At 43.7% G+C, this 143,723-nt stretch overlaps 6 protein-coding genes across 11 annotated transcripts; 2 read left to right on the forward strand and 4 right to left on the reverse strand.

The window, feature by feature from the left end:
• The first annotated feature begins 473 nt into the window (after window positions 1-473).
• Window positions 474-22,006, forward strand: LOC146185375 (uncharacterized). Its single transcript, XM_084607808.1, has 5 exons — window positions 474-627; window positions 5,264-5,472; window positions 7,407-7,562; window positions 12,193-12,441; window positions 21,564-22,006. Exons 1-5 carry the CDS (start codon window positions 474-476, stop codon window positions 21,711-21,713), a joined length of 918 nt encoding a protein of 305 aa, XP_084463934.1. The 3' UTR covers window positions 21,714-22,006.
• A 7,769-nt stretch (window positions 22,007-29,775) lies between these two features.
• Window positions 29,776-31,116, reverse strand: LOC146185376 (uncharacterized). 4 transcript variants are annotated; one of them, XM_084606322.1, is made up of 2 exons: window positions 30,999-31,082; window positions 29,776-30,693 (listed from the first exon to the last, which is right to left on the reverse strand). In XM_084606322.1, exon 2 carries the CDS (start codon window positions 30,676-30,678, stop codon window positions 30,034-30,036), a length of 645 nt encoding a protein of 214 aa, XP_084462448.1. In that variant the 5' UTR covers window positions 30,679-30,693; window positions 30,999-31,082; the 3' UTR covers window positions 29,776-30,033. The 4 variants fall into 4 exon arrangements, with proteins under 4 accessions (XP_084462448.1, XP_084462449.1, XP_084462450.1 ...); XM_084606323.1 differs by having other exon boundaries at window positions 30,991-31,051; XM_084606324.1 differs by lacking the exon at window positions 30,999-31,082 and adding an exon at window positions 30,841-30,882.
• Window positions 31,117-31,154: 38 nt separating this feature from the next.
• On the forward strand, window positions 31,155-54,825 carry LOC146185377 (tetratricopeptide repeat protein 21B-like). Its single transcript, XM_084606326.1, has 37 exons — window positions 31,155-31,255; window positions 31,319-31,448; window positions 31,559-31,669; window positions 31,768-31,832; window positions 31,929-32,030; window positions 32,113-32,195; window positions 32,772-32,957; window positions 33,053-33,137; window positions 33,658-33,756; window positions 34,409-34,601; window positions 34,730-34,827; window positions 35,496-35,603; window positions 36,375-36,467; window positions 36,541-36,670; window positions 37,178-37,335; window positions 37,977-38,097; window positions 38,171-38,268; window positions 39,094-39,332; window positions 40,115-40,187; window positions 40,274-40,384; window positions 40,994-41,046; window positions 41,138-41,226; window positions 41,440-41,566; window positions 42,143-42,208; window positions 42,293-42,395; window positions 43,271-43,381; window positions 43,463-43,544; window positions 44,113-44,263; window positions 44,347-44,508; window positions 44,831-44,891; window positions 44,985-45,119; window positions 45,892-46,005; window positions 46,091-46,144; window positions 48,395-48,451; window positions 50,423-50,543; window positions 51,853-51,920; window positions 54,704-54,825. The coding sequence occupies exons 1-37, from the start codon at window positions 31,229-31,231 to the stop codon at window positions 54,779-54,781; spliced, it is 3,942 nt and encodes a 1,313-aa protein (XP_084462452.1). The 5' UTR covers window positions 31,155-31,228; the 3' UTR covers window positions 54,782-54,825.
• On the reverse strand, window positions 54,824-69,588 carry LOC146185378 (FAST kinase domain-containing protein 2, mitochondrial-like). The gene is made up of 10 exons (XM_084606325.1): window positions 69,370-69,588; window positions 69,062-69,243; window positions 68,867-68,996; window positions 67,986-68,394; window positions 66,885-67,061; window positions 62,892-63,345; window positions 60,637-60,876; window positions 56,688-56,808; window positions 55,909-56,023; window positions 54,824-55,004 (listed from the first exon to the last, which is right to left on the reverse strand). The coding sequence occupies exons 2-10, from the start codon at window positions 69,234-69,236 to the stop codon at window positions 54,888-54,890; spliced, it is 1,938 nt and encodes a 645-aa protein (XP_084462451.1). The 5' UTR covers window positions 69,237-69,243; window positions 69,370-69,588; the 3' UTR covers window positions 54,824-54,887.
• A 1,734-nt stretch (window positions 69,589-71,322) lies between these two features.
• LOC146185379 (colorectal mutant cancer protein) lies at window positions 71,323-107,582 on the reverse strand. 2 transcript variants are annotated; one of them, XM_084606328.1, is made up of 16 exons: window positions 107,104-107,582; window positions 105,910-106,154; window positions 105,057-105,205; window positions 103,285-103,541; window positions 101,540-101,649; window positions 101,285-101,427; window positions 99,196-99,438; window positions 97,762-97,959; window positions 96,374-96,535; window positions 93,821-94,043; window positions 92,363-92,543; window positions 85,252-85,480; window positions 84,079-84,252; window positions 80,362-80,531; window positions 78,523-78,625; window positions 71,323-78,043 (listed from the first exon to the last, which is right to left on the reverse strand). In XM_084606328.1, exons 1-16 carry the CDS (start codon window positions 107,226-107,228, stop codon window positions 77,954-77,956), a joined length of 2,802 nt encoding a protein of 933 aa, XP_084462454.1. In that variant the 5' UTR covers window positions 107,229-107,582; the 3' UTR covers window positions 71,323-77,953. The 2 variants fall into 2 exon arrangements, with proteins under 2 accessions (XP_084462454.1, XP_084462453.1); XM_084606327.1 differs by having other exon boundaries at window positions 84,073-84,252.
• Window positions 107,583-111,479: 3,897 nt separating this feature from the next.
• LOC146185380 (uncharacterized) lies at window positions 111,480-140,396 on the reverse strand. 2 transcript variants are annotated; one of them, XM_084606329.1, is made up of 12 exons: window positions 140,268-140,396; window positions 139,515-139,576; window positions 139,323-139,425; window positions 139,058-139,212; window positions 136,976-137,343; window positions 133,314-133,509; window positions 125,302-125,433; window positions 121,902-122,032; window positions 119,649-119,714; window positions 116,460-116,577; window positions 114,088-114,205; window positions 111,480-112,713 (listed from the first exon to the last, which is right to left on the reverse strand). In XM_084606329.1, the coding sequence occupies exons 1-12, from the start codon at window positions 140,314-140,316 to the stop codon at window positions 112,481-112,483; spliced, it is 1,731 nt and encodes a 576-aa protein (XP_084462455.1). In that variant the 5' UTR covers window positions 140,317-140,396; the 3' UTR covers window positions 111,480-112,480. The 2 variants fall into 2 exon arrangements, with proteins under 2 accessions (XP_084462455.1, XP_084462456.1); XM_084606330.1 differs by lacking the exon at window positions 140,268-140,396 and adding an exon at window positions 139,659-140,011.
• Window positions 140,397-143,723: the final 3,327 nt, after the last annotated feature.

Here is a 143,723-nt window from a genome sequence, read left to right on the forward strand (position 1 = left end):
ACCCAAAGCAAGGGCACGGCAGTATGGCATGCCAACCATGAGGCTGACACTGCTCAGGCCATGAGCGACATCCCAGCATGTGGAATTGCAGACGATAGCGGAAAAAATAGCGAGGCCTGCAATTAATGAGTCTGTGCGCACTGCCGCATAAAGCGCATAACGCAAGCTGCCTCAGTCTGCAGCTGACTTGTCTGCCAGCCAACGGTAAAGGAAACGATTACCCGATCAAAGCCCTATCTGCACTGGCGTGTGTAGGGCTCATGCGTCCCTCGTTGACACGCTTCGCAACAGTCGCCGAAGGAGAGACACCGACACAGCACATCGAGGCGGCTGCTGTTTTTTCCACCTCTTTGAGAGCCCGCCCATTATGGCTCGTAACCCGCTTCTGTTGTTTATGTCCCAAAGTACAGCTGCACACTTACTAAAGAGGCACCCCACTCTCGTGACGAAGTTCTTCCGGCCCTGTCATCGGAATGTGGGCCGCTTCGCTGCGGCAATCTCGAGGGCCGACGTCCTGCTTGGACGCACCAGGGACTCCGTTATGGAGAACTTGTTGGCCACGTTTGGACCAGGAGACGCCGAACGCCACGCGCTGGAAACTGCCGTACGGAGTTCGCCAGTCAGCAGGTATAGTTGTAAACATGCAACGCCATGCTTCTTAAAGCGGCACATTCGGCCAAGTCTATATCGCCAGAGTTTTACGACTGTTTTTACTTCCTCTAAAAAACAAACGCGTGTCGAATCCGTCGTTCCTTGGTCTCTGCTGATTTCCTTTTGCTCTAGGCACGGTTATATAGCAATCACAAAATTATACAGAGTGAGGCTTTGCCTGGTACGTTCTATGCTACTGATTTTCAACCAGGAATACCACAAATAGTGACATGTACTAAATTATCCTGAGTTTTCGGAGAGTGGTGAAAAAAAAAAAAATAGGTCAATGACGCTTTCCCTTGTGCAAAGCGATAATATTGTCTCGGGTAATTAGTAGCATCCTTTTTCTCTGTTTTGCAAAGGCATAAACGGCGTAAGCTGCTACTACATATGCAAGGCCGCAGTCACTCCATGCATAGTTGTCTACAAGCACCGTCGGCTAGAAAGTGTTGATTCATTTAACAGCACCGAGCACTAACGGCTCAAGACCAAGTTCATCGGTCCCTCGTTAAAAATGTATAAATGCCCAGGATTGATATATATATATATATATATATATATATATATATATATATATATATATATATATATACATAAACTTGAAGTAGGTGACACACGATGAAAAAACAACACTTTAATCCGACGTTTCGGCCGGGGTCCGGCCTTTGTCAAGGAATGTAGAAAGAAGCTGTCGGTTCCCATTTCTTATATACATGCACAATCGAAACACGTGACCAGCCACTGTCAACAAATAAACACCAAAATATCAAAAACAAGATTTCACACGCGTGATGTAATGGCGGTGCAAGGTATATAGACCGAATGACACGTGTTGCGCTTAGGTCATGCATCTTAATATGTTGCACAAAGAAACGAGGATATATCACTAAAGAGACTGTTGTCACTATCAGGGCACAAAACAAAATATCGCGAGGTTATAATGGGTTTTTGATATCTTGTTTTGAATCTTGTTTTGTGAATATATATATATATATATATATATATATATATATATATATATATGTATGTATATATAGACATATATATATATATATAGACGTACTTGGTTGCTAGAGGTTATACACAAGTGAAAAATTGCTTCATACTGTTTCCAAGTTTATTTGGAGTCGACCTTCGGCAAAAGCCCTGCCTTTCTCAAGACTGAGGGTATATGTTTCTTGGTTGTCTTATGTTGGCAAGAGGTGATACAAACAGAATATGGGCACATACAGGTGAACCAGCAGGACACGCACAACACACACATACACACACAGGTGCGCAGAGCAGGTTAGGCCCAAAGGGTCATCAACCCAAGGCACCGGCCGCCGGGAGTCATCTGTATACAATACACAATACAGGCAGCCGCGGAACAACCTAGAAAAAAAAAGAAAAAAAAAAAAAGAAGAAAACAGGTGGGGGAACGGGTTTGCTGCAGATGGTGAGAAAATGATTTTTCTTGTTGTTGTACGAGACGCCAGCAAACTAGTGTTCCTGGATATGCTAGGAACACTACAGCAAACTTGTGCGGAGCGCGAGATCTGTCCGTGCTAGATTTCGGCGTCAGCGTCCACGCAGGCGCCGAGCTGCTCACCCGCGTAGGTCTCATTGGCGCGCGTCTAGGCGCCGTACACCAATGAGAGGACAGGGTGGCCGCGACCTCTGAATTTTGAATTTTCGCTCGCGCCGAGTCTTCGCGTGCTTTTTCTTTTTACTTTTTTTTTTTTTTTTTTGTCATCGCTTTGCATCGTCGCACGTGGCCGTGATGGCAAAACCCTTCGCCGCCCATCGGTTGATCTCAGCCGTGGAGGAACAAAACTCAAGACTCGTCTCAGCTACGGTCGCGGAAAGCGGGACAAATTGATGTTGCGTCGATGGCGTTGCAGACTGTATTGAAAAGCCCAGAAAAATGTGAAAAATGTATACGTTTATTTGTGCAGAAGTAAAAAGTGTAGACTGTAGTTAAGTTCAATGTCTCAATTACATCTCTTAACGCTTTAAAAAGCAGAAATTATTGAGTGAATATTAAAACTGCAACAACGCACCAGAGCGAATACAAGCGTCAGCAGTGGAGCGCCAACTGCGCCAGCGCCGAGTCCCATGGAGATGCGCACCGCTTGTGACGCCCACCGTGGCACGGCGCTGACAGCGCCGACGCTGAGCGCCGACGCGTAGGATATGTCGTTGGAGTTGGGCCTTTAGGCAGCCTCAGCAGCACTGCCGTAATAATTTCAAATTACCTACAAAGCAAATAAGCATGTCATGATGGTTCCGAGGTAAGTTTAACAAAGCTACTGTACGCGAATAAAACAACCGCCTGAAGCCATAGTGGCAATTATCGCAGTCATTTCTGCGCAGGTGTATTAAAAGATTTCTCCGCGTCGTTCCTTTACTGTCCAACTTGCTTGTATACGTTCAATATAGAGTATTAATCGAACGAAGCCTGGCCGCAGTGCTCCGCATCTGTCAGGCACCCGACTGCTCCGCTCCTCCCGCAGGGAAATGTGATCAGCGAAATTTATGACCACTCACCAAGGACTGGTGGTGTGACAGGTTCACTTCATTTTTTAACAGTAACGAGAACGCTGAGTGGTGCGTGACGTTGTCGCTGTAGTTAAAAGTCGCTGGGCTACGCTTCGACAGCTAGCTGACTCGGTGAAGTGTTTTCTTACCGAATGAAATGGTTATAATACCTCAAATTCAGCTTAAACATGACTAGACAGAAGTGTATACACATGAAACAAATAGATCAAAGTAGCATTAACGCGCAATTAAGCCCCGCCGGGGTGGCGCAGTGGTTACGGCGCTCGATTACTGTGCCCAAGGACGCGGGATCGAATCCCGGCCTCGGCGGCCGCTTTTCGGTGGAGGCGAAAAGCAAGGCGCCCGTGTGCTGTGCGATGTCAGTGCACGTTAAAGAACCCCAGGTGGTCGAAATTTCCGGAGTCCTCCACTACGGCGTCTCTCATAGCCTGAGTCGCTTTGGGACGTTAAACCCCACAAACCAACCAACCACACTCCATAGGAAGCGTCACGCAGCAGCTGCTCAGCGCGCGCTATCCCACTTGCTGCCGGGCGTTGCCGAGAGGTGGCGCTAAGGCATGCCAAACGCATGAGTGACAATGGCGAATGAGTAATAAGCAAATATTTGTAACAAAATAATTGAGCCGTGTGTGCTCTGTTTGGGAGACATCATCTCAGAGGTTTAGTTGCAAAGAACTTTTAGTTGAAAACATCTTTACTAAAGAAAAAGAGAGGGAAGTGCCGGGACCGAATGCCTGAAATATATTTGCAGTGTTGTTTTATTCTCGCATGCAAGCATTATAATGACACTTGGAATTTTATATCAAAACAACGCTTATTTTCTACATTTAAATATTATTTGAATACAACTTGATGCATGATTTAACTGGCTTTATAATAACATTGAAAAGTCAACATTAAAAAAGTACATATTTCTACTGTTATAGTAACGTTTTATGTCACACAAACGTTGCGCTACTTACATAACATTTTCATAACATGATTATAATGTTGGGTACTACATGGCCTATATATATACCCCTTGTAATACCCCTGTATATGTAATACCCCTTCAATGGGGCCTTTGAGGTCGAAATAAATAAATAAATAAATAAAGTGTGGCGTTTCACCGTGCTTAATGGAAACGAAGTAACCGAACCCCTTCAACGTAATGAACTGACATTTGCTAAGGCTGAAAATGACCTGAAATCGTAACTGAAGCTTATACATTCTGTGCTTGAACACTGCTCGAGGAGCACCGCTTTGAAAGGGGGCACCCAGCAAAGAACTCGACCTCAATAAAGCAAGCAGGAAAAGTGGGCAGGGATCGCAAGCCATGCTTGTGATTGCAACATTCATTGCAACATTCTTGAGAAGGATACATGTGCTGCTTAAGCTTACAACGACCGGGTTAAAAGACGACACAAACGTTTAAGCGCAACGTTTGCGTCGTCTTTTAATCCTCTCCTTGTAAATCCAAGCAGAGCACGTACGTACTCGTGTTAAAATGTCTAACTTTCAATGAAGACCTTTCCCTATGTTCCTCTCTCTCTCTCTCTCTCTCTCTCTCATAAATGGAGGAGACATCATCATCAGTGCGCTCTAACATGAAGCACAGAGTCGACACGCTTGTTACTTTTTTTTTACTGAAATCGCACAATACAACCCATTTAATGCGAAAACATTTATTGTCTCATGCTTCATGTGGACATAAAGTGTGACAGAAAACCCCCTTCGCACCTGTCATCATCCAGAGATGAATAAAAATGAAGTACAAAATATCACGACAGTTAAGATTTGATCATAGTCATGCTCATATTTACTCATAGTCGTAGTCACAGTTATAGACATAGTCATGTTAACTCATAGTCAAGTCATGGTTGGTCATAGTCATAATTAGTCTTTGATCATGACTGATTAACCATAACTATATGATTATTATTAGCCATAACTATGATTATACTAAATAGTCATGGTTACAGTGTCTGGCATAGATGGCGCGACTGTATTCCCAGAGATATCTGAACACGCCAGGCGCTGACATAGTAACAGTGGTGGCGCCACTGTATTCCCAGGAGACGCTGCGGTTAAGAAAATGGCACTGCTGGTGCATACGCACTATTGTCCTTATCCGCTTCGCACAGAAACCTGTTCGTCGGAAGGCAGTCCAGCTACAGAGAAGTCGGCACCCTGGCACATCTATTCACGCGGGTCCGGAGAAAGGGTGCACTGCAGAGCGACAACACCGAGCTGGCCAAAACAAACCAAATGCGCTTGGTTAGCATCGCCGAGATGCAGCAGGTACGCGCTATGGCTTGATCCATGCCTCCCTACGAAGATACACTACATAGGTTCTTTCTCGATTATCTGTTAGATAATACACTGCTTCAGAACACAGCATTAAGGGCTTAAAAGCGCAAGGTAAGTAAAATAAATAGGCAAAACTTAGTTCCCAGTCACATATCCAGAAATTTTGGATAAATTCTAGGGAAGCACTTCTGAACGTATTTTTTTTACACGTTCTATAAGTGTACAATAGCGATCACTTATATAGCTCTCTTAATAACACGTTAAGCCCACGACAAACTTTTTCAAGCAAAATATTCCTACGTGTCGATAGCTTAAAACATCTTTACCAATATTTTCATGAAAGCACCGTACAATATTCAGCAATTTCCTCACAATTATTAAAGAAAAAAAACGCCGCCAATCAGTTTTCTATCACAGTTATGAATACTCGATGCGAGTGCGGGGAAAACATTAAAAGCATATTTTGCTGTGCATTCTATAAGCAAGCTTAATTATATGTTGCCTATTTTCCATTTCGGATCCATCTGGTCATTTGCATGGTATTAACCGGATGATGAAACAGCGGCTTTCAAGCCTCCATGGGAGGCGGCTGGATCAACGACATATCAGTGGGTAGCGAATGCGTCTCAGCATTGGCTGCATGACGCAGTCAGTGCAGTAGCTGTACTTCGTCTCACAAGATAATTCCAGAAGGCTATGAGAGAGTAATCTGAATTTTAATCTGTCGTGCAGATTAGGCGGGAAAAGTCATAGTACAGCACCTCCCGGACTTAATGTATGCTGACGATATTGCACTGTTAGCAGATAGCTTGGAAAACTTGCAAACTCTAGTGAATCGTTGTGGAGAAGGAGACACTCTTTAGTTTTAGCGTAATTAAGTTGGGCTGATGATTTGCAATGGTCCAACCGATCAGATGCCTAAAATATAAGGTCGTGAAATATCCCGAGTGGCAGACCTCGCGGTATGGATAAACGAAGGATTGACATACATGGAAAAGCAAGAACATAAGTATATAATAAAACATGGCCAAGAGATACCGGGTAAATGAACCATATAGGGCATTGTGGGGATACAACAGGTATGAAGTGCTGAGGGGCATTTTGGAAAGAAGTGGAACAACTGAACATATTTCGCTCGAATTCATCCATCCATCACTCAATACACCCACTTACCTATCCGTCCGTAAGTCCGTCCGTCCGAAAACAAAACAGAACATATTGCGCCTTTCTGTTCCCTACTGTTCGCGGCATGCTAATCTGTCAACAATATTCTTTACCCCCAATTCTAACCGGTAACTGTATTGATAGACGCTGTTAATTACCATGAAATTGTTGCTTTCATATCGTATCTGTGCAACATGTTTTTTTTTTCTTTTTTAATGTCGTGGTGCTTAGAAGTACAAACAAGACCATGGTACAAATGTGTACAAACAACGCTCATGGTAATTAAAGCGCTATTGGCAGTACCGTGACGGCGCCGCAGAGGTATTAACCTCCCCTCTTCGTTTTATTAGCTTTGTATGGTTCAAACATGCAACGCCTGAAGCACACTAGAAAACTGACGTATGCATTGATATTGCAACGCATCTGGATATATCACTTAATAGCATGGCAGCTCTTAGAACACGCAAACGACTTTTCGCTCAGTGATGTTCCATTCGAGGAATTTTCACATGTTAAGAGAAATGAGGGGAGTAATTTGGGGAAAAGCACGTTCTGAGGACTTTTGGTCATTTTCAAGCACCGATATCACCTCAGGTTTTACAAACTAGTAGAGTTTTCAAGCTGCTGCAAGGGAAAAAGGACCTCAGACAGTTACGGTGGGGGAATTTTCGATTACTGCATACATCACTGCCTTCCGAATTGGTAGGCTTGTAAACAGTTTGGATTGCTTCGTGATTTTTTTTTCTCAATGGTCGTCACAGATGGCGCAGGATGTGCATGACAGCGTCGTGACCACCGCTGCCGGCGAACCTGCTGACCTGGAAGCAGTGACAACAGCGAACAAGTTGACCGTGCTGCTCGGCAACGCACTCTTCGCGCTCGCTTTCAAGACGGCGACTGACATGAAAGACATGCGGGTGGGTTACTACAGAAGTAAAATATGCGACAGCGTTAAAATGAGTCTACTGGCTCCCCTTTTCAAGGCTCGTTCGCGTACATGCCCATTTTCGCTACACGCTTAATCCCTATCATAGCTATGTCCCAATAATATCTTAATTTGTGACTCTCTGTTACCCCGTACTTATCCCTTAGCATACTGTAGTAAGCTACCACGTTGTATGAAAGACCACTCATTATAAATGGCTTGCATGACTCGGAATCAAAGGCTCCTGGAGAGTTGGAGTCCTGTCTTTTCATTTCATATCGAAAGCGAAGCCCCAGTTGGCAGCTCTTGGCAACCCAGTCATGTCGAGCGGTCCGTTGACGTCACACCGCCGCCGGCCGAACAGCGAGTGACGTCATCGTCAGCCTCAAAATCACGTGGCCATCAGCTGCGCCATGCGCTCCTCCTTCGCCTCGCCTGTGCTCTCGCCACCACATGACAGCTGCTGCTTACAAGCTGCTTGACTGCAGATCGCGTCGTCAGTTTAGCCATGGGCGATGCGATGCCTGGGCCGTCGATGGAAACCACACATAACAGAGCTTCAGCTAGTTAAATAGGTTCAACGGGGTTGAATCCCGCCAAACTATTTTTTTTTCCGCTGCTGATACAGGTGAAACAATCTGTATGTGAAGCACTTTGATCTAATTGCAGTGCCATTTTTGCGATGTTTGCGCGCCTGGTCACCGATGACAATGCTGTGCCGAAGAGTGCGCCCTCTAGCTCAAAAATATTACGGATGATTTTCGTAGTTAAACAAAGACGAAGTAGGTGCGCTATACATTTTTACACTTTGTCGAAGAGCAAGTAAGTGCGCTTGAAGGCGAGCGCCCTTTGGGACGTCGAGGTGAACACAAACTGGTTGACGATGCGGCGAGCGGCGCGGAGCCGACGCGTTCACATTTGCTACCCGTAAAGGTTGAGGAGCGACTAACGCGGGTGTAGACAGGCCGAAGTTGAGTCATTGAGTCATTTGAGTGCGCACGAACGACACGCGACTGCCCAGTCAGGAGTGTGCCCTATGACGGCCGCCACTGTGCTACGCTCCACTCTCTCATTGGTTCCAGCTGCGCGGCCGCTCCGCTTCCTCGTTGGATAAACCGCGTGACGCGTGCGTCGATACCTTCTGATTGATTTATAGGAAGGGAAAGGCGCGGTAACTGTCTCACTTGTTTTCTGTGGACGCCTCAACCGCGCCGTAAAGGAAGAGAGGAAGGTGGGAGTGAAAGTGGAAAGAGAGAAAGAGGAGTCGTAGTGGAGGGCTACGGAGTAATTTCGACCACCCGGGGATCTTTAACGTGCACTGACATCGCACAGCACACGGACGCCTCTTCGTTTCGCCTCCATCGAAACGTAGCCGCCGAGGTTGGGTTCGAGCCCGGGTGCTCCGACACAGTAGTCGGGCGTCTTACCACTGCACCACCCCGGCGGGGCTCGCCACCTTCTGATTGATTTATAAACACTGATTGATTTATAGGAAGGGAAAAGCGCGGTAACTGTCTCATTTGTTTTCTGTGGACACCTCAACCGCGCCGTAAGAGAAGGGAGGAAGGGGTAGAAAGGGAGAAAGAGGAGCCGTAGGGAGGGCTCCGGAGTAATTTCGACCACCTGGGGATCGTTAATTAAGCTGACACCGCACTAGCACACGGACGCCTCTTCGTTTCGCCTCCGTCGAAACGCAGCCGCCGAGGTCGGGTTCGAACCCGGGCACTCCGGCACAGTAGTTGGGCGTCTTACCACTGCACCACCACGGCGGGGCAGCCACCTTCTCTTTCGCGCTTCAAGCTCACAAAGTGAGAGAGAACGGCTTCGGACGGACATCGGCAAAATCCGTCATTGCGACTAGTAGCACTAAAATCCTATTAACGATTGCTGAGTATTAGGAGAAATACCCTATATATAGGTCTCTGCAATTGCACCCCTTCAAGAATGGCTTCAAATTTGTATAAAGCGCCTACCCCCTACTGCATATATTTTGCTGTCGAAATACTCCGTTTCTGAGGGTCATATGTATACGTAAGAATGCGAAGCACATAGACACCAACATTATTTGCGGGAATTCGGTTTCGCTCCGCCACTACGGATCTGATCACCCCCCTTTCACGCATCGACACAGCCCCGGCTGGGCGAGGGGGAAATGCATCTTTCCCTGATAGCAGAAATAGCGCCGAGAACGACACTGGGACGTCGGCGCGGAGTCCTGCAAAGAGCTAAGCGGCTTCTGGATCGTGCCGGCAACGGGCCCTGAAACGATGCTTGGCACCACCTTTTGATACTGTAACTAAACGCTCAAACCCACTTCCAAAGTCGCAAAGGAAACGCAGAAGTGTTAGCGTTGGACTGATATGCGCGAGATTTACGACATAAAGACCAAAGAGTTAAACTATCTTGCGTCTGCTTTTGTAACCCCGCCCCTCAGTATTTAACGAAGCTTTATATTCCTGCATGGTGATTTTTTTTCCGCAAAATAAGTGACTGTTGGCACATGTAGTCGTTCGGGAGTCAGGACATAAAATGTAAAAGTGGATATTTCTGCTTGATAGGAACAGCTTTCTCCGCACCACTGATGTATCGCGGAACATCGCCACCAGAGTATGCTTACTTGTAGCAGAGTGCATGAACACGAGTGAAAGCCCACAAGGGGAGCCGGTAGACGGGAGTCATTACGGCTCCCGCGCCATAAAAGCGAAGCTTGAGTGCCCCCAGATTTTCATTTTAATTGATTTTGGCCTCAAACACTGCCTGTCAACTACTATGCTGCCAAAAAAAGCATGCAACTTAAAAAACAAAAACAAAACAGCGGTTGACTATTGCGTAAGTATGGGCATAGCTTATAGCATTGCTTCACTGAACTGTAAACTAAACCAATTTTCGATATTCGACAACACAGAGTTCCACAATCAGAGTTCCTGATTTTGTAATTTCGTCTGATGTTTAGCTATTTATTTAGCTAGCAAAACATCTTTAATATATCTTAGCAGGCTTGAGTTGTACCCGACTGTAGTGCTATAGCGCATTAAAAAGTGCATAGGAGCGGGAAGCCAGACAACAGGCCCCGACGAGACGCTTTATTGGCATATATCAAGAGCCTGCGACCTGCTATGTTGCGTATCAAGTGCCCGCCGCGCATTTCGTTGATTGGTTTCGCAATGTACAGTCTTTATCAAAAGTTTACAGCCCAGGGGGTCTACTTCTGAGCGATATACTATGTGGCTCGTAATGCATTCCCAGGTTTCCATACTTGCTGAAGGCAAGGTTTTTCGTCCTACCCTCTCCAATGGCTAAGACTTCCACGATTATTACAAAAGTCCTATTATACAGCTTAAAAGCAAACCCTCTGGGCTGTAAACTCTTGATAAAGGCTGTACCTCATATTACGCGGGCAAGCGCAGGAAAGATTCGCAATACGCCCTCCCCCAGTCAACGTATTTGTCTGAAGCCTGATCGACTTACCTCTATTTTTGAGAAATCACCACCGTGTGCAAGAACGGCATAAAAAATGGCTGAGGCTTAGCTTGGTTAAGCCTGGTCAGATGCGAAGCATATTGATTGCTAAACTTGGCTTTCCATGATTACACTTGGCTAAACTTTTCTTTCCTTGGTTACACGTGCTTTTACAAGGTTTAAACTTGGAATGCACAATGTTTTCCCATCGCATAAAACTAGGTAATAGCATGACTCGTTCATCTCTAATCTAACTGTGTTACCGACACGCACAACGAACATGTCGTCCCCCAGGCCAACGATACACGTCACCATACCACGTGGTCCGCAGGGCGTGCAACCGCAGCCGACGGCGCGAGCCGGTCCCCCGTCTCTCCTCTGTCGTGACGTCAGCGTATCACGTGGTGTGACGTCATCATACCACGTGGTCTGCACGGCGTGCAACCGCAGCCAACGGCGCGAGCTGGACCCCCGTCTCTCCTCTGTCGTGACGTCACCATACCACGTGGTCCGCACGGCGTGCAACCGCAGCCGACGGCGCGAGCCGGTCCCCCGTCTCTCCTCTGTCGTGACGTCAGCGTATCACGTGGTGTGACGTCATCATACCACGTGTTCCGCACGGCGTGCAACCGCAGCCGACGGCGCGAGCTGGACCCCCGTCTCTCCTCTGTCGTGACGTCACCATACCACGTGGTCCGCACGGCGTGCAACCGCAGCCGACGGCGCGAGCTGAACCCCCGTCTATCCTCTGTCGTGACGTCACCATACCACGTGGTCCGCACGGCGTGCAACCGCAGCCGATGGCGCGAGCTGGACCCCCGTCTCTTCTCTGTCGTGACGTCAGCGTATCACGTGGTGCGACGTAGCATTCCACATTCTTTGCACGGCGTGTAACCGTCACGAAGGGCTGTGGTTTACCTCTAGCAATATGCTTCGCATAAAATGAATTTTTGCACTAATTGAGGGGCCCATGGTTATATCGTGCATGACACAGGCATGTACCATGACCACAAATAAGAATTTTTCAACTACTTTTGCTTGTGTCCCTCTGTAGTCCGGGACCTCGTCATTCCTGCGGTTGTATTTGAACGGAACAATTAAACCCTGCGACATGTCTTTCGTATACAGCTATCACTGTCAAAAGCTTTCTCCCCTTTACGCAGGTTCTGACACTCCTTATGCTCAGCCTAGAGCGCTTCTCGAGCTCGTGCTTTGAACAGGAAGGAGATCGCCCAGAGCGCCCCGGCCTTCAGCACCGGTCGGCAGCCCTGAAGCAGCGGTGGCGCCACCAGGCGCGCTCCACGGAACCCCTGGCCAACGCGTTCGAGTGCTCCCTTCTCCTTTCGGGGGCCGGAGCCGAAGAGCGTGCTGCGGCCAGGAAGTGCGGCACCGACCTGGCCCTCGCCATGCAGGTGCGCCATCATGCAAAGAATGCAAAATCTCCCAACACCCTTTTTAAGGTGAAAGCCTTTAATGGCTGATGCTGTCGTGGACAAAGTGTGTCCCACTTTTGCGGCGTTTTGATTGGCCGAGGCGGGATGCGTCCCTGTCATCTGCAATGCCACACTTCAATGCGCGCCAAGGAACGCCACGCGACAGGAGCGATGGTGTACCGTCCAAACACGCTTTCCGGAGAAAGTGCGATAGATACTGTGCCTTGCCTTTACTGTAAACAAATTACAATTATATGTAGCACTGCAACGAATGCCGATGAGGCGTAAACGATGAGAGGCAAATTATAGGATAAAAAGGGTATGCTTTCGCCATTCTCCTCTTAAGGGACATCTAAGGGAGCCTCTAATTTTTTAATCTGGAAGAGGTGTTATTGTGGGTTTTAATGGTCTGAGCATACTTTTTACGCCTATAAAGGTGTAAAAATTATTTCAGCAGCGTCGGTAGTATAGTTCGCTGACTGACATTAGGGTCATTCCATGCGAAACATCCCAGGCCCCAAAAGCGGCCCATCACAGATTCTCTGAAAAAAAAAAAAAAAAAAAAGGGATATTTGTCGATCGTGTGAATACCGTTTTGGTAAAGCAATTTGGGAAAAAAATAATTGTTTTCACGCGACTTTCGAAGTTTTCACGCACACGCAAAAGCTGCTTGCGGTTCAATATTTTTAAATCAGGTGCAAAGGCAAATACAATAACAAATGGTCTTCAGTCTAACTTCTTAACTGCTCCCTTATAAGGCTTTTCTGTGTTTCCTTGGTTCAATAAAGAAGCAAAAAATTGCGTTTTCAGTATTTCTTTTTATCTTGAAATTCGTTCACTTTTCAGTCACAATCAATTTTTATGTCGTTGAACGGTTGGTAGAGTTGATGCCAGATAATTTAAACTTTCTTTAAGAGGTACTTTTTGGGAAAGCCATGCAGTCCCAAAGTTAGTATAAAGAGATACTTTTGTTAAATTTCAGATTTAAATTAAGCATAAAGGCCGAGATAAAATTACGTAGCATGACTCATTAAACACACAAGCACATCAGCTTACAATCTAGATTATTTTGCTCCAGCAAATTTTGTCCGATGTGAGAAAAAAATTCACAGTGGCTTAGCTGTAGTTAAGCCTATAGGATATTGCGAAAGCAACTGCTTCGGTGGCTTGAGAAGAAGCACGCATTCGCTGAGCCGCATCTTGAGCACGACGTCTGGCTTGATGCTCTTCATGTTGTTCCTCTGACTCCGTAGCTCGCTGTCGCTTCCTGGCTTCACACTGGCGAGCCGCCTTCTCCCTCTGCTTCTCAGACAGCATGACGAACTGTCTTACAAGCGCTGAAATGGCATGCTTTATACAGCGCAGCCTACCCTCCTCTACTTACTGAAGAGAGAAGAGAGGCGAAGTGTCTCCAATGGAAGACGACACCACCTGCAGTTCCAGTGACTTTACCACCTGCTAGTGTTCCTGTATGTGGGAGCATATACAGGAACACTGCCACCTGCTAGACCACAGCGCACCTAGTGGGAAAAGCGCGAAACGCCCGGCGTGGCTACAAGCCACGCTACGCGCCAGCAGTAGATGCTCCACCTTCAGTAGGCGTTTTCAAACTATTGTGGAAGATTGTTTCCAACTAAAAACCTGTCCTCAGTTCTTCAAACAGGAAGTGATTCGGGTAGCGCATTTTATTTTTTAATAAATGAAAAGAAGCGTTGGTCAGAACTATGTATAGCGTCAGTGCAATCTGGGTTCTTGTTAGGAGGGGTAAGTTCGGCTAGGCTAAGTCATAGAGCACAGCATTTAGGAAAACACCTGTGTCTGTCATGTACTCGTCTTTCTTGGCAGTCTAAAGTAAGAATGCGCGCCCTCGCGCGGTCAGCATGAAACTTCATAATGATTCTGAGTATTTGGCGACAAAAGAGGAATTACGCAGTCGATCCCATTAAAAATTAGTTTACCAAAATTTACTACGCAAGATGGGTTACAGTAGGAAAGCAAAATCGAAAAAAAAAAATAAAGTTAATCTCCGCTTTAATTTAATTTCTCAATTGCTCAGATTCTACTCGCATAATTCAGAAGAAGAAACTGTGCCATTAGAGCCAATTAAGCGAGGACAGCGTAGTGACCTAATTGTTCTGCTCACTATTCAGGCAGCGCTGCACCGTACTGCGCTGTGCTGTGCTATTTTTTCCTTGCGCTGCTTTGTCGCTGTGCTGTATTTTCCCTTTGGTGTTTATTTGATGTGCTGTCTTTTCCCTAAGTCTTGTCGTCGTGTTGTATTTGCGTGCTGTTTTGACGTATATGCTGTATTTTCGTACGCTGTTCTTTCGTGGCCTCCTCGAAGGACGTAAAAATGCAGCCTATGCGAAGCGAGAAAAAGAACTTTAAACACCACTATGAGCCAAGCTCGATGTATTTCACTGTTAGCGAATTCGACGGCCATACTTGATACTTCCAGTTACTATTATGAGAATGTGCTTTTCTTTAATTCCAGGCATTAAAAGAGCTGAATCTGTTCCTGAACGAAGGAAATGAAGCTGCTGTCGACTCCAGGTCTCTTCCAGTAATCATCACGCAAGAAAGCTTAAACGAGGCTACCAAATCCGGGATGCAGCGGCAAGGGGAACGTGACGCAGTTCAAGCAGCAGTGGTACGATGTATTTCTTACACGAGAACTCGGAGTGTCTGTTTCGTCAGGAGTTGAAAGGGAAGCGGTGTCTAAATTTTTGGAGTAAGTGGGGGCGGGGGTGAATTGGATGGCAGACGAGAAGCGGTAGTCACGTGTCGCTCACGTAGCAACGCACGTTTATGGCTCTTACACTCATGATCAAGATTGCGAACGATCCTTAACTTTACACATGGACAGAGGTCGTATTTATGAAGAGCAAAACAAAATAACAAGGGCTTTTATAAAATATGTTGAGAAACTACGCGGCCAGTTCAAGTTACTAGCAATAATCCTAATAAACAGCTAATAAAAAAGATAAACCGCCACTAAAAAATGCGCGCATTCTCAACCGTATTCCAAAAAGTTACATCCGCCAGGGTTTTTTATTTTTCTGTAATACCTCACTTCAAAGGGGCAATATTTGTCATTTTCGGTGGACACCTGACCGCGCTGTAAGGAACGAGAGGAAGATGAGAGTGAAAGAAGACAGATATAAGGAACTGTATACTACCTAAGGTTCTAACGCGCACTAACATCGCAAAGCACACGGAGGAGGAGGAAGAACATTTATTTCCGCCGAATATGGTGCAGCAGCCACCTACGAGTCCGCACGCAGGCGTCCGGGGAGGCAGTCTGTCACACCGCGGCCAGAGGACACCCGGCCTCGTCTAGGAGAAGAGGTCTTCAGCCTCGGCCGCCAGGCGGACGGCGAATCGCTGTGTTTTTTCGTCGGAGCTTCTTAGCGTGGTCTCCCATTCATCGCTAGTTTTAATCGCATTGCGCCCTGGGGCACGAACGCATCTCCATATTATATGATCTAATGTTGCCACGTGGCCGCAAAATTAATAATAATAATAATAAATTGGTTCACAGGAAGGGAAAGGCGCAGTAACTGTCACACTTGCTCTGTGGACACCCGAACCGCGCCGTAAGGGAAGGGAGGAAGGTGGGAATGAAAGTGGAAAGAGAGAAAGAGGAGCCGTAGTGGAGGGCTACGGAGTAATTTCGACCACCTGGGGATCTTTAACGTGCGCTGACATCGCACAGCACACGGACACCACTTCGTTTCGCCTCCATCGAAACGCAGCCGCCGCGGTCGGGTTCGAACCCGGGAACTCCGGCACAGTAGTCGGGCGTCTTACCACTGCACCACCCCGGCGGGGCCCGCAAAATTTACAAATTTCGGTTTCTGCACCGTCCTTCTTCCGCCCTCTGGCACCCGTCCAACTCCTCCACAGGGGCGAAAAGAAATTTCGAGCTTGGAGTCTTCTCCAGTCGTACGATTCCTTTTTACTCAGGGATCTAACCGGTGGCGGATATATCCTCCGGTCTTTCTTCAAGTTGTCGGTTACATCCCTAAAGGTACCTATAAATAAATTGGTTCACAGGAAGGGAAAGGCGCAGTAACTGTCACACTTGCTCTGTGGACACCCGAACCGCGCCGTAAGGGAAGGGAGGAAGGTGGGAATGAAAGTGGAAAGAGAGAAAGGGGAGCCGTAGTGGAGGGCTACGGAGTAATTTCGACCACCTGGGGATCTTTAACGTGCGCTGACATCGCACAGCACACGACGCCTCTTCGTTTCGTACATTCTTTGGTTTTAGATGTTGTGGAGGCGTCCGCAGCACCCCGAGGTAGCGAGGAGCGGGCGAGCATGTGGGCAGCCTCGTTGCCGGCGAGACCGGCGTGTGCTGGGGTCCAGATTATGGTCACGCTTTCGGCGAGAGACGACTCGTTCAGAAGTTTTGCAGCACGATTGCTGACTCTACCCTTGCTAAAATTTCTAACCGCCGCTTTGCTATCGCTGATGACGTGTTTCACGCCTGGTCGTGCAATGGCAATGGCTATTGCAATCTCCTCCGCCTCTACCGGCGGTATATCTCGATTTCTTTCTATTCCTATGGCGATCCCAGTGTCCAATAGGGCGACCGAGGTTACGTCGCCTTCTTTCCCGATCGCTGCATCGGTGTAGGCGACCGATCCCGGCGGGAGGTTGTCCAATTTGTTAGCGAGGTGCTTAGCTCTGCTTTTCCTCCTCCCCTCGTCGTGTACGGGGTGCATGTTCTTCGGTATGGGCGAGACGTATAGATGCTTTCTGATTTCTCGACCTATGCTTTCTCTGACACTTTCGCCTTCCCCGGGCGCTAGTAGGAACGCGACCGCCGCAGCTGGGATTAATCTCGCGTACTCGATCCGATTCAGGAGCTTAGCGTCTTAGCCACTGAGCTACTACGGCGGAGGCAGATTGTTTTCGTTCCATCACCCCATTAAAAAAATTAATGAGCACTGCAGAATCTACATTGGAGTAATGCGAAAGCACGGATGCTGCTGTTGGTTGCTTCTAGTAGCTTAATTCACTTCTTGTTTACCCCTCGGCGGCAGCTTTTCGGTGGAGGCGAAAAGCAAGGCGTCCGTGTACTGTGCGATGTCAGTGCACGTTAAAGAACCCCAGGTGGTCGAAATTTCCGGAGTCCTCCACTACGGCGTCTCTCATAGCCTAAGTTGCTTTGGGACGTTAAACCCCACTAACCAACCAACCTTTTAGTCTTTAGTACTTTCAAATTGCGCGCCAATCCCTTCCTTGCCCTTTTTCGGCTCTACTTCCGGCTGTGTGACGTCACATTCTTGACTTCATATTTTTTTTTTGATTGATTTATAGGAAGGGAAAGGCGCGGTAACTGTCACTTTTTATATGTGGACACCACAACCACGCCGTAAGAGAAGGGAGGAAGGTGGGAGTGAAAGTGGAAAGGGAGAAAGTGGGGCCGTAGTGGAGGGCTACGGGGTAATTTCGACCACCTGGGGATCTTTAACGTGCGCTGACATCGCACAGCACACGGACGCCTCTTCGTTTCGCCTCCATCGAAACGCAGCCGCCGAGGTGGGGGTTCGAACCCGGGTACTCCGGCACAGTAGTCGGGCGTCTTACCACTGCACCACCCCGGCGGGGCTGACTTCATATCTACTGCGGCAACCGTTATTGTGGCTGTAGGAAGAAGGAAAAGAAAATGCACGGGCCTGCTACTGGCTCTGTAGCTGAGCCACCTACGCTGCCTCGTGGGCACGGTGCTCGTGGGTACTAGCTCCCCTGATGGCGCTGGGACAGGTAGATCACCGCCGCTTGCGGTGGGGGCTTGCCTGCCTTCGAATTTTTATCTGTTGTAGGCCGTCATTGCACCCGCCACCGCTTCACTGGTGGACGACGGCTCTTGTTGCGGCGCGCATCTTTATCTCCCTCTTTCTTTTCTTTCTTCTCTATTTTCTCTTCTGCCTGCACAAGGCAGCGGAGGTGGCTCAGCTACAGAGCCAGTAGAAGGCCCGTGCATTTTCTTTTCCTTCTTCCTACAGCCACAACAACAACAACAGAAGAGAAAACTGATTGATCGATTGATTTATAGGAAGGGAAAGGCGCGGTAACTGTCTCACTTGCTTTCTATGGACACCTCAACCGCGCCGTAAGGGAAGGGGATGAAGATGGGAGTGAAAGTGGAAAGAGAGAAAGAGGAACCGTAGTGGAGGACTACGGAGCAATTTCGACCACCTGGGGATCTTTAACGTGCGCTGACATCGCACAGCACACGGACGCCTCGTTTCGCCTCCAACGAATAAACGCCGCCGCCGAGGTCGGGTTCGAACCCGGGTACTCCAGCACAGCAACAGAAGAGAAAAAATAGAGAAGAAAGGAAAAAGAAGAGGGAGAGATAAACGCGCGCCGCAACAATAGCCGTCGTCCACCACCGAAGCAGTGGCGGGTGCAATGGCGGCCACCACCTCCCCACGGCAACCGTTTCTCTCTTTCCGCTTTCACTCCCACCTTCCTCCCTTCCCTTAGGGCGCGGTTAAGGTATCCACAGAACAAGTGTGACAGACACTGCGCCTTTTGCTTTCCTGTGAACAAGTTATTCTAATTATTCACCAAATTAACTTATTTTCCTAATTATTTTTTCTGCAGCAACATTACGTGAGCCTCTATCGATTGACACCACTCATTAACCTCGTCCACTTCTCAATTACCCGTAACTGCTGCGGGCACGATTTTGCAGACGCGGTCTGCGAACAGAAATCCGTAACATAGCGAAGTAACGCTTTCGCGTTAATAAGGAACCCCACCTTTGGCGTTCTCAGCGGGAACGTTGCCCTAACAAAGGCGGGTACTGCACATGTCAGCAATGACTGGTGATCAGGGCCGTTAGTATATAGACCCGGACACGCGAACAATCCAGTGAGTATTTTTCTGTATTCAATAAAATGTTTTCAACAACAACCACGATTGCTGAAGCGTTGAGAAACTGGTTTGGTTTGGTTTGGTTTGTGGGGTTTAACGTCCCAAAGCGACTCAGGCTATGAGAGACGCCGTAGTGGAGGACTCCGGAAATTTCGACCACCTGGGGTTCTTTAACGTGCACTGACATCGCACAGCACACGGGCGCCTGGCTTTTCGCCTCCATCGAAAAGCAGCCGCCGAGGCCGGGATTCGATCCCGCGTCCTTGGGAACAGTATAGCAGTAATGATGGTGCCGCTTTTCGAGATGGGTTGGTTGGTTCACAGGAAGGGAAAGGCGCAGTATCTGTACGTATCTGTCACACTTGCTGTGGACAACTGAACCGCGCCGTAAGGAAAGGGAGGAAGGTGGGAGTGAAAGTGGAAAGAGAGAAAGGGGAGCCGTAGTGGAGGGCTACGGAGTAATTTCGACCACCTGGGGATCTTTAACGTGCGCTTGAAATTCGAATCTATTCTCTGCTTGGCGTCAACAAAACATTAAATGTTTGTATATGTCACGAAGTATTTTCGCCTTTTCCAAGAAAGAAGATTTGTTGGCTGGTATGTGGGGTTTAGCTACAGTGCCTAGAATATATTCTAGGCACTATAGTTTAGCGTCCCAAAGCGGCTCAGGCTATAATGGACGCTTTAGTGTTGGACTCCGGAAATTTCGACCACCTGAGGTTCTTTAACGTGCACTGACATAGCACAGCACACGGGCGCCTTGCTTTTCGCCTCCATCGAAAAGCGGACGTCGAGGCCGGGATTCGATCCCGCATCCTTGGAAACAGTAGTCGAGCGCCGTAACCACTGCGCCACCCCGGCGGAGCCCAAGAGAGAATAATCATCTCCAACTTCTAGATGACGGAAAACTGAGCGAGTTGATTTGCGCTCAAATCAGACATAGGTTTAACAGCGCGAACAACACGGACTAAGTATAGAAGCGCTTTTAAACTACGCTTAATTTGATCTCTAACTTATTGGTATATAGCTCGGATCGAAACACCTTGCAGTTGCCATGATGCATGGTGCCACTGGCGCTGTATATGGTTGCTCATCATGAAATATAGTATCAGTAAGGTGTATGTCGTTGCATCAGACATATATCTTCGTAAGTAGTGTAAGCTAAACCGTACAGCGTAATCCACAGTCATATTACGTTACGATAAGTCGTATAATGTCATGAAGCAAAAAATAAAGGTGGGGAACAGTTCAGGTACTACAGATAGCAGATACCGACGCTGGCAAACATGTGTTCCTTCCTTTTGTATCTATAATAATCACTACAAACGGTTTATGGAGTGCCATGTGAGTTGCAAGTGTAAACTTCACCCTAATTTGAAGTACGTATTAAGAATGACTTGCAAACAGAATGATGTCACGACACAAAAAGTGTCATGTGATTTAGGATGACTTTCAAAATCATGATGTCACACCAGTCACGTGACAAGCTGTCACGCCGCTCTGGCTCACTAGCAGCGACAAAAGCTAATGCTTTCACATTTCTCCACGGAAGATGACTTAACTGCCCTCGAATTTTCTTCCGCAGCTTTCCACTAGGCACCTGCTTCTTTCACACACACCTTCCTAAATATATAATTGGTTCACAGGTTAAGAAAGGCGCCGTATCTGTCACATTTGTTCTGTGGACACCTGAACAGAGCCTTAATGTATAGAGAGGACGGCGAGGCAACTTATAGAAAGGAAAGATGCAGCATCTCTTGCGCCGTAATGCAAGAGAGAAATGTGGGATGTAAAGAAGAGGTGCTGTAATGGAGGCTTTTGGAATGATTTGTTCTTCCCTTGCCTTACGGCGTGGTTCAGGTGTACCCTGAGAAGTGTCACAGGTCCAGCGTACTTCCTATGAATAATAATCATAATTGGGTCACAGGAAGGGAAATAAGCAGTATTCGTCACACGCGCTGTGGACACCCGAACTGCGCCTCGACGGAAGGGAAGCAGTTTACAATTTATGTTAGGAGGGCATAAGGGTCAGTGTTCGGTAAGCTGTCCACAATGTTGCGCCTCGGAAATACACGCCTGGCGAATTTAGCAAGGAAGCCTGCCATCACTAAAATGTAGCCGAGTGTTTCTATCTCAACGCATATATTAACTCCACGCGGGGTTTTCACAACGCATCCTTATATTCACCTTTACTCAATTTTTTGCGACAGATGCAACGAGAGTATCGGGACGTGGCTGGCGAAGTGAGCAGCGTGATTTGGGAGCTGACGGACGGAGTACTTGCCTCTTCGGCCGACTGCGAGATGTCTGACGACTTGGCTGCCTTTCAAGACATCGTTACCAGCTTGAGGGGCCCGTGAAATACGCACCCTGAACCATCTACGGGACACACTCCTAAAAAGAATCAGTATAGCTAAGCTTACCGGTTAAGCGCATTAATAAGGGAAAGCTGGTTGTCATTAGCTGTCGATAGGACTGGAGTGGCATGGCTCGGTCTGTTTTCTGTATACTAACGCCATTTTCTGATTTGTTTTACTTGCGGTCTTCGGTTCGATCGTATTCCTGGCAAATAAAGTAGTCCGGCAAATGTAGGCAACCAGAAAGATAGCACTGGCAAGAGCACATTAGGCATGAGATGAAATGGTTGGTTGGTTTGTGGGGTTTAACGTCCCAAAGCGGCTCAGGTTATGAGACGCCGTAGTGGAGGACTCCGGAAATTTCGGCCACCTGGGGTTCTTTAACGTGCACTGACATCGCACAGCACACGGGCGCCTTGCTGAGAATGCTGAAACAACCAATCACACCATTGATTGAGGCCACGCCACAATCTTTGACACGAAGAAATCGCTTCTGGAATCTTTTTACAAACATCATCATCAGCCGGACTATACCCACTGTAGGGCGGCCTCCCCTACTTCTCCATTAAAAGCGGTCGTGTGCTAGCTGCACCACTTTACCCCTACGAACTTTTTAACCTCATCCGCTCACCTAACTTTCTGCCGCCCCTTGCTACGCTTTCCTTCCCTTGGAATACAATTCGAATTACCCTAAGCGACCATCGGTAGTCCTCTACACGCACTGCATGCCCTTCCCCTTTCTTCTTGATTTCCACTAAAATGTTGGTTGGTTGGTTTGTGGGGTTCAACGTCCCAAAGCGACTCAGGCTGAGAGACGCCGTATGGAGGACTCCGGAAATTTCGACCACCTGGGGTTCTTTAAACGTGCACTGACATCGCACAGCACACGGGCACCTTGCTTTTCGCCTCCATCGAAAAGCTCTAATTCGAGATATTCCTCTGACCCATTCTGCACGCTTCCTGTCTCTTAAATTAACTACATACCATTTATCATTCCATAGCCCTCTGCATTGTCAACTTAAGTAGAACCCTTTCTTTAGCCTCCACGTTTCAGCCCCATTAGCAGCGGTGGCGCGGAGGTAGAACATCCGCCTCGCGTGCATGTATGTGGACCGTGGTTTAAATCCCGGTGCCGCGAAAATCTCTACAGGATAAAAAATGAAATGAATGAATGAATGAATGAATAAAGCCTTTATTTGACTGAAGGGATGGCCCTAAGCAGCTCTTTTGGTAATTAGGGAGTTAGGAGGGTTGGGATCGAGTGTAGCTTCTTCACAGTTCTTCAAACTGTGTCTCCTTGCTTGCCATGCTGCCGATCTGCGCGTTCTAAGCCGACGGGAAAAGCTGCCTGGGAACCGACCCCGCCGGATTGTCTGCACGTCGGCTCCGTCGAAAGGTGCGTTGTTTTCCTGCCACACATTCCATAGCGACCTAGAGTTGTCTGACAAGCTACATAAGTGCTCGATGATCTCCTACAAATCGCTCAAGAGGAGCCTAAAACAAACTTTAGCTATTTTAACCGGCTCAGTGCTGCGCCGGTGAGCCGCCACATTAAGCCTAGCAATTGAGTCTCCCAGCAGTACACCGTGGAAGGACAGCCCACCACGGAACAAGCAACGCAATCTAAAAGGCTTACAGCTCTCCATGACTCGTATACAAGACCCGAGAGCAGAAGCCCGACAAGTCCCCCCGCAATTGCAGCTGCATAGGTTGCTGGAGACGCTCATCCTGGCACTCGGAACGCGTCGACAAATGCATCCGCGCCAAGGAAAGGCACGGCTCCAACCCGTGCAACGCTGGCAACAAAATCAACGCGCGTACAGCCCAACGCAGCAAACAACTCCCATCACTTCCTATAGAAGAACTCGTGTGATTTTTCGTCCTCGCGGTGAGCTTCAATTAGATCGGATCTCAGGCATCAAAATACAGAACGCCATCCAGGAACAGCTCAAGACTATGCTTCCTTCAGAAGCCTTCCTCCGGGTCCACCCACGCATTCACGGTGGGCACCTCACCTCCCTCAATATCGATGGCAAATAACATCCCTGTGCGGCCTATACAGCACCCCTTCCTGGAGCACCCTTGGCGTCATCTCGCAATATTACTGCCAAGAAACACCTGCTGAAGTCTACCGCTACGTAGTGCAAGGCAACCTCAACTACAAAATCTTGGCTGTAGGTGCATGGGGAAGACTAATTCTATAATCATCACCTTTGTAGAAGACTACGTCCTTTATTTCGTCAACTACCTGAGCACAATTATATACCGATGCAAGCCCTACAGAGGCAGCCCGGACGCCTGCACCAATTCCTGGACACAGATACATCTGACATCTACCTAAGGCCAACCTCTCCCCGCGATGTGGGAGAAAACATCCTGTCCAAGACACCCGTGCACTCCCAAATGCATCTTGTGTGAAGGCTCACATCTCACCGGCACTGGCTCATGCAAGGCATGTAAACTTGCTACATCACGCAAGCCGACTCAGCAAAACCAAGTGTACAACCTACAGACTCTCAGTTCACTGGACTGGCCCACGCTACCTCCCCCGCAAGGCCCTCACTCCCATCCACAAATCTGGGTCCATGCAGCTGTTCAGTCCAACGCGCGCCCTCCGCCATCATCTGCCCACTTTGTACAGTCCCGCCGGGCCAAGACAACCTCAGCGCAGAAAACGCTCTGCTTCGCCAACGGGTTGCATCCGGCATGCATTGTACAGTGCTGAGTAATATTACCCCTCTTGTTCTGAACGTTATTTTGTACTCCGAGTCTTTCATTTAGGCACCTTCCAGCCTATCCAATGTACACACTAGAAAAAAAAAATAGTATGGACTACATAACACCTTCCGAACATTGCACAGGTTTCCTGGGTTTTGCGCCAACAGTATACTGTACAGCGCAGACCGCGTTCCGGCGAAGGATCATACAGACCGCACTTTTTCTTTTCTTTGTAGGCCGGCTTGATCCACCGCTGCCTGTCCACTTAAGTTGTTCTCGCACTGATAACGGCGCTAAAGAAGCAGCAAGCAGAAGGCCCGACTCTGGCGAAACGATTCCTGACGGCTCACTGAACGACGGCTCTCAAAACTGCTCAAAACACTGCCCAGATTACGTTACTTCATAATGCGAAATTTGAGCGCAGCTTATCAGCTGTTTCACCTTTTCGATAGATTGAGGCAAGATTTCGAGCAAGACACGTATGTAAAATTACTTTTTTTTTTTCACTTTTTCACACGTATTCCATCAAGAACACTCCACTAGGCTGTCATGAAAAAAGCTTTGTGGTCGGAGAAAAATAGCAATTGAGTTATCGGAAGATTGCGGGAAGCAGCGCGTGGGCCCATAGGAACGTTGCACGACGAACAGACATACCGCTAGCGAGTGAGAACGGAATACACGCAACGTGATCCGCTGACAGCGAGCCGGCCTTTCGGCAACCGGAGAGCACCCTCGCCGCCACCCAGGAAGAGGGGGACCCCCTCCTCCTCTTTCTGCATGGCAGCGACGATGTTCTCTATTTTCTGCCCCGCCGGGGTGTGCAGTGGTAAGACGCCCGACTACTGTGCCGGAGTACCCGGGTTCGAACCCGACCTCGGCGGCTGCGCTTCGATGGAGGCGAAGCAAAGAGGCGTCCGTGTGCTGTGCGATGTCAGCGCACTTAAAGATCCCCAGGTGGTCGAAATTACTCCGTAGCCCTCCACTACGGCTCCTCTGTCTCTCTTTCCACTTTCACTCCCACCTTCCTTTACGGCGCGGTTGAGGTGTCCACAGAAAACAAGTGAGACAGTTACCGCGCTTTTCCCTTCCTATAAATCAATCTCTATTTTCTCTTCTGTCTGCACGAGGCAGCGGAGGTGGCTCAGCAGCTCAGCTACAGAGCCAGTAGTGGCCCGTGCATTTTCTTTTCCTTCTTCCTACAGCCATTCTACGCAGTCACGTTGTCTTGACTCGCTAGCGGCGGCGTCAGTCGCTGCTAGCGCATCGCTAACAGATGCCACCGACGAGAAGGGCTCTCTAAAGCATAAAGCCCCTCAGGGCTCCCAAGGAACCGTTCGGCACGGATCGGATCACTAAAAGAGCCGCCGCTCACCCGCTCTTTTGAAAGAGCCGCACAAAAGATCCGGCTCGCTCCCGATTGAACGTCCGAATGAATATGGTCGAGCCAGCGCAGCTCCAGAACGGCTGAAGGTCGCGAAACATATGGCGTAGATTTCGCTTTAAAAGCGTGCGAACGCACAGCCCATTCAGGACTGGCAACGGTGGGGCCTAAGCAATGAATGTTTCCACTATAGTTTCTACGATGAAGAGCATCCGCAGTGGAGGACCACGAAACGAAGGCTGGAGCACCGGTGGTACATGCTTGCGGAATAGAGTGCACCGAATGATTGCGGCTCAACTGTAGGACGTTTGTTTTTATTCGGCCACATCTGAGCTTACGTTGATTCAAAGGGACCATGATCATGTGGTCAGAGTGTTTTCTCCTCTCTTGCTTACGCCCGCCGGCGTACACGCAGCCAACCACCGCCTGCGCGTGAAAATTGGTTAACGGTGTTTTAAAAGGCAACTCCGGAGGTTTTTCGACATTCGCATATGGCAGAAAATTTGCTGTAGGTTTTCCTCCTCCTTGAAGCACTGTGCAAAATTTGGGCGCCGTGCGATGATTCACTCACGCGCAACTCCATTTTAAACTGCATTTTTCGTGGAGGGCAACCCTGCGGTTGTGACGTCACAGATATACCTGCTTTACTGCCTGCTCCCAGCATGATCATGAAGTTTTGAGGCCTGTATCAGGCTATCTCAGATTTTATATACAGCGTCATGATTTCCAGACTATTTCCACCATCCAACGCATGTGCGAGTGTTTTTCCAATACCGTAAGTGACCTCACCGTTTCGTCCAATGCAAAATCATTTCTAGTCATGAAAACAGTTTTGGTTTCCTGTTCTTTCTATTTAAAAATAGTTCCACTTAGAATTTAGAAAAACGGTTTTTATATCGGAGTCAGGAGACCACGAGGAATGCAATGCAATCACAAACAAAGAAAATAAAGGCGAAAAAAACTTAAAATGATGAAAAGACCACCGAAGTTTCCCTTTAAGAGAAGAGCATTAAATGGACATAGCGTGTGGTTTGATATATCGAATGATCGGTGGAAATTGCAGTCCGATATATGGCGCAACTTTCCTATACACAAAATTTTTAAGAGGATAATCCGCGTGTTCAGTATAGCCATTTCTAAATGCTAAAGTTTGACAGCTTCCTAACGACAGAAATGCTTGCAAAAATGCTCCGAATTAAATGAAGAAAACAGTTCGGTACAAGCAGAGCGCCACTAGTGCCAATTCAAGTTACTATGAACTGTATAGATTGCCCTTGTTTATAACGATTTGTGCCATTCCATTTTGCATTCTTTAGGACTATCTCTTCGTTTGCGTAGATGCATTTTGCTACTCACTAGATCACTAATCCTTTAATTTCTGTTCGTTATCTTACACACTCATTAGCATACAGTAGCAAGCTATCACATTACTTGTAGTCACTACACTAAGTGAGAACAGATAGGGGTGACACTCTATAGTGTTGAGTGAGCTGCTGGTCACAAAATAGAATACAGCAGTCAGGCCACACAGAGGTGACTGGAGAAGGAGTGTTTCCAATAGTCGGAATCTCACTAGCAGATAACAGCATTACCCCGATGCCCCCTCGTGTCTTTCAAGATTAATAGACATTAATTAAATGGCATTTACATCCAGTGATCAATAAGTAGTTTTGACCATATATTTCTTGTCCAGATACTTTCACCTACCCCCTTAAATTAACCCTGTCCTGTGCCAGCAGCTGCCCTCATAGCCCCGCAAACTTTCTAATCACACCTGCCCACTTGACTTTGTGCTCTCGGGATGCAGTGAAAATGTGCTCGTGGCCTTACAGCATGGACATCCCAAGGTTAGACACGACATACGGCCAGAAATATGTGCCTATCACACAATAACAGTGAGAGCTTAAGAACAGCTAACAAAAAGCTTGTACAAAAAGCCCACCAGCCTAACGGCTTTTACCTAGCCACATGTTCCTGCCAGTACAAGAGGTGATGAATTTCAGTTTCACATACTAGTGTGCCATCACACTACTGACTTTAGTGCTGATCAATTAATGCAACATGGTTGAATGTTCACAATGAAATCTGACACATCACCAACTAGAAGACATGATGCATCAGATTCATATTTGTAGTTGGCCATGAATGACATAGGGCATTTCAATAAAGACAGCATAATATGCGGGTATAGAGGGTCCAATGTAACAAGGCACACCACTAACAAAGGCAATAGACTAATCTCGACAACTTGAGGTCAATTAAAATGCACTGATATATCAGTGCAACACTTTTATGCTTATGCAGAAGTGCAGCCAACCCCTGTCTGCCTGTGCCTTCTCATGGAAGGTCGCACATCCACTGGATAAGTACATTTAGCATTCTATCAAGGCCATATATCACCTTTGTCTGAAATACATAAATCACACATTGGAAGAAATATGCTAGTCAAACCGGGTATTTCTGTTACATAATATGTCCAGGATAAAGGGTATTCACTGCTGAGGATCAATACAAAAAATACTTTATGCATGCAGGACTGATGTCAGTGTATCTAAAGCTAGAATGATTCCAAGACATACTATACTTTGTTTTATACATCAAGTGCAACACTGCCAAAGTTAGAGCTCTTGTTTGCGCTCCCCGCATCCACGATGAAAAATAGTGCCTGCTCTCAACGACAAGAAATAATAGTTGCTTTGTCTGCAAGCTTAATACGTACATCTTACATTTGCCATCAACTCCATAAAAATCACCTTTTTTAAGGAGCAAAGATCAGATTCGCTGCATTTGTATGCTTTGTTTGTTGTTTTCGTTCGTGTCGCGTTTTCGCTACCCCACAACCCTGCTGCAGCAACCTCGACTGCCTCTTCGGAGCAGATTTTTTCTATAAGATCCGCACTGCAAAGATGTCCAGGCACGTGAAGCAAGTTATTGCAAACGTCTATGTTCGGAATCGAGCCCGTTTCCGCAGAAACCACTCGGTAACCAAACGAGCGCATAGTGATACACCTATTTCTTGCGGACTACTTGCATAGTTTCGCTGCGTTGCACCTGATGTATGAAACGGAGTATAACAAGGTGTTGATCGAATATTCGATTCGACAACACCATTCCTATTTCGAGTTATTGATCAATTTGCTCTCGCCCTACCATCAGATCTCCGACCATCCTGGTTAGCTCAGTTGGTACAGCAACTGCCCTGGAAAGCCGGTGGTCCCGGGTTCGATCCCCAGACCAGGGCGAATTTTTTTTGTTAACTGTGAAGTTTCTGAGAAAGCTGTACAGTTTTCCTTTGTAGCCATATGGTTGCACTTGGGTGGATGCCGATGAGTAATTACTCTCTTATTATACTAACAAGCTGCATGAATTCTCAGTAGCTATCCTAGTTTAGCATATAAATATACATGGTTTGACTAACGGTAGAGCGCACTGGTTTAGTGGCTGTTTTGTTCCACATGTAAGACTGCAAACTGTCATGTATTACCGAAGAATTCAAAGATTGCATTGTGTCCTCGCCACAGCAGTTCAGTGGTTAGGGCACTCGATTACTTAGCTAGGTTAGCCGAATTCGATTCCAGCACAATAGTCCCGTTTAAATGGAGGCAAAATGCAAGTTACCTGTATGTGTGCTGTCAATGCACAGTAAAGGAACCCTCCACAATAGTATCCCTCATAGCTAGTGTCACTCTGGGACTTTAAACACCATAAACCAAACAAAACCAAAGCTTGCATCGCTGCTTAACGAATAAAAAGGCTACTGCTTGAAATAAACCATGTACACCAAGTTAAATTCTGACTGAAAAGTAGTGTGATCAATGTTTTGTGACAGCAATCATGTAAAGGGCCTTAAGAACTGCTTCACAGAAAAAAAAAAAAAAAAAGTTAAACATTTTTGCAAATAAAATTGTGCTTTGTTTCATAGCTTCAATTTAATATTTGCTGCGAGAACAAAAGCAAACCCCAATTGAAAATTGATCGACACCAATGCTCATGCTGTTAAGCAAAAATTCTGAACCTTTATGTAATCATTGCAAATTCATTTCAAAAATACAAATGCTCCTCGAAGGCGTACAAAATACGTTGCACAATGCATTGATTACAGCCAAAAAATGCGAGGAATTAATTCGTCCCATGATCCCGCAAAACAGATGGCAGGAATTCTCGGTACGGCCGGCGTGCAATGAGTGGCAGCGAATGAACCGAATTATAACGTCATAATCTTGGTCATTTTGACCAAAGTTTTCCTAATTCTCCACGATCTCTAGATAAGACATCAAGCACGCAACTGAGGATGTCGCGGTGGACCTCCTCGATGCTCCGCGCCGAATCGATATTCACCCAGCGCCCACTGCCACTTTCGAGAGCGGCGAAGCGTTCATAGTTCGCTCGAACTTTGGTCTGAAACTCAACCTTCTCGTAACGCTCCGTGCCAAAGCCGTCACGAGCATTCAACACTTCGGGCGAAGCGCTCATGTAGAAAACAAGGTCAGGCTCGGGTAGACCTTTATCCGGCTGTTGACACCACGTGAAATCCAGGGATTTGGCGGCCGAAAAAGCAACGCCGGAATAAGCGTAACGGTCGCAAATTACCGTCGTGTGTCGCGCAACCGTTTGACGTATTGCCTGAGCTTCCTGCCACCGATTCGCGGAAAATAGTAAGTGAACGGCATGATCATCCAGGTTCGTGCTCTCTTTGAGGTAACCGTCGAGCAGCTTTCCAGTGGCGGTGGTGCGCTTGGGAAACGCTATGGTATCTGTCTTGTGACCCTTGCCGGCAAGCACTTCGGCAAGTAATTTCACCTGAGTCGACTTCCCTGTCCGATCACATCCTTCGAACACAATAAACAGGCCCCGGCGGCTCGACATCATCACACGACGACGGATCTGAAAGCACGACAGAACAATGAACAGACATCTGAAAACATGACAACGGCAAGCAAGAGCTGCAACGATCGTGAAAAGGGGTGTGCTGCGGAACTTCTTAACAGTGCAAACAAAAACAGCAGTAGGCAGCCGACTGATATCAGATACCTCATAAAAAGTCACATTATTCTTTCTTTCCCGCCAAAATCGCCGCAGCTCAAATCGCGGTTTAAACAGAGATTAGTTTGGATGCCGCATCTAGCAACAAACTACGTTATTTGGGCAGAATGTGTCAAATAAAAATTAAGGCTTTCAAACCTCCTCACATAAAGGCAGTGGGGATGAACTGATGCAAATATTTGAGAATCGTCACTCACATTAACGACAAGCGCTCGCCAAGTTGGTGTTGCGAGTCAGCCAAGCCGCCCATGCACACTCCCAAAGTGTCACGTGCACGAGCTCGTGGTCACGTGTCACCGTGTCGCCTAGCAACAGAAGCGAAATAAGCACTGCTTTGTTTCGGTTCCGAGCTGCTGCAGAGAGACGGTGCGCAATCATGAGCGAGCCAGAGTTGCTTTTAAAGGTGATGCCTGGAATGCACAATTAAACAGGACACTCTAAGGCGCCGCAACATTATTTCTTGCAGACCAGGATCCACTATTACTGCCGTGAGCAGCACTACCGTAGCATGCAGCGCGCTGCGGTGGAGGGCCTGAAGCGGTTCTCAGGAGACCCGGTGTATCGCCTTTATTTTGGAATGTCATTGATATTTGAAGGTGCTGAGCGTTCCGCTCATCTTTATTTTTCCGCACTACCTTTATTAACACTTTGTTGCACTTGTAATTATCAGTGTCCAAGCTGTGACAAAGACTAATGACTTGTACAGGTAGGCTTCAAGAGGGAATCCGAGAACTGGACGTCGTTAAAGAGAGTAAAGATGTTGCATTGGGCGGAATTTTGGCGCTCATCTTTGCGCATAGGAAATGCAGTGTCATTGGTGAGTACGAAAAGTCGGGTATAAATGACTTGTATAGCTTTATTATCTGCACATGCACTTTACCCATCTTCAATATGCGCCCTATTACATGCACCTAGATAAAGAGGCCGTAGCACAGCTCGATGCCCGACTGAAGGAGACAAGAAAACAAGCAGGAGAAAAGGTAATTTCTTACACACATCATGCATGGTTTTGGATCACAAGCTGAAACTGTTCATGCTAATTTTGTTATGAGCACATGTTTCAAAATTGGTTGCAGGTACTATACTATGCTGGGCTGTTTCTGTTTCTGACTGGGAAACATGACAAAGCAAGGGAATACATTGATCGAATGCTAAAGGTGGCACCACCCACACGTGAAGTGAGCCTTAATTTCTCTTGTATATATTTTTTCTTTTTTCACCGTAAATTTATTCAGTGAACTCTGCTGCTTTTGCTTCAAGGGGCTGATATTGAAAGGATGGAATGAAATAATCAGCACAAGGGACAAGAAGTCTGCAATTCAGTATTTTGAGTCACAAGGAGTGTAAGTTGTATCACTATATATATAGTCCCCTAAAATGGTGTTAACATTACTGGTGTCGCCAGTTCTCCATATTCTAATTTCAGTTTATGCAATGCATGGAAACTACCATTTTCACAGAAAGTTTCTTCCTTGCAATAAACATATGTATATGCACCTCTCATTTGTTCTTCAACTATGCACTTTAGAATGGAGTCATATTTTGTGTGCCATATCTAAATACAGTACATTAAGCTGAGGTGCATTAACTATAAATAGTAAAGGAACCTAACTGAAATTAGGAAATGCACAAAGCCACAATTAGTTCAGAATACCAAAGCACTCATTCTTAACATTATGACAGAAGTATTAATGTGCAGAAAGACTAAACAAGCAGATGGGTTAAGATGAATTCAAACTAAGAATTGAAAGTCATCCAAGGAAACCGCAAGGAAAATTTTGTCAGTGCACATATTGCCTGCTTATTTACTACCCTGTCTTTCTGTGCAACATTTTCATCTAACTTTATCACTAATTAATTAGTCCAAAATTCAAATTTCACAGTAGTTGTAAATAATAATAAGCTTGTAACTTATTCAGGGCAGTTCCAGAAGCCCTCTTTGGAAAAGCTAAATGCTTTGAATGTGGTGGAGAACTTATGAAAGCCTTGGAAGTGATCAACCAAGCCGTTGTCCTGTACACTGGCTTCGTCCCTGCACTACTCGAAAAAATGAAGCTTCACCTTGCACTCTCGGACTGGGAACAAATGGTGGATTCATCCAACAGGTGAAGTCGTGCAACAAGGCTCAACTCTCAACTCTCAGTTATCAGAGTAAAGAGGCGATAACCTGTAATGGTAATAACTTGTTTGTATCTACCAGGTGCTTGTCACAAGATTCAAAATGCATCGATGCCCTGCTGCACCTGATCCTAAACCAAATATGCAAAAATGGAGACTTTAGAGAGGTAGGCATTGAAGCCCTTTTTTAAAAAACTTTATTAATAATATCTGACTGACACTCATTTAAATAAAACAAGCCGAAGCCAGACTCTATAGTTTGGCAAAATTAGAGAACTGAGCAATGACAGGCTGTTATAAGAGATGCAAGATCAGAAATTTGGTTTCTCAGTTGGCCTTCATGATTCCTCTGATATCAATGAGCTGGTGAACTGATGAAGACAGTTACATAAATTTCAAAAGATCATCAATCTTTAGCTGTTTAATGTACCACAGATATTGTTACTGAAAAATAGAATTCACTCAAATTGAATAATCACCTTTCACATAATTAGGAGTTTTACAGAACTAAAGATATGAGCCATTCAGTTATATGCTAGTGAATTTATAAGTTTCGCAGCAGCTTTTATCTCATTGGGTGTCGTAAAAGTAGTCCATCAATTTATATTTTGATAACATATGCTCATGCAGTTCAGCCTAAAACTGCACTTTTCCCTCTTTGAATGGTTTCTTGTTGTGCTTTTCAAGGCTTCTGACAGGCTATCGGAGATTGTCTCACTAATGGAGGTGCTGGAACCGACAAATGGAGTCTTGTATAACAGAATAGCTCAACTGCTGTCAAGAATAGTAAGTGCCTTGCACCTTCACAAAGCACACCATTAGGCTGTGCAGGGCCCAAGTGTACTAGCAACTGCTATTATGTATACATCGCTATCAATAGCTTCAGCTGAATGGGAAACAAAAGATTCTAGTCACTGATTATATGGCTCACATAATGCAAGGATTGAGTGCTATTTTTATGTATAATGGGAATTCGACAAACGCATTTTGTTACTACTTGGCTCATGCTTTACTACTGCCAAATTACATAAAAGATATGCTGTACGTCGCTAGTAGATTGAATGAGTGAGACTCATGTGCTTGGCACTTGTAACTATGCCTCCTGGTAGCCTTGGATCAAACAGCAAAAACAGCCAGCGATTGCAGTCGCTGGCTGTAAATTTTTTCACCTGACCTTAGTAATCGCTGACAGGTCACTTATAGTCTAATTTGTTATTACTGATAAACAAACTTTTGTAGGATTTCTAAACACTCTGTACTTATGTCAAAATTGCCCATATTTCATTCGCTTTAAGTTGCAAGGTTTGGATTGAACAATGCATGTAACCATCAAATCAGGGTTCCATTGGGCTCTGCAGACAAACTTTGTGAAGCTTGACGTTTTGGTAATGTCAACAATGTTAAGTGACCTGCACTATTCTTTTTTAAAATTGGACAGAGTTCAAGGCAAAGTTCGATACTTATGCACACGCAAGTGTTAGTAGAAAAGGCGTGTGCCTTGCAACCAGCAAATGCAGACTACCTGGCAGAGCTTGGCTACCAGTGTATTCTGCAGAACAAAATCAAAGAAGCAGCAAAGCACTACAGGGCTGCTCTCAAGTCCGATGAGGCCAGCATTGTTGCACTTAGTGGTAAGTCCTCCAGATCACATTTAATTTTGCTTATCAAAGGCATTCTTTGCAATTATAGTTCACAGACAGCATAGTTATGTCAAAGCGAGTCAAAGCCTTATGTATGAATGACACTTTCCACAATGCAGGTATTATCTGGTGTCAACTGCTGGAGGGTCAGTGTGACGTTGCTAATCAACAGCTTGAACTAATGAAGGAAATCCACAAGACATCCAGCATGCCTTCGGTTGGTGCCAATACGACATAACATTTCACTATTCACAATTTCAAGCATTCTTTTCATACACCGCATTCCGCAAAAACCTATCAGTTTGAGCATTTGTCTTGTATGCCAGAAATACAGGGCTCAATCCTCAGTACTGTGGGTTATAACTATCTTAACAGCTGTAAGCATTCTCTTGTCCTGGTGCTCAGCTTTTTTGGGATAAAATTTGGGATAAAATGCTTGATGAAAGGGTGTTTGACCAACCCCCTTTGGTGAATTGTTGACGTACCGGAGCTCTAAATTCAACTTGTACAGTAAAGCCCATTTGTATGGTTAAGCACTCTATTGACAGATTGTAGGTCTGCCAAAAGAAAATAGTTACTCACAGATTGTAGGTCTGCCAAAAGAAAATAGTTACAGCATACGTGGCTACAACATGACACCAGTTTGCCGTGAATACTTCAATATGTACACTGAAACACAATACTTAATGCATGCAAAATGAAATTCCAATTCTTGCGGACTGATGTCTCTCTTGAAATTAATGCCAATTGACAATCAAGGTAAATCAGCATGACTTAAATGAATGAAGAATACTGTTTCTAGACTTGTTCTGTATATATGCTTAGAGATGAAGGTTGAAATTGCCCTCATGCAAATTGGGACTGGCCTCTTAATTGTCTCTGCAGGAGCTGCTGTACCTGTGTGCCCTCTGTGCACATAAACTACAGCAGAAGCCAGAAGAGGTGCTCACTTATTTGGGCCAATGTGTGGACAATCACTACACAAAATTAGAGGTAAGCGCTCTGTACTGAAAAAAAAAAAAAAGGTAAACATTTTTTTATGCATCTAGCTGAAAACATGTAAAAATGAAATTACCATGTGGCTTAGCTGGAGATAATTGTGAGCTGCTGTGAGCTAGCATAGTTGGCTGTTGTTCTTTGGTTTATCTTAGCTTTCCATGGTTTTTCTTGATTTGAACTGGCTTACCTCCGTTTACGTATCAATATTACACACACTGCCCAAGTTAGGCAGGAGCGAATTAAATAAAAAACTCTGCTTTAACCAAGCTGTACAAACGAGCCCACATAGCCTAGGAATAGCTTGTCTGACTTGAGATCAAGGGCCCCATTGGTTTTGATACCAAGCTTAAAAGTTGCTGCCCTAATTGGCAGCTTCTGCCAATTTGGCTATAACATGTTGCCTCATTATGTCACACAAACTTCCAACACCAAAAAAAGGGTCACTGTTGCATGGACATGGAAGCATTAGACACAGAAACAATGGCTTACTGTCAGTGAAAGTCTCAGCTAGTGCTAATGCACTAATACAAAACCCACTGCTGCAAGAGTCAGGAGATTTCGGAAAAGCACGCAATTAACTGCTTATAGCCACAGCCAGATCAAGAGCCTGTTTTAACGCACAAAAAGCCTACCTGACCCATTAATAACTTGGTGACTAAATTCCACTACAAATCATAGACGCATAACATATCACTGACAGAACAACCAAACCAAAGCAAGAAATAGTTACTAACTAGTAGTTTAAAATGCTTCTCACTGACCTAGGGCTTACCATTGGGAGTGGAATACCTGCTCATGCTGCACCCAGACTTCATATATGAAATTGTGAAGCTCTACTTGCAGTATGCTCCAGACAAGGCAAGTGCGCAAATATGCCTTAAATTAGCTATGATCGTGTACAATTATGAATAATGCATGTTTTACATTACAGCCCGTTGATTCTGGACAAGCAATGCCAGAGCCACTCAAAAAAAGCCAAACGGTACTTCAGCCAGTTCTCAGGTGCTGTCCTGGCTCTGTAGAGGCAATATACTTGATGGGAAAACTCAAGTATCTTTCAAGTAAGGGTGCTATCCATGCCGATGGTCTATATTTTCACTGTTAGCTATTTGCTCGAATGAACGTGAAACTAAAAATGGATGATTAAATAAGTAAATACTGTGGGTCAAATTCTGCACCAAGAATTTCCTAGTTCAGAGTCAGAAAACAGTGTTGTCCATTGGCTCTAACAGCAAATTTAGATGTGGCTGACTCAAAGGGGAAAAAAATATAGAACAGGAAAAGAATCTTTACAAATTACAAATTAGAAAAAGTAGTGCTCAGACTACTTTTTCTCAGACTAATATCAAGACTCTATCCAGTCCAATGTATTTGCCGTTTCTCCAGTGTTTCATGTAATTCACTCCAATACAGTTTTGTCTGGCTATCTAGCTCATACAGAATGCTCTTAACTCCACTGCTCCTAGCAGAGTAGCACTAGCAGAGTAGCAGGCCAGATTTGAATTATTCCGGCCAACCTCTGCTGTTCCTTTCAATAAATCCATCTATCTATCTATCCACTGCTCCAGATGACCTGGTGGAGGCGCAGTCACTCCTTTCAAAATGCACACAGCAGTATTCCAGCTTCACAAATGCCCAATTACTGTTGGCACAGATGCACATCCATCAAGGAAACATCAAGAATGCCAGCCAGTTACTGGAAACTGCACTCAGCTACGACTTTGAGGTAGGACTCTGGAGTCTTCAATTTGAACGGCACAGCCTTGTCAGTGTTTAACATTCAGAGTACATTTCCAATACTGTTAAAGTACCATACAAAACATTACAAAAACAGTAACAAAAGGGTACTGTGAAAAACTTTACATTTCTAGCATGCTAATGCTTAGTTTTGTTTGACTCACAGAAAGTGGTAACTTCTATGCTTTTGCATTCACGTATTGTGAACCTTGAAAGTTGCAGGCAGAAATTAATTTAGTTCATGTTAATGCACAGTGATGAAACTGCTAGTATATGCATTGTGCTGACATCGTTTATTGAAGGTAGAGACAAAAATTCACTGAACTAACCTGTCTTCTTTCATAAAAATATCAATTCTGGGATTTAATGTCCCAAAGTGACATGTGGGCTTTGTGAGATGTCGTGCCATAGTGGATGGCATCGGATTAATTTAGAGAATCTCGAGTTCTTTAACATGCACTGACATCGCATAGCATATGGGTGGCTTCTAAATTTCGTGTCCATCAAAACGTGAAAACGAAAACCAGCATTTAACCCAAGATCTCCTTTTACAAGTGCCGCAACTCCTTTTAAACCAGAGTGCCAGTGTAAAAACTTAAAATGGTAAAATGGTCTCAACCATTTTGCTAGGTCAGGGAAAAGCCCATATTTCACATCATCAAGGCTAAGATACTGAAAGAACAAGGTGAATTCCAAGAGGCTGTTCAGTTACTGAATGCGGCCATGGCGCTATGTGGTCCATCAGGGTCAAGTAAGTGAAGTGCTATATGCTTTGTAGTATGTGTTAATCCATCTCAGAGTTAAGAAAACATACATTTCTACAGCGGCATCCAACAAGAACCGCAAGCAAGAACTGACTTCAAGTGACAAACTTTCCCTGTATCTTGAACTTGCCGACGTATACAACAAACTGAATCAGCAGGTAAGCATTCGAGAAATAAATAGTCAGAGAAAAACAGTTTCCTGCATCAGCATTACAAACACACTTGCCTGATTTGTCTGGAAGATTTTAGCTCCAGAAGGATTGTGACTGTTTTTAATTTATATGAAAATGGCAGAGATTAGAAAGAATATTAGGTTTATAATGCTTAATGCTAAGGTTAATGAAGGCTGATGCTGCACAGCCCGCTAGTTCATACTTGAGTAAATCTCACCCACAGTCGTCTTTCAATAATTAAAATTCAGAGGTGGCCAAAATCTTGTACAAATTACCAAAAGCCCTTTTTGAACATTTGATGTTGATTGGATTAAATTGGCTGTTAAAATTTAACAAGTTAAAATTAACTCATATGTAAAAGAGTCCACATCTCAGTAATGTATACTCTTTGTAACAAGTATGGAACTCAGGTGGTTCACACATATATATAAGCCTCATAGTGGGGCTCCTGCACCGTTTGTGGAAGCCTTATATATTTTAGGGGGCAGGACTGAAAATTTTCTTACCCTTGGGAGATTTGGAACGCCGGAGATATGTACAAGCCAAATGGTGCCGCTCAGAAGCAAACACCATGGACTTCAAAAACTTATGACAAACGGTATTCGATGATGCAACTTTTTTCCTGACTCTTGCTCAAACCAAGATGGATGCTTATTGAATTATTTAGTTTGATCCTTGTTGGAATTTACACATCATTCTTCACACTGATTCAGAACAGAACAATAAAAAGGACAATTACTTGAGTCTGATGTCATTGAAACTAATGTCATTGATGTCATTGTCCTGCCCTTGTTTTCAACACTTGACCAGCACGAGGCAGTGAGAGTGATGCAAGAAGCTGCGGAAGAATTTCGCGGCACGTACGAAGAAACTCGTGTGGCCATTGCAAGCTGTGAGCTGGCTCTTGCTCGAGGAGATGTCGAAGAAGCTTTGACCCTCTTAAGGAACATTGGGCCAGACCAGCCTTACTTCCAGCAGGCACGGGAGAAGATGGCTGACATTTACCTGAACTACCGAAAAGATCCACGCCTGTATGCCAGCTGCTACAGGTATGTAGTACATTGCACATGGTAAGTTAGATGAAAGCAAGTAGCACAGCTTAACAAACTGGAGTTAATAACAGTGAAACTTCACTGCACCACCAAAACAATTTACAACACAATTACGAAAAACCTATGAAAGTGTGAAGGCGAAGCTGTGATTGCGGCCGCTGTGTAGACATTCTGTATGCCACTCATATGAAATACTTAGATCCTTTGGTAGTGATGATATTTTGAATTTTATAGTTTTTACAAATGCAGTTTACAAGTACCATAATATCTTAAAGTCACCTTCTTTTCCTATATGTATCCACTACTTTTGCTTTGTAATTAAATAGCCTGGTCTGCAATTTGGTTAAGTACACGAAAAAAGTTCATAAGGTCAGCAGAACTCTGAAATAGTCCAAGTCCCAGGAATGTGCTTGGAACATTATACAGTCTCAGGTCACTATGCCTCCACAGGACTGTAAAGCTGGCTACGGATGATTCGAACTCAAAGAATGCTTTTTAAGACAATCTTCTGATTACACTTCATGCTGACAGGCTCAAAGTACCTCATTTTGAAAACACTGGCTGCTGAAATTGAGCAAATTCAAATTATTTAGGGTTTACTGCATACTAATCTTGTCTTTTATATGAAATAACCGAGACTCTGAATGAACCTCGTGAAAAAGATATAGCCTAAAATAAAAAATTACACTGAGTTAATGTGTGCATAATTAAAGCCACCAATTTGGAAAACGAGCACAATAGTACAACCAATATAATAAAACTTTCTCTCAATCATACAGGGAAATCATTGAGAAGTTCCCAGTCCCACAGTCATACTTGATGCTGGGCGATGCCTACATGAAAATACAAGAGGTAAGACTTGGCTGCACAAGTACTGTATGTCTGGAACAGTAACAATCTGTCTGAAGCAATGCCTCCCTCTGGCCTCTTAATTTTAGCCAGACAATGCCATCGGGGCATATGAGCAAGCTCTACGAAAAAACCCCAAAGATAGTGCAGTGGCCCGAAAGATTGGACAAGCACTAATCAAGACACACCAGTTTGAAAGGGTAAGGTCCACAATAATTATCACTAACTGTGCGCTATTTGGCTCATTACTGCCTCCTACTTGGAATGCTATAGCTTATGATGCTATATGAGAATGCTATAGTGTATGGCTTACGATAGCAGAAACCTGAAAGCATTAGCCATTTGATGATGCACCAAAACAAAGTGTTTTGTTTTGCTACATTTGCTCTGTCTGTTGTGAAGCCAGCAGCATTTTTTTTTTTCTTTGTTTTGCCCTAATACTACTAATATGATGCTAATGACCACATTATTCGTTCTAGAAACTTGTCAAAAGGACGATGTTGGTGGGTACTTACTCAAACCTGTCCTGCAACACTACATTACTGCTCATTGTCAGTGCACTGCACCATATGTCTCACTACGCTTTCAGTCATGCAGAGCAACAACATCTGCTGCACAGGTCTGGCACCAAATTCTGTCATATTCTAGTTATTCATCTTTCATTGCTGCTGTAGTCTACACAAAGCGTACGCTAAAAAGGACTTGTAAGCCTTGGGGCAAATGCAAGCTGGTTGAAAAGGCCTCGCATAAATCTGTTTGCATGGACAAACTTATTCTGAGAAGTGAAACTGAATGCGTGCACATTTCAGGCAGTCACATACTACAAGGCAGCTATCAAGGCTGGTGGCCAACCCCAAATGAAGTGAGCCTAACTTACCATGAATTACCAATCAAATGAAGCACTGCAACACAGTTTGCAGTGGCTGGCTATATTTCTTGCTGCTTTTTGAAAGGTATGACTTGGCTGAATTACTAGCAAAGGTGAAGCGGTTTCAAGATGCTGAGGACACTATCAATGCTGCCCTGGGAATACTTCAGAAGGGTAAATATCCACCAAAGCAAGATTTGATTGCCTAATGGCGCAAGAAAATATTGAAACCTGTGTACACATCTGTACGCAAGAGCTAAGCAGACTGTTTGGTTTTATTTGGTTTTTGGGGTTTAATATTCCAAAGAGACTCAGGCTATGAGAGACGCTGTAGTGAAGGACACCGAAAATTTCTGCCAGTTGTGTCTCCTCACATATGCCCTTTAGAGTCTGACCTCACAAGCTTGCAATGGGAATCCAAGTTCTACTTGCTGCTTGCTCAAGTTCACCAAAACAATCACAAGGACGATGCAGCAGTAAAAGACCTCAACAAAGCATTTGAAGCACAAAGCAGGTAAGTGCATATGGTTTACAACAGCCTGAGAAGCACTGCACCATTTGTAACACACTCAAGGGATATGTAGTATTAGTTTCATGTAACTCATATATAACATTCCAGAATGTATCAAAATAATGCCTGGTATGAATGCAAGTCATAACAAAGATTCCTAAGTTTTAACCTTAGAGCACAAACGCCTTGTGTTTCATCACCCCCTTAGCCAGGAATGAGACTCGTAAACCTGTTCCCTGCAGCAGCAGCAGGGTATCATATCCGCTAATTAATATTGGCACGCTGCCTGACAAAAAATTTTTTTGGTTTGCATGACGCGCGTCTTGCAGAGCAAGATACATGAAAAAAGAAAAAGTAAAATATATCAGAGTCACTGAAATTGCTAGCAATAAGGAATTATCACTTATGCTGTAGCTATGCAGTGATGGTACAACTCACAGAAAAAACTTCAGAGAAAAGCAGCAGAACTGTGTTGAAAAATCTTCCCTGTCACGTTTGTTCCACTATTATCAAAAAGTACATGCATATATATCACCGAAGAGATTAAACAAAGTGCACGGATTTTTTTTTTTTTTTCAGGGTAATGCTTCGTGTTCCTCAGGAGCAACCAGACTCCCTTCATGAACAGAGGCAACTTGCAATTGTGTACGCTTTTCTCTTTTCCTAGCCTCCAGTGCTGCTCATTCTCTAAGAATCCAATGAAGTGAATCCTCGAAATTCATGTTTCAGAATCTGTAAAAGCCTTGCTGAACAAAGTGAGCTTAAAAGAGATTATGTTCCAGCAGCAAGGTTTTACAAGCAAGCCCTCAGCTATGACTCCAGTAACGTCGAGGTAAGCTATAGAAATGCCAAGATGTTACACTAAAAGCACTGTAACAGCATTCAGATCTGCTTTACTGAAGCCATTGTTACGGTACCCTTATCTATCGCAAGGAATAATAACATCCAAATTCTACAAACAAAAACCATTCCGAAAGCCCTTGTAACTACACAAATATTTCATGTAATGATATGGTTATAGTTAACAAAGAAAAGTGTGTGTGATTTGGCTCCACTTCTTGCATACAAAGCTCAAGGTTTTTCCGCACCAGTGATCTTGAAATCACATGCCTAACCGCATAACTCGTTGATCAGCACGTGCGCTTAAGCGTGTGACTCGCTCGCTCACCAGGTATGCCTAACCACGTGACTTGCAGTTCACCTGATATAGCACAGGAGCTGCTGGGTACTCCACAGGGCTATGGAAGAACCTGTTACAGCTACTAGTCGTTGGTATAAGAATCGAAGACAGCAGGCCAAATCTGGCCAACCTGCAGATGTTGTGCACCGTTTAATATTTGTACATATTAAAAAAAAAATCGTGGTATATGCGGTGCGACCACGACCTAATTAATTGTATGTGTCCACCCAAAGTGAGACACATTCCTTTCCACGAAAACTAACTTAAAGAAAAAATACGGAAACAAAAGCACAGAATGAAAAGGCGATGTTACAGGAGCTATCGTGTCTATTCTCAAGGTGAAGCTTGAGCATTCCATTAGTTCAAACCGTCAAACCATGTACAACCTTGATAAACCATGTTTAAAGCAGCTTTTGCTCGTATTGCTAGGTTCAAGCCATGCTTAAACCCCCACAATTTTTATAGTCCAATGAACAGCACCAAAAATAACATGTGCATAGTAACAGTGCTTACAAATGGTTACTCAGGTCCTTCTGGCTCTAGCAAAGTTGGAGATGACCTCCAACAACCTTGAGCCAGCAAAGCAGTACTGCAACACAGTCCTCCAGCTTGAAAAAGAAAACGACACTGCAACACTGGTAAGTGGTAGCAAGATACAAGTAGGAAGCTACCAGTGCCACTGCAAAAAGCATTTCTCCATACTTTCTTCCAATATGCAGATGATGGCAGACCTGATGTTCAGAAAAACAGACTTGGAGTCATCCATGTTTCACTTCCAACAGTTGCTCGAGAGAAAGCCAGGTTAGTGAATAAGGATGCTTGCTCTCTTTGGCTTCGATCTACATGCACGGTCCAGCTCATTTATACAGTAGAATGACATGCAAGTGTTTTGAGCATGACCATACAATTACCACAGCGAGGCTTTCTGAAAACACTCCATTTCTGAGGACACTTGGAAGAAAATTTAGTGACACTGTACCAGTACTTAAACTGCAAACAGAGAGGCAATTTTGCATACAAGTTTGCTGTTTTACCTTTTAATATTAATTGATACATTCACTCACAGGAGGTCCCTCTGATGGTTATTACCTAGGAACCTCCTTCTGTAGAATTTTATTGATGTGTTTCATATGTACCTCATGAAAACAAATAAAAACTCAAATCAAACAAAGCTCTTACCACACTACCAACATATTGCATAACAGCTCATCAAGCACAGCCCTAAAAGTAGGAGGAGAATGCTATCTCTCCTGTGGCTGCCCAGTTTCAAGTGTGGCCACATTCTTTGGAAGTAACATAGTTATTAGGAGTGTAGATTGAAAGAAATAATTCTGGTTAAGTCTTCGCTTAAAATGCGCTGTCATTACAGACTATTACCCTGCACTGGCAAGACTCATAGAGGCTATGAGGCGCCTAGGAAAGCTAGACCAGGCCGAGCACTTTCTCAAGAAAGCTGGTGATATTTTGCCTCGCTCTGGGGCCAATGGAGGGTACTTCTACTGCAAAGGGCTTCACGAATGGTACCATTGTTTCAACACAACCTGGCAAACCAAGCAAGACAAAAAAACAACTTGACCTAATAAGCATTCTGAAATCTGTCCAGGTACACGGGAAACCCAGCCGGGGCTATGAAAAGCTTCAACAAAGCTCGTTATGATACTGACTGGGGCCTCATATCAACGTATCACATGATTGAGATATGCATCAACCCAGACAATGAAACTCTTGGAGGTGAAACTTTTGACAACGGTGGCATCGTTGCAGGGTGAGGCATGCAAATACAGGCTTACAGCTCATAAACATGCAACCACTGCTTCTATAATTTGCACAATATACTTTTAGCCATACCACACCGTTGCTTTTGTCAGAGCACCAATAATATGAAACGAAAGTTATTAATGACATTCAAGCGAAAAATAAACATAAAACTGTTGAAGGATACAGACAGGGCTTTTACCTAGATATAATGAACTCGTTGATTTTTAAACCTGCGTTCATGCCAAGTGAAACTGTGTGCCTGTTTATGCTTTCAAAAACCTGAACATACAGAGATGATGTAAATGTCAAAATGAAACTTTTGTTCACAGAGAAAATGCAAAGGTGGACTACCATGAAAGTGCAGTTCAAACTGCGGAAAGGCTTCTGAATGTTCGTTTTTCCCACTTCTTGCATGCGTCGGAAACCTGAGTGATGCTATTCCAAAAAGTAAATTAAATAAAGGTTGTTTTTCCATTCCCATAGGAGCTCAGACCAAAGATGGCCAAGGACTCAGATTTCCGACTGATGAGCAACTTTGTGCTTCTTGCCAAGAAGACAAAGGCTGACGCTGAAATCGCCTTGAGTGAATTCTTACAGTTCAGCTCTGAAGAAAGAAATGTAAGGATAGTAATCAACCTGCTTATACAATTCTGACTACATAATGACATGTGAAAGGGCTCTTCCTGCAACATACCCAAGGCTTCCAAAGTGAATATTGGACAGATTATGAAGCCAGAAGATGCAAAATTGAATGATATAGCATTCCTTTTTCTAGCAGTATCTATAGCCACAGAATATCAGTGGACAAAAGGTGATACCAATATAGCAGTGTTTAAAATTTGCGAACAATTCAGCTTAATCATAGAAACCGGCTGTTTAACATGAACTGTTTATATGCAAAGCAGCATATTTCAGAACTTTTTGTAGCACAAATGTGTTTTCAGACCACAAAGAATACATAGTTCCTTGTTTGTTGTTAATATAAACACTGGAACAAAAATTTTACATGTTTAGTATACTCTATTATAATTCTAGTTCTATTATTACATTTGTTTTGATGCTATGTATGTTTCTGATGAAACAAATGTCTCAGTATTTCACAAATAGATGGCCCTTAGCTTGCTTCAAAAAACAATTGCTTCCTAGGTTCCACATTTTGCACTGAAAAATACAGGTTTCTGTGGACTACAGAGCACTGGGGACCTCAATAGACAGTGTCAGCCCTTAGCTTCCATCCAGGTTTCATGTAGAAAGGTTCACAAACCGTGAAATTGCCAAATAGAGTCATGAATAAATGTAGCTTAGCAAATAGTTCCGACTACCAAATCAATAAAAGTGTCCATACCAAAACAACACGAAATTTTATTTACCCCTCTCCTCTCTGTCCCAGAGGGACCATGTAGGTGCTATACTGGGTATAGCGACAGCACAAATGATCCTGAAGCAAGTTCCTAGAGCCAGAAACCAGCTCAAGCGGGTGATGAAAGCACCTTGGAACTTTGGGGTCAGTGGACACATGACACTCTCTGTCTGTCCACCAAAACAAAAAGAAACTGCCCCCAAGTTTTGCTGCCATTATTTTTTTCCAGGATGCAGAGTATCTGGAGAAGTGCTGGATTCTTCTTGCGGACATTTATATTCAGGTAGGCTCGCCTCATGTAGAATAGTAAGCTCAATCAAATCTGGTCATAAATGAATTCTACAGTTCTGAAGGTACAAATCGGATCACACTAAGTAAAATACACTTTAGTTCCAAAGAAAAGCTGAAGAATTTATCACTCAAAAGGCCATTTGTCTCCAATACCAAAGAAATACTTCTGCCAATAGTGTTGTAGCAATTACTATGACATATTTAGGTCGACCAGAGGTATAAGACCTACTCAGCATACATGAGTGGACACTGCTCAGTCACTGCTTCTAACAAGTAGCAGACATGGGAGTTTGTTGAAAATATACGAAACTTAGCTTACACTATGACAAAACAAAGTTTAAAATGAGCTAATAAAGTGACAAATTACCTTTTCTTTTTTTCGGTTAAAAAATGTTGTCGCCTTGTTGGCAGAAGAAAAAAAGAACCGTGTAAGTGCGCTGGCAGACTGACAAACAGGGACTTCTTTTCTGGAAGATATGCTGAATCGAACATGAATAGAGTACGAACAAAGGGAATAAATGCCTTCGAATATTGAATCTAATACTGAATACTTGATCAGTGAAGAACAAAAATTAAAAATTAGAAAAGAAACAGCAAACACTGTTTGTTTCGTTTATTTCAGAATTCATGTGGCGTTTGTAAGTAAAATTAGAATTGCACAGAAGTTTATACCCTATTCAAAAGTCTAATACATATTTTATATAAGATTTTGCATACCAGATTTTTGTACAGGAAAGACCTGCATGAAACGAGGTGGAGCTATACTGCAGTAGGATGCCGAGACCCAATGACAGAAGGGTGTGCATGTGCTGTTCGCTTGCAGAAATAAATTCTGGGAGCACCATCTCTCAATGCTGGCTACTTGAGAGTAGAAAAATGATGAGCACAGTATATCCCAAACATTAACAGTGCAGTCACTGTAGGTAGAGCTGTCAAACTTGATACGCACAGTGGCTGCACTAAAGATGGCGCAGAAGGTTATTAAGGAGATTCTCCTGATCTTCAGATGTATAGATGCATCTTCATTCTTCACTCACATCATGCTGTCATTCAACTACCTGCCTCCAAGTGCATCTAAGTCACCAGCAAGTTTAGAATTATCATCCTTCTACCTTGAAACTGTACCTATGCTTTATTAGTGTGCTTTCACTCATTACATCATTTGCTTTCTTCCGAATAACGTGCTTCAATGTCACTTTGAGCACAAAAAAATGTATGCCTTCACCATTTGCCAACAGAAGCAGCATGGTGTTCAAAGTGCTTTGTGGAAGGCTCTTGCTTTGCAGATCTCACCTTTGGTACCTTCTATACAGACGTTCGCGTTAACCTTGACATGTTTAGGGATGACTCTACACAGGCTTTAAAGAATGACTCCAAGAGGGCAAAACAAAATTTACACAAAAACTCAAAATTTGCTTCTTTATATAGTGCCAAAACTCCCTACAATGAAATTTTGAATGCGAGTGAAGTTAAACTAGGGGCTTGCGAACTAGAAATAATAATGTTATTTAAATGCATCAGCCATGAAGCAGAAAAGGCAGCTCTAGAGCACACACACTCATGGCTATAAAGCACATCTCAGCAATCAAATTCATCTCTTGCCTTAATTGGTGAAAGATTTGTGGTATATTAGTATATATGCATATGCTGGGAACTGTTGGCAGTGCACTCATGCATAAATGCCAGAAGCCTTCATATTTACTCTACTTGGCAGATGAGAAACGCTAAAACCTCGAAGACTGTTCCATATCATGGCCATGACTGTACAGCTAGAAGCAATATGAGAGGGAACACAGGAGCATATGACCTTGGCCTTTCGAAGAGCGCTGCCACTAACAGAAAAGAGCAATGGGTAGCACGAGGGGCATGCTCGGAAAGAGCAGCCGACCAAGCTTACTTTTCATGCGCCTTTACATCTGATTCTGATCACCTGTCGGTGGCAGCGCTTTGCAAAGCATAAAGGCCACACGCTCCTGTGTACCCTCTCATATTGCTTCTAGCTGTACGTCCTTGGCAACAAAACACTGTCATGTCTATCTCCACCATTTGCCTTTGTGACTCTGATAACCACCTATTTTAGGTGCTCGGCAGGACACCTGGAAAAACAAAGTGGTACGTAAACAGAAAAAGAAAATTAGCTATTCATCAGCAGCAGTACTAGTCAGGGCTTTACAACAATCCTGATTTGTCAAGAACAACGTGGCACATTATAGCTTTCTTGATGTACTTTCATCTGTTGCAGTCCGGAAAGTATGACATATCAACAGATCTCCTAAAACGTGCCCTGCAATACAACAAGGTGAATTTATAAGTTTTTTTACCCCTTTCAATGAAGCAATAATATGAACAAATGACTGGATTTACACATGCTGAATTTAAAAGCCTAACCTAGTGTAGCCCCAGAATAAATACCATGATAATAATATTAAGATACAACAAGTAAGTAGAATTGACCACGGCCAAACGTGTTATCCAAATTTGTGTAAAACCATGTGAAGCCAAGTCATACACTTGTTTGTCAAGTCTAAAGCAAGGTTGGTACTTTATTTGCTTGGGTGACCACATGCACCTGACATGACAGTCAAATTTTAGTTCCATACTTAAGAAAACATTTATCAAGCTTGTTTATTTAATAATAAACGTAATAGAATAAATAGAAGTTGGCCTGTATCAAAAGACCACAGCACTCGGAAAAGACCACAGAACGAAATAGAGGTACCACCATCACTGGGCGATTTTAAAAGTAGAATGCATGCATCGACACCGATTCTCTGGCTCGGATCACAAAGGAACAACTGTTTGCTTCAAAATGTCAGGGACCAGTAATTTTTGCTCAGGATGTAATCAGCTTTAATGGACTGGCAGATATATTATTGAATCCAATTTTGTCAATGATAAACGAGTATTTTGCTATAGAAAAAATGTCAACATAGCCAAGAAAAGCTAGATAGCTTATTTCTACTGAGAAAAAGATTGGATGGAGTTGAACTCAGTGTCCCTTTAAGGAGGTTAATAAGCCTTTTTGGTATTAAAACCTCTTAGTACAGCTGGCTTGGTTTATTTGCTCCCACCACCACAAAATGGATTATGTGGAAAAAGAAAAGTACTTCATGATGAATGACATTGCTGAGGCACATTTGCTATCACTGTGGCGATTTTGCATTAATGCTACAAAAATAAATATAGAAAGGCTTAGGTATGTTATAGCTAACTGCTTTCAAAGGGTAAAGCAGTTAGCATACTACAGCCTCATCAGACCTAAATTAGAGCATGCTTGCACAGTGTGGGACTCTCACACCAAGAATATTGAGGCATTAGAGAACATCCAGCGGAAAGCTGTGTGCTTCATCTTTTCAAAATATCGCACATCTTACTGTCTCTCCATTATAATGAAAGAAAATTGCATCAAAAAATAGTAAACACGAAGAAGACATTAAATTCCTATTTCTGCTGAAATACAAAAACTTGCTATTAGTCCTGAACCTAACCTTATGCCTCTTACAATTCATCCAACAAGACATCATCATGTAGAATCTTTAACCCCATATCAAGTACAAATTAAGGAATGGAACAATCTGCCTTCTGATGTGCTTATATCCGTTGATTCCAGTGACAAATATTTGGCCTCTTACCCATAGTCGTGTTTAATATTTATGTATATTTTTTTGCTTTTTCTTATTAGCATTGAACAAGTCTCGCTGTAATTTACTTGTCACTTATGTGTCACGTGGTTGTAGCGATCAATTCATATTCCACAATACTGTATTCTTTTCGCTCCTCGTGCTAGGGTCCAATTAGGGTCTGCAGTATTTGTTAAATAAATAAAAATGAAACTATCATACCATGATTCACAAATATTGGATATCCTGACATGTGCAGCTTTAATTTAAAAAAAATGCCAAAGATGCACATTCAAAATTTTAGGTCTTTAAAAAGGCAGCAGTTTCCAGCCACAACAAACAACTAAGATTCCTTAACTAACAACTACCACTACCGCATCAAATTCCAATTCTCGATGTCAAGGCTGCATACTATTTTCTACAAAACACAATTACGCACAAAGTGCACAACTTTTTGCCTCCAGGAAGGTAAAAACAACTGCATGGAAGATAGAAAGAAAAATTTTCCTGAAATGAAGTAGTACTGCATTGTTGTTCTTGAGCAAGCCATTTAAGTAAACAGATAACCCTAATGCTATGCAAATAAGCAATGACTGTAAGTGTATCATTCCTTAACAAAATCTTTTCCACTCTCTTTTGTATGGCATCAGTCCTGCACCAAAGCTTACGAGTACATGGGTTACATCATGGAAAAAGAGCAGAGCTACAAGGACGCTGCACAGTACTACGAGAGCGCTTGGAAACAAGGAAGCCAGAACAACCCTGCCATCGGTAACTTTCTATACAATATCAGCCATGCAATCCATATACAAAGTCTATCACTGATAAGCAGCAGTCAAAATGTAATAAGCCAGCAGTAATGCGATGGGTAGTCATAATACGCTACATGTAATAAGCATTCATTCGAAACGTACCGCATTTTCCGGTGTAAAAGTCACATTTATTTTTCTTATTATTATTTTTTTTTTTTTTGTGAATAAATCTTATACAACAGTTAGACATCTGTATGAAAAATGATGCACCTTGAAGTAGATAAGTTTTAAAAGATATCAATGTGTAAAACAGCAAAAAGTCAGTTATTTTTAATGTTATCTTACAAACAGAAACACACAACCTCGCTGTAATAGGAGTGAATGCAGCGGCAGCTCAAAGCTTGCACCTTCACCGCAATCAGTTCGACTGGCTCAGTGACATTACAGACAGTTTTGACTTCGATGTCACATTCACCTGACTGTGTGCGCTTTTTGCATCGCTCTCACACAACACGACGTCGCCTGCGATACGAAGAAGCTATGATGCAAAATTGAAGTCTCGTGCTATTGATAAGGTATTGGCAAATGGGAACCAGGCAAGTAACAGCTTGACTTGGGTGGAAAAATTATGTATGACTGACACTAAGCCGCAAGAATGGCCTCGTCAATAAGGCCAACAAAAATGGCCAGGCTCAGGGGAGAAGGCATGCTGGCCAAAGTTTGAGAATTATCTGCACGGGCCCACATTTTCATCCCGCTCTTTAACGAAGGGATTCTCGGTGCATTTCTACAGCACTTACAAAATGAACACGTGCTTCTTATACACCAGTGCAACTTGCACGCGATTTTTCTTTTTTTCCCTGAAGAACTACAGTTTGCGGGCGGTCCCAACTTTTACATTGGTACACCTTACTCGACTGAAAAATATGGTAAAACTGGAGTTCGAGGCGTGGGTGCTAATACTGCTTTACCTCATAGGACTTGTTTGAAAAAGATTATTCTAGAAAATTTTCTGCCATTATACAAGTCAGCAGTGCATCAATATCCAGAGAGATTACAAGCATTTAAACACATCTGATTCTTAAACACTTTGAAACAGGGAGGGAAGAAAAATTCGTTTAAATTACACAGGGTTCACATTAAGGCACCATTTTCAATACACCTGGTTGGGAAAAAAAGTGTCAGTTCAAATAAAACATATGTTTGAGCAAGCTTGAATTAATAGGGTTTAATGTATGTGTCGTTTGAGCTTCAGCTTCTAAAAAGTATTGTTCTAGATGTTATCATACAGCCTACAACTTTATTCAGCCACTGTCATTTTTTTGCAGGCTACAAATTAGCCTTTAATTACCTGAAGGCTAAACGGTACACAGATGCCATCGACGTATGCCATGTGGTAAGTGAAAAGTTTTCATTCTTACAAACCAAGATGGCAGCCCATTTAGTCCTGCTTCATAACATTACGGTATATACATGGTGTTTCAAGGAAGCCCACCACTAATGTTTAAAATAATGCTTTTTGAGCTATGAAGGCAGCTTGTATGGCACAGTTGTACCAATATTGGCAGACATCAAAAAACAGAATAATGTTTAGTATGCTGGTTAACTAATTTCCGATAATTAGCTTTGAACTATCACAGTTAGACATCTACTGTATTTTCACAAATCTAAACGCCTCCCCTATTCTCGGAAAAAATATTTTGAATAAGTTTGAGCCGCCAGGCAAGTTTGCCCACTCTGTCCCCGCCCCTGTGCTACCAGAGTCACAAGGTGGCGCAGTGTTCATGGCGTGATCTCTGGCTTCATGCATTTATGTACTCAGACACTACATCAAAGATGGCAGCATAGAACACCAAAAACCGGCTGAAAGCAACCCTGATAACTCTGTCAGCATGTTGTCATGTGGGCCTGGTATCGGTGACACTCAGCAGGTATCACAGGCATCGCGGGCACGCGTTGCTTGGTTTGGTGTCAATTGTTTGAGCCTTAACGGAAGCTGGAACGAGTTTGTGAAGGGCTACCTATAACTCAGAGTTTAAGCAAACTGTAAGCAAGTTTTCCGAAGATGCTTGCCAATTTGTTTGCCAAAGAAAGAAATTGTTATTTCTTATGCCCATCTAATCAAGATACAGCTGCAAAAAGGGGGGGGAAGCTTCATTTTAGATTTTTTTAGTCTAAGCATGCTCCTCACTTTGGCCATCGCAGTCGTGAAAAAAAGGGATGCTTAGAACCGCGTAAACACAGTAGTTGCAACTAGAGATTTGTAGCTGGCCATTAGCCATATTAGTTTTCAGAATTCCAAAAAGCGATTACCCTCAGTGCCGTGGCTCAAAAAATTTTGGTTATATTATGCCAAAAGATGTGAAATTTCGAAAAAGTCGCTCTCTAAGCATCACCCCAGCGCCATCAATCAATGGTGCAAGTGTCATGTGACCTTGGTGCTTTCCGCATTTGGAGTGGCCCTTACCGCTGCTTGCTGCTCCAGCCTAGACGTGAGAGAGAAGGTGACGTGACACTCGAGCCATTGATTGACGGTGTTAAGGTGATGCTTACAGCGCCGGGTTTTTGAAAGCACACCTTCTGGTGCATGATATCCAAAATTTGTTGAGCCATAGCCACAATAGTTTCGAAATTCTGATAACTGACATGGGTTGCGCTAATTGCCGGTTACAAATATCTGACTGAGGAGACACATGACTGTAATAGTTAAAAAGTTAACTACCCTAAATTAGTTAACCAGCCTACTAGCAGTTAACATTATTCTTCCATTTTTCTGATGTCTACCAACACTGGTACAACTGTGCTGCCTTAGCTCATAAAGCATTATTTTAAAGATTAGTGGAAGGCTTGTATGAAATTCGTGGAGTAGTATACAATTTATTCTCATTCATTATTAATTGCACATCTTGCATAATAGCAAAAAACATTTGTGGAGCCTAGCCATTGGCTAGTTACGGGTCCACTGTCAACATAGGATACAAAATAAACGCAGCATGTGAACAAATGAAGCAGATACAATCCATAACACAATAATTCAAGCGATGCACACAAAAGAAGAATACGAAGTTACTGATTCTCTTATCACACAATATTTTTGAAAAAGGAACCCCTTTACAGCAAAAGTAAAGACAGATGCTTGCTTTATGTTTCGTGGTAAAGAATTCCAAATAAGAGTGCCAATAAATTCTATGCGCCTTCCGAACGAGTTTGAACTTTGTTACGTGAAAAAATGCAAAATAACAGGAGGTGACTTCGTTAAGTTGCAGATCAAATTTCCTATGTCTTCAGTGAGAAACGTACTGCATAAAAAGCGAAGGTAACAATATTCACAGAAGTAGAAGGGACGTGGGTGTGCATAAGAAAAATATTGTAATGACAGTATCAATACCACGTGATTGGGTGGCAAGGCAGCACTACAGTAAATTTTTTCCCTGGCACACGCATCCTGTAAATTTGCTGCTGACTGTACAAGAAAGGAGCATAGCAAGATGCCTGCTTGAAAGCTGCGACTAACTTGCAGCATCACAGCCATTGATATTAAAATGGGCCATACAAGCCAGTAAAGAAACTGTTGTGGGAAAAGGAATAATGAGGGCTGCACTGTTCGTGCATAAAACATGTTGCCCAATTGAGCCCCCCTTTTAATGCAATAGCAGGCCCCATTCTCAAGAAAATCCAATGCTCATGTTGTGCACGAAAAATCATGACCATGCCTCTGGCAGGTGGCAGTTGGCAGTTGATATGGCCGTGCACTGACTTGTTGTTGAGTTGTGTGATGTGATAAGGCCACATGATATGGCCGAGTTGGAAGGTACTGTGAACTAGAGCTTTGTCTATTACATGGCAGGGTGAGAGTGGAATCCAGCCTTCTAAGACCCTTGGACCCTAAGTTAGACAGGTTGCTCCTATGCCATGCAGGCACATTTGTACAGCTTGGTTATATCTATGTCAAGTGGTCTTTCATATAATATGCTAGCTTGTGAATGCTAATGAGTATGTGTAGGATAAAGAGGTACAAATAAAATATTACTGATTAAGCAAGTAGCAAAGTGAACGGATGCAAACAAGAAACAAGGACCGCAAACAAGAAACAAGGACCCACAACAAAAGCCCTCAACGCTGTCCTGTCGTGCCCCCCCCCCCCCCCCCCCCCCACCCCTTCCCTTTTTTTTTTTTCAGGTGCTAGCAAAGTACCCAACATACCCAAAGATAAGAAAGGACATCTTGGAGAAGGCACGTGGAAACCTCCGCATATGACTTCTTTCATCGAGTGTTTTCTCATAAAGCTCAGCTTCAGAGTCCTTGGCAGTCACTTATTTGTTTTATTTCCTAAGAACATTTACAATACCCTGACAGGCTATGGCTACCTTACGTGAGCACTCCATGATGCATCCCCATCACTGAGCACTGCCTTTGCTTCTCTCATTATGTATGGAATCTTCTCATGATCAAGCAGAGATTTCCACCGTTCAACATTAATCTGCAAAAGAAGGAAGAATCTACTGCAGTCATTGCTTGACATTTCTTGTAGTACACTGTTCAATCAAACAACACTCTAAAAGAGCTGTAACATACACCTGTTCATGCAAGTCAGAACTGCAAATTGCTTTTGAATACTTAATGAGATTAATTCATATTTAAGTACCCTATTTGTTTTTATTTATCTATTATTTTTTAGAAGAAACTTTGTTTATTAAAAAAAAAAAGACAGGTATTACACAAATCATACAAAAGGAGTGGGTCCCATTTGGCCCATGTGTACTGAAATTTCAATACAGCTAAATTCATCATTATCATCAGCCTTACTAATACCTTAGATATACGTAACCTCATCTGCCCAACTGACCCTCTGTCATCACTTGCCATGTATGAAGGACAACTTGTTCAACTTTCAAGCAAAAACGATTTTCTTCGCAATGAGCCAGACCTATACAATGAGCTAGACCTGAGTCACCTGAGGCGATTACAAACACAGACCTTTAACCACCTGTCCAGATTACAGATCATAGACCCAGCATCCTTCAGTAAAGAATGCATGGTATGTATGGGCTTGCCAAGAAAATAAGTAGATCAGCCAAATATCTCAGCCAGCAATTGAGAGGTGGGAGGTGGTTCTATGTAAAGCAAACCTCAAAGATCAGGAGAAACTCCCTGAGAAAATACAAGCAGCAGTGGGAGCCAATAGAGTCTCGGACAGGGGCCCGACCGATGTAAATCTCTCTGCTAAACTGTCAAATAAAATTTAACTATGTACAGGAGGCAAAAAGCCTACTGTATGCTTAACATAGCAAGAGTTATAATTTAATTTAAAAAGCAAACAATGAAAAGAAACAGTTATGCGTCACAACTATAACCAGAATGGTAAGGAAAAGTGTGCAACTCACCAGCAATGGATGGTAGCCTAGCAATGTGAGATGCCGCAGCTTGGTTGCAACGCTTGGTTTCATGACTGAAGTGTGTCTCATGTAGCTCTTTGCATTCCCAGTCAACACCAACAATCTAGAAATAGAACTTAAATGAGTGACTGCAAGCAAATGCTTAAGGGCCTTATACAGGACAGCCTCTTTTCACACTTAATGCTGGCAATGCCATGATGAAAATAAAGCGCAAGAGAAACATGAGGACGGAAAGATTACGCAAACAGGGGCTGCTGCCTGTGTCGTCTTTCTGTCCTCGTATTTCTTTTGCACTTTGTTTTCATCATGAACGTACACCTACTAGCCCAACTTTTCACGCAACTCAATGCAATGAAAGTAATAACAGTTATACAAATTACATTTAATAAAATCTAGAGATGCACTTTTTTGCATTTCTTTGTTTGGCCAAGAAGGCAATAAACATGCATTTCATAATTTGATGTAAAAAGTCAAATCCAGCATGCAACAGACAGACAAATGCTGACAAAATTTGTTCCGTCTCAATTGCATTGCTGACAAGGTGCAACAACCTGCCAACATCAAACACATATGTAGCTCCATGAACGGAGGGCTAAAACAGTAAAAGCCTGCTGAATTTTCAGAATATATAAGAATCTAACACTTACTTACAAGCTACCAGAAAAGGTTTGGAAGTAATGAAAGGCGAGTGTATCACTCAAGATCTCGTTTGGTTTGCCTTTGCTGTACAACGATTCCATCTAAAGAACAAACCTATTGACACTTACATCTTAGAGTCTTCTGGCACCACCAAGTCTTCAATGTAAGAGTAACTACCTCCGTGAGTGGATTCCGGTTTCGTGTTCAAAGCCACAGGGTATTCGCCTCTCCGCATGACAACAGCAAAATCTATATGTGCAAAAATGTGCCAGATAAGAGAAATTCACTGCTTCACGTCCAAGGTGAAGCAGTGCATCTTATGGAGCTAAAAACTACAGGTTCGTAATGATATCCTTTCCTTAGCAAAGGAAGTAAAGAAAGTTTTTTAGCAAAAATATGGATGCCGTATGTACTAATTGCCAGTAACCTGAACCAAAATAATTGGTTAAATGCAGCTAAGGTCAACAAGAGAAGTTTTGCATAAGGCATGTCTATGTTCCATTGCAGTGGTGCAGTGGTTAAGATGCCAGACTACTGTGATGGAGTAGCTGGGTTCGATCCCAACTGCAGCAGCTTCGTTTCAATAGAAGCGAAACAAAGAGGCGTCCGTGTGCTGTGCGATGTCAGTGCACGTTAAAGATCTCCAGCTGATCGAAATTACTCCACAGCCCTCCACCCATGGCTACCCTATCTCTCTTTTCGCTGTCATTTCCATCTTCCTACCCTCCTTTACTGCGTGGTTCAGGTGCCCACGTAGAAAGTGTGGCAGATACTGCGCATTTCCTTTGCTGTGAACCAATTATATAAGCATTCTCAATGCAACATATTTAATGTTTAAGGGGGGACATGGGTCTTAAAATTGGTATTGTTATTTATTACCCAAACTTTATGAAACCTCACAGAATTGTTCAGTTTTTCTACTGATTTCAAATATGCAAACATTTCTCCTCTAGGGCAATTAGTTCCAAAGGTATTAGAGAATTATTGTATTGTCTGCTTAAACAATAGGAAAAAATTAGCTCATCAGAAATTATTTTTTAATATACAGATAGATACTATAAAGTGTAAGGAGTGCAATGCTGGAAGCAGTTTTAAAATTGAGCTAATAATAGATTTAGCAGCCCACTGAACTTCGCACTCACAAGCATGGCAACTGTGAAAGGATTTCAAGTTAAGGTATAAAAGTTTTACAAGTGAAAATAAAAAATGTGCTTCCAACATTACATTCCTTATACTTTATAATATCTACCTGTGTATTAAAAATTAATTTCTAATGAGCATTTTTTCCTCTATTGTTTGAGCAGACAATAGCAATAATTCTCTAATACCTTTAGAACTAATTGCCCCAGAAGAGAAATTGTTGCATATTTGAAATCAGCAGAAAAAACTGAACATTTCTGTGAGGTTTCATCACATTTGGGCAGTAAATAATAAAGTTAGTTTTAAGACCCATGTCCCCCCTTAAAAGTAAAAAAAAAACAGGGCGTATTGCAATCTCAAATAAACTGTACAAATACTGCTACATATAGCCACTTGTGAGCTAACAGGATGATGAAAAGATATTTATGGTCATATTATAAAGGGTGCAACAGCTCAAATAGGATTTGTAGCATATTTTTGGAGCGGCAAAAACTGTTTTGGAGCAATAAAATCCATATTTGGAGCAGCTCAGAGGAAAAAAAGTACTGCGCTTTGCAGCATGAATTCAAATTTTGGAGCCGTTAAACATGGAAGAAACCTTACTTTCGGCACAAAAAATAAAAAGATGTGAATATCGGACCGTATGAATGTGATCCAAAGGAAATCTAGCAAAGGCCACATATGACCGGCGCTGCGTGCACCTATTTTTGTAAATAAGCGGTTTATACTGCAAGGCAAGCTATCACACTAAAAAGAAAAAAAAAAAAAGAAAAGTAATGTGAGCCATAAAAAGGTAAAGAATATGCATTACTTTTTTTTTTCTTTTTTCTTTTTTTTTTGCATCTAGCACGGTTTGACAATCTTAATCACGGGCTCTTATCTTGCTCGCGAAACTCATACAACAATGTTTTACTGTCTACGAAATCCACAGCTTGTGTCGTGTGAGGGCAGCTTCAGAAGAGCTCAATTCGGAGCCGTGAATGCGATCAGCCTGTGCCCAAAAGCGAGCCCAGTACAAAAACAAAACAAAAACAGAATGTTGATTCAAAAGCAAAGACAGAAAAAAAGACAAAAAGAAAAGAAAAACAGCAACCAAAAGGCGTAACAGCAAATGCCAAAAGCAGATAAGAAAGCATGTCGTAAGCAAAGAAAACTGACGAGCGAGCACTTCTTCAGCCGTGATTTATGCTTTCTATGGGGTGGCGATGACTCTTTGGTTTTTAACATAATATGTGTTTTGATTAAAGGGAGGTAAGCGATAACTCGGGATATTAGGTTATATATTCCGCGCACAGAGCAGACTTTACAGCATTTCGACGCTCCAGCATCCATAAATGTTAATTTTGGCAGTCTTGGGCTCCACTGCAGCATTATGGAATTCAATGCGGCATTATGGAATTCAATGCTTCTGCGCGTTTCCTGACCTGCTGACACCTGAACCACATTAGCACTAACACAGAAGCCATAACTGACACACCTCCTATGCTATCTGACCACGGGAAAGTGAGTCTATCGACGAGACAGCTTAAGAACAACCTTGCTGTACATGAATGACCCAGCAAAATACCGAAAACTTCCAAGAGCTGCATAAAAAACTAGAGCTACATCCATTAAAAGCATGCAGCGAATAAAACAAGGTGTTGAAGAATTGCTCCAAAATCACAAGTACCACAATGGCCCTTTTCGCAGTGTGACACAGTAGCAGTGGTGCCGACCATAGCAAATGGCCCCTTTGAGTTATGGAGACTATTCAAGTACCACACGAGCTGTGACCCATGCAGTGAAGCATCCTCAAACCGCAACGGTTCAGCGTGTTCAAAGACTGGAGGAAGCACGTGGATTCAAGAGAGAAAACTGTGAGCAGGCATTAGAACAGCGTGATGCCATCTGAAAATAAAACTAATTAAAATGCCAGTGATGCGCACTGCAGTGTCCGAAAGATTGTGACTGGCCATATAATCACGGCTGCAGAAAGTTGGCAAATTTTTGCGGCTTCATTAAAATGGCGCAGTTGGCGCAGCTGTTGCACCCCTGTAAGTGGTCATTGTGAGTATGTATTGGAGTCAAATTTAAAAGCTCTGCGAAGGCCCTAAAATTTGCAAACCATCCTTTTCAATTTCTCCATGTGGCTGCTCACTACTGATTAGGGTGACATCTCACTGCGCGTTCTCAGCCACCCATTCCTGTTGACTTCGTCTGGGTTTTTATGGTGCGCCCTCTCATGGGGCATGCAGAAGCGATGCCGGCAGGCCCATATCTCTTTTTTTCTTGCACTCTGGCATAAGCTGAGTTGAGGTGGTAGAAAAGGAGTACCGTTTTTTACTGCCAACATCTACGCTAATGAAGCTAACCTTAAAATTTTTGCATTTCAGAGAAGACTGATGGAATACTGATTTTTCGTGTGTTTGTTTCTAAGCCCACCTGTAAATGTGCGACAACAAAAATGTGTTCAAAATATAAAAAAATATAAAAAAAAGTCTATACTTAGCAGGGTTAAGGACTTTGGGTTTCCTAGAACAACATACTAAAAGCAGAAGGCCTGCAGTACAGCTGAATTTTTCAAGAGCAGAAGTACAGGACACAGCCTGGTCATTTCTAACCTGGCTCCCTCTACTCCTCTTGGTTCTTGTACCGCCTTATATACAATCAATGTTAAGCACTTTCCAAACAACCTGAAAATCCAGCTCCAGATCTTTTTTTCCCTCATCATCCTTTCCCACCCACACGATTACTACGAGTAAAAGCTCGAGTACTACTGCTCTTCCAGCGAAATATGACTTGGTCACAGCTTAGCCTTTTTACCCCTATAAGCTATTGCAGGTGCATTTCCCTGTCAACGAAATGCATCAACATAGCGATGACTGCAAAACCAGTAAATTTAGTTCGAACTACTTGCAAAGAGCCCCAGAGACTAGGCTGAGAGAGAGGCCCACTCACCAATAAAGTAACCGTGCTTAGTCCAAAGTCCCGCTACAACAAATTGTGCTCCTCCCAAAGCGACTTCCAGGCACTGCTTGAGGGGCACCAGCAAGCTACTCTCTTCAGCCGCCACAGTAATGGCTTCTCTCTGGATGCTGTCTGGCAAAAAGGGACCCTGGTAGTCCTTGAGGTCAATGCGGGCACACTGCTCCAACTGCAGCAGATTGGTCAGCATGACGGGCCACTGCTTGCTAGATACTAGAAAAACACGCACAAAAGAAAATGAACAGAAGAGCGAAATTTCTAACAGTCGAAGAATTATGTGCAAAAACTGCAAAGCCACTTGCACCACAATCAGAAAAACAACAAAGAAGCAGAAATGTGATAACACGTTTTGCTGATCTGCATTAGCCAAAAATCTTTTTTTTTTCTATTTATATTGCCACGAACAAAAATAATAAATTTTACCACTGGAAAACAATAAATTCACAGAGACACCTAGTTGCACCATATGTTGGCAACAAAATAGCATTAGGAACTGAAACACCTTCACACCGAGCGTTGTCTAATGCCTCATGGTTGCATTTAGACCCCTCCACAACCATCCTCGCAGAACCAGAGATTTGTCTGGGTCAACTAGCTAGTGGTCAGACACTTCTTCAAAGGTATTGACAGATGATGACATGCACATAATGAAGATAAGTTATCACTTCACTCTAGTGACGTCACTTCCTCCAGCCAATGAATGAATTTTATGACAAATGACACAATTTTTACTGATGAAGCTTCTAATGTTATTGCACTAAGAAAGGAAATTTGCTGTACCAACTGGAACATAAAAGTAACAACAATATATTTGAATTTGCATCATGGATTTAGAAGAGAAGAATTGTATCTGAAGAGGCAGCAGTACCAATATTTTTAGCTAAAGCATCCATCATGAAATTATTCTTGCAAAAACAGCTGAAATTTGTTGAAATGCTAGCACTCTCTACCAAAGAAAAGTATCAAAAAAAGAAAGTTGGCTGGCGTAGTAGAGTGACAGGTCTATATCCAGGTTCTCATTTATGAGTGACTGGTATATAAGCACTTATAACAATTGGAATTCATAACAGCTTAAGATATCGCTAACATAATGAAAATAATGAAAACAATTTCCCTCAAATGTTTATGAAAACTTGAGGGACAGAGGGATTATTATGTGGAGTAAAATAATCGTAAATTTTTTTTATTCTCCCAGGTGGTCGAAATTACGGCTCCACTACGGCTCCTCTCTCTCTTTCCCTCCCACAGAAACAAGTATGACAGATACTGCGCCTTTCCCTTTCCGTGAACCAATTATTATTAATTATTATAAGTTCAAAGGGTGAGCACATTTAGCATGAGTGCATATTTTATGCGAGAAATCACAATGCTGCATGGCATATACACCAAATCAACCATGTAACTGATGCCCACTTCTTTTCAAAAGCATGCTGATAAAATGTGCAATTAAACAATGTAAACCACAGAATTTAATGGAATCAAGGGATGACTGGTAAACGTGTTCAACGTGTAGAACGAATGCTTTTGAGAATCCGTTCAAGGTCTGACTGCTTGGAACAAAAAACAGTGTTTTTTAACACACCAGTTGGTCAGCACATGGTGGAACTATTCCCCATCAAGTTACATGTTACAAGTACATTGACGTCATTGTGAGTGACAGGTCACCGGGGGTTACCATTTGCTGCAAGAAAAATTTGCAGACACTCTATGAGATTCCTCCTCTCCCTTTCTGCTGCATTCTCCATCCATACAGCAGCTGTGATGCCAGAAAACTAATGCTGATGCTGGAAAACTTTTCCAAAGTGGGGCTTCTAATGCTAATGCGTTAAAAAAAGCTGACATGCATTTCAGAACATGTAACAAGGACAAGCGCTTAAATCTGATTCCTAAACAACATATGCACAGACGCCCACAAACAGATACACACTTCATTCTTACCCAATATAAGTGATGACTTCAACCACCTTCCCACAGTTATCACATTATATCTGCTTATTATGCCTTTTTGGCTGGCATTTTATGACATCACCCAAAAATTATTTTAGTGACATTCTTTTTACCTTGCACCATGACACTTCACTTTTTATTCTTGCATCTTTTGTAATGAACTGTGCCATTTTTATTATTACAATTTCATTACTGTGACCCATTTTCCTCTTGAACCATTTGGAGAATGAAGGTATAAAAATCAAGCAAGCAAGCAAACCAACAAAAATACAAACAAGTACCTTTGAACCTCGATTTGGCAAGGAAGTGTTCATCAAAGGCCTGCCCAAGCAACTCCTTCGGGAAGCAGTGCAGCCTTGCCAGATTGACCACAAACCTCGTGAAGACATGTGGTGCCATCAGCTCTAAGGCGTCCAGCTTTTCCCGGCAGGATGCCAAGGTGTGGGCAGCCTCTCGAAAGACATCTGTTTGCTGAGGACACGCAGCCACTGCATCGGACAGCGACACCACAGAGACCCTGCCATCTTTGGCGACTGTTTCTTCTTCCTTGATGATGCGCTCCGCCACATATTCAGACAGATGTGGAGTGGCATACTCGTGCTTTAAACAGCCATCGAGCATCACGCTCAACTCTGGTAACGACCAGTGAGTTTCCACACTGCGGCGTACGACGGCTTCAAGCAAGTGTGGCATGCGGTTGGTCCTCGTCAGGCTCACCAAGAGTGCTCTCATGGTCTGTGGGGTCGGAAGAAACAAAAGCACAATAAATAATCAATTCAATGAAGACAGAAGAGGCAGATGAAAAAAAGGGGGTGGGGAGGGGGCATAAATTATGGCCATGTCTTTGCTCACAAGACACATCATCCTCATGTGCAGACACAATACAAGGTGCTAATGTTACATCCATACATTGGTGCACCCATGCAGATGCTCGATGAGTTCGAAATACCATTTCCAGCTTGTGTTACATAGGAAGGAAGCCAACAGCCGTTGGACAAAAGAAAGTATAGCTGTGTTTCCTTTCGTGTGTGTGTGCTGATCAATGTGAAATGTCCAAACCTACAACTTCTGAATTTCACGTCCAGTGTTCTACCGACTGAGTTACGGCAATGGCTGTTCAATCTTCTACTTTGTTCAGTATCTATGTCACATGTAACCTGTCCTTGAGAGTATTTATTAGCGTCACCCTCAACCACAGCGGTGAACGTGGATGTCCAATGACACTGCGAGTGTCAGGTGAAAAACGACCTAATGGGCAGGGTGAGAGCAGTGCAGTAACCTTCTTAAGCTACTCATGGCATCAAGGCTGCCAGATTCGAAGCCCTAGTCGGATATGCCCCTGACGGTGTTTCTCGTCGTTTCTGTCTCTTCATAACCTGTATTTGGCCATTAATATGCAGTGCCTGCAGATGCTTCCAATGGCCAACCAACTAGCCACAACACAAGCTGTCCTTAACATCCATGCAAGTTTAGCTTTTTGGCCCTAGAAGAAAAAGAAAGAGGCAGCGTGAAACGTTTCAACCATGGTACCTGTACACTTCAAATTTATTGATGTCTTTCTTCTTTGTCATTATTCAAGTCAGTGTTTAGAGCTCTGAGTAAACCCTACAATTCACTAGCATTTTTGAATACTACATCTACCATACAATTAGGGCAACATCACTCAGTAGCATTTTGGTCAGCCCGAACTCTGAGATGCCAGGTGGATGATTGATGTCATGTACAGTCGTGCCTCATTAATATGGACACTTTGGTTTCCGACCAAAACTGTCCATAAAGCGAGTCATCCATAATAACGAGTCATGAATAAAAACAAAAAGGATTTTATTGAGAAAAAAGAATTGTAATTAACGACTGCTTTTGTACATAACGGTGTGCACTGGACTCAAAATTTCACAGAACACCAGCAATTTTGAGTGCATTATCCTTGTCATTGTTGTCTTCGAAAAATTGTAGTGCAGTCTGAAGCGACTCGCTTACCATGACACCCGTGATGTTGGGATTTGTGTTGGTCGAACTTTCGAGCACGAACTCCTCACTGGCCGATGAATCAGCGTCTGATTCTCTACTCACCGCCACTTCCAAAATGGCCTCTTCACTGAGAAAAGTAGCCGCTAAGTAGCTGCTTGAGATTCTCCTGAGGCAAGGAAACAGCTGAGCTGTCGATACTAGTCCCTTGCAGCCTGGATTGACTGAGATGGCTTTTGCCACTTGCATTCACAGATTTCTTCGCGCCTATGCTCAGCTCTGTTCTTTTGTGTTTAACTCCCGCCATGCCAAAAGCCAGACTCAAGTTGAGGGTTACAGGCTCCTGATGCTTTGCACTTTTTTGCCTAGTTAACCTTTCTGCCTTTCCGTTATTCTGATTCTTTCTCCTTTTTTGCCTTATACTGTTTCTGTAAGGAAGCAAGGGAGTCAAGTTGGCAAGCTGCTATGCAGAGGACTGTCGAACATTCCATCTTCTTAGCGCCGTTTTTATGTGTTCCTATAAAACAAACACTGCAAGCTGAAATACAGTTTAGAACGATGGCTAACCGACTACGAAGAGCTCAGACCTTGTCAAGGCCGCATCGTCGACTCAAAGCGAAGCCGACATGCGGACCGCCTAGTGTGAAAAGTTTGGCAGTTCGGCAGTGCAACAGGGATGAAAACCAAGAGCATGAGAGGGAAGCGCGTCCAGGACGGGATGCCCGGTCCCGGTTGCGTGTTCGTACGTCGTCTTTCTTTTGTCGCTCTACTTTGTGAGTGTGTCTTAACTCTCACTGAAAAGCGTTAACGGCTTCATGGAACACACAAACATTGCGCTTTGGGAAAGAAAACTTCAGTTCCCACCGCCACTGTAGGCACTTGTCTTTCTTCCTGTCATTTCTTTCTTATGCTTTTACCGGCCTCTCTGTTCACGTTCAGCAGAATTATTGCAACCACATGTTGCTGTTTTCCCGACTGCGGTGGCACTTCCGCTGCACCCAGAAATCTCCTGGTTCCCACCTTTCGGGGTCTTTCTTACGCTGATCCTCAGTTTGCTGTGTGCGTTCCGCTCGGCTCTTGCGCCCCCCCCCCCCCCCCCTAAAACGGCGACACGCCCGCTTTGGTTCTTTCCAACCCCACAGGGCTCGTTCAGGCATCCCGCCGTATCGGCTGTCGCGTAGGTTCGCGGGCGGCGCACTTTTTTAACTTGCGTTCGAACTCCTCTGCTTTTTTTCAAGCACTGTCCATATTAACGAGACAAAAATACACGGGCCCAAGTGGGGCGCGTGCATTCTTCCCCTGTCCATTGTCCAGAAAGTGAGTTTCCATATTAACGAGGCTTAAATACATTGAAAAGGTTTCGTCCCCAGAAAAACTGTCCATAATTCGGGTCGTCCATATTAACGGGGCACGACTGTATAGTCATTGTAATGTTTTAATCATAGCTGAGCACCAAATTGTTTATCATTTCATTCTGATTTAAGAAAAATGACATAGATGCAAGTCACGAGCCTATATTTTCAAATTAATGCCCACAGCATTTTCAGTAAACACTTAAACATGCCTGCTTGCAAAGGTGCATAGGCCAATCCTGTATTTGCTGCATACAAGTGCTGCCAGTTTTCTGATCTGTAACCGACTGCTTGCTTTCTCAGTTGGAATAAGATTAATAATTGGAATAAATCACAGTACAAGTGAAAGTCCAACTTAGTGATATCTAACCCACATTCCTTTACTTGTGATCTCACCTGCAGCACTCATCAACTAACCCAAAAATGGCGATATGATCACTATGAGGTTTAATGTCACAAAAGGACAGTAGCTGTGAGAGGTGCCATAAAGGAGGCCTCCGGATTAATTCTGACCATCTAGAGTTCTTAACCATGCATTGACATTCCACAGTACACAAGTGTCTTGTGCTTCGCCTCCGTCAAAACAAGGCCACTGCAGCTGGTATTGAATCTGCATCTTCGTGCTCAGCATTCGAGTTCCTTAACCACTAAGTCACAAGGATGCGGTAACCCAAATTTGATCACAAGCCTGAAAGAAGGGATTCATCAGGTTTAAGAATGTTTATGTGCAACATTACTTTCACATTTTACTAATGGGCAAGAAATGAGCAAGATGGACACCTGTGTCCTGCAAATAATGAGAAGCAAAGAGATATATTGCACTTGGTGATATGATAATCATCCACATAGCAATGCAAAAGTGGTCGGCCCAAACCCCACAGCGACAACATACAGCAGCATGAGAAAATGTTGCTACGGTTTAGCAGTTTGCGCGTTATAGAGCGAAGGGAGTACCTTGGGAAGACACGATGACAGGTTGTCGATCACAATCTGCTCGCATCCTTTTAGCAATTCATTGATGCAGGGAACCAAAGTGGAGCTTGACGGGGACATGCCTGTAGTGATAATCATGGTGACAGCTTGTTCTGGGTCCAAATTTGGAAGGTGGGAGAGCAGTCCGATAGCCAGTTTCTTGGGAAGGAAAAAGGAAATAGTGAGCATTAAGAAAAAAAAAGCACATGGTCACTAGCAGATATGCATAAAATGAACTAAATTTTGGTTGCATTTTTCTTTTTGTTGATGGCACACAAATACTATGCTCAGATCTGCATGTGTTATTTGGCGACCACCACTAAAAAATTTATATTCGTTTTTCTTCTCTCTCCTGTTTCAGTTTAAGCAGCTGAGCGATGGTAGTGATGTCAAAGTTCCGTACAGGTCACATGAAAGATGATAAAGAGCAATATAATTGCTCCTCTACTGCTTTGATTCGCTATAATGCAAATGTTAACTTGCCTCAAGAGCAGGCATCACGAGTAAAGAAGTTGTGCTATGTTGGTTTTAATGGCGCATAAGCAACTAAGGTCATCACATGTCAAGCATGAGTAAAGAAGTAGAAAATATATTTGAAGTTTTCTTCATGCCTCTGGTGACTTACTGGGAACTTTGATGACACAGTCATTGCTTGGCTGCTGAAGCCAAAACTAAAAACAGGTAAGAGGAAAAATTCAACTACCGATCATTTAGCGACCATAGGTGAATATTGTGGCGGTACACATTCAATAACGTCTTCCGTGTCATCAACTGTCATTAGCAAGAATATTGAAACCGAAATTTCATGTCTATACTGCTTTTTTTCTGCAAAGAGTAACATACCACTAAAATGAACAGAAATTCAATGAACTACTATAGCATGCTTGCACAAGAAGATACAAGTACCACGTTCAGGGCAGGTAGCAGTAGGAGGATTATAGAAACTTGCTGATTTGCCAAAATGGTGGCTGCTGTGACATGAGTGCCATCCACCTATCGCTAACTCATGCACATAACCTCTTTGACGGCACAATAAAGCCTACTACACTAACTGGTATTGTAACCAATGAAAAATACCAGTACCTCAACAAGAGCAGGGTCCAGTTCTTTCACATAAGCAAACTTGAAACAGCGCACTACATCACCAACATTAGTGAAGTCCAGCTGAATGGGCACTTGTGCTTGGAACACAAGTGGCACGGCTATCTTCAGTGCATCCATTATTGAAGAGCTTGACTTCTGCCACTGAAGGAGCAAATCTAAAAATATCAGCTGTGAAAACGTTAGAGTGTTTATGCTGTGCTTTAGCATTTGACCAATGGCTTGAACTAGAGCAGTATTTGCAGGGACTTGAAAGAATGTGGTTAGCTTCAGCAGAGACAGGACTTCATCTGTTTCATAAAACCGCATCCGCTTAAGCGCCCTGTTGCAAAGCTCCCGAAAACCTTGATGAGAAGTCAAGCTCTTGATGTCCACATGATCAGTCTGTTGCCTGAAAATGACAATGGGGCATAATTATGTCAGTTGCCACAATAAAACTGGCAGCAAGTTGACTGCTTCATGATTAACCAAGCTAAGATGAAGAGTCTATTCCAGTGGACAGACCCAAAATAAGAGCAGAAGAAAAATGAGTATGCATATTATCTGAAGCTGATTACATGTTCAACTACCTGCTTACATCTATCTAACTGCGTCAGTAGATTATCTTGTCTAAAGCAGTAAATATCATTATGCAGCTACAATTTATTTTTACAGTCCTGAGCCCGAAAAATCGCCAGAAAGCTACTGTGGTAGTAAAACATACCCTCTATATTGTTCTTCATGAGCCTTGCATAAACTACAATGACATACGGTCCAAATGTCAGCATGACCTCCGTAAGAAAAAGCCACGGCGTTATAATGTTGAGAAATTTTAACGAAGCGCACGAAAAGTGGTGTAAATGAAGACGTTGAATTCTGCACACCTGATGAAATCATGCAGACACGTAAACGCTGTGAGCACTTGGGCATTGTTCATAACACGATGGTGCTGTTCCACGAGCTCAAGAACTCTGTCGGTTGTTTTGGATCTTTGCAACTGCTCAGTTAGGATATCTGGAAGCAAAAAATTAACACTTTATGATTTTAACTGGAAAATAATAATGTAACGGCAACGTTACCTGCGTCCTTCGTTGGTGCACTAGGACCCAGAGAGGTTCTCGGCTTGATCGTAGCCGTGATCACGTCACGAGGGGGTGCATTAGATGAATACATTTTGTGCACCGGCAATCGCTTAGGTGCCATAGGTCGGTGCACGATGCAACGGCACAGGATCGAAGGTATTCGCCTCAACATTTTGAACCTGAAAACATATTTACATATTCTACTAATCCTCACAGCCCAGAATAGGCCAGGGTGTAAAGGCTGTGCACACAAAACTCACACTCGCTTCACATTAACCTTCGCAAGCACGCACTTGAGCACTCACCTTACTTTTCTGGAAAATGCAGGGTGAATTATTATTATTCGCAACTATATGAGTGTCCACTGGTCATTCACTACTCACGCCATCACCCACACGGTAGTAGATTTCGGAACGTTAATACTAGAGCAGTTCCGCCTTGGTTTCTAATACTAATATACCAATATACTACAGGCGGAGATACACATGGAGGCGGCCATTTAAAACGTGACCAAAACAAACTAAAAGAAAAACAACCGCAAAAACTGGCAGAGTCGAAGCCAAAAGTAAGTTTCGGTTATGGTTTCGGTTTTGTTCTGCTTCGTGTCGCGAGACTTTGCTCGTAGAATTTAGTAGACAAAAGATTACCGATCTAATACTCGCGTGCATAAATGGCGCCAAAACTGCCCTGGGAAAGAGTGAGATTGTATACCAAATTTTCTTTTCACAATGCATGAGGCGCGCGCGCATATGTCAGTTTGCATGTTGTGCCTCGGGTATTTAATTGCGACTTAATTGAAATTTAATTGGGATCTTAATGTGAAGTATCTGTAATGCTGATGTTGAGATAAATAAAATGAAAAAAAAAGTGGAACAAAGCTCTCGCTTCCGATAAATACATATTCCGCGCGTGCATATGCTTATTATTATGAAGACGCAAATGAAATGAAAAAAAAAAGGGGGGGGGGGGTTGGTTGGTTCATAGGAAGGGAAAGGCGCAGTATCTGTCACACTTGCTCTGTGGACACCTGAACCGCGCCGTAAGGGAAGGGATGAAGGCGGGAGTGAAAGTGGATAGAGAGAAAGGGGGCCGTAGTGAAGGGCTACGGAGTAATTTCGACCACCTGGGGATCTTTAACGTGCGCTGACATCGCACAGCACACGGACGCCACTTCGTTTCGCCTCCATCGAAACGCAGCCGCCGAGGCCGGGATTCGATCCCGGGAACTCCGGCACAGTAGTCGGGCGTCTTACCACTGCACCACCCCGGCGAGGCAAAAAAAAAAAAAAAAAAAAAAAAAAAAAAAAAAAAAAAGGGGGGGGGGGGGGGGGGATTTTTGTGACGCCGCGACGCTTCTTAGAGATTTCTAGGCATCGCATGAACCCATTTAAAGGTTAAAATTTTCAAAAAGTATCACAAACATTTGATTAAAATGCGCAAAAAAGGCACCGTTCCCCGAAGTTCTTTTGCGAGAAGCGCGTGCGCACGCACACTTGCGCGTTAAGGCCATAGCCATGTTAAGGCTCCTCACGCGCAGGCTTTTTTTTTTTTTTTTTTTTTTTTTTGTAGCACATCAGTAATGTGCTATTCTGGCTTACTAAAGTACTACACTACGCCCATGTTTCGTTCCTTTGTGAGAAAACTAATATGGTTTGGTATATGTATGACAAGTCTCACAAATACAACCTGGATACCCAAGCTTAGTTATCGTCAAGGTGTAGATTTTTGCAAATATATTATGCCCAATTTATGAATACAACCAAATTGTGTTCATTATTAACAGAACCGCCCAGCAACAAAGGCTTGGTACGACCATTACTCACAGCACACCACAGTTTTCTTTTTCTGACCCTCTATATGCATTCATTTTTTTGTTTCTAATTGATGTTTAAGGGAGGCTTAGCACAAGAAAACCACGATTAACAGCTGGGCATGCATGTTCACTTCTTTGTGCACATATTCTTGGTTCAAATTTGTTCAACTGCAAGTTAGTGCTCACCCTGCGTAGTCCTTTTCTGTTGCACCTCATTTAAAATCTTGCCTCTCAAACTAGCCCAGACTTCCAGTAAAATTTTTTTCCCAAGATTATATTTAATTTCAAATTTGAGCTGATGAGGTGCTTTGCTTGTCCCATCTTTGGTATCCTTTTTAATCTATCTGTGTCAGGTAAGTTTCCCCAAAACTACCATTATGCAGGCCTTTGATCATATTCCCAAAGAACTAGCAAAGAACAAGAAGACTTCTGCAGCAACGCCGAGATTTGCAAGTTGAAATGCGGGCTTTATTTAAACATAAAAAGACATTTTCGCTGGTGCTATGCTGAAAGGAGGGCAGAACATATAAAAAGCGAACTAGAACACAATTTCATACCTTGTAAAATGAGCATATTTAGTAGTAGAATAGAAAAAGAGACGAGATCTAATGCATGCACGGCCTACAACAAACAGTTGTAAAGGTTCTGAACTATGCACCCTAACAAATGCATTTGGTCGTATGTACACAGGAAACATTTGGTCAAACAAGTCCTCAACCATGATGCAAATCTACTCAGCATCATTTACGGCAGAATTAGCCGCCACTTGTTTTGTACTGACTAAAGTTCGTTCCTCTATAATTTGGCACAAAAAAGTACAAAACTCAGAATTTGCATAAAATTGAAAGCTGCAAGTGTGATATGTATTGAAATACAGAGGAACTGTCATTTGTACACAAACTTTAGTGACAACTTAAAATTGTAGATAAGGACTAAAACACATAAAACATGGCAGTGGGGAAAAATTAAGAAGTACTACTAAAAAATACCAACAGAGTAACACTATGCATAGAAGGACCACTCTTGCACTTCCATCTACATTGATGAAGACAGTACTAATTATTGGAAAAAATAAAATGAACACATTGTTGATATGGTGCCTTTGTAGTCAGGTATCTCGCCATTAGCACCGGGTGTCACCAGACTCATGACCTAATAACTAATAGAACCTCTCATAGAGGTGCATAGATTACTGTTGTGTATTACGCTGCATCTGTTGCATGCCGTTATGCTCATTGTCTGTAGATAGAATACACATACAACATATACTATCTGTATAGAACTACACAGTTTGTATGTATTGCATGACACATGCATGGTTGTGTAACACGGTTATCCTTTGAAAAACAGATCATCAAAAACATTTTGAGAATGTAGCATGTGAGTGCACAGCAATAAACACTGCAAAGGCTGCATCAGCAAAGCCTTCAAAGATCTCAAATACATAATTGCAAACTGTCTCCTGGGCATGTATACACTGCATCGCCTAGGGTGAGGTTGCATGGCAAGTCAAGCATCAAGATAAAAAAAAGTAGTGTAATTATGGCAAATCACCCTGCACAAACACCACAGCAGCTAATTGGCTTGCTCCAACCTCCGTAAGCACAGAAAAAGAGTAGGTGAAGACTTCACTGGGAAGATAACAAGCTGCAGAATACGCTTCAACAAAGTTCTTTCCTGAGGGGAGTGATGTGAACAGCTCAAAGGCAAAGGCAACCTCCATGGGGAGGTTGAACAGAATGATGCAAAAGCCCATACGAGGAACTGCTCTGAATGTCTTCAGTGTTACAACAAGCAGGGGAGTACAGATGAGCACAGAAAAATAAGAAGCAATGGGTCACTGAAGCGGTAACTGCACCCTAGTCTGTACAACTGATTATGTGGCTACACAGGTGGCTACCACATATGTGTAGTGTAATTACATGTACCTAGTTGTGGGAACGGGAACCAAGCACAATAAAAACAAAATTAGTTTCAAGTACTGCATTACACAGACTGCAAAACATAAAAGTGACGAGACATGAAAAACAGACAAAGGGTAAGTTACGTCTTGTTGCCCAGTAACTAACTGCTACTTAAATAGCAGGTTCTGGCTTGGAGCTGTACTTGCTTATATACTTAAACTTTACCTGAAAATCACTTTAGCAGAGACAGCAGCGACATTCCACCCCTTAGACATTGATGTTGCCGTCTGTTCAACATTTAAAAGAAAGAATGATAAAAATGAGCATTTTGTGCTGTGGCCAAGCATAAAGCACAGCAAAAACCAATCCAGCCTTACGAGAAGTGGTATGTCACTCTAGTAAGGAAATAACATGTTTGATCTAGGGCTCATTTAAGCAAATGGCACATAAAAGGCAGGATGAGCATTAACTTACCAAATTTATTGGCTACTTATTGTTGCCGTATCTTGCAATTATGCTAACAAATGTCATAAAATACTGATGGTGGATAATCCTTGAATGGCATTGATAAATAGCACTGTTTTAAAGGAGCAGAAACAACTTTTGAAGCCAGGTCTCTAAGAATGCCAAAATCAGGAACAGTGTGCTCCAGTGTGCTTTAAATAATTTATCATACCACTGTGTTTTGTCTTACATTTCAGTCTGGTTTCTGTGTGCTACGGACATAGAATACCATTTCACAAAACCACCACAAACTGCATGCACTCGCAGAACGAAGGCACATTTGTTGCTACACTGCCTGCTGACGGTCACAGAACTTACACTAATCATGTGCATTCGCAGCATCTGACAGAGCAGTAAATGCATCCCTGTTCTCTACAAGCAAACTTGTGGTATTTTTGTAGCATGTGGTTACAGGCTGCAATGAATTATTTGAAGCACAATGAAACATATATTGATTAGTTCAGTCATTTCTAAGGCTATGTCTAAGGCTATGTACATTATTAACTGTAGTTGAAGATTTCGGGGGGCCTTGTCCTTTTGACACCACTTATAATCTGCACTCTCTCGAACATTGTAACACCATTATAACCCTCAGCACACATATGCAGGTGGTGGTAGACACAAGGAGGTAGCCTGTATTTTCATGTATGCATGTTGAAGAGGCACCGAAAAATTCTACTATTTCACACTAACTGCACAGACTAGATACATGGTCTGTAGCACCTAAGGTCACAGATTAGTGAACACTGTCAGTGGATACAGGGTACAAATGACAAGAAAGGCTGGAAAACGATGAAACACTGCCTGCTTGGAACTTCATTAATGGAAAAGAAAGTTAAGGATCAGTGCTGGTAGGCCTAACCATTTTAGGGAGACAAGTCATGTTCACCTCCATGCTGGTAAGTAAAGGTTAATGCAGATCACTGTATCAAAGATAAGCAACAATTTGTGCACTATTGTTACCGTCCTGATACACGTTTGATGCACAGACTTATGTGTGCTGCTTTTCATAGGATAGGATCAGCCTCCAAGCCAATTAGGGACGTACAAGTCTTGGACAAATGTGACGCAGGCTCAACTTTTGCCTACTATCCTTCTTGACCACTAGGCCCAATTATATGAGTGAAAGTGAAACAATATAAGTGAAGTGAGTCAGACAACCACTGACTTGATACATAGCTACATTTTGTGCAAACAAAAAAATGTTCAGTATACAGTACTATAATGTTGTTTATTACTACTAACAACAACTGCAATGCAATATATTTTAATGCCCTACACAAGCTTTAGGTTAAAAGGTACGTCCAAACAGAAAATTGTAGATCAGTTATTGTTACCTGCGGCATTCCAGCCGCAGGATTGTTCGTTTTCCGATGTGAAAACTAGCAGAAGACCAAACATAGTCTTACTGTCAATCACCAACACTACTAACATTCAGGCACATTGTCAATGAGCTGCACATAATCAGTATTGCTCATATTAAAAATAAAGGGATACATCGTAAACTCATAAAGCAATTTAAAAATAACACAGCCAATTTTGAAACATTCAGTATAATGGCAATGAAATTGTGACAGCCAAAACACACACATGCAGCACTCGTTGCTATAGCAACTGACGTCTCAAAGAGCTTTCATTCAAAATTGGCATGCAACGTATGCAAGGAAAGGAGCATGAATAGGCATTTTGGAGTCACTTATAAAAGAATGAGGTAATCTTCAGACCTATAAGATGTTTCAGCATACAATGCAAATGAAAACTCAGAACATTCAAGAAAACGGCCCGAAGATCCCTTCATAAAAATGCAACACACAAATATCAAGCACAGTGTATATTGCATGAATTTCCCACAACTAACTAGGGCTTCTTTGTTGCTTTATACCCTGATAAATCTGAAGTCTCTGAGGCTCTTTTTACAGTACTGAACAGTGCTATCAGAGGACCAATTTCACCATGCTCACGGCCCACATGCATAGCTTCTTTGGCAGCAATGATGCCTATAGTACTCACTAGTTCAACCCTGATGTTAAAGGGACTAGGAAAAAATACCTGCTGAGGACAAGGAAAGCAAACAAGGAATAGGTATTCCGTCACTCATCATCCCACAAAAAGAAAATTTTAGGTAGCTTCCTTAGCATCAAGAGATCGGCGATTAAAAATGATATTCTGCCTCTCCCTGCCTTAAACTCGTAGGTTCCAGTGCACCAGAAGAAAGTGACCAGGTTGGGACTGCATCGCAGCCGTGAACATGTCACACGTCACCACCCAGTTTGTTTGCTTCTGGTGGCCGCACCCATTTACTTTCTTGTCGGTTCATCCTCTAGCGCACCATTCCCCTCTGTCATTGCAAGCGCACTGTGGACTCACACCTCTGGGCACAGCTTCTGCAAGTGACTAATGTGGTGGGTTTTGAATTCGAGTATGCCCTGTGCAGAAACTGGCTGCTGAACGCTGTCGACAGCATTGACTCATTGGCGAGCTCAGAGGACTTGCTTTGCACACACACATCTTTTCCTCGCTTTCAGCTAGACTAACTACAGACGTCCTCCATAGAAGCAGTGGTGTAGTGAAACCCTTGGTGAAATCAGTCCCCTAGCTAAATAAAGGTTCATGCGGTGTTAAGTAAGTTAAATAGCCATATCAAGCCATACTAGTGACTAGCTACCAAAGGTACGTAATAAACAGGCTTGACCAAGGCACAGCCACACTTCCTTCTTTGCACAGCTCTCCGGAACACTGATTGCGCTATGCGACTATGAAACTCAATACAGACTGGTCCCACACTGTCGGAACACAAGATGGTGGAGGCAAAGTAAAAATGTAATTCGGATTTGACTATGTCGCCTGAGTACCCTGACTAATCTGCATTTGATGCAGTAAGAATGCCTTTAGGAAAAACACAAATATACATAAAAAAGAAAGCTGGAGGTACAAACATTTCAATGAAAATAACTACCACTTCAACACTTGAGTCTTGCATTGTACACTGATTACCCCAGTGATTGTAGTGACTGTAAAGTGTAACTTGAAAGTGACCCAGCTAACAGCTCATAGAGCAAATATGTGCACAAAACATCTAACCATGTGTGCAATTTCTTAAGCTAGACCACTTTTTCTTTCTAAAGAGTTTTCAAAGGTTTATTTCCTTCCGTAACTAAAAGCGCTCGTCACAACTTTACTAACACAATAAAATGCTACAAGTCATGGCAAGAATGAAGCACTCAGCATAGAAGCAGGCAAAATAGTAGAATGTGTCTCTACTTGGCAATCAAAACACAAATACCAATTATCCGCTGCAAGTTCTGCCAATATGCTTTGTAACATGCTAGAACCTTTGTTTTGGGGCTACACACGTTAGTGGCTCAAGCCATCATCATCATCAGCCTGACTATACCCACTGCAGGGTGAAGACATCTCCCATATTTCTCCAATTGACCCGGTTCTGTGCTAGCTGCATCCACTTGGCTCAAGTGAATTTACCCAACTCATATAAAGGTAAGTGTGCTTTGAGGCTAGCTTCCCTTGAATTTCTCATCTGACAGCCGCGAAGTGATGAAGACAGTGAGTGATATGTTCGAAATTAACTTTATCATGTCCACCAAAAGGGGACTAAGAAAATGTGCGATGATAAGAAGAAAAATTATGAAGATATAAAAGGGTACATACACTAGCACTGTTGTTCTTCACGCCATCAAGGTTGGACTTATTATGCAAAAATCATGCAGAAAATAGAAAGTCAGGTGTGCAACGGCATGTGAATGTTACACACATACTTAGGAAAAGCAGCTTTCCTCAGTTTAGAAAGCTTGATCCTTCCTCATATTTACTATTCAATGCACTCCATTGCAGCTAAAAGAGTGAAATCAAACACTGCCGCACAACTTTAATGCGCAATGTCCCTGTATACTCAGCTACCATTAAAAGCACTGTTAAAAAACACAACACATTGTGTAGAAACAGAACCCAACACGCACAAAAGTAGCTGGTGCTGGTGGCATGTAAAATGCTGGCGGCATGTAAAGAGTGGTGGTGGCAGATAAAGAGCGGCTGTTACTGTTGCTAGCTTGAAGTTCACAGCATGTTAGTCAACTAGACAAGCCAGTTCTGATCCCACCTTACATACAGCGGTATGAGATTCCAAACTGCTTTCACCGAGTTCATACTGCAATGACCAGCACATCAAACAGCACATCAGAGTAGGTTGATATGGTTCATGAGTCTGCTTTACCTCCAGAATAAACAAAAACACACAGCCAGAGTCTAACCACTTCCTTATGAAACAATTCTTGACTGCAGCAGCAACCCTGCTAGTAACGTGTATACCATAAATTTTTGGAAGTATAAACGCAGAGCCGTTACAACCTCACAATCAAGAACAATATTTTCCATTTCACAACACACACACACTACTACTCGATCTGGTGCCATAACATACCAAGGTCCATGCACGCATGAGTTCCAAAGGAAAACAGGGCGAGGAGGAACTTCTTCAGGAGTTGCGTGCATATACAAAGAGCACACTAATATAGTAAGTATACAAAGGAACTGCCCAGAGTCATACCAGCATGACTAATACAAATGCTACAACTGCAACTGGGACCAAATTAACAGGAAGGTATATCAGACCTATCTATCAACAAGAACAACTTAAGCTGCTCAATCGGTGCCCTAGAGGGAAGTCTCGCTTCCCGAAAGAGGGAGGACATGGCGCAGGCCGGAACCTTCAAGCATTGCTATTCGCTGTTTCAGCATCTGCACCTGCATGAGGACAGAGCAAATGTGACATTTAGGTTCAAAGAAGTACCACGGCATAAGAAAGATTGCTGCCAATCACGCAACAATTACTCCTGGCTAGCAAGATGTTGTACCAACCACGAAGCAAAATAGTACTGCGATCATAAACTACGCTGCTAGTCACAGCAACAGATTGTTTGATCAAATAATAAACACAGAAAAATAACAACAGAGAACACAGCAATCTACCATACTCCTGTACACTCCAGGTAACTACCTCTCGAAGAGCCACTTCTTTTATCACAGGCCCATTTTTATAGCCATGCCAAACATGTTTAAACACCCAAAAATTCATGACTGAAACAATGGTAAATGGCAATTTTTATTTGCTGACCTTGTGCACCGGTTACTAACACAGATTAGACATATTTTAGATGGTCCCAATCTTTGAAATTAGTAAACACAAGCTGCGTCCTGTCTGCAGAGACTGTGTGCACACCAACCTGTGAATTATGCCGTTCGGACATGGCAGCCATCTGCAGTTCTGCTCTCCTCAGCTTGGTCATATTTTTCTTCTTCATTTTCTCAAAAGCAGACACTAGGGCACTGCAAATGCGAGAACAGGGTGAATTAAAAGGTTAGCAGTTGCAATCACATATATACACAAAGCCTTTCGGTCCTCACGGCATGGACAGCCTTTGTAAGGCTGAGGCAACGTCACAAAAATTTAATAAAAGAAGAAAGAAAGGGTGAGTGAATTGAGCAAAACCCTGCACCTCTACAGCCTGCCTACAGCTACAACTAGAAAAACCTGCACCTATGCCTGTAATACAAAAATATCTTGCGTTTCAAAACCTTTGGGTCGTTGCCCATCTACCCATCACTTTAGCTTTTTCCTTGAAGCAATGAACAAAAACAAACAAGAAACATTTTTAAAGCAAAGGGCACAAAATAAGCTAGAAAATAAAAAAATTGCTAGATTTGAGCCAGCCCAGGAGACTATGCATGAGTTCCTAACAACCTTGATATATGATGGCAGTGAGCCGAGTACATTGACAGCTGGAGCTCCTAGACAATATCAACCATACAGCAATTTTTTACTAGAAATGAAGGAAGTTAACGGATGTAATAAGCTGAGCTACTGCTGAGAGTGCTCACCGGTGAATGGCTACTGACAAGCTTTGATGAATTAGGGCTTCCGCATCAGAAGATGGCACTTATGCAGGCTAAAAGAGCCAAAGGTGTTCTATTCTCCCTGACTTTTTCACAGGACTATGAAGCCATAGCAAGATGGTCTTGGCTATAACTGTTTCTTCATTAAAGATCAGCTATAAATGAAATAATAATTAAAAAAAGATCTCGAGCTTCGCCTTTAAGTGCATGACTCGACAGCATTAATGGCTCCCGCACTTGTAGATCCTCACTTGTGTTAGCATACCAAAGTTATTTATCGAAAGTGAAAGGGGACTGCAGTTTCACGGTGTTGTGCAAAGGTTTGGAAGTTTCAAATATTGAAATGAATAATGGGGTATACAACTCGGGCGTCGAAGCGAACAGCAGTATTGCTGAAATACTTTTGAAGTATTTTGAAGTTCTAGAGTTCAGGAAAATAAAACTTTAAGGAGGAAGCAGTTCATAATTTTGTGATTGCTCTGACACTGCCACACGGTTTCACGGTATGCCGGCACAAGTCGCGCACAGGGTGCGGCGGCCGCATCCAAAAACTCTGCCTTCGACGGCTGCGCGGTTTGGCAAGTCGTCCACGAGTGCATGTCATGGGGCAAAATTCAGATGTGAAAGCGAGCATGCCACAATTGAAACTGTGCTGCGTCCACCGCACGAAAGGCACAAAAGACAAAGATGAAAAAGATAAGGATACAGAGCTACCACCATGACCAAGGCGAGCGCTTTGTCGGCACTAATTCTCGTAGCAACGGTACTGCTGGAAACTAGCTTCAAAGCCGCCAACAGATAATCTTTACATCCTTAGACAGTTGAAATTGGAGGAGAGAATAACCCTAAACAGAAAGCCAACACTGGTACAAGGTGTCTTGACATGGGTGCCCATTCTTTGCCGTGAAGATAAGAGTTCTTGAAAATGCATCTGTGTACCTAACTAAACAGGCATGCAGCAACTACAGTGTCACCCAAATATACTGCGATAAACTTCTAAGCACATGACCTGCTAATCGAAATAAGAATTGTTCAAAAGATATCTTAGTTTCTAATTACACAGAAAAATATGACAACAGAGTTTAAAAAGTGGTCTGTTAAATAAGTTGGAAAAAAGAAAAAAGAAACTGGCTCAAACAAATGTAAAAAAACAAACAAACAATCCTTGCCTATTGGCTCTCTTCAGGTCGTTGACAAACTCTGCCGACTGCTGGGAGCGAAGTTCTGCATTCTTGGTGATCTTCTCTAGAGTGCCGACGAGTTCATCGATGCGTGCCTTGAGGCGCTTCTCCCGCTTCTGGGACTCGGCCAGCTCCTGAATTTCAGGACTGGTGTCATCCTGAAAGAGCACGACGTCAGACCCCTCACATGCATGCTTTACTACTATACAACGAAATGATGCAGGTTTCAGACCACCGCATCTGTAAAGTTAAGAACCAGATACTGCAAAAATGCCTTTTAAATGTTAGAGATGCTTACTCAAAAGGAATACTGTTTGAAATGAAATGACCAGCGATGCTTAAGCAATGAACCCAACCGTAGGCATTTCAATAGTGAATAAGAGAACATGAGATGAAGTTAAAAACATCAAGAAAACTAAATTCTCTCACCTCATATTAAGTGGCCCGCGCTAAAACGTGACAAAGCTCAGGAATTTACTAATGTAATTTTACAGAGCCACATGTTAAAATGGTGGCTCTGAGGCAAAGCACACTTGTCATCAAAAGCGCCCCCTGCAGCCAAGCATGACTGGGAGGAGGGGGACAGGCAGGGTGGGCGCCCGCAGAGGGTGATACCCCATGAGAGCGTGGTTGCGTGACTACCCACAGAAGGCTAATACCCCTGTCACAATGCAAAATTTACCCGCCGGAGTGGCGCAGTGGTTACAGCATTTCTACTGTTCCCTGGATGCGGGATTGAATCCTGGCCTCGGAGGCAGCTTTTCGATGGAGGCGAAAAGCAAGGCGGCCATGTGCTGTGCGATGTCAGGGCTCGTCAAAGAACCCCAGGTGGTCAAAATTCCCGGAGTCCTCTACTACGGCGTCTCTAATTCGCTTTGAGATGTTAAACCCCATAAACCAAACCAAACAATGGAAAAGTTTATGTCATTCAAACCGAATGGCATTCGGTTTCTTCAGTGCTACATATAACATATGTCATTCGCAAATGATGGCAATTAAGATAAGTTTAAAAAACTGCGACAGTAAAAGGATGTCAGTGCACATAAAAGGCACTTGCGATTACTGTGTACCATTTTAAAATACAAAGAATTTTCTGTGCGACATTATTTTTCCTGGAAATGCTGCCATCAATATCTAAGCCAAGTACAAAGTCATTTAAAAATCTGTTAAAAGTGTAAACAAACATTTATGACACACTAGGAGGGCACACATATACTACAGGGTGCTCTGTATTTATCTGTCCGGGTTGCACAAAATTCTCCTGTGTGAACCATTCGACAACTTGGGCTCGAACTGCAACCACAATGTAACTTGTGATGGCCTATGTTTTTCAATAAGCAATTTAACATTTTATCAAGCCTGCGTTTTCTGGAATCAGTGAAAAACTGCAGTCGGCTCCAGGAAAACTTTTCGTGAAAGCAAGTGAAGCAGCAGATTTGAAAGGCCGCGCCATCTGGCGAACTACGAGGCAACCAACATTCTGTGCAGGGCAGTTTGCCAGGTGGCATAGCCAGTTGAATCGCCTGCTTCACTTATTTTAATGAAACCTCAGCCTCTCTGCCTCAGCCAACCAATTCCAAAAAAGACAGGCAAGTTCAGATGTTAATTTATCAATAAAAAAATTGTGGATCATAATGAGTTACCCCATGGTCAATGTTTGAGCTTTGATAGTCCAGTAGTTTGCACAAGAGAATTTTTTACAGCCCAGACAAATAAATATGAAACACCTTGTACAGAGCGAAGATGCACGAAGACACGTGGAGAACTCAACTGAAATCCAAGAGGATAAGTTCTCAGTTAAAGCTTCAAATAATTCCAAGATAAACACATGTGGAGAAGTGGCCAGCAAGAAACACAGAACCCAAAATGATCAACACAAGCTGGCAGGGCAAGGTTTCTGTTGTGACGGAGAATAACGGCTTTCCACGACAGCCTGCAATGCTAATAGTTGCCCATCTAAATTAACATTTTTTTTTAAACCAAAATTCAAGAAACAGAGCTTTTAACTTTGGTAGTGCGCACATAAAATTTTTGCATTGTATTGTATTGGGTTAAATGGCGCATAAGCGGCTCACTTATATTTTTGCTTGTTTTTTCTGCATATCTGATGTCCAGAGTACACAATCAGTTCAACACAGAATGCGAATGAGTTCCTGAAACTTATCTGATGTCAAATGTCATTGAAACCTAATGGCATCAAATGTTCTCGTGTAGTAGCTGAATAATAAATAACATTAATAGTCTCCATCGAAATGCAGCCGCCGGCAGTCTGACCGAACCCGGGTACTCTGGCACAGTAGTTGGGCATCTTAAAAACACTTATTTGGGAAAATGATTTATGGGTTAAGGGTAGGGTTGGTCAAGTCCTCAGTCCGGGACTTCGTTGGCTGAAGCCACTACCTCTTGCAACTAAGGCCCTCTGTACCTGGAGCTGGACAGGGCCACCTTCCAATACCCCCCCATTACGTTTTCTTTATGAGGTATAGCTTCAAGCAGTATGCCGATACTCTTTCTGGTGTGAAGTTAGCTGCGCATCATGCTAGCGCTGCACTGAAATATGGCGCAGCTATGGCACTCCTTGAACTACCGTAAAACTCTTGTATATAATATGAGTTTTTTTTACAAATTTTATCACGTCGGATTTCTCATATTATATCAGATCTCATATTATATGCAGATCCAAGCAAATTTCAGGCTAAATTCACAGTTCCAGCCTCATTATTAATCATCACTATCAGCATCAAGCCTCCAGTGAAAGGAGACACTATTTAGCAGTAGCGTTGGCTGACTGTTTTGACGGTTTCAGTTTCATCATGCTGGCTCTGCGATCCTCATGACCATGGCGCTCACCATGCACATGCGACCAGAAGGAGGTTGATCACACCTCACATGGTGTATGGATGGCAAAAGGGTCAACTGGCACTTGTCTACACCCTACAGCCGAATCGCGGATGCTTGACCAGCATTACAAAGAAGTGCGTTGGTTGCATTTTCGAGAAATGCAGCATACAGAAAGCGTTTTGAGGCCCCAAATAGAAAGACTTCTCTAGCATGGGACTCTTGGCAGAAGATACAGTGGACGATGACTACCGCGAAACCCCCCAAAACTGGGCACACACATCGTACACCTGAGCGCAGTGATTGCCAGGGCAAAAGTGAGCTGCTGTTCCCCTCAAGGTGCATGAAATTCTCTGATCCAAGCGCGTCGGCACAAGAAATGGAGCAAATCAGCACCAGTACATGAAGCTTTGCAGCTCTATTCGCTGCCTGGTGCTGGGTGAAGCTGGATACAAAAGTTGCAGAGCACGTACGCCTCGCAGGGCAACCGTGAAATATAGTGTAAATAAATACTTTTGTTGATCTTTCCTTCCCTGTATTACAAGTGGATGAAAGCACTTTTTTCTCGTCTTAGCTATTCCGAAATTACAGCTGGTATTATATACAGGTCCGTATTATACGCGAGTTTTAATGGCAAATTTTTGAACTTAAGTCAACCTGAGGTTATGAATCGCTGATTTCTAAAAGGCACAATCAGCTTGGAGTAACTACGGCAATTCAAAGGCAAGGCACATATGGACATGAAGCTTGTCAGGTTCCCAATGCTGAGATAAGCCAAGAATTTACTCCTCTCAAAGAGCACTGGTCAGTGGCCTTGAGGAGCGTACTGCAGGCAGGCAATGTCAATATGCAGCAACATACACTTGCCTGTCTTGGTGGAGGTTGCTGCTGTGGTCGTGCATCAGCCAGTTGTGCCCTGAGATGTTCGATGGAGACCATGTAGGCCTGCTCCCGAGCCTCCCAGCTGCCTGCACGCAGTTCCAGTGCAGCTTTCTCTTTTTCCATAAGGTAGTTCTGGGCTTTCAACTCAGCCTTCTCTTCCTGTGGGGAAGAGACACTAGATTCAAGTGAATGTGAACTGAAATGTCAACAAGGATATGCCGCACTTTCCTGCTGGAGATGCCCCTTTGCAACCAGTTTATAAATGTATGTTACTTTTTGTTAAACTGGATGTAACAAACTTCCACGTAGCAAATTTCTCAATATTGAGAAGCTTCTCAATACTGCAGTGCGGCCTCCATTGACCACTGCATATCTGTGAGCTCCAAGTAACAAAGGTGATGCGGAGGTTGGCCGTGGCGCAACGAACTTACATTAATCAGTAATTAGCTAGTGCTTCTTTAGGTGAAATGTGCTTTGTGAAAGTTTCCTGCATCGCAGGGGGAATAAAACTTGCCGGAAGGTCAAGATTAAGCAAGGGCTTGGTGAGACTTTTCGCAGGTTAGCTCCTCTGAAATGCTAAGAATCACAAAAAATATGGCCGTCAAGCATGCAAGTTAAAGATTTGGATGGCTGTACAACCTCCATTCTGTAAGTATGCTAAACCATCATGTTTTGAGAAACCTTCTCTGCATAATCCTTGTGGTGGAGGATAAGCATCCCCGAAGTGTGATGCCCCAAAGTGTGATGAGGCCTTTTTTTGAAGAGGCACCATTGCTACTGCATCACAGTATAAAAAAGGGCCGCTGAGGCAATTACAATTTCGAAGCAATTCTTTGACATTCCCAATGGTGACTGAAAGCAAAAAAACAAAAATTGTCATTGTTGCTTGGTTATCATCCCGAATGTATTTCTAGACCATATTCCAGGCATTCAAGCATGCGTTAGATGAAATTACTGTGATGAAAACAGTTTCCGGCAGCTTCTTGGTGCCATTTGATAATTTGTACTTAGGGATAATATGAACATTTTTCCTCATCCCTTGAAGGCTGAATTAACAAGACTGTACTTCACAAAAAAGAATAAAAAGAAGATTGCTGTGCTCTGTTTGCCTGGCATGCTCTTTTCCAAATGCAGGGCTGGTTCTTCCAATGAACTGACCTTGATGGCCATGAGTTCTTGCATAAGCACGGCATTCTCCAGGTCAAGCTTGTGGGCATCCAAGAGGGTAGTTGCACCACGCGGTTCCACATGCACGCTTTCCAGTTCCAGCAAAGTAGCCCTTAAAGCCGCACGTTCCTCACGCAACTGCACAAGGTGCTCGCGCAGTCGCTGTTCCTCCACCTTGGTCAGCTCACCGTCGCAGCTACTGGAAGTTGAACTCGTCGTGCTGGAGGAGGCAAATATGCACAAGCTGTTCAGTCCAGCGCTGCTGCATCACAAAGACTTCAAGAAATCACAGAGGAATCGCAGAGAAATCACATAAATCACAGACCTCAATAAAGGTGCACTGCACAGGAATGCACACTTGCACTTCATGAAAGCAGCTAAGGAAGCGCTCACCATTTTCACATTATTCAATAATGTGCGTGAGGTAAATCATTTGAAGAACCTGAGAAAAAACCATCACTGCTGTAGATCTAACCCTGATAGCAAACAACCTTTACTCAGTATTTCACTAAGTAAGCATACCAGTGTACATGAACAGCTATTAGCCATTCTCAAGCCCCATTAGATAATGTGTCATTCGGATAATTCATACTTATTTTCTCATCCCAAGCCATCTGAATAACCAAGGTTTTAATGCACCAAAACGAAGACAGCATGCATAATATTGCTCGTTGTGATGAAAAACGAGATGGTACCTACAGGAGAACTTATGCCCCTTTGCTTTCTTTGCCCAATGCATTTGCCCATGGTCGCAGGCGTTTTCACACTCAGCTGAATAACATGTCCAATGGTGCTGCTGCTTATTTCTGATAAACAAGTATGAAATGGCCAAGCTAAGGACAGCTATCAACTCCCTTGTTTTTAGTGGGTTGGACCAGGCATACTATGCAATGATAGGCCTACGAGCGCCATATAAACACTTATGCCATGTGCTAGCACATACCGCTGTGCCAGGCGGAAACGGGATGGCGAACCGCAGGCATTCAGTCCTGCTGCCACGAAGAATGAACTGTGCGTGCTTGGCAGATGTGCTGAGACTGTCGTCTTCTTTTGCGGCAAGACCACGATGGCATGCCACATGGCCTCCCCTCTAGCGATAAAGCTATGAGCGAAGGGGAATGGCAAAAAGCGGACGATGTGGGTGCGAATCGTACGCGGCGAGAACTGGCACGATCCAGAGGGGTTGCAGTGGCGCAGGTTGGCGATTACGTCTGATATCGTGTCGTCCCAGCTGTTGATGCGCAGTAGAGTGCTTAGGAGCACGTCGGAGCACTTGGAACAGACTATCATATGGTGGTCGTAAGGGTGGACGTACGGCGTCGTGGCGCGCAAAGATGTGAGTGCACCGCTGAAGGTTGGTGGGGACGTGGATGCGACGAGAATACTGGCGCTGCTGTGGCAGCACAATAGTGCTGATAGCGCGACGTAGACGGCAGGCGTAATCTGTGACATCAGCAGGCGTGGCTGGCGAAGGCTCGAAGAACTCGCCATGGACACGAAGAGTAGCGTCAAATGTCAGCTCTGCTGCACAGGTAGAAGGATCACTGTGAAACGCGGTGTGGGGACCAAGCAGGACGAAGGGTAGGCGTTCAATCCATGGTGCCGGGAAAGCGGACGCCATAAGTGAAGCTTTCAACTACTGGTGAAAACGTTCAATGATGCCGTTGAAAACAGGGTGGTAAGAGGTCGTAATTGACGTCGGGTAATTTACGTCGAGGAGCCAAGACAGGTTGGTAAATAATGTTGATTCAAATTGACGACCCCGATCACTCGAAATGGTGGAAGGGACACTGTAGCAGCTTATCCAGAGTGTGATGAGCACTCCTGCGATTGACTCCATCGTTATGTCCAGAAGGGGCATCACTTCAGGCTATCTCGTGAACCTATCAATGCAGGTAGCAGTGGTTCCCGCAGGGAGGAAGGGGACCGACGATATCGACATGCAGGTGGCTGAAGCGGGCATCTGAAGATGGGAAGGACCCAAGAGGAGTCGCAATGTGTCGGTGCACTTTACTTTGCTGACAGCTGAGGCACGTACGAGACCAGCGGCGAAAGTCGACATTGATGCGAGGCCAAACATAACGAGTCGTGACGAGGCACTGAGTTGAGCGGATGCCAGGATGGGCCAAAGAATGGAGGGCATCAAAGACGGTTCGACGGTATGATGGAGGCACATAGGGGCGAGGGCGACCAGTCGAAGTAGCACAAACGAGAGGAACGGCACAGTCGAGGAGCAAGACATCCTCCAACACCAGAGAGGTGTCGTACGTGCAAAGCCATTGCAGCTTGGCATTGGCTCGTTGAGCAGCAGCCATAGCCGTAAAGTCGATGATTGGCCATCCATTGCCCATCGCATTGACTTCAGCGCGAGAAAGAGCATCGGCAACTATATTCGACTTGCCGCTGACGTGATAAATGTCGCAGGTAAACTAGGAAATGTAGGAGAGCTGCCTGATTTCACGCAGAACATAGAAGGAACTGCTAGATTCCAGCACAGGCGTCAGAGGTTAGTGGTCAGTTAGGATATGAAAATTGCGTCCTTCGAGAAAATGGCGGAAGTGCTTCACAGCTGAATATATTGCTAGCAGCTCTCGGCTGAAGGTGTTGTAGCGGCGCTCAGGGGGTGCAAGCTTCTTGGAAAAGAAGGTGATTGGCTGCCAAACACCAGCGAAGAACTGTTGTAAGACCGCGCCAAGAGCAGTGTCCGATGCACCAACCATGACGGAGGTGGGTGCATCCCATTTGGGATGAACTAGGAGCGTGGCACTGGCAATGGCAGATTTAATGCCGCTGAATGCGCGGTCAGCGGTATCGCTCCAAGCGACAAGAGTTGTCAGCTTGCTGTGACCCGAGAGAAGGTCGTGAAGCGGCTGCAGTATTGCAGCGCAGCGAGGAACGAAGCACCAATAATAGTTGGCGAGGCAAAGAAATTCGCGCAGTTGCCGGGTGGGGGTGGGCTGGGGAAACTGAGTGATGGCAGTGACACGAGCCAGTAACGAACGGGCGGATGCCATGGGCGTTCACGCGATGGCCGAGAAAGTCCAACTCTGCAACGACAAACTTGCTTTTCGGTTAATTGACCACAAGACCAAAGCGGCTAAGCCTACCGAGGACTTGACGCAGGTGGAACTTGTGCACCTCCGCTGTAGGGTTAAGACGAGAATGTCATCAAGATAGGCAAAGCAGCATGTCAAACCGCGTAGGACTTGGTCAACAAAGCGTTGAAAAGTTTGGACCGCATGGGTATCTAGGCAAGGTCTTTTCAACCTTTTAACCTCAGAAAGCCTTGCTGGCTTTCAAACTCTGCTGTACTTGGCTTCTCTCCTTTCCTATGTGACATGCCACTTGCACATGTTCCTGACCATGAAAATGCCTCTAAAACTGAAAAGAAACCACCAGTGACATGACATTCAGAGCCCGAAAGCTGTGCACAGCTCGGTGCAGTTGGCTAGCATATGCGTGGCTAGTAGCCACCACCACATTCGCAGGTGGCAAAGCTCCGAAATGAAGGTTATGCAGTGAGGCTATCTTTTGGCCTATCATATGGGACCCTCATATAAACGACACGCTTGTCGTTACAGTACATTAGAGGAGTGCGGCCTGCAATGCATCAAACAATAGATGGGATATTTACATGCACATCTGCCTTACCGGTGACAACGAAATTTGCTCCCCTTACCCTCTTTCTGCAAGTGTCATGCAAAATTTTGCTACTGAGCTTTATGTGTATTAGCCCAGCTGGCCAAAGCAAGATGGCAGAGGTCTCACTAAGTGTTGTGAAGGTGACAGGACGAGTCGTCATGGGTACAGGTGTGAAGTGTGAAATGCATCACAGAAAGATCAAACAAAAAACCGTCACTTTAACTTTGTGATTGTTTGAAGACAGCGGTAAAATATTTTGCTTACAAGCGCAATATGTGGGAAAGCAGATTTGCAGAATTTCGTACGAGGTCCAAGTCTAACAGTGTCTGATGATAGGCTGCGGAACGTGACCAGCCCATATTGGGGTTTTGCCATGACAGCATTCCTGAATTTGCGAATTTCGATCACAGCTGAATATTAAAGATCTCAAAATAGTACCCCGAATTTGAACTGAATAACAAGCATTTATTCTGAATTCCAAGCATTCAAACACCCCCAGCTCCAATCCGAACAAGCGAAGTAAGTATGTATCTACATATACAGTAGAACCTCATTAATTCAAGGTCGATAGGACCACGAAGAATGTTCAAAATTGACTGGTTTTGCCAAATAATCAAACACAGCAAAAAACTGAGCCCAACAAAAAAATTTCACAGCGAGAAAACGCTACAGATATCTCCCGCTTCGTCTCGCCTTTGCACTTTGCTTTGTACATTTCCATGGAATGACATTGCGGCACGTGGGCAACTTAAACAATACATCAATTATAAACTACTAGGGATGTGCTGATATTCGATAATTTCAAATATTCGATCGAATAGAACAGTATTTGATATTCGATTTGACCCAAATGTTTTATATTCAAAATCTCGATTTGCCTCCTAGGAATTGTGTTTTTGGAACGCTTCCTTTATGTAGTATTGGTTTCAAATACAGCGTAGAACGCAATACCGCACTATAACCAAAACATTAGTTTTAGGTAAAATACATGCCAGATGAGTAGCTTCCCTTTCAAAAATGCCTTATTATTAATCAGTGAAGGAAAAGCAGCCCACTAAGTCCGCTAAATCGTTCAATGCACGTCACAGGAAGCTAGCTGACTGTCTTTTCCAGAGGTGCCCTGACGTTTCATGGTTAACCATGACATGAGAAATGTGGTGCTGCCGTTACTTGACCAAACTTGAACGAAGATGCTCAGAACGAGCATTTCTCCTGACTCTTTTATGAAAAGAGCGATGTGAGTATGAATTGAGAGCGAAGGAAAGCATTAGAAGGAGCCCTGTATACATGGACTCGACAGAGTCGAGTCGAGTAAGCCTGTCGAGTAAAAAACCAGTTGTCGGGTTCATGTATACGCAGTCGGGTCGAGTAAAATAGCCGCGGAGCGGGTCGCGTTAACTCGCTTGCAGAGGGTAGGTTAACTCGCTTGGCCCGCTTGTCTAAAAGCATGTTGACGCTGTCGAGTCAGGGAGTCGAGTTATAGCAAACTCTGGGATTAAAAAGCAATCGGAACGGCGAGGAGCGTCAGCGAAGTTGAATGCTTTTTAGCCCTCATCAACGATAAAAAATAATAATCGAAGCTCTCGATATTAAAAGGCAGCGGAATCAATTACGAGTAAGAAACTTGCACAATAACTTCAAATCTCGACGCTATGCACCGCTGCGGTACTTACTCGCTAGAAAGCGAGTTCATGTAGACACCAATCGGGTCAAGTAATGGTGACCTCGCTTACTCAGCGCTTACCCGACCCGGTGCTGTCGAGTCCATGTATACAGGGCTAGGGTCACAGCGATAAAATGTGGTGTGACCTGATTGGGACCTGCCCAGATGCATAGAAAAGTGGCCGGCAAAAGTTGCATTATCCGCATTATAACTGGTGCCGCACTATAAGCAGTTACGTTTGTTGTAAGTGGCCTAGGTGGTCGAAATTTCCAGATCCCTCCACTACGGTGTCCTTGATAACCTGAATTGTTTTGGGATGTTATACCCCATAAACTAGAAGTAATATTCAAAATATTCACTTCGAAATTATTTGAACAGAATCACTCTTCGAAACAAAAAACCACTATTCACGCACCTCTAAAAGAATGTTGTGATGCCAGCAAAGACCAAAAGCGATATGGCGCTCCTTCTGCCTTTCAAATTCGAATGCGGCCTAAACCGAATGGCTTGCTGCAAATCTGCACGGCCACATAGTGCCAGATTCCACAGTGCGCGCACGCCCCTGAGATTAAGCTACTCTCATGCTACCTACCACTAATCCGAGACAGTGATCGCCAACACAAACTGTGTGCTGTGTCAAACATTGTGCAATTTTGATTTACTGCAGGGCAGCCGATTTACACATGAATTTACCCTTTTTTATGCATGGAGCCTTATGTGCCATGCCGAGAACAGGGACTGTCATGGAGCGCCTACTACCTGCCGTTCAGACAAATTTCAGATGGTGGTTTATTGAAGTAGGGTTGACTTTATGTGACAGTGCTGAAAGTAATTGAGATGCTGGTAATCTAACTCCTTAAAGCACGGCACAGCATTAAAAGAAAAAAAAAAAAATGGGCCGGGCCGAGCCAGCGTTATGAGCCATCAACCCACTGCGGACCAGAGCAAAAATGATCATGGCACGGGGCACACACTGCCGCCACGTGCCCATTGCGAGGAGTGCTTCGATTCCTGCCTTGATCATGGCCAGTCCGGAGGAGAGCAACAAGCGCCCACACCACTGCCTCCAGTCTGACTGTGCCGTGAGCACCTTGAAGAGGCACCGAGAGCATCCATGACTGCATTGCAGTGAAGCACGTCTTCTTCTTTGCAGGCGCACTTCAGCAGTCAGCAAGCTGTACCACACGGTGCCGTTTTATGCCGAGTTCTAGGGCTGCGCAGTACGCCATATCAGAGTCCCCTGGCATTGCTTTGTAGTGCAGCTTCATGGCTCCGAGGGACCGTAGCTTCATTGGTTTGTGGCGAAATTAGAATTGGGCATTCCCACATAGCAACCCAATTCTTTGAATTGACAAGGCTGGTGCAGGCCGTTGCTTTGAATAATCTGGTCAAATCTACATTAAAAATTATGGGACCGCAGAAATCAAATAATCCAGGATTTTGAATTAACTGATTTATTGAGGTTTTACTGTACAACTAAATTAACAGTGAGAAAATGAAATAAAATCTTGAATTGCTTATAGCCAGTAATGACTGTTAGATCCATTTCATCTTACATTTTTGTTTTTACTCTACAGTGTTTGTGACCATAAAGCATCAAAAATTTTGCTGCTAACCCATGCTCATTGCCAAAAATTTAGCATGTTTGAATCGCATTCACATGCGCGGCTTACACAATACCGCACTCCTCGTACTGATGAACTTGCTCTTTCAAGCACAAGGCATAGAGCTAGAGTTCTCAATCTGGGTACAACCGCAGACCTATCCTTGTTGCATGAAGGAAAAGGAAGGCTATACCTAGTGGTGTGGCTGTGTGAAGAGAGGTCTTCCCAAGGACTGGCTGCCACACAACTGGGTGACGACACTGCCAGGGCACCCCCACACTGACGGTCGAGCCTGTGCAAAACTTGCCGTGCCAACCCCTCGGCCAGCCGGCGCTCCTCCTGAGCACGATGCAACATCTCCTCCTCTTCCTCAGCTGTGCACAAACAGGAAAAGCAAAATCACTGTACCACTTCACTTATACACACTTCAGTGACTACCCTGTACTACAGCCATAAAGAAAAAAACACTGGTCCTTGCTTGCTTTACATAACTATATCTGGTCACTTAAAAAAATGTAGCCTGCAAGAAATGCTGGTGAAATACAGATGAATCACATGGCCACAGACGCCATTCAAGAGTCTACGCATGTACACTTGAAGTTTTTATCACATCTGGTGACAAACTAGGAACTGCAAGGTTTAACATCTAAGCTTAACCAGTGCATGTTGTGTGGTTGACTACTGCACCATCATACAGCAAGGCCCAGAAATCCATATCCACATGTTAACATGCTCAACATTTCAGCAAGTCCTACCCCAACGGTTATTACCAAGGTGCAGCAAACCTCAGTAATAACCGTGGGAGGGGTGGAAAAGAGGGGGGGGAAGGGGGGGAGGTCTTGCTTTGTGCCAAAACTACAGCGGGCCCAACAGGACACTCCTCACTATGCTTGTTGCAAAAGCTACAGCATTATGAAATAAGAAGCAGCATGAAGGCAAAGACAAACAGGTCCATGCAACTAAATAAACAATATATCATGGAGCAAAGTCCATCATTTCCAGGCCTATATTATAATCTAGCTTCAAAAAACTAAGTGTGGTCAATGACAAGCAAATGCAGTGGAAAAGGTTGAAGCACTTAGGTGTAACAAAAAGTGTAGCTGTGCAGTCACGTCATTAGTGCAACTACATTGTTTGTGTAAGCGTGTGTAGAAATGAAATCTTGCCACAGTTGTGTAAACCACTTGCTTAATAAAATCTTATGTCCTCATAAAATCATAATTTTGAAAAAAGAAAAAAGAAATGCCTGGAAATATATTTATGCTCACTAGAAGAAGGAACAAATTTTATCGTTGCTGTTTCTTAGTGCAGCTGGAATGCAGGTGTAGCTACATTCAAGTTGCTTCGGTGCTCTGGGTGATCATTCTGGAACCAATGCAACTCCAAAGCATCTGATCGCTGTGCCCCTGTTTGTGGCACTGGACGCCATGCAGTTAGTTATAAAACAAGACCAGTCAAAATAAGTGTCAGTTCAGATAAGTTGCTTATCTCTACGACTCATGTAACAGCACTTTGAGCTGCAGACGAGTGCCGCAACCACCTTAGCTAGCTTCCCTAACTGGTGACCACTTCCAGTGGTAAATGCCTCAACGAAACACAACTGGGACACAGCCCTAGATTCTTGCAAGACTAAACAGAAATGAGGGCTCACAGGAAGATTCTGCTCTGCAGCCAGCTGGAGGTCGGCTAGTGTCGGCTAGGGCCAGCAGGGCATCAAATGCCTCCAAAGCCCTGTCACTGCAGGCGAGGGCCAGCTGCAGGGCTGTCTGGTTAGACTCGTGCTTGCCCAGGAGCACGCTGAGCCGGTCGCACTGGCCTCGGCTCTCCTCTAGCGTCAACTGCAGCAGGTCATTCTGGCAGCGCAGGTGCTCCACCTGGCACAGCACGAGGCATAAAGAGTCGTGGCCAAAAGTGCAAGGACTGCTGGTCGACCTTGCGGTCGAGAACGGGTCAAAAAGTGAAAAACTTCCTTTCCACATTCGCATTCCTCTGCAAATCAGTGCTGTCCAGAGAAAGGTCGTGGCCTCTAGATGACACAGTCAAGCCTCATACAACTTTCAGTATGATGCGAATGACCTGCCCTGTATACTAAGTGTTCTGACCATACCCGCAAAAGCTCAGCACTCCCCTCATGCTGCAAATGTTGTTGAGTCCCTGTTCCACAGTACACAAAAAGCACCACACAGTGATACACTGCCCACACAACAGCAATGGGTCAGTTTAGCGGTACCCATCAGGAGACTGAGTGGCGATAAGCAACTGTAAATAAATATCCACCACCAGTCGTATGACTTGAGGTCAGGGAGATAACGACACTTACGATGGCGACGCAAATTTGGAATACGAACCCTGATGTATATACAAGTCAGCATGCATGCGTCTCATGCAAAAACTTAGATTTTGTGTTTTTTTAATACAAATTTCAAGTGATTAAAGAATATTGTTGAGATCCCATAAGATCCTTATCATAACCACTAACTACAACTGAAAGAAGATTCTGCAGTGCTGCTGGCAACCATGCACATACAGGAAAGATACTAATAGTCTCAAGGCAATCAGAAATAACTATGTAGAAACCCTCTGCACTGAAGTCGCTCGCACCAGCAAAAATCTTTCTTCACTATATCAGCTGCTTCTCACAGCCATTCACACAGTATTGATGCCACTTTATGCTTTAGCTATCCACCGCTGTGAACATTTGCCGGAGTTGGCTTTACTTTTTCCTCAAAGGACACTACACACTTTGCCTCACGGCCCAAAGGCCTTGGAAAGATTCACTTCTCCACAAAGCTCATCAGCCTCATGGCTTGCGAGTCATTTCAAAGATCTCCAAGTAAGTAATAATAATAAAAAAAAAAACTGTTCTTAAAGTCATTCAGCTTGCAATTATGCTGTTTATTGCCTTTAACTGAGAGATGTCCCAAACTGCATGCAAACTATATGATGCCATCACTCCATAGAAGGGCTGTCAAGAGCAAAATTGTGTACACTGCCACCTGGCAATCATGATGAACCGATTTTTACCTGCAGGAATGTCAACTGCCTTGTTTCAATGCGTCCTGCTTTTGTCTGGCCAAATGCCGCCATAACAGCAGCAGATCGGAGGACCATCTTTTTTTATTTATTTTTTCTCGTGTGGCCGATACATGTCGAGAGACCTGGTACTCGTACAAAAGAAATAATTAAAAAAAATTGAAAAAAGGGCCATAAAGTCATGCTGCTGCAGTACCACTCGGCATTTAACATGGACACAACGCATCGAAACGAGGCAAGTGGTAACGTCTGTTTGCAATAATGGGTCCTCCACCAGCTGTCTAGATCCCAGATTCTGCCAGTAGATGGCATGGCAATGCAGTTTTGTTTGGTTCTTTTCGCCAACATATGGTATACATTAATTTGCTTCTGACAATATGTTGCCACCAATGGCTCTTCTATAACTGTTTCTTTACTATAAAAGCAAAAAAAACCATATTTGACTATGGAAGATAAAGTGGAACTGTAGTTTCCTTTCACAATTTTTGTACAGTCCCCTAAGGATTAGAAAATTGTTCTTTAGTTCCACTTTGCTATTCCTGAGACTACTATAGCATGCTTCTATCTGAAGCAAAACTGCTTTTCTCACTGGACAAACAGGTCTTTGTTGCAAGTTTACCAACAAAGTCCACCTCTTGTTAACCACACTGTTAACCACAACGCCTAGTTGTCGAATTCATGGAAACCGCAAGGTCACCACTTCGTGAAAGAACATGTGCTTGGCTTGCGCTTCTGAACTTAAGCTGGCTAGGCAGCATGCAAAGCTGCCCGCACTCTGCAGTCTCATACACTTCATTGCATTGATCAACCAAGTGCAGTTTCAGAATTCCTGAGAAACGCTGCCACAGTCTTTCACTTTTCAACAGTTTTCTGGCTTACTTTAGTTGTCCGCATCCAGATATTATATGTTTGCAATCTTAGGGCCCTAGTAGGCCCTTCACTCTCTTTTCTGCATTGTGCTGGAGTTCGAGCACCCTGTTGGGAAAACCAAAATTTTGGGGGGGCCATTTATAAAGATTCAGAAACTGTGCTCCTCTTATGAATGTTCACAAGGGCTAGCAGACAGCAGACATTTTGTAACAATTGACTGGTAACTATACATAACAAGGCGAGTGAAAACCATTCTGGTCAATCTCTGACAAGAGCATGCAGCACTCTCAAATGCACCCACCTTGCTGTTAACGCGCTCAATTTCGACTTCAAATTCACGCAAGCGCCCTTCGGGAAGCGGAGAGCCCGAAGAGCAGAGTCTCTGGGCAGCAATGGCTTCCTGGGTGTGAGCCTCCTCTTGCAGCTGCTGCACCAACTGTTCAGCCACTTTGCTGCTGGAGATCTGCACATGTTCAGGCTGGTCAGAGAGCTTCTGATACCTAGTCACTGTTTCCAGCCCTTAATTGCCGAGAACAAAAAAACATCAAATATTCACGCCACCACATTCCACCAAAGTGAGAAATGGGGCAATAGGGCATTTCCTAATGCCCTTGTGGTGGTTTAATAAAGGAGTCAAACATCTTGCATAACGGTAATAGCAAAAATGACTCCAGTTCCTCTAAAGCAACTTTGAAAGAAGACGTTTTCAAGTGACCAAGCACAAAAAGCCTGATCACATAGATTATTTCAAGGGCTGTCTTAAGAGAGGATTTAGGTAGTATGCACTCGCTTTTGGAACCTAATCACAAAAATTCAAATAACAAAAAATCAAAAATCCCAAACCCGATCACAAAAATTATGGTACCCACTAACTTTCAGCTCACTTGTGCAATGCGCAGCTGAATGTACTGCTAACCTTCAGCAGCTACTAGTGGTGTTATATGCATAACATAAATTAGGCTAGTTTATGCTTTTGTCTTCTGGATCACCATGCAGTTCACCTAAGTTCAATGCTAGACGAAGCTCAAGACTTGTATTCAATCAGACCTTTTTATTATTTGCACAACCTTTTGCAAAGTCTACAGGACACTTTTATTCACTACAGATTGGTTTTAACACAATGACTAAAAAGCAGCCCCATCCATCAGAACTAAAATGGCCTATTTACGCAGTTTCTGAAGATAAACAGGTGCACACAGTAGCAATGCAGGTGGGACAGAGTCTCTTGCTTTGAAAGCTTCATGTTAAAGCATGTCCTTACATCCATCGAATGCAAACAGCCCGTCAAAAGAACTACCGCCCCATATCTTGCAGCTTGAACATATCTGCCTGCAGCTGTAACATTCAACAATTACAGTGCATTCACACATGCGAGTTGCAAAGATTGTGCAACCACTCTGGCTGAAAAAGAACAATCGCAGGATGGCCCTATGCTGGTAAATTTAGCAGACTTGCAAACTCTAGTTGCAAACCACAAAGCCAATATAGAACCTAAAAGTGATGCGCAGCTAGATTGACAACTGCTGTGCTTATATAGGACCATGCAGGAAAGAAAGAACTGCAAGACGTGCTTGTCGGTGTGAGCATCAGGGCTACTGCCCCGCGTTTTATTTGAAAATGACAGCTGGTTGCGTGCTCTTTTGCCAGTGCAAATGCATTGTTACACAAAAGTGTGACACTGGCACTCACCCCAAGGTTGGCCATTTCTGAACCAAGAATAAGCCTCTGCGATGATGCAGGTGGCTCAGTCTTGCGCAGCCGTATACGTTCGGCCATCTTGGCCACCGGTGGCACCACCTGTTCAGCCAGTGGAGATGAACTTCCGCCCAGTGCCGGGTTGCAGCTGCTCTGGGGACTGGTGGCCACACGTTGTTGCAGGTCACGGACCTGGAGAAGCCGCACGGACCAAACGTGTTTACAGAACATGAGGTTGCTGGCACTTTGCAAGACACTGGGGCAAACCGCAGTTATGACAAAAAGGGCACTCTTACTAAAAATAGAGGTTTTATACGCTAGATGAGGCCACAAAATGAAATGCGATGATGTCAATAACTTACTATGCAGAATTTTGGAGGTTAGACCACACTGCAGTTCACTTTCGAAGTGATCACGGACTCCTTTTCATAACCAGCATCAGGACTTTGAGTCAAACAACGAGGAAGAGAATATGTTCAACCTTTAAATTCAACTTTCTCAGCAATAAATGAATTACCTGCAGCCATACAAACATCACTGTGGCCATAAAGCCATACAAATGATTTTTACAAAGAACTAAAATTGGGTGTTGTCCTCGGCACATCTCGAACTTACCATGCTCGTACTACACAAATCTAGTACCTCACCGTCACTAGAGGTGTTTGTGTGTTGCTGATAGTGCTCATACAAAGGCAGCATCTGATAGCAATGGCATGGAATGGAGAACAAGGCATATGAAGGCTACCATGAGAGAATTAAACATTCTGCATACACCGAACAGGGTTTCGCACCGTGTGTTATGATGCAAAATAGTGAATTTGGCACACTTGTCAATTTTATTTTGTTCATTATTTTTGCATGATCCTTCAATTTCCTTCCATGGCGAAAGTCTGAAATACCATCACAAAGATAGGAAGTGCATCCAAGCACACAGCACAAAGGAAGCACAAAGGAAGACCAGTCCAGACAGAACTGTGGAATTAATGTATGTGTTCCTTGAATGATGAGCTGCACCATTTATAAGCACCTATCCAGAGGCAGGCTAACAGCAATAAAACTGAGCTGATAAAAGAGCTAAGAGTAGGCTGATAAAAGTACTAGAAGATGCACGGCAGCTGTATGCTTATACCAAGATAAACTAGTGCTCCCAAGCACATTAGCCATCAAATGACCGAAAATTTTATTCTATAAGTGAAAGTGTTTAGCGTATCTTTTTAAAATATTTATAGTGATCACAAAGAAAGCCTCAGCATTTGGATATCTGAATTGTAGCATGACAGCAAAAACTACCTACGGAATCCAAGTTTCTTGAGAACATTTTTTTGAAGTCCATTTGTGAACATCACACAAAAGGAGAAACATGCCCTAAAAACCTGCAACTCCGAAAAAGTGTAAAACTGTGGTGATGCATGTGACAAGACAGCATGCCTTGCGTTGGCAGCGGTCCCTCTCTTCACGCAGTGCAGCTGTGGCAGCTCTCGCCCGCTGCAGGTCGGCCTCCTGCCGTGCCAGCCTCTCCTGGAGGCCGATATTCTGCGAGCGCAGGGCGGTCACTTCCTCCTGCAGCTGAGACGCCTGCAGGCTTTGGCATGACGTGGCCCTGTGTTCGACGGTGGTGACACGGCCGCCACCACGCACGCCATGGCTGCCGCTGCTGCTGCTGTGAAAGCCCTGCAGTAATCCGTGGATTTCCATGCAAAGACAGTACACCAATGCAATACGGCGAAGCCCATTGCAAGGCTTCCGGTACATTCCGACACATGCTAGAGGTACGTAAAAAAAAAAAAACTTCTTTACCATGAGGTTTTATTGCGAAACCAATACTACTCGCACTTTCAAGCCTTCGCGTGACCTGGGCGCAGTTATGTCTTACCCACGTGACGCTGTGATGTCACACCCCACGTGACACACGGACTGGCAGGAGCTGCCAACTTGGGTCTCTCGTTTTACATCAGACGGTTATGTCAGAATCAGCCTGCTAGGACCCTGGCATTCACATTACCCCTATAGGCCACTAAGGCACGTTCATATGGGTTGGTTAAAGCAGTACTTCATATGTGGGCTGAGGAAGAAGAAAAAGAGAAGAAGAACGCTCGGTCACCCGCAGCTAATGCTTTCGCTCAATATTTGGTTCAGCAGCATTAAACCATTGTAATTTTTTTCTTACTTCACCCGAATCGAAGTGACATGCATTAGCTTGCCGCCAACCACATCCAACAATAAAATTACTCGAAAGTGCATTCGGAATATTGATAACTTCTTGTTGGGGAATCTCGTGAGGTTAAAACATTCAAAGAACAACACAGGCTAAAATGTCTTGCTAAGAAACTAGAGCCGGTTTTGAACAGTTCTGCTCTTTCGAGTTCCGAACATTTCTAAATTATTAGACTACCCTTACCTACATCATCTGCGTCATGACGATGAACGTTCTGTACAAGTTTACCCGAAACAACCGGCCGTTCCTACAGTTTTGAAAGCAGCAGCTATAATACAGACAGCATACCCGCTGAAGTGTTAATTCCAACTTATTTCTAAATGCCTTCATTATTTAGTAAGCTTCTCCTCCTTCATTTCAACCTCCATTCCTATGATGCAGTGAGCAGAAACAGGTGCACAGAATTGAGCTTCTGAACTTGAACTTGGTAGCAAACTGTGAAGTCCAGAAGGTAGATGCAAAAGGCCAGCTCCAGTGATGAATACAATTATCAGCTGCACTATGTGCAGTATGTTTTATCGTACTGCTTCATAAAAAAAGTTGCTCATGTTAACCACCAGAAGGATTCCCCATAGAAGGACCCACCGACAGCATAGCGAAAGCTGTGTACAATTCAATGAGCTCGACAGCGCATAACATGAACATGCTTTGCAGAAATAGGTTGCACAAGTGCAAGTAAAGAACTGTCATTTGCAACTGGCCAATTTCTCATGTTGTCCAGTCCGATAATTTCTTGAAGAGCTTTTCTATAGAGAGCCAATGCTGTAGTCACACAGCAGCCAAAAGCTACAGGGGCCGCTAGTACACGCCTTGCTGCAATAGACCGCACCAAAGCAGTCATTAATCGCAACATTCATGACAAGCCTTACAATACTGCAAATGCCATATGTCACTGCATGATATACATGTGCACATACTGGTACTGCCAAATTGTCACTGTGCCCCACTGCAGTGGCAAGGTGATTAGGGTGCTCAACTACTGCACCAGAAGATCTGAGTTCAACCGCAGCTGCAGCAGCCGCGTTTAGATGGTGATGAAACGCAAGGCATCCATTACTGTGCAATGTCAGTGCACATTAAAGAACCCGAGGTGGTATGGCATTCCATATATCGACCGAGTCGCTTCGGAATGTTAAATGTCCTGAACAAAGCCAAACCAAACCGCCGCTGTTAATGACGTGCAGTTTCAACTTGACTGCTAAGCCAATAACTTGAGGCTGAAGTCAGATGTCTGTTCAACAGAGAAGTTACATCAAGAGGAAAAGCAAAAGGCAGGTTTTCTTAAGAGTACTGTTGTCATACCTGCGGTTTATCATCAAAGCTTTCATTATCTCCAAGGCCACTGCTGGTATCCTCTCCTTCATGAGCTTGCATTGGAACCACCACCTCTGTGGTGGCACACTTTCCAGAAATAACATCCGTAAACTCTGGTGGGGATTCGTTGTCTGAAATAAACGATTTGGCTCAGCATTAATGCTTGCAACATATGATTTACACAGCAGATGGAGAAATATATATCAAAAGCAGTGCAAAAGCGAACTAGAAGGCAGTGCTTACCTTTGTCACTAATTGATTCGGTGGCTAAGTTTTCATTGCTTGTGCAGTGGCTCATGACATCACTAACTCTCGACTCGTCCCCCGACTGCTGGCTGAATTCATCTTCTTCCCTAAAAGGAATGCTAAAGTCAATGAGAAAATGCAAGCCTGCTAGCATCAAATGATAAATACTACATATGAAACAGATTCTGTTTTTGCAACAGTGTTTAAGTGAATCTTCAAAATTTTGTTTTGTTAGCTTGAGCTTTCAGTTTCTCTCAGGAGTTAAAAAATAATAACTTCAGGGTATGCACAGCTAAGGAATATTCAAATTAAGAGACATCTGAAATACTTGAAGAGGTAGGAAAATGAAAGAAGGCAATCCAAAACCTTTTTCTTCTTACATGATCGCTACACATCAGTCAAACCTGGATGCACATAATTATTGTTTATATCAGACTGCCTGAATACCCCCTTCAAAGTCCCATGCAAAAGTATGGCAGTCCATGTTTATCGAACTCCTGCAGAACCTTCGATACATGCTTCTGCAAGAGGTGCTTCTCATGATGGCGTCCTCAAGATCACTTTGTGCGCACGAAGCCAGGTCAGTAAAGCGTCATTGGGCACCCGCTGGCAGCGGTAACACTGTAAAACCATGTGATATGGTGAACGTCGAGTCCATTTGAAAGCGGCCTTCTGTCTGGCATGCTTGTTTTTAACGCCATGCTGTTGTCATGCAGGGAAAACGAAGTTCGTTGCCCTACTTATTGTGCCGGAAGCTCTAAAAAAATGATGCTGTCAATGCTCAAAAACTCTACAGTTGCTCTGCTCACACAACAGTAGACCATGCAGGTTTGTTACCGTTGCCGTTATTGCCAGAAGGCAGAATTCCACAACACCACTTCAACTGCTTGTACAGAACCTCTGGATCTTCAATGTTCACATGAGACTTCTGTAAGCCATCTATCAGGAAAACTTACTCTAAAGCTTAGTGTTGAGTCTTTGTAACAGCTTAGGATGCAATAAAGAATTACATGAAGAAGATGCCAACTAGGATGCTCTGCTCTCCAGCATGTTCTCAAGCTAGGGGAAGGGCAGGGTAACAACAAAAAATTCAGAGAGCGCTGCAGAATCTGCACTAGCGAAATGCGAAAGCCTGAGTCTTGCTGCTGCACACGGTACATTGCGCGCCCCTTGTATAGCTTTTGCTAGCAAGGCCGGGGTTCGTGCCGCACAGTGGAAATTTCTTTTCCTTGGCGCGCATTTGTTGCAGTGCTATACATTGGTTTAAAGGAAAGGAAAGGCGCAGTATCTGTCACACTTTCTCCGGCAAGTGTGAGATTGGACGGTACACCGTCGCTCTTGGCACGTGGCGTTTCTTGGTGTGCGTTCAAGTGTGGGATTGGCGGTATGGCATCGCTCCTATCTCGCGGCATCCTCATGCCGTTGTTTTGAGTTACCATCGAGTCCACACGCTAGCGACCGGATTTTCGTGTAATGGGGCTAATAAAGCTTTTGGTTTAAGATAGTTTTGTTGCATTCCCCAGAACCTCTCACTCAGCGACTTAAAAATGAGCTACTGCATCAAAGGTAAAAAAAAAAAAAGGGAGAAATTTATTCTCAATGTTGAACGCATCCTACTATTTCGATGAAGGCATTTTGTGGCAAGCCTGGATGCAAAATATGTAATGCAAGCTAAAGTTAATGAGTTTGTCAGATGGTATGGGTGGTCACAGTATTGCTGGCATCTGTAAATGACCACTAACTTGATAACTGCAGCCCTCTGAAGGTCGAGCTTCTTGGAAAGCTCAGCGATGACACTGTGGAGTTCAATGATACGCTCCTCGTAACGCTGCGCCTGCTGCTCTAGCCGGTCTTCACGGTCACGGGCAGCCTGTAGTCTCTCCAGCTGACGCTTGCTCAGCTTCCGTTCCAGAGCTTCCTTTTCCTGGGATACTTGTTGCAGCCGACCAGCAAGGTCGTACACCTCGTTCTTCAGTGACGATAGTGCAGCCAGGTGAAGCTGAATAGATTTGAGTGAACGTCACAAATGGCAAGCAATATGACTGAATGCTTAACATTGGCAGAAAAGCAAAAGCCCCATAAGTAATAACAAGTGCTTTATTATGCAAGTTAGTTATTCTAACAAGTTAAATGAATTTGCAGAAACAGGACAGCCACTGGAGGCTGATCTCTGGGAGATGAACCTGTCAGTGAAGATAGCCCAAAAGAGAAGGACATAGATGATACACATTAGAAACAGCAACTCTACATAGACAAGTAGGGTAAACTGCAGGAGGAAGAAAATTGAATTCACAACAGGTCTGTGATAATAAAAGGTTTCCGTGGAGCACCTGCTGCTTACTTCGACCAATCAGAGCCAAAACTATACAGATGTAACTCATTAGGTAGCAATTAATACCTTTGTGCGGGCGAGTCGGTGAAGCATCGTGCAGAACAGGAGCGCAAAAAACCAGGACACAAGGAACACATAGAAACTATGTGTTCCTTGTGTCCTGGTTTTTTGTGCTCCTGCTCTGCACGATTCATTAGGTAGAACATTCCACACTGTGTTCACCAGCGCACTGGCTTCCTTATATTTCTCTTTACAATAATAAGTTTCCTCTGAAATCAATGGCTTAACCAAATTATAATCCCCTTTTGGCCCAATGAATGCTGAGTGTGCCTTCACTTGCTTCTCGTCCACACCAACCGCAAGAAAATCCGCCACATACACTTAAGGCTTTAGGTGTGAAAATGTGAAAGAAGTTTATTTATTTATTTATTTACAAATACTGCAGCCTAGATGTGAGGCTATTGAAGGAGTGGGCATGGAAAGAAAATTTATCAGCAAAATATGCCACTGTCATGACTGTGAGTCATGTTTTGTGTAACTTTTGCACAAACTACCCCTTGACAGATATAAAGCACCGCTTTAATCAAGCTGTATGAATGTGCCTGCATGGCCTAGGAGCAGCAAGTCTGAATTCAAGGGTTCGAGCCTGCTTGATTCACATTTCAAATGTGTTGCTCAACTTGGCAGCACCTGAAAAACTGGCCCATGACTTGTGGTCTTACGACATTACGCAAACTGCCGGCCGATCAGTGTTCTGCGAAGATGCCGCTTTCTCTCCTAGTGGGGCTTCTAGTGGTTTTGGCATTAATCAATTCAACTGTTTGTGACAGATGACTATTGGCAAGCAGTTTTAGGATGGAGTGATATGAAGTTTCTCTTCTTATGGGGTTTCTAATGCTTTTGTTCATTGATTTAAGTGATTACGGCAGGTGGTCACAATCAACTCCACTGAAAAGCCGCTGTCTGTCAGTGCGTCTGTCCATCTGGTCCTCCTCGCGAGTACACCTCTCGCAAATCCTATCTCCATCCCTGCAATCTATATCACCGGCTAAACACCACCTGCCACCTACCACATGCCTGAGGCATGCTCGTGATTTTCATGCCATGGATGCCACTGCTGCCACCAGCTTTTCTTTCCATGGAATGTATAATGCTTCCACATTAATTAATCTATCTGCTTACCTTGTTAGCCAGCTCAAGCAGGTCACTGGCTTTGTTAGGTATGGGAAGCCCAGAAGCTTCGATCAACCTCTGCAAAGTGTTGGGCTCAGGGCTTAGGTCTCTGGTGCCAGAGTCAAACTCCCAACTCTCATGCCGCTCAGACAGTGCCCCTGCAGTGAAAGTATTTAAGCCACATGTGAGGCACAACTTTTGAAAATGTGCTTGACAATATTAATAAAAAAAAGAAAAGGTAAGAAGCCCCAGTTCATGAGCTCTACCAGGACAAAATGCTAAGCAGCCCCAATTTAGAGGATAAGGTACGAGGAAACACAGAGCGAATAGGCGTACACGAATTTTTCAGCTCCAAGAAACCTGCCACGCAAGAGCTCACCTGGAAAGAAATGTGAGCACAGCTTTTATCACAAAAATGGCAGCACATAAACACTTTCAAAACCTGGTGAATATTTTCACTTTCACTGGAAAACAAGGAATATAAAAAAAAAACAAAAAAAAAACAAAAAAAAAAACAGTTCCCTCTGTCATTTAACAGAGTATACTGTGGGGCCAGTTTGTCAGACATAGTTCAGCAAAAGACGTAGCGTTAAGACAGGACTAGAGAGACGAGGACAGGACAGAGCTACACCTGAGCTAACCTGGTCCTGTCTTAACGCTACGTTTTTTGCTGAACTTTCCCTCTGTCAGACAGAACTACCTCACTCCTTCAAAATCATTGCACATTTCATTGCACAGACAAATATATAAAGGATGATGAAAACCTTAGTTATTAGTTGCATGCAAGCATTAAAATTTCAACAGGAGAGTTGCCCACATCAGTACTCATATGAAACACCTGTAAGTATGCTTGCCGCCTTACCTTGACTAGCATCACTTTCTGCTTTCCAGGAGCATGAAGCCTGTGCCGATGCAGTGGGGCACTTCTCCAGCACTTCTTCTTCTTCCTGATGCGTAAGGGCATTTATTTCACCCATAAGCTGCATGCGACGCCGCAGAAACTCAGCGTAGGAAATGCGCCCATCCTCATCAGCCCCAAGCTCTTCCATGAGCTCTGCAACGCTGTGCTCGAGATTCAGCTGACGACACACTGCCAGCAGGTCTTGGCTGATGTAGCATGAAAGGAAGACAGAAACGGGCATAAAGAAATTTGCTTACAAACTAGGTCAACTGAGCCAGAACAACACAACAGACCAAAGCATAAAGCCTTCACGAAATTGGCACGGAAGAATGAAACTACTAGTAACTCAATTATCCGCGACTTGTGTTTTATTCACTGAAACATGTCTACCATGTTGGTCGGCCGAGTCCCAGCTAAATTTTTCGGAGCCATCACACTCAAACAGCTAGCACGAACAAACAATTTCACTTTTTAATCCTAGTACTGAGCAACGCACACAAGTTTGCAACTCCATTCCCGGCCCTACCGCACATACTACGTAAATATGATACAGTGCCTTAGGCAACTTACTAAACAACCGAAAGTAAGGTCGCGCTTAAATCTTCGGCCGTGTAGAGTAGCAACCGAAAGTAAAGTCGAGCTTAAAAGCCTCGGATGCGCAGAGCAGGCACACTGATGCAGATTAAACCTTCATTGTGGTCACCGCCGCTCAGGATGTATAAATTACGAACAGCCGCCGTCTAGCGCGAATTTAACACGAGAATGGCAGGAAATTCGATCAGTGACGGTTCACACGATATCTCGAAGTCTCCAGCTTAACAAACACACAACGGCCAAGAATCGCCCTAAATTTCCGCGTAGAACGAGAGGAAGAAGATGGTTTACACGGTATGAAGGAGCACTGAACAAGGGTAAATCGGGTACTACGCTTCAGTTCGCACGTCGAGCCAACGTTTCGACAAGTGGACTTTTCTTCATCTGGGCGTATGATAACAGAGCAAGACGATCATTACGGGCGTCAACGCCTACATTCTTCTATTAGAGTTCTTTATTCTGCTATTAGACACCACCATACAAGCTTAAGCACGTGTACAGGGGATTAAGAAAAATCAGTGCACTGTGATCGCTGCTTAAACAGGACAAAACTTCACTCGCCTGTCAATGTAACCGTCTCCATTGCCATCACAGGTTTGGAACAGTCGTCGAATTCGCTCCTCTTCCGGAGTTGAGCCGGAGTCACTCCCACTGGATTCACTGTTCACGTCACTAGCCATATGCATTTCGACCCATGAGCAGCCTAAAAGCTCCGAGTTTCAGCTCCAGCCGCGGCTTGGTGTTCACAGGAGGCGAGTTGTTTACATTAGGGCGAAGAGCTCTCTCCGGCGATACCATATCGCGCGGATCGCTGGGCACGCTACGACACAGCTAATGCCCGAAACTGCTCGCTGCATAGCTGAAACTAACTGCTGACCGTCCAAGTACTCGAGAAATCTAACCGCTGATGCATAAAAGGCTTTCAATCACACCAAAAACAACCTGGTCAAAGACCGAGGACAAAATAGAATTGAAATGAAAACACATTTCTCCTCCCGAAACAGTAACCCTGTAGTTGCCAGACCACAGCGCTAGAACCCTAGAACTGCTAGAACCGCCAATCATACAACATCTGGGCGGTTCCGTCAAACCGTCAAACGATTAAATTAACATTTAGCAGGTTACAACAAACAGTTGCATATATTTTTTTATAGTTAGTTTACCCGCGCGACGAAAACTCGCACGTCAGCGGAAAAGCGGAGGCAGCATGACAAATGCGCTGACAGCCAAGAATTTTAAAACCCTTTTTATGAGTGTTAAAATTCTTCTCTTCATTTGTGGCATTAGGAGTATGGAAGGGCACTGGCCTAAAGTGTGAACTTTCGAACCGCTTGCATGCGAGATTTCATTGCAACTTGTAGGGTTAGTTTGTATCACTGCTTGTCGTTGCCAGATAGGAACGGAACTTCGCCCCAGAAAGTGCCGCGATCCCTACTGCAGCCAAACAAAAGTCACGGACGTGGTCACAAATATGCCTCTGGTAGCAGAGCTCTTCTGGTAGGGGGTAGTTTGACAGATGACGTGGCCGTGCGCCAACTGCTCGGCATGTCACATGAGAGAGTTGGCAACACGGGTAGTTCCTGTGAGATCTTAGTGGGAGTCGAACCCATGACTCTTAAAGGGCCCCTGAAATGCTACTTCAGATAAAATTTTAATGCAAACAATTCATAGAGGTAGTCTTTTTGTGTATTCGAGTCAGATTTAAAAGCTTTAAGTGGAGCCAAATATTTGCAAATAATTTTTAAAAAGTGGTCATATTGACTGCTCACATCGATTTGGGCGAAACATCGCCGCGTACAAGCCTCCCCACTGACGTGATTGGGGCTAGGGTGGCGCTCCTAAGTTAGGCGGGCTTGATGGGGCGTTGTCGTGACCTGTTTGAATAGAGGATATGCCTATTTGCTTCTTCTTTGCTTGTGCGCCAGCATGGGTTGAGTTGAGGGGGGAGAGGAGGAGAAGCATTTTTGATCGCCCATTTGTTGGGTGCTAATGAAGCTGGCTTAAATATTTTTGCGCTGCAGGGAGCATTGATGGGATACCTATCACTAGAGAACATTTTATAATTCTAGTAAATGGCTTTTAAGGGGGCCATTTGACGGGATATTCTATATATGCAGAGAGCATGGTCTTGCACATAATGTGTTAGCTTAAATCTGTATGCTAATGAATGTGTGTCAGATAAATATCTGGCAGACATTTAAGCTATGCCTTGAAGGGTACATATTACTAGGCAGCATTATAACGACTCCTGCCTGTGCCTTAACTTATAGCGCCTTTTTCGTGTATGTGCACTTTGCAACTAGCTTAATCACTATAGCCCTTAATCTGCACTCTATTAATAATCACATACATACTCATTAACATACGGTCGTAAGCTACTTTATTAAGTGAAAGACCAGCTGCCATATATAGAGCATTGTTTTCACGAAGTTGTTCAAACATGATTGCTTGGTCTGACTCTGGATCTAGGGGTGCCGGAGGATTCCAATCCCATCTAACCTCCCATTGCAAAGGAGCTGGCCACATTGTTTCGTGATGTCATACAACCAGCCCAATTAGTCAGTGGCCAGCCATGTCAACAGCCAGAGGCATGCCCATGATTTTTTGGTTACAATGCCGACGCCAGATTTTGTGAAGAGTTGGGCCTTTCTCTGTATGCTAATGAGCTTGCATGAGACAATTGAGGCAGAAATTAAAGAATTAGTGATTAAGAAAATAGCAAAGTGCATGGATGCCTGCGAGGATCTGCAAACAGGATACATTTAATGCTGTCGTCATACCCTAAGTGTCCCCACATTGTTTTTTTTTCAGAATAAGTATCAAGAATGTTATGCAACCTATATGACAAAAAATGCTATGCTTGCTAAAGACAACTATTTTTGGAAGAAAGAAAGACCGTTTTCCCAATATTTCTTTATGTTGCCTTAAATCTAGAGCACACACCTAGAGCTTTGTTTTGTTTTCCTATTTATTACAAGAATGCCGCAATATAAAAAAATATGATGGCATTTCATTTCTGCGGTCCTTTTTACAAGTTTTTTTATTATAAATAAAGAAGAGGCATGAATAGACAAACTAAGCACCCACTTTTGTTCGTCACAAGATGTTTCAGAAAGCCCACTAATAACAGCTAATACTGAAACAATATAATTTCCAAAGCTGGAAATTGAGGTATGAAAACTGCTACAGCATTTTGCAAGCTGCGATTGTGTCAGGGGAAGGAGGGCCAGCAACTGCCAAAGTGAGAAATGCAATGGAGCTCATACTCTTACACTAACACAGGACGATGGTGCATCAGTGAACACTCCAAAGAGACAAGCGTGCTGTCAGAGGAGAAAATGGTGCACATGAAAAACTTGCGTTGTTCCTTATATGATGTCAAACAACATATAGTAAACTTAACAATATAATTAAAATTAGCGTGTTTTGTGTTAGTTAGGCCACACAACACAAAAAGTTCAGAAAATTATCTTTCTTTCCCAGCAACAGTTTATCTAAGCAAGCACTGTCAAGCTTGTCAGATATGTTGCACAACATTTTCACACTTATTCTAGAATAATAAAATTTGGTAGAGATGGACTCAGCAGTGATATGAACTAGCACCGCAAGTTTCAACGAAATAGAGCAAGTGGTTTAAAAGTTGTCGTTCCCCCCAAAATGGAGTGTTATATAACCACCATTGGGTCATGAGGTAGACAAGCTAGTCATGCCACCGAGGCACACCCGTTCGACTGGGTTAGAGAGCAGTGTGTGATGGCAACGAGTGTGTTGATGTCTGTAAAAGGGTGCTCAGGGGACCACAAGCAACTGTTGGGACCTTTTAACTCTAGCATCATTCCTTTAAGATGAAGTGAAGTGGTGCTCAAGTTTGTCTCAAAGAGAAAGTAGGTTTACAGAAACAGCTGAACAAGAGAACTGCATTTTTGCTATTGCAAATGACCATTCAGGTTTGTTTTTCGTGCTCATTAAAGGACATCAAAGCAGAGCAAAAAAGAATTGTGAGATAGTGTTGCTGGCAGAAACGTCTCAAAAACGGAAGCAATAAAAGTCTGAAAATAAGTTTATTTGCAAGGCACTGAATGAGAACACTGATGGGCTTCTTGAAATATCATTGTACATAAAAACTATGTTACGTACATAAACCTATACAATAATTGCATAAATAAACTCAACATCTAAAACAGACAGCAGCACTAATTTATACAGCAGAATGCCCTTCTAGCTTGCGACAACTTCCAGTTGCATGTTGTACATGGCACCTTACATAATGGTTTCCAAGAAAAATATTCACTGAAAAGCTTCAACAGTGTGTAGTGCTCCAATTCAGACCATGTCTGAAAGGCAATGCATGATGACAACAGCTATGGACTGCCCTAAGAGACAACTCCTTAGCCAGCTGTGAAGCCTGCACAGCTAAATGAGATGCAACCTGTAATAGAGAACTGATGACGTAGAGGTAGATGCAGATGATGTTGCCCTATTACAGCTCCCTACGAAAAAATGCTTGTGCAAACTGTCTGTACATATGCAAACAAGAATATGTAGCAAAAGATGTATGCATTAGTGAAGTGAATCACAAAAAACGAACTGGTGAAACAGCTTTGTGTTCCTTGTAAAAAAGCAAAATGAAATGAGCAAAAAAAAAATTGTATCCATATCGTCTCCACATAAGCGCGAAATGCTTTCACGAAATTGAGACAACACTTTCGCAAGCATGCTGCCAGTGCTTTGTACTTGTTAAACATGGCTTTGTTTGGATTTTCCACACTAAAGAATTTCAGTTTAAGATAAAGTTTCTCCCCCAAAAGACACACACACACACACACACACACACACACACACACACACACACGCACACGCACACGCACACACACACACACACACACACACACACACAAAAAGGCTTGCTGAAGCACAAACCAAAGGCACTTAGTGGAAACTAGTGTATATCTCTAACCTAGCCTAAACTGGTCTTTCAGTTTAGTGTTAAAACATTTTTTTTTTTTACTAAACTGTACTCATACAACAAGAACAGTGACCTTATTTACTGAAGGATATGCAAAGATAACTATGGCTAGTACCTCGAGAAGTGGCACGCTGAACCTCAATCCTTTTGGATGCAATATACAAAGCGTACACCTAAAATTTGTAGCTTTTTTTGACAGTTCACAGCTAACGATAATTTCTATGTTTCAGACAAACTTTGAGCTTATAGGCAATTGGGATGCTTTTTTTCATGTTAGCTAGTAATTGTAATGCATATTTAACATCTTGAATAATATTGCTTATCTTGGATTTCTAGAGCACTACACGCCTTTGAGAAGAAATATCTGATCCCACTAACCCCACAGGCACTTGTTTGATAAATCCTGATGTTTAGATGTTACTACTTACAGCAATTCTGATGCTTTTTACAAACGTTCGTGCTTTGCTACAGAAAATTAACAGCTGTTGTTTGGCACTGTACAATTTGTCAATCAGCTCTGTTGACTATTTTTGCATGAAAAGGTATTTTTGAAGAAAGCTTAAATCTGTATGAACATGTGTGTACCACCTGAAAGTGCTACACACATGTTCTAAGCTCGTAAACATCCATTTCTGGATTTAATTTTAGAAAGAATCAATAGACCTCCCTTGGATCTCTGATTTGATGGGCCAAATGTGTAGTGTACCCAATTATCTCTAAATTGGAGAATAAAGGCAATGCACGAGTTTTGTAAGAAGCAAAAGAAGCAAAGCAAAAGCAAAAAGCCCATTGAGCCATGCCCTTTTTGTGTTAGTTGTTCACATCAGAGAGAGCTTCCTTTGATGAAAAAGTTCTAAAATGACAGCCTAAAGCACATCATTCCTATAAACACAATGACATGTCATGAGTTGATCATCCAGTAATAATGGTAAAACAGGTGGGATATGGAAGCACTAATCAGTTCTTTACAGTTCACTTCAAAATTGATTGTGGTAAAGAGTTCTTTGTAGCAACGACAAGTGACAGATGAGATGGCAGAGCCAATGTGTTTGGAAATGTAATAGCAGTGGGGACCTGAGGTACAACCTCAGTTGCTGGCTTTCGAGGGCTCTTGTGACCATCTTGCTCTGCAATGGACAGGAGGTACTTGACCTGGGGTACAGTCTCAGTTGATAGCTTTCGAGGCTTCTTGTGGCCGTCTTTGTCTGCAGGGGAAAAGAAGTACTTCAGCAAGTAGTGCACCTTCCAGCTTCTATTGATAGCCCATTACCTTCCTGCTATGAAAGCCATTACAATCAAATTTACGCATTCATGGTAAACAATGCATTTGGCAAAATGATAAAATGCACAATGTTAAGATGTAAATTAATAAACATCTAAATAAATTAACATAAAAACTGAACCTAGAACTTCTTTAAAACAATTATACTGCTATTGTTACATTAAATTTTTCACCCAGGTGACCTTTCATGTCAAACAATCACTGGAACTGATGCTTACCATTAGAAAAAAAAAAAAAAAAAGAAGAAAAAGAGACCATTTTTGTGAAACTTTTCTGGTTGAAGAAGATATGCATGTGCAGTGCTTGCCAGCCACATTCCGCACCGAACGCTGCCACAGACGCCAACACGTGCCTGTATCGATTAGCCGCTATAAAAAGAGCACAGCTTCCTTCAATAAACGCTCATTCTGTTCTATATTGTTTTGACTGTAACACTGGCGCCTGAATTGCTTCACAGACATCACAAATGAGATTCAGCGGTGAAGACAGCACCATACTCTTTAATGGATCTTATGTGGGTCATTCATGGCCTATAGAAAGGAAACCTAGTTTAAGAAAAAAAAAAAAATTAGGAGCGACTATTTCGCTTCCTAATGTGTGCTCAAAAATTGATATAGGAAGAATGTTAGGTTAGGTTAGGTCGAGTTGTTTAAGAGCCCACTGAAAGCGGCCCCTGAGATAACGATTCTTCTCGAATACCATACCGTCACCTGTTACAAAGGCAGGCCAGGAAATAACAGAAAAGAACATTAAAGAACTGTTACCCTTGTGTAATGCTAGATTCAGTGACAGCTGTGGAAGTATTTTTATTTCATGACATATGTACTGAGGAAAAGGATTTGAGAGCAACATGCATATATATAAAATGCATATGTTAATATATATATATATATATATATATATATATATATATATATATATATATATATATATATAACGTGCTAAGGTTCGTAAGCAAAGAGGTGGAAGAAAGGAGGAAGAAGTGGAAGCTGGTGAACCTTGGACTCTCGGTTTCCCCAGCTGAGAATAAATGCCTGGTTACATACTCAGTACATAACAGTTTGGTGGAGGTGCGGGGTGCCCAAGACGGACCCCTCTGACCTTGGTTGGTGACAATATATATATGTACATCTCTCCCGCCGCTGCCGAGACGGTGTGAAATGGGGTGTGATCGAGCTAGGTAAGTGGTTAGGCGGGCGATGCTGCTGCTACTGCTACTAATACTGTTACAACAACCTGAAACTCGGCGGATAGGCACTTATCAGCAGCTGCCGTAAGGATGACTGGAGCTCCGCACCATTTTTCCGTAACTCCAAGGTGACAGGGCAGTTGCTATGAAGAGCTAGCTGTTTCTTGAGATTAAATATCTCATCCTTGTACTGCAACTCCATTTCTCTGGACATTGATCTTTGGTTCTGAAATGAGAGCAAGAAAGAGTTTAAAAGTTCAATTCAGGCATGCACGCCAAGGCAGCTACATATCCACCAATATCACCATAGAATATTTGTCGATCAAAGCTAGGGGCGTAAAATGTCCAGCCCCACCATGGTGGTGCAGTGGTTAGGGCGCTCAACTGCTGTGCGCAAGGATGCGGGATCCGATCCCGGCCATGGCGGCCACTTTCCGATGGACGTGAAAAGTTGGGCGCCAGTGTGCTGTGCAATGTCACTCCACTTTAAAGGGCAACTCGAGAGGTTTTTTGACATTCGCAAATTCTGGTAAAAATTTTATATAGCAGGTTTTCCACCGGAGTTGCCCTTTAAAGAACCCAAGGCAATGAAAATTTCTGGAGCCCTTAACTGTGGCGTCTCTCACCGCCTGAGTTGCTTTGAGAAAGTAAATGCCATAAACCAAACCAAACCATAAAGTGTCCAGTTACTAACAATTAAACCAGGCTATTAACGACAAAATTTATTAAAATAAGTCCATGCTTAATGACTAGCTTCAAACAGTTAAGGCATTTTCAATGAACTGTGTTTCCCACATTTCAGCACATCAGCTGGCATGCTGAGCATTGCAAATGGAAAGGCCTAATAAATTGGCATTAAATTTGTATAATAAGAGGAGCATGTGGTGTTCTCTTAATATTTTCGCTAGCTAGTCTCACATGCAGCACAAGAGTCCTGAACAATGGAACACATAGAATTCATATCTGTCCCTTGTTTTCTATCATCCTAAGCTCGTTGCAAAGTTTTAATAAAAATGCAAAATTAAATTAAGCCAAAGGATTGCACAAAGGTTAAAGGGAGGTGCTACTCGAAGACACTTTTTTTTAATATTTGACTTAGAGCTATGAAACTCCGACTATTAATTCAGTTTTTTATACCGACTTCAAATCTGCAATTAGTTTTATTCTAAGGTGCATAGTTTTCTTTCTGTTCAGTGACAATGTGCAAAATACACACCCTTTTGCCTCCCTTTTTTGCTATACTAAACTTCCATAAACACACATCACAGTATGTTGTGGAAAGGACACTTTGCGAGCAGGCAGAGTTCTCAAAGAGTAGTTCAAGGAACCAAGCGAGTCTACGCTTCACGGCCGGTTCCCGGACACGGGAAGTCGTGAATGCTGGCAAGTTGGGCAAATCGCGTCGCTCACAAGAACATTCAGCGCGCTGTCAAGTCAGTAATGACAGATGACGCCTCATCGCAGGCTCTTTCCTCACTTCAGAAATGCCTAATCTTTTTTTTTTTTTCCCCGAGGCACTAACATACTCTAATGCCACTTCAAATTCCCCGGAGGCACCTGAAACGCTGAAGGGATCGGCGTCGGTTCCGCTAAGCCTAACTGTCGCGGGTCGAACTGCCACTGGACAAGCCTTTGCCTTTGATATTGGTCGACGCCCTCTGCATTTATGAACAGAACAGTATTTCACTCCTCGATGACTGCGCTGGTTCGATTGTGCTTCATCCATGATGAAGATAAAGTTGCCGAACAATCGCCACTCTGAAACGCACCTCACGTAGCATGGACCCAGCAAGTGGACTTTGCCACATGCGTACGCGTGGCGGCCAATGGCGATGCTCGATTCGTACCACGTGATTTAAAAACCAGTTGCAGCGCTTGAAAAACACGGCGTAGGCATGCTTTTTAAAAAAAATTATTTCTTGCGTTTTAGACGCCGGGCAACGTTATGCCATGGCTGCAGCGAATGGTAGCCCTGCTGCTCACAATACTAGTGACATTAGTTTATAAGGGAATACTTACAAAGTTCACCACCAAGCAAAATCCTATCTGCACGCGAATTAAAAAAAAAAAAAATGCGGCTTTTAAAAATTGGTAACCAATCACTGGCTTTGTTCCAAGAAATTATACTGTTGGCATTTGCTTAAAAGCATTCATTCTGCACATTGAACATGCTTATCAGTGGCCTTATGTCATCCTTTTCTGTGGCCTTTTAAGAGAGAATTGCCAAGATAGAAAACAAAGCCTAATGACAAGTGATTGGCCAAGCATTGGGAGTGCTCAGCGTGTTGCGTTAGGCCTGCCCCTGCATTTTCCAGTACATCGCAAATTTTTGCGCTGAAGGCAGGGAAACGTACAAGGAAACAGCAGCTGGGACAAAAAGGTTCTTTAGGGCCCTTTTGAATGCAATAAAGATTGTTGATTAGCAATAAAGCGGGCAGAGTGAGGCGAAGTTCAGTGACAAAGATAAAATGAGTCCAAACCAGGAGCTCTTGGTTCCGTGCAGTGAGCTCGGCACATAGTTTCTTGTAGTCTTCAAGCTCCTTCCTGACTGCTTCACTCATCCTCTTCTTCTTGGCCCGGCTTCTCTGCGCAGCATACCTCAAGAGAGGTAAAGAGAGAAAAATATTTACAAAACACTCAGCACTATTGCATGAATAAGGCACAAAACAGGAACGAGAAGTCAGAAAAACAGCCAACATCTGGGGCCTGACGCCCTTCATTATATTCTGCTTATTACTAATGGTGTCTTCGGCTGAGGCGCACTGTCTCCACTTTGGTGCGCAGGAACTGACGTCAAACATGGCACGAGTGGGCCGTCCTTGTGTGCTCCAGCCGAATGTGTGAAAGACACGGAGAGTGCCATAGTTGTTTCTGCCGTCTGTTCTGCCTGGCATCCGAGACTCTTGATTATCTCAGAGGCCATACTACGTTCCTAAAAATGGTGTGTATAGCTAGTGCTAAATAGCAATGCTAGCGCATGCTGCTGAAATGTTGCAATTGTGGCGGTGTAGGTTTGCGATGCCCTACAACAGTGCTATGCTTACTGGTTTCTATCTGTACATTGCGCAATGCGCACATTTTATACCTTCAGCATTGCAGTTGCTAGCATGTTCATTTCTTTACTATATGCCCACCTGAAATGCTTCCTCCTATTTTCGTCTAAGCTTGCTATTGGTCGTTGTAGAGCGAATAGCGTCGTCTGCGCGCAGCGTCTGCTAGCCCGTGCTGCACGATGGGATTGCACTATGGTCCACTGTCGGTCCCCACAGTGACACGGTGCCGCGCACTTGTGTCGTGCTCGCCCCAGCCTACAGAGCAAGAAACCATTTAGGAGGTGAAACACCCGTCGGCACGAGCGAGCACGGGCGACCAAATAAGGTCAGAATTGTAGCGCCGACGGCACGGAGCATGACGCGGCCGTATGCAGTGGCGGAGGCATGCGGCGCGTCGTAGAAGCCGCAACGACAAAAAAAGAGACCTTCCACGCCGACAGGCGCCGCCAGCATGATAGTGGCGCCGCGGGCTTGTGACCTTTTCTGGTCGCTGCAAACAGTATAGTTTCCACTCCTAAAGGTTTCCTGCTCCGTGCCCCAGTCGAATGTACGGCACTGCACGAGTGGCGACCAGCCGAAGGTGAGGCAGCGCACGAGTGCGGAAAAAACACCACGAGAGCCGTCAGCCGAAGACACCATAAGTACAAGCCAGAAGAGCACATTTTTTTATGCAGATATAAGACAGACTGACTGATTGGTGCAATCTGTGTGATTTAAGAACAACGGCACACATCAGGACGTTCCTGACAGGAGGGCATGATGTGCTCAAACACTACCTTCAAGTATGATTTAAACCATGAACTATATATTACATGCCAATGAAAAAATTAACGTGGATCAAAAGCTCTGCCTTCTACTGTGCCAAAGTACAGTACAACCTCGTTAATTCGAAGTTATCGGGACCGCGAGAAATCTTCGAATTAAGCGAGTTTTCGAATTAACCGAACACACCAAGAAATAAGACTTAGGCAAAAAAATTCGTTGCAGGAACGCGTTACCTTTATTCGGCATATTTTGAATTACTACTGAAAGTAATCAGAGATGCTGGTTTGCCGCGTCCGGTAGTTTGCGGCTCCTAAGATCATGCTCTCGAGTAGGTCAAATAGACGAAACATCTCTGAACTTCCACCGCGGCACTCAACAAAACTGCGGATAACGTTCAGCGATCCGATAACTTCACCAAGAGCAGGTGCTCGGGGAGGCTCGTCGGTGTCGTCGTCGCTATCGTCGCTGTCATCGCGCATGTTCGTACCAGCAGTGATCTCACTCTCCAAGTCAGAGTAGCCAGTCTGCTCTTTGCTCTCAATGTTGATATACTCGGCGAAGCCGACTGCGTTGGACTCATGCTCTGCACAGAGCGCATTGATGCGGTCGCAATACTCTGCTCCTTCTTCGTCAAGAGTAGTCAACGACAACGCTCTCGTTAGTGCTGCCGCTCTCACCACAGACGGTGAGAAAGGTTAAATTATTGCGTTCTTTAAAACGGCAAAACCATCCATTGCTGCACTTAAATTCCTCGTGCCCAAGTTGTAGAGCTAGGTCGTTGGCCTTCTCCCGCAGTAGCGTTCCATTGACGGGAAGGTGGGCAGCGTTTGCTTTCTGCAGCCAGCGAAGCAGAGCAGCTTCCACATCTTGATACGTGGGAGCCCGCACTCGTGACCGCTTCGAAGAATAGGTCTTGCCGTAAGCCTTAGTATTTTTGACTTGTTGCTCAATATTGTGGACAACTCGGTCTTCGAACAAGCGCTCTTGCCTGCTTTCTGGATCAAGCAGAACTTCTGCTGCAGCGTTAAAGTCTTGTACTTTGGCATTTCTGCACTGCTACGGTCACAAAGCTAGCACTTCTGCACAGTCCCGCCCAAAAAAACGGCACGGTAGCCGACCCCTAACCACAGCGCACAACACAAAGAAATGGCGCAGGCGAGACCGGCGCGGCGGTGGTGGTGGCATACTTGCAGCGTCGGAGGCACGGGGGAAGAGTGGGCGAAGCACACCAAGGGATGGAGTGGGGGTGAAGTCACGTGATAAAAACCGGTATGCCCGCCGTGTTGCAGTGAAGCACGTCTTCTCCTCTGCAGGCGCGTGTTTCGGCGGTGCGCGAGGCGCACTGTGGACCGATTTTTGTGCAGAGAGTGCTCCGGCTGGGGCGCTTCGCCTATAAATCATCACCATTACTATGTGGCTTTGCCTCGCGGCTCCGTAGGGCCGTCGTTTCGCCGGGTTTGCGGCGAAACATGGATCAGGCATTGCCGCATAGCAGTCCAAATTTTCGAATTAACCAGGCTGGCGCAGGCCGCCTGTTCGAATTATCCGGCCAAATTTACATTGGAAAATACGGGACCGCAGAAAACCTTCGAATTATCTGGGATTTCGAATTAACCGAGTTCGAATTATCGAGGTTGTACTGTATATTAACTTCATCTTTTTGGAATTCTGTACAGTTTCAAACTGCAATGCCCTGTAAGTGCATATCCAAATGTCAACCTGAGCTTTTTGTGAAATTAATTAATAAGGCTTATTGCATTTAAAGTACCAATACACTAACACCAACTCACACTCATACTCTGTACCAATAAAATGAAGATAATATTTGTTAATAAATAGTAATAATCTCACCTGTTGTTCTCCCTGTTTTTCTTTTTCCTCTCATCATCAATTGCATCAGCACGTCGATTCCGGTTGCTGCAAATATAAAAAGTACATATGTCAATTAACATACATAGATATTTTTAAAAAGTGAAAAGGTGTGACGGTTTTGGACATTGGACTGCTCTTCCGATAGTCCCCTCTAAAAAATATAATGGTCACTATGAGTGTTGTGGTGAAGTGGTGAGGTCTATAGCAGTGGGTAGATAATTTTGTACTAAACTCCATATTGATATGATCCAATGACAAGAAGGGAACAGCAACAGGTTGTACTGCGTAAGCAAAATGTAACGAATAGTAAAGAAATGCATTAGCGAGCACCTAATCTGCAAAAATTCAATATGTGTGCGAGAAAAAAAGTAATCTTCCGAAACATTTCTGCAGCATCTTTAATCGGGAGTCCTTAATCTAAAAGCATGAGGATGGAAAAAAAATAAAATACAGTGAGCATGAGGATGGAAAAAAAATAAAATACAGTCAGCATGAGGATGGAAAAAAATAAAAATAAAATACAGTGAAAACCAATTACCCTATCTAAAAGTTTGCTTCGGCATCATCCTCCAAGCTTGACTGTATAAGCATATATTATCTGCACTAAGCAGAATAATGTATTTCGAGGTAAATTTTTACTAGCCGTAAAACACCTAGGAACGTCCAAAACATGAAGTTGACTATTAGCAGCTCTTTTAACAATCATTACGTCCTCAGGTAGCATGCAAAGGCTTACTCTGAAGACAGAATGAATAAATCTTGAACAGAGATTCAGTAACTAACCAACTCGGTCAGATTAGAAATTCCTTACTGCGATGCTACAGCCATAAATAGAACTACAGTTCATCCTGGTGAACTTTTCGAAAACCTGTAGGGCCCTGAAGTTGCAACTTGGCAGAGATGTTCCTTGCTGCATGACGCCTTGTGGCAAAAATGTGTTGTAACTACATTACCTGCAAACAGTCTACAGATGGAATTTCCACTCTAAAGTCGCTTAATTTAAATTTCAGGATTTGAACAGTGGCTATGATACACAAGGGGAATAGGGTTACGTGAAACATTTGTAAACTCTGGGACAACTCTGTTCTGTCATTTCCATAGATAAAACCATTCATTAGATAAAATTACAGTGATGGAAATGGTTCTCCATAGCTTTTACGGGCACGTGATAATCAGAACATTTTTAGTGGTCCCTTGAAGGCACTGCGTATGTCTGTCTCTGCTAAACAAAGATCAATACTCGAAGTTCTGAAATTCGATTCAATATTCAGACTTTTCTTTTTCCTTAATTCAATTTGGTACTCAATTTGAGAGTTACTATATGGCATTCATACACACTTAAAATTTCACATGGAAAACCATGTATGACATTCCAAAGAAGAAAAGAAAAGAAAATTGGTGGTGGCTTAGCTTGTGGTTCCTTGGCGTAGTTGTGGCTTACCTTGTTGTTTACGGTTGCACCTTATAGATATTCCATGGCTTATTACGGTCAAACCTTGATTGCAGCCGTACATCACATAAGATAAGTGCGCGGCACCGGTTAAAGGTCAACCGGCAGAGTCGCGGCACAGCTGTGGCTTTTTCTAACGACGGAGCACACACGAGACTCGGAGTTGACTAGCCTAGTGAAGCGTTTCGCTTCAAAAAGAAAAGCGATCGAAAAGCTTTGCTCATGCCTCTTTGAAATGCACATAGCCTAACATAGCCCCCGAGTTGATTTTTGTGAAAGGACGCTTTCCATCATATGCACCCATTGTCTGATCCAAGTATGCCCAGGGGTCTTTGTCTGCACCTGTTGTCGAAGTCTGCTTCAAAACATGGCCATTGCCATCCTTAACCTCATAATTACTTTCAGAACCTCAGAAACACAGCCTTTGTCTTACTGTTGAAATATTACATCTGTGATTACTAAATCTTTTTCACTGATTTTGAAGTCAAGTGTCACCAGGGAAATCAACCATCGTGGAGTTAATAATTTGTTGTTTACAGTTCATTTTACCACCTGCAGGTGTCGTGATAACCTCAGCGTTTTAGCCCAGACAGACTGCCAGATTTCATTGCATGGCCTTATGGAGCACACCTACCGAGATCAAAAAGCTCCAAATATGTCGGATAATCAGAGCCAGGACACACAGGTTCCAGGCTGCTCCATCTGTAGCCTTAGTGCGCCTATCCAGTGAAGCCCCCCTCTGAAGGGCTCTGTAAAGCCCAAAAAACTCTTCTGGCACTTACCCATCACTCAGGTTTGCATTTGACGGAGCAATCACAGTCCCAGGAATCTGTGGTGCCGGTGCTGTACATTTGGGCGCTTGTTTCTCACCGCTGCTGATCAGACCTTTGACAGCCAGCGCATCTTTCAGCTTCTGCAAGCAGTTTTTCACACAAAAAATAAGAGCACTTCTCATGAAATTCAATAAAAACAAATAAAAGCAACAACAAATATGCACTTCGCTATGAGCAGGACAAGACTAAGCTGAAGACGACCAATGAACGTTTTCAACATTTTAGCAATGTTATGAGAATGGAATGCCTTCCCCACATAACATCTAAGTTCCCAGGTAATCTGACTTCACTGCATTTTATTGCTGTAGTTAGGAGTAGAAACAATAGCTGGGGGAATCGAGCGGTGAACCCTGGTTCTGAAAACCACCATTAAAAAAAGCTGATACTGTAAACCAGCGCCCAATTTTCATAACTATGAAATGAGGCAGTGCACCACATTTTGTATATCCTGAATCATGTCTGTTACAGTAGTTTATCTTTATATTCCGGCCTTTTCTAGCAAGTTCACAGAGATTTTCTCTTTATATCAGGTTTAATGTTAAAAAAAAAAAAAAAAATTGTAAGTGCTTGAAGGATCATCTAAATAGCTACATTTTAGCTATGTTACAGAAGGGTCAAACAAAAGTTTAATTTAGTAAAATTCTCATAACATTTATTTTCCGAGACTTCTCAGTCACCTGTTCTTTTTTTCTTCATTTCTTTCACAGTATTGAAAGGGTTAGAACACTAACTTAAGCCTAGCTAAATCAAATCAAATCAAATCAGATTTATTTTCCAACAAGTGGATGGTCGCCTGTGCTAAAAGCTGTACAAACAGCTTGACAGAGGCCCAGGAAACCGGTATACAACAGGGCAGGAGCAAACAGCAGATTCCAAAAGTTCGTTAACAATATGACCATGACATCAAAAGTATTATACAATGTATATCTCTGCAGCACGATATGAAAACGAAACAAAAAAGTTGATCAATGATGAAAACAATGGAACAAGCTCAATGCAGAAAGTTCGTAAAGGTGAGTATGATATTTAAAGAACACATGCATGAATAGATTATATATGCATGAAGTAGGTTCTTAACTGCTTAGGACTAAAACCAACTGTGTTTTTATGCTTGTTGAGAAAAACGGGAAGATTATGAGCCAAGGATTGTACTTTGTAGTTTGTTCTAAAATGTGGTAGTGACCACGTGTCAGTGCATCTAGTGTTTACTATTGCAGTGCGGTGTTCAAGAGATGCAAGTTTTACCAAGAAATTACCCATACCTGTCGAACCGAAATATGTTAATTGTAACAAACGATATTCATAAATATTGTCCACACGGATCATATTAAGTGATGTTGTTAAGGGTTGAACATTTGATGTTGGTTCTAAGTTTGCGATGAGACGAATAATTTTTCTTTGCAACACAAGAAGCTTGTTCATATTTGTTTTAGTTGTTGTTGCCCGTACTAGAGCACAGTAGTTAACATGAGAAAGGAACAGAGCATAGTAAATTTGTAGTTTAGCACTTACGGGGAGCAATGTGCGACAATGTGAAATTACACCAGTAACAGTCGAGAGCTTTCTAGAAATATGGTTTATATGAGCGTCCCATCTAAGATGCGAAGAAAAGTATACACCTAGAACCTTATGCTCGTGAACTATCTCTATGTGCTGGTCTTGAAAAATGAATGGATCTAGGGGAGGAGCTACTTTATTATTAGCTCGAAATATAATGGAATATTGCATTTAACCCTTTAACTGTGCCTTCCAAACATACTAGTATTGCTGTTATATCTCACTCCCTTCCTGCCATTCCCAATACTACTGATATAACAATAATGATGCAGACATGTCGCACCGTCTGTGAAGAAGCCACATAAATGCATAAATCTTGCACGGTAAATTTAAAACAACATACGGATCGGACGTTTCTCCACCCACATCACCGCCATCAACAACACCGCATTGCTTTCTCAAGGTCAGCACTACATTCATGGAGAGACAGTGCGCCACGTGCGTCCATGGCTTGACGGGCAAAGAAAATGAGAAACTGCCAATGAATTCTTACTCAAATGAAAGTGGCAATGATGAAGCAGCTGAGCTAAAAAGCTTTTCAAACAAAGAAAGTGAGGAAGTGACTCTGCGCCTATAGAAAAGGACAAGAAGCGGAAACCTGTGTGTAATAAAAATATTTAACAGACATGTCCTGCAAAGCATCATATTGCATTACTACCTTAAAATTTCCACGAAACATGTAAAAAAATCCAGTTAACATTCGAAATAACCTGGCAGGAAGTGTGCAGCAGTCCTAAAAAACTCTGCAGTGAAAAGGTTAAATATCCTTTTGGATTTATAGTTCCAGAAAGGCTCAGAAAAAGAATGTTTCTGCATAAAGCTGGAAGTGCTCCATGTTCTGCCCTCAAGCAGAAAACAGAAAAGGGAGGAAGAAAAACAAAACTAAAGTTCAAATGGACACCAAGACGATGAAATAAAAAAAAATATGTAGAAGAACCTCAAGCCTATGGTACAAAATGCGACATTTGATCCAATAAATATGGAAGCTGCAAAGTACACTTGTTTGTCTCCTCCTACTCCTCAAGCCTGACCTGACTTTTTTTTTGTGAAAGGCATTATACGCACACAAAAAAAAATCTTGAGACACTGACCAGTCTTATGTGGAAAAATATTCAAATGTGGCAAAATTAAGTGTACAGCTGCAAAATGAGGTGATGAAGTGAAGAATCAGAGTTGCTTTTGCTTTAAAAAGAAAACCATTTTTCAATTATTTTTTTTTTAAAGACTTTTCAGACCTTTTCAGACCCTTCTATATCAGTGGAAGTAACAGGGCAATGCTTTAAAACCATTCCATACAGCTGTACCAATAAGCTTAGAAGGTAGGGTGTAGATGCAGCTAGAAAACTAAAAGGCTTTCCCTTGCTAGCTTAGATTATAGAAATAACCATCCCAAAGCGACTCAGGCTATATGAGATGACATAGTGGGGGGGCGGAAATTTCAATCATCCAGGGATTTTTAATTTGTGCTGACATTGCACTATACACGGGAGCCTTGCTTTTTGCCTCCACTGAAAAGCTGTCGTGGCCAGGATTGAACCCACTTCGTTAGGTTCACCAGTCAAGCACATTAACCACTCAGCCACAACGATGGGGCCTTAGTTGTATCTATGTGTAATACACACTCATAAAAGCAGACGTATGTACAATAGCAGCAAATAAGTGAGCAGACAGAGGCATCTGAGTACAGATGAGATGGTATTGCCAATGCACAGAGAGGCAACTGCTTATTTGCCCTTCACTTGATTATCTCTTACAGACACAGGCCAGTACTATGTGCACACCCTCCACTCACCGTCTCAGTGTTCTGCTGTTGCAGAAGTGGAACAGTTGCTGAAGTAGTGGCAGCCGCAGGCAGCAACTGTGCTGTGGAGCCAACAGTGGCAGCTGAATTGGCTACAATCAGCAGCTGCACACTGTCCCCAATCTGCAGGAAACACCAGCAAAAGCTCACACCGAGGCTACATGAATGACAACGATGCTGGAGACAAGTGTACAGTGCCCCACTATACACAAACAGACAAAAAGCAAATATTATTGCATTATTTCCATACATACAGACAGGGTTTTTTTTACTGGTTAGCTTGCCCAGGCCGAAAAGACCAAGCGAAACTAGGCAAAATCATCATCATCATCATCATCATCAGCAGCAGCAGCAGCAGCAGCCAGACTATACCCACTGCGGGATGAAGGCCTCTCGACCACATTCCTCTAATTAGCCCGGTCCTGTGCTAGCTGCATTCACTTGACCTCTGCGAACTTCTTAACCCCATCCGCACACCTAAATTTCTGCCGCCCCCTGATACAGTTTCCTTTCCTTGGAATCCAATTTTTTACCCTAAGCAACTCTCGGTTATCTCTATGTACTACATGCCCTGCCCATGCCCATTTCTTCTTATTGATTTCCACTAGAATGTCATTAACTCGAGTTATTTCTCTGACTCACTCGCGGGCTTCCTATCTCTTCGTTCCATAGCCCTCTGCATTGTTCTTAACTTAAGTGGAACCCTTTTCGTCAGCCTCGACGTTTACAGCCCTGTAGGTGAGTACAGGTAAGATGCACCTGTTGTATTGTAGCCAACAATTGCAGACAACTGGAAAATAATGAATTTCTGATTTTAATGCAGGGATACATTTGACGACTACATTTCCACCTCCTATTGTCCGTCACATTTAAGTCCACTAAAGAAAAACGATGTCAAGAAGTTCACTAGTGACTCTGCAGGTGTCGTTTGAAATGCTTGCGTGTTATTGTAGTAAGTGACTTCAAAATAACGTCAGATGAAGCGATACTCACTGTGAATAATATTTTTTATTTACTACACCCAATAATGATGCTGTGAAGATACAACATTGTTAGTTTAGGACAGGTTCTAGAGCGTACACCCTGAAGCCATGGTCTGCAACTTATTGGACAAGTGATGCCCTCCGGCGCATGCATTTCACACTACACTTGAATTGCGATTATAGCGCCAGATGGTGCCAAGTGTATAAAAAGCAGCCGTATACGCAGCTTGTGCTTGAATGACCATTTTCTCCTTTTGGATATCCCACTCATCAACTGTCGCCCACTAAAACTGTCTTCTTCGGCGGAACCTTTCATGAATGCTACTGCCGACTGCCGAGAACATAAACACTTTCGTAAGCAACAGGTGCAATCTTTGAGGACAGAAGAGGATCTTGCACGCCTTTCAAAAACGACAAGCAAGACCCCCCCCCCCCCCCCCCCCAAGTCTTAAAGAGCAATGCGAACAAGAACAGCTTCAGAAGCAATGAGCAAGAGCGTTTACTTCAAATGTCGACGGTCTTTGCAAGATGCGGGCGAGAGCCCTCAAGACGCAGCTAAGAGAGTGTACACACAAGCACTGCACAGGCACCTGATGCTCCCCTCATCATTTGTGACTTTAATGTCGAGGCTAAAAATTCACAGTAGTTGCCAATGTTCAGGTCTAAACTAATTGGTGTAGCAACTGTTATACTCCGTTTCATACATCAAGTGCAACACTGCCAAAGCTAGCGCTCTTGTTTGCGCTCGCCGCATCCGCGATGAACAATAGTGCCTGCTCATGATGAGAGGAAATAATAGCTGCTTTGTCTGCAAGCTTAATACATCTTGCATTTGTCATCAACTCCATAAAAGGCACTTCACTTTTTTCAGGGAGAAAAGATCGGACTTGGTGAATTTGTATGTTTTGTTTGTCATTTTCGTTCATGTCGCATTTTTGCTGCCCGGCAACCCTGCCAACGGTGCCCTCCGCGCTGCGCAATGCAGCAACCTTGACTGCCTCATCGGAGCGGATTTTTTAAAATAAAATTCGCACTGCGAAGATGTTCAGACAGGTGAAGCAAGTTACTACAAACGTGTATGCTCGGAATAGAGCCAGTTTCCGCAGAAACCACTCGGCCATGAAACGAGCGCGTAGTGATACGCCTCCTTTTTTTTTTCTTGCGGACTACTTGCGTAGCTTTCGCTGCGTTGCACCTGATGTATGAAACGGAGTATAATAACACACTTCAAGCCACTACCAGAAGTTTATCCTGCATTGATTACACTGTTGCATGACACGTCGATGTAACCAGCATGAATTATATGTGTTAATTCAGTTACCACATGCTGTTACTTGCTGTCCTGCCTGCGACAGCACAGAGAACATGTGTCATTAAAGCTATGTTCCCTCAAAATCTGTACTTTATGGCAACAAACATCATTGAACAGACAAAGCACAGATTTCCATGGGTTAACATGCATGCATTCCTGCAGTGGAATATATAGGCGTAGCATGGATTAGGCCGCCATATATATAATATATATTTTTTGCTCACATGAAGATCACGTTTATTGGGCTGTTGTTTGTGCTGTTAAATTCGTAAGTAGCACAAGCAGGTTTCATTCAAAACAAACTAAAACATGTCACTGCACCTTTTTTTTTTTTTTTTTTTTTTTTTTTTTTTTTTTAAGAAATTGGGTAACAGTGTGCTTTCCAGTTGACCCTCCTCTTAAATCCATCCTTGTAAACAAACATGGAGACAGGGACTGGAAAACAGGCAAACAAGGAACCTAATGCATTTGTTTTTTCTCCTACCTCTCTCTCAAGCTTAAAATGAGCGGAGAGTCGCACGTAAATGAAGATTTGTTTGACATGTTCAGGAGGAGAATGAAATGCAGTCAGGAAAGTAGAAAAATTAAATAAAACAGCCCAAAACAACAGTACAGTCATGGACAATATTTTGCGAGACGCCGGAGCCCCGTTTCAAAGCTGCCTCTGGGCCACTAGGCGGTGTGGTGCGCGCATCGAGGTTGCGCGGGCCGATGACTAGGCGCATGCCCGTCCTATATGCGTCCGCTGGCCTTTCTCCTCGCTCGTTTTGTTTGAAGCGCTGCTTATTCCGCACTTGGGCGCAGCTGGCGCTGTTTACTGCTCGCGCCGCTCGAGCTATGCGGCCGTCGTGCTCGGCGTGCAGCCAGTCGAAAGCGATAACAGCGCTCGTGCACGGGGCCCGCCACCTTTATACCGAATCATTTAGATCTGTTTCTTTTTTTCTTTCAATAATAACATAACTTCTGGCATGCGATAAAGGTCTCGTTTCTGCAAACTGCCCACTGCGATGAAAACATCTCGATAAAGACACTCGGTCCTTATGCTTCAACTGCGAGCGTTAGCGTGCATCGCAACTCATTCATAGTTATTGTGCCGACCAAAAGCGTAAAAGAGAGAAATAATCCTTAAGCAACAAGTTTATTGTCATGAAACAAAAAATAAAAATAAAACAATGCAGACATCACTGGCAAACGAAAAATTCCTAATACTTGGTGAAACCGCCATCAGCAGCGATGACGCTTGCCAACCGGCGTGGCATCGATTCGTAAAGGGAACGAACCACATCTGTGTCCGCACGAAGCCTTTCCCATTCACCTCTGATCGCTTCCCAGAGTGTGTCTGCGTTGGCATTCCCAATGTGAGACCTCATCAGGTGAGCTTTCAATAGGCCCCACACATTTTCAATGGGACTCATGTCGGCTCCCTTCGGAGGCCATGGCAGCTGCCGCACGCCACGAGCGTCGAGAATAGCGCTCACTTTTCGAGACGTGTGTACAGGACTCCTATCTTGTTGAAAAAGGTAGAATCCATCTGGGAATGGTCCGTCAAGGACATATGGCGTTAACACACTCTCAATGATGTCGACGTAGGCGTCCGAGGTGAAGGATCCATCGACTCTCACCAGAGGCCCCAGTCCATTTCTTGACATGGCGCCCCATACAGCCACGGAACAGCGACCACTGGAGAACACATTTTGCACGTATGGCGGGTCGTATCTATATAGGAGAAGAAAATCAGTACAAAGTTATAATTTGGGTCTTATGCATCAGGTTGAGCGCGACTGAAAACTAACTTTTCCGTGTAAAAAGGTTTGATTAGCAACTATGAATCGTTTCTAAATAGTTAGTACTTGAACCACGCTACTAAATGACAAGAGTTGTTTCGGAAGAGCAATTACTTTAGAGTAAATTGCGGCATCGGCACTAAGAAGCGTTTGCTAATGGACTCTCTTCGGAAGGGCGCTTCTATCAACATCGTGCACCTCCGAGATATTGCATGCTGAGGAGGAGTATTCGGCATTGTTTACGACGTATATTTCATTTGGGAACACGAAGACAGCAGTTTGCCGCTATATCCTACTTTATTCGTATTCTTCATATAAAATATTCAGGATTTACTTAGACGCAAAAAAAAGGGTATCCATACCTGCAATTCACTGGCCTCCAAACTCGGCACTTCTGGTCCCAGCGGGTGGAAAAAGAAGACTCGTCCGAGAATATAACTTCGGACCAGTCGTCCACAGTCCACCCTCTCAGAGAGTTGGCGAACTCGAGCCGTTCCTTGCGCTGTTTAGTTGTCAGATGCGGCTTCTGGGCAGCCATGCACGATCGGAGACCAATTTCTTTGAGCCGCCGCCTGATAGTTTTAGCAGATATATTCAGTGCAAGTTCCTTGCGGATTATATAGGCGTTATAGGCGTTATGTGGGAAGAGTGCTTGCGCTATCTCGCCTTTCTACGATCAGACGATGCAAGCATGTGCTCATCAGCCTTATCACGTCGGGGACGTAAGGCCGTAAAATGTACTGTCATTTTATGTGATGTAATACCGTAATTTTCGAACTATAGTTGTTTAAAAGTCACTCTGACGTGATAAGGCTGATGAGCACATGCTTGCATCGTCTGATCGTAGAAAGGCGAGATAGCGCAAGCACTCTTCCCACATAACGCCTATATTTTCTGCTCAGCCATCGACGTTACTTGATTTATGATTGGTTAGCGATATCCAGGAAAACCTATATAATTTCATCGCAAATCCTGCCAGTTGCAAAATGCCTCCAAGAGTGCCGATCGACGACAGGAGACTGATTGCATGTCTCTTCGTGGAAGGTGTTCCCCAGCGAGAAATTGCTCACCGTACCGGTCGTTCCAAATCTGCAGTAGCCCGAACCATTCGCGTTTTCCACAATGGAGGCAGCCTGGCAGATTCCAAGCGCCCAGGTCGACCGAGAGCTTCAACAGAAGAAGATGACCTCCTGATCATAGCGGCATCGGTGACCGACCCCTTCATGACTGCAGAAGAAATCCGCAAGGAACTTGCACTGAATATATCTGCTAAAACTATCAGGCGGCGGCTCAAAGAAATTGGTCTCCGATCGTGCATGGCTGCCCAGAAGCCGCATCTGACAACTAAACAGCGCAAGGAACGGCTCGAGTTCGCCAACTCTCTGAGAGGGTGGACTGTGGACGACTGGTCCGAAGTTATATTCTCGGACGAGTCTTCTTTTTCCACCCGCTGGGACCAGAAGTGCCGAGTTTGGAGGCCAGTGAATTGCAGGTATGGATACCCTTTTTTTTGCGTCTAAGTAAATCCTGAATATTTTATATGAAGAATACGAATAAAGTAGGATATAGCGGCAAACTGCTGTCTTCGTGTTCCCAAATGAAATATACGTTGTAAACAATGCCGAATACTCCTCCTCAGCATGCAATATCTCGGAGGTGCACGATGTTGATAGAAGCGCCCTTCCGAAGAGAGTCCATTAGCAAACGCTTCTTAGTGCCGATGCCGCAATTTACTCTAAAGTAATTGCTCTTCCGAAACAACTCTTGTCATTTAGTAGCGTGGTTCAAGTACTAACTATTTAGAAACGATTCACAGTTGCTAATCAAACCTTTTTACACGGAAAAGTTAGTTTTCAGTCGCGCTCAACCTGATGCATAAGACCCAAATTATAACTTTGTACTGATTTTCTTCTCCTATATAGATACGACCCGCCATACGTGCAAAATGTGTTCTCCAGTGGTCGCTGTTCCTTGGCTGTATGGGGCGCCATGTCAAGAAATGGACTGGGGCCTCTGGTGAGAGTCGATGGATCCTTCACCTCGGACGCCTACGTCGACATCATTGAGAGTGTGTTAACGCCATATGTCCTTGACGGACCATTCCCAGATGGATTCTACCTTTTTCAACAAGATAGGAGTCCTGTACACACGTCTCGAAAAGTGAGCGCTATTCTCGACGCTCGTGGCGTGCGGCAGCTGCCATGGCCTCCGAAGGGAGCCGACATGAGTCCCATTGAAAATGTGTGGGGCCTATTGGAAGCTCACCTGATGAGGTCTCACATTGGGAATGCCAACGCAGACACACTCTGGGAAGCGATCAGAGGTGAATGGGAAAGGCTTCGTGCGGACACAGATGTGGTTCGTTCCCTTTACGAATCGATGCCACGCCGGTTGGCAAGCGTCATCGCTGCTGATGGCGGTTTCACCAAGTATTAGGAATTTTTCGTTTGCCAGTGATGTCTGCATTGTTTTATTTTTATTTTTTGTTTCATGACAATAAACTTGTTGCTTAAGGATTATTTCTCTCTTTTACGCTTTTGGTCGGCACAATAACTATGAATGAGTTGCGATGCACGCTAACGCTCGCAGTTGAAGCATAAGGACCGAGTGTCTTTATCGAGATGTTTTCATCGCAGTGGGCAGTTTGCAGAAACGAGACCTTTATCGCATGCCAGAAGTTATGTTATTATTGAAAGAAAAAAAGAAACAGATCTAAATGATTCGGTATAAAGGTGGCGGGCCCCGTGCACGAGCGCTGTTATCGCTTTCGACTGGCTGCACGCCGAGCACGACGGCCGCATAGCTCGAGCGGCGCGAGCAGTAAACAGCGCCAGCCGCGCCCAAGTGCGGAATAAGCAGCGCTTCAAACAAAACGAGCGAGGAGAAAGGCCAGCGGACGCATATAGGACGGGCATGCGCCTAGTCATCGGCCCGCGCAACCTCGATGCGCGCACCACACCGCCTAGTGGCCCAGAGGCAGCTTTGAAACGGGGCTCCGGCGTCTCGCAAAATATTGTCCATGACTGTACCTGTTCAAACTGGCATGTACGAAAACATCACACTGCACTATATTAATTTACGTATCCAGTACATATTGGTGCAGGTGATGGACACATGAAAGCTTCTGGTACATACTAGAACTTCACTGTGCACAGTTTGAATCAAACCTTCCCATGTTCCAGTTTGGCGTTGTTAGAAAAATCTGGTAACAATAAGATGGCAACAAGACGCCTATGGGGCTGAAACTTGGAGGCTAACCAAGAGAGTTCTACTTAAGTTGAGGACAACCCGGAGGGCTATGGAACAAAAAATGGTAGGGGTAACATTAAGAGATAGAAAGTGTGCAGAGTGGGTCAGAGAAATAACTCAAGTTACCGACATTCTAGTAGAAATTAAGAAGAAGAAATGGACATGGGCAGGACATGTAGTGCGAAGAGAGGATAACCGATGGTCGCTTAAGGTAACAAACTGGATTCCAAGGGAAGGAAAGCGTAGCAGGGGGCGGCAGAAAGTTCGGTGGGCAGATGAGATGAAGTTCGCAGGGGTCAAGTGGATGCAGCTAGCACAGAACCGGGTTAAGTGGAGAAATATGGGAGAGGCCTTCGCCCTGCAGTGGGTATAATCAGGCTGATGATGATGATGAAGACGCATCCTGAATAAAAAAAACTTTCGTAATCTTCCCTTTGAAAGTGAATGGTGATGTAGCCTGGCTTTGCAGTTTGCTAGTGAAAGCAACCAATGACGACAGCACCTATATTTAATTCTTTTACCTTTCATAGAAAAAGTTATTTCATTGTCATCAGAACACTAAAACCTACAGAAAAAGAACAACTCCAGTTTGCCCTCAGTGCCACCTTAAGACCAAGAAGAAAAGTGACCAAACAAATGTTGCATGGTCAAAGAAAAAAAAAAGTATGGTCTGACCTGAATAACATTCGATGGCGTGATAATCGTAGTCGACTTGGGGCCAGGTAGAGGGCTGACGGCCGGCACCACAGGAGCGACAGATGGCGTCATGACAGGAGCAGCCACAAGAGAGGCCACGTTAGCTGCTGAGACCCCTGGAAGAACTTGAGTGATGGGGCTAGTTGCCGCTAGACTAGTTTCTGTGGTAACCACACTGGGAAGAGATCAGTACATGGATTTAAAAACAATGTATTTCATCCACTGTATTTTCATTTCATCAACAATGTATTTCATCCTGCACTCATAAGTATTTGCTCTAAACTAGTCAAGCATAAAAACAATGCCATCTTGTCTAAATAAATATAATTTATTATTCAGAGTTCAGCATGGCTTCCGGAAAGGGTTACTGACAACTTCTCAGCTGACCGATTTAGTATATGTCATTTCCAGAACAGTAGATTCACATAGCCAGACCAATATTTTTTTTATGGACTCTGTTAAAGCCCTTGATATGGTATCACACCCAAAATTAAAAACAAAATAAAAAGTTGACTATATTTAAGAACGAGTCTATCACAAAATGGTTCATCTCATATTTTCAAGGCCATGAGTAATATGTTCAACTGGGAGAAAGCAAATCCACCCTTTCATGCATGGCCTCAGAGGTCCCCTAAGGCAGCATTCTGAGCCCTTTGTTATTTCTTATTTTTGATTTGGTTTGGTTTGTGGGGTTTAACATCCCAAAGTGACTCAGGCTATGAGACGCCGTAGTGAAGGAATCTGGAAATTTTGACCACCTGGGGTACTTTAATGTGCCCCAGATGGTCGAATCAGTCTTCCTGTAAACATTGATATATATATAGGGCTTTTTGCAGATGACTGCATAATTTATAATACCATTAAAATGCAAAGGGGTCAAGTAAAGCTAAGCTCAAATTTGCAAACAGTAAAAGAAGGGTGCGTAGCAGTCCAGAAGACTATGTAACTTAAGTGAATGGGCCTCATATTGACCCCCCATTTTTGCTGGAACACCCACATAGGTTCTGTGTGCTCAGAAGCTCAAAAGGCACTCTGGAGTCTTAGGCAGAACATATCATGCAATTCTGAAATAATATGTCTAGGATATAAAACCATGGTTAGACTAATGATAGATTATGCAAAGTTTGTCTGGGACCCATACACAAAAAATAATTGCTCAGAGATTGAAAAGGTGCAGTGAGTTGCTGCCATGTCCATCGGCATCAACCTATATAATACTAATATCGGCATAATACTATCGGCATCAACCTCACCTTTCAATCTCTGTTCACAAGCAGGTCTTCCTAAATTAGAGTCGTGAACAAAGCTTAAAAGGTTAGAGTACTTGTACTTAATTATACATAGCCGAGTTAACATCAACCAAATGTAATTTTTTGAAATCTGTTCTGATGAGACATCCCCGCATCATCATTCCATGTTTATTCCAGTTCCTTTTTTTCTCACTGATTGTTGTAAGTATAGTTTTTTCTAAGAGCAATTAAAGAGTAGAAGTCTCTATCTAATGCTGCCTTACAGTGCACATCTGCTGAATTCAAAACAAGCATAACAGACAGTCTTGTTTTTTTTCCCAGCTAATAAGTTTGTTTCATTTACAAGTGAGCACTGTATACTTGCAATATACTGCAAATATTTTTGCATCTCCAAACGTTGCATTATTATAATTTTCTTAAACTGTGCCTGCATTAAAATGCATTACTTGTTTTCACACTTTTATTGTTTATGCTCTCGTAAAAGCCCTACACAGGACTGACAGTATAAATAATAATAATAATAATAATAATAATAATAATAATAATAATAATAATAATAATAATAATAATAATAATAATAATAATAATAATAATAATAATAATAATAATAATAAATTATGAGGGATTTTAGCAACTAAAGTAGTGAAAGGTGAAAACCTGAGAAGTTTCATCTCGTCTAGAGTTCCTGCCATCTGCAATCCCACATTTGAACGCGCGCCAAGGAATGCCACGCGACAGCCGCCAACAGAAGCAGGACACACTTTGTCCACGACAGTATGAGCCATTAAAGGCTTTCGACTTATTAATAATAATAATAATAATAATAATAATAATAATAATAATTCTACAAGCCAAAGCTCAACCCAGGCTATTATTCAATCCATAGTGGGCAGCGCTGAATGAAATCTGACCATCCGACGTTTTCTCAACACATGTGTGAACCTCGGTATGTGCACAAATACTGCAACCAAATACTGAGTTCGCCATCTTGCATTCAGCAGCAGAAAGCCACAGTCCTTGAGCTGTGGTAGTGAGTGCACTGGTGTGGACTTAATGCACAGAATGAACATCATCATTATCAGTCCGACTATACCCACTGCAGGGCGAAGGCCTCTCCCGTATTTCTCCAATTAACCCGGTTCTGTGCTAGCTGCATCCATTTGACCTCTGCGAACTTCTTAACCTCATCCGCCCACCTAACTTTCTGCCGCCCTCTGCTACGCTTTCCTTCCCTTGAAATCCAGTAAGTCACCCTAAGCGACCATCGGTTATCCTCTTTTCGCACTACATGTCTTGCCCATGCCCATTTCTTCTTGATTTCCACTAGAATGCCGCACTGAATGAACTTAAATGTGCTAAATCTAGCCTGCAACATGATAGTATAGGAAGCCTTGACTTCCTTGCAACACAGAAGTAAAAAACGAGGTAGAAGTTACGAAGACGTCCAGATGCCAATGAACCAAAAGGGCACAAAGATTTTAAATTTTAAAGTGTCTGTATGCATAATTTTCTGAATTCCGTCACAAGGTCTTCAGGTCCTATTCAAACACGCATGGCTTAGTGCTTTCCCGTAGGCTCAAGTTACCAGGAAAAGCTTTTTAACAACGAAAACATAAGTGTACAAAAAGATGGTAATGTAAAAAAGACAGGTCAGTCTTTCTCACATCCCGGTCTTTCAGTGTACTTAGGTTTTATTTTAATATGAGCAACCAAATAATCCGAGGGAAGCTTAGCTGAAAAGTGCTCTATATATATAACTTAGTCAGTGAAGTAAACAAGCTACTGAACTGCATGCCCACTTTGAGAAAAAAAAAAGAAAGAGGAAAGCTAACTTTGAAAGTGTATGATGGAGACTCAAGTTATCAGGAAAAGCTTTTTAACAACGAAAACATAAGTGCACAAAAAGATGGCAATGTAAAAAAGACAGGACAGTCTTTCTCACATCCCAGTCTCTCAGTGTACTTAAGTTTTTTTTTGAATATGAGGAACCAAATAACCCGAGGAAAGCTTTGCTGAAAAGTGCTCTATTTATATAACTTAGTCAATGAAGTAAACAAGCTACTGAACTGCATGCCCACTTTGAGGACAAAAATAAAATAAAAAGGAAAACTAACTTTGAAAGCGTATGCACAGTGTCCATAATCGGAATTTTTGTATGCATAATATCTCATGACCCAAATCTAGTCTCCAAGATTGATATGCTTAAATAGCAGAATGACAGGCTAGATCATGACATGTGAGAATAAATAAAGCCTACACTGAACAGGAGAGATTAAACAAAGAGAGAATACAGGAGCTATACAATATTTTGTCACATAAGCATCTGCACTATGTTTTATAAGAACATTCTGAAGTGAAGTTCATACAAACTTATGAGCCAGGATAACCAACCCAATTGCAGTAGTCTGTGGAATTGATGAAACACTTCCTTGAAGAGAAGACATTTTGTCACTGAAGGCAGCACACACTAATGGTCCCTTTCCTCCAGGAGCAGTTGAGACAACTGTTGCTGGCTTGAGTTGATTGCTGTCACTCACACTGGTACTGCAAACCTGGATAGCAGACTTGTCAACCAGCACCAAAGCACTCCCACCAGATGTTGGCTGTGCTTTAGTGGCAAGCGGAAGGACAGGCCCAAACTCAGCTACCATGGCTGATGGTGGGGTGAGCTGCGCCCGCAGTGCGATGGGATCTGCTGTGACTGGCAGAATGCACGGCGTGTTGAGCGGTTCACTTGTGCTAGAGACATTGCTTGGCTCCTGCATAGGTGGCAGCAGCCCCAGCAGACACGGCACTTCGATATCCTGTCAGGTTAACATGAAATTCTAGGCTCTCTGAAAGGCAAGCCACTGCTCTTGCTGGATTTTATGTTGAACAGAGAGGAGGTAAAGTTTTACCAAGCAGCAAAATTGTTTAGCCCACTATGTTTCGTGCTACTCAAACAATTTTCATCGCGGATGTGTTTCTTGCTGTCTTAAAACAACAACAGTCAATGACTGCCTTCCAGTTACATGTGCTTTTCAGAGTAAAAAAAAAATAACCTGCTTATTTCCTTTGCCATGCGCTGTTTGTCAATAGATTGTGGTAGATGGCACCTCTACTTCAATCACTCCCATCTTCAGTCAAAATTTCCCTCACACCTCATACGTGGCTGGATTAATAAAGCTTTTATTAAATTTTTGGCCTCGAAAGGGACTTGTGAAGCAACTGGCCAGCCGAAACTCCACTGTGTTTAGAAACGTAGGGACTCATGCGAGATGCCGAAAACAGTCGAGGTATCGTCTCTGCCATCATTTGCAAAGGTGCATAGTTAGTTTTTGTTCAATTGAATCGCTTTTCATGTAAAGCATTCTACACTGTCTAGTTTCAATGACCGTGCTATTGAGCCTGAGTAGCAGAAATGACTGTGCAATTCAGAGACATGCAAGCTGATAGAGTGCCTGTTAAGGGTATGTCTGGCTTCCCAACATGCACCTATCATGCCGGCTTAAAAAGGTAGCTTCAAAATGACGTATCCTTTGTCACAGTCGTTTTCAAAGCACGCACTGTGAATGAACAGATCTCTGCATGAGCACGAGGTGAAACGAAAACCCTTTGGAATGTTTTGCTTTCACGTGTTCTCATGGGTCGCACTCCTATCTGGTGCCGGCAGCTAGTGGTGACTCACATGCACACATATTGCAGTGCTGTAAAAATATATCGCCTTTGAAATGTTTTTATACTTCGTAATTTGTTGTAGGGTGCACAGGCATTTCAACATCATAGGCGTATTGTGAAATCATAAACATGCTTGTAAAACTGCCATTTACATGTTTTCCTTTGGGAAACAATCCCACTTAGGAAGCAAAAGAGGCCACTAGTGGTGTTGAACGCTGCACTGATGATGGCGGCACCTGATGTGTGCACAGAGCCAACACTCAAACAACAAATTCCTCCTTTTTTTTTAGTATTTACTGACCAGTAAGCACAGAGCCAAAGAAACTGGCAGAGTTACATTTACGGAGGGCAGAAATGCCCACAACCATTATATATAACTCTGGCTATATGGCAGCTATAAATGCATGGGTGGCATGTGAGGAAGTGATACAAAGCAGGGCTTGACGCCATGCAGACTGCTGCTACTGCTGCACATGTACACAGTTGCAAAGCAGTGAGCATGACAAGGCTAAAGTGAGATACAATTCCTGCAGTTGCCGGATCATTTGAGGCAGAGCACATGTACAAATGGAATTTTAAAGAACAAACACGCCTGCTCCCAGGTACGTCATGCAGAGATACAGTTCAGCTAAAGTTATTAGTTATGATGAATCTTTTGCAAGCAGCTTTTAATCTTCAAAACGACTCATAAATGCTGTGCAAGACATGCTTAGACACTGGTGCCGGATGTTTGCAATTAGAACAAGGTCAGTGCAATACCTTTCGCTATTTTATCATCTTTGTGAATAGTAAATAGCCCACTGAAAGTGAGCCTACCTTTGAGATTATCTCCCCGTGCGATGCCCTGCGGAAGTCCGCCTCAAACGGGTTGACATGAACAGCTTCAGGGGTGGCGAATTCAGGTTGCAGCTCTTGGAAGAGGCCTGCTTCTTCAAACACGTCTATGAATCTTGTTGGAGTAGGAGTTTGCTCTAAAAATAAACAAATATCTGTTATGTAAAAAAAAAACTCCCTCGATCGTGCTGATAATTTATTATGTGCAGCTAAAAATAAGCATTAAAAAGAAGCTGTGCACACATACCTATGCAGTTTTTCGGTCCTGCACCTGTGTTTGTAAAGTTTAATGACAGCATCATCTTGTGCCGCCTTTTGTGGCTCGTCAACTTGTCTTCACAGACAAATTTCTGTCAAGGAAAGAAGGTTATGCGAAACATGTCACACATACTATTGCAAGCCAAGCGCATAATTGCGAAGGATGTCATTGATCACTTACGATTCCACAGCCCGAAACATCGCAGGCGAACGGCTTCTCTGTTTCAGCCATTTGTTCTGGTGCTACAATAAGACAACAGTTGCTGTAAGCTCAACATGCAGGCTGTCTTCGCAAGCAGTAATAAGATAACAAGTGGGTACTAACTGTGTAAACAAATGACGAACAATCAATCACAGTATGAACACATGTCCGACGTAAGCATCAATTAATGTCTGGAGCGCTTCATAAATGGGCCAGCAAGAAAGTCACGGAATTCTGACGGCGACCATCCCCTTTTCCGAAGTTCAACACTTGCCGAGACATGGAACATGGCAACAACGTTGACGACAAGCCACAAAGAAAGCTTCGCGGTCCGCTGTAATATCAGATGTCCTTCAACTGAATGAAGGCACGTGATGAATCACCAATGAATTAAAACCTCGCTGCTCGCGCTCGTGCCCCTTCGCTCGTGCTACGATCGCTCAGATGGCCACACGGGAACGGATACCTATTAAATTTTAACAGCTTGTATGTTTGGAGTCAAAAAGAAGTACTACCCACTGCAAACCTAGTTTTATTGCTCACCGTAACAAGCGCAGCTAAACAGTTTGCTTTAATGATGATGAGCATGAAAATATTTAACGACGATAATGATTTATTGATTTACATTTAGCAATGAATATTTATCAATGTTGCTGAAAAGATCGGGAGATACAACAATAACCAAACAAATGAGCTGTGGCCACTCTGGCGCTCAACTTTCAGTAAACTCACTTGGCATCGAACTACGCCGCTTTGCTTGCTCTGCATGTTTTCTGTGCATGCGCCATGCTAGGATACCGCATTCTAGAGCACCGTAACCATATTTAATCGCGTTCAGGATATGGTAGCTATTCAGGATGCCTCTTTGGCTTGTGCACTTTCATAGTCGCGTTCTTCCACGTTCGATCGCTGTACTGGACCGCAGCTTCGCAGGGAGGCGCTGCAAGCGCCAGTGAAAAGCGCCCTCTTCGGCAGCGTCCCAATAATTGACCGGGCAGGCCGGTTCCCCCTCCCATTGAACAGCTGCGCGAGTGGCTCTTGAAAGGGGTCAGTTCTGGGCTGCTGCAGATCTGTTTGTGCAGTCGCGTGCTTTCTCCTTGATGCTTGAACATTTACGCATGCGCATTCTTCAGAGAATTAGGAAAATTTTTCAGCGCAAACGCGAAAAAAACAAACTTGTGGATCATGTCCCCTCCGTGAGGGAAATTGACGAAAACGCCATTATGTTAACGACGCTTTTAGTGCCGTAAGTAATTAAGTGGCAAAACAGTTTACAACATAGAAAGTAAATCTCTTTTTTACATAGTCATCTTCACAATGCAAAATTTTATTCGATGGCTCAGTGTGGTGCACGAAACTTTGCTTACTTAATAGATTGGATTTTGATACTTTTTGTGCTAATAATAATGAAAATTACCTTTATTTTGACGCAAATTAAGAGTCCTGAAGGCGATATGCGAGGCTGAAGAGAAAAACGAGACCATCCACCGCTACGCCGACCCTCCTTATGAAGACGCCCTCGACGATCGCGCGCCCAGGCTCTAAAGTGACACTGGCCGCTACGTACGATGACATCGACGACAACACGACCAGAGTGCAAGCCGACACGTATAAGGGTGCCGTCCAGCGAAGTTACAACGGTGTGCCCCCGTCGTGACCCCAATAAACGATGGGGCCGAGATCGGACACCAAGGCCCACGTGCAATGCGAGGACGCGAAGAAGCGACCTTGATGTTGCCGTCGGCGGTCGCACAGTCACTGCCCTAGTAGACACCGGAGCTGACTATTCAGTCATCAGTGGACCGTTTGCATCCCAACTCAGGAAAGTAACGACCGCTTGGGAAATGGCCCGCTGATTCGCACCTCTAGTGGTAACCTCATTACTCCGTCGGGGTGATGCACTGCAAGAGTAACCGTAAATGGGCGTACTTACCCCACAAGCTTCGTGGTTCTACAGCAGTGTTCGCGCGTCTTGATTTTGGGCATGAACTTTCTAAATGAACATAGGGCAATTATCGACCTCCGATCCAAGCTCATCAAGCTCTTGACGGACAAAGCCACATCTTATATGACGACTTCGGCGCAACACGTCGCTTTTAACGTCCTCGATAGAGACGACCGTGCCTCCCCGATCAAGCGTCGTCGCCTGCAATGCAGACATCGAAACCGCCGAAGGCGTCGTCGAGGGAAAGACTGATCGGTTGCTTTTGGAGCGCGGACCAGCAATCGCAAGAGGCGTCGCCCATTTCCGTCATGGACAAGCTCAAGTGCTGGTCACGAGCTTCGCCGAAGAATACCGGCATCTGAACAGGCACGACGATCGCTTACCTTGACGAGCTAGCGGACACCCGAGATGTCTTCGCCCTCCCCAGCCAACCTGAGGATGATGCACCCAACCGAGTCAAGCAGTCCACATTTGACATCAACACAGCACTACCCCAAGACAGGCAAGACCGGATTCGCACTATTCTAGAAAGCTACAGCGAGTGCTTTTCTTCAGCTTGTAAGGCAGACTCCATTGGCAAAGCATTGCATCATCACGGACGAACACGCCCGGCCGCTTCATTAAAGTCCCTACCGTGTATCGCTGCGAGGACGCCAGGCCACACGCGATCAAGTTCAGGAAATACTTCGTGATGATCTGATCCAGCCATCGAAGAGCCTCTAGGGTGGTACCAGTCGTTTTGGTGAAGAAGAAAGATGACGCACTTCGCTTCTGTATCGATTACCACCGCTTCAACAATGTAGCGAAAAAGGATGTCTACTCACTCCCTCGCATCGATGACATTCTAGACCGTATCTGCAACGCTAAGTACTTCTCTTTCATGGACTTGAAGAGCGGGTGCCGGCAAATTGAGCTCGACGAAAGAGACTGTGAGAAGGCAGCGTTCATTCCACCAGACGGCCTCTTCGAGTTCAAGGTAATAATAATAATAACTGGTTCACAGGAAGGGAGGGAAAGGCGCTGTATGTGCCACACTTGTTTCTGTGGACACCTGAACCATGCCGTAAGGAAAGGAAGGAAGGTGGGAGTGAAAGTAGAAAGAGAGAAAGAGGAGCCGTAATGGAAGGCTACGGATTAATTTGGACCGCCTGGGGATCTTTAACGTGCGCTGACATCGCACAGCACACGGACGCCTCTTCGTTTCGCCTCCGTCGAAACGCAGCCGCCGAGGTCGGGATCGAACCCGGGTACTCCGGCGCAGTAGTCGGGCGTGTTACCACTGCATCACCCCGGCGGGATTCAAGGTAATGCCCTTCGGCCAACCAGCCAGGCTCCAGCGAGTAATGAATACTGTACTGACTGACTTGAAGTGGCAGATTTGCCGGATCTACTTAGATGACATCGTTGTCTTCTCTTCAAACTTTGAAGACCACCTGAAAAGGCTTCGGGCAGTGCTCGATGCAATCAAGTCGTCAGGGCTAACATTGAAAGCAGAGAAGTGGCACTTCGCTTACGAGGAGCTGCTGTTTCTGGGTCATATCGTAACCAAGGGGGATTCGTCCAGACCCGCAGAAGACCGCTGCGATTGCACAGTTTCCACAGCCCGGTGATAAGTAACCAGTGCGCCGATTCCTTGGGCTGTGCGCGTTTTACCGACGATTTGTCTCTTTTCGCGCATCGCCGAACTTTGACGTAACTTACAAAAGCAGACGTTCAGTTTGAATAGAAAGCCCCACAAGCGGACGCCTTTGATGATCTTAAGCGCCGCCTGCAGTCTTCTCATGTCCTCGGACACTTTGATGAAAACGCCCAAATTGAAATTCATACCGGCGCAAGCAGCGTGGGCCTAGGCGCAGTCCTTGTTCAGAACAGCGCCGGAGTGGAAAAAGTTATCGCTTATTCTCGCAGGTCTCTCTCAAAAGCCGACGCAAATTACTCACCACTGAGAAGGAGTGCCTCGCGATAATTTGGTCCATGCACAAGTTCCGTCCGTATACCTATATGGTTGACCATTCAAGGTAGTAAGCGATCACCATACGCTCTGCTGGCTTGCCAATAAAAGATCCCTCCGGCCGCCTTGCCCGATGGAGCCTACGTCTTCAAGAATGACCATTGTCTATAAGTCGGGCCGAAAGCATTTCGACGCAGAGTGTTTGTCCCGCGTACCCGTCCACGCTCCCCCGAAGGACGATGACGACGACGCCTTTTTGGGACCGGCAAGCGCCAGCAGGTTTGTGCAGCAG

The sequence above is a fragment of the Amblyomma maculatum genome, chromosome 6, assembly GCF_055883805.1.
Source record: "Amblyomma maculatum isolate TAMU_Amacu chromosome 6, ASM5588380v1, whole genome shotgun sequence".
In the NCBI taxonomy this organism is placed as follows: Eukaryota; Metazoa; Arthropoda; class Arachnida; order Ixodida; family Ixodidae; genus Amblyomma; species Amblyomma maculatum.

What these genes read in the sequence shown, in the direction of transcription:
- LOC146185375 (XM_084607808.1), top strand. Translation starts at nt 474, where the DNA reads ATGTGGGCCGCTTCGCTGCGGCAATCTCGAGGGCCGACGTCCTGCTTG. An exon ending in CGGAGTTCGCCAGTCAGCAG is followed by an intron (nt 628 to 5,263) that starts GTATAGTTGTAA and finishes GCTGCGGTTAAG; the next exon opens with AAAATGGCACTGCTGGTGCA. An exon ending in GCATCGCCGAGATGCAGCAG is followed by an intron (nt 5,473 to 7,406) that starts GTACGCGCTATG and finishes TGGTCGTCACAG; the next exon opens with ATGGCGCAGGATGTGCATGA.
- LOC146185376 (XM_084606322.1), bottom strand. Translation starts at nt 30,678, where the DNA reads ATGATGTCGAGCCGCCGGGGCCTGTTTATTGTGTTCGAAGGATGTGAT.
- LOC146185377 (XM_084606326.1), top strand. Translation starts at nt 31,229, where the DNA reads ATGAGCGAGCCAGAGTTGCTTTTAAAG. An exon ending in AGACATCCAGCATGCCTTCG is followed by an intron (nt 34,828 to 35,495) that starts GTTGGTGCCAAT and finishes TTGTCTCTGCAG; the next exon opens with GAGCTGCTGTACCTGTGTGC. An exon ending in CTGCGGAAAGGCTTCTGAAT is followed by an intron (nt 44,892 to 44,984) that starts GTTCGTTTTTCC and finishes CCATTCCCATAG; the next exon opens with GAGCTCAGACCAAAGATGGC.
- LOC146185378 (XM_084606325.1), bottom strand. Translation starts at nt 69,236, where the DNA reads ATGTTGAGGCGAATACCTTCGATCCTGTGCCGTTGCATCGTGCACCGA. An exon ending in TGCACCAACGAAGGACGCAG is followed by an intron (nt 68,997 to 69,061) that starts GTAACGTTGCCG and finishes TTTTGCTTCCAG; the next exon opens with ATATCCTAACTGAGCAGTTG. An exon ending in TAGGCTACCATCCATTGCTG is followed by an intron (nt 55,005 to 55,908) that starts GTGAGTTGCACA and finishes CTTCTTTTGCAG; the next exon opens with ATTAATGTTGAACGGTGGAA.
- LOC146185379 (XM_084606327.1), bottom strand. Translation starts at nt 107,228, where the DNA reads ATGCATATGGCTAGTGACGTGAACAGTGAATCCAGTGGGAGTGACTCC. An exon ending in GGGACCGCTGCCAACGCAAG is followed by an intron (nt 97,960 to 99,195) that starts GCATGCTGTCTT and finishes CGGCTTCTCCAG; the next exon opens with GTCCGTGACCTGCAACAACG. An exon ending in TCACACAGCCACACCACTAG is followed by an intron (nt 85,481 to 92,362) that starts GTATAGCCTTCC and finishes TGCCTCCTCCAG; the next exon opens with CACGACGAGTTCAACTTCCA.
- LOC146185380 (XM_084606329.1), bottom strand. Translation starts at nt 140,316, where the DNA reads ATGCACAGAAAACATGCAGAGCAAGCAAAGCGGCGTAGTTCGATGCCA. An exon ending in ACGGGGAGATAATCTCAAAG is followed by an intron (nt 137,344 to 139,057) that starts GTAGGCTCACTT and finishes CCACCTATGCAG; the next exon opens with GAGCCAAGCAATGTCTCTAG. An exon ending in AACAGCAGAACACTGAGACG is followed by an intron (nt 122,033 to 125,301) that starts GTGAGTGGAGGG and finishes AACTGCTTGCAG; the next exon opens with AAGCTGAAAGATGCGCTGGC.